The sequence below is a fragment of the Amblyomma mixtum genome, chromosome 4, assembly GCF_055824585.1.
Source record: "Amblyomma mixtum isolate Tamu chromosome 4, ASM5582458v1, whole genome shotgun sequence".
Taxonomy (NCBI): Eukaryota; Metazoa; Arthropoda; class Arachnida; order Ixodida; family Ixodidae; genus Amblyomma; species Amblyomma mixtum.
The window spans coordinates 71253138-71385805 of NC_143015.1; the positions used below are offsets into that span (position 1 = coordinate 71253138).

At 48.8% G+C, this 132668-nt stretch overlaps 10 protein-coding genes, 1 long non-coding RNA gene, 18 other non-coding genes and 2 pseudogenes across 30 annotated transcripts in view; 29 read left to right on the forward strand and 2 right to left on the reverse strand.

Moving 5' to 3' along the window:
* Nucleotides 1-1631: 1631 nt before the first annotated feature.
* Nucleotides 1632-3145, forward strand: LOC149346916 (uncharacterized). Its single transcript, XM_089585469.1, has one exon. It carries the CDS (start codon nt 1642-1644, stop codon nt 2818-2820), a length of 1179 nt encoding a protein of 392 aa, XP_089441595.1. The 5' UTR covers nt 1632-1641; the 3' UTR covers nt 2821-3145.
* Nucleotides 3146-24828: 21683 nt separating this feature from the next.
* LOC149346917 (uncharacterized) lies at nt 24829-28726 on the reverse strand. Its single transcript, XM_089585470.1, has one exon. It carries the CDS (start codon nt 25997-25999, stop codon nt 24836-24838), a length of 1164 nt encoding a protein of 387 aa, XP_089441596.1. The 5' UTR covers nt 26000-28726; the 3' UTR covers nt 24829-24835.
* Nucleotides 28727-31364: 2638 nt separating this feature from the next.
* LOC149346918 (uncharacterized) lies at nt 31365-35501 on the forward strand. The gene is made up of 2 exons (XM_089541445.1): nt 31365-32511; nt 35488-35501. The coding sequence occupies exons 1-2, from the start codon at nt 31398-31400 to the stop codon at nt 35499-35501; spliced, it is 1128 nt and encodes a 375-aa protein (XP_089397571.1). The 5' UTR covers nt 31365-31397.
* A 963-nt stretch (nt 35502-36464) lies between these two features.
* On the forward strand, nt 36465-36536 carry TRNAD-GUC (transfer RNA aspartic acid (anticodon GUC)). The gene has a single exon. It is a non-coding gene; the product is annotated as a tRNA-Asp (tRNA).
* A 90-nt stretch (nt 36537-36626) lies between these two features.
* On the forward strand, nt 36627-36698 carry TRNAD-GUC (transfer RNA aspartic acid (anticodon GUC)). Its single transcript has one exon. It is a non-coding gene; the product is annotated as a tRNA-Asp (tRNA).
* A 90-nt stretch (nt 36699-36788) lies between these two features.
* TRNAD-GUC (transfer RNA aspartic acid (anticodon GUC)) lies at nt 36789-36860 on the forward strand. The gene has a single exon. It is a non-coding gene; the product is annotated as a tRNA-Asp (tRNA).
* Nucleotides 36861-36950: 90 nt separating this feature from the next.
* Nucleotides 36951-37022, forward strand: TRNAD-GUC (transfer RNA aspartic acid (anticodon GUC)). The gene has a single exon. It is a non-coding gene; the product is annotated as a tRNA-Asp (tRNA).
* A 253-nt stretch (nt 37023-37275) lies between these two features.
* TRNAD-GUC (transfer RNA aspartic acid (anticodon GUC)) lies at nt 37276-37347 on the forward strand. Its single transcript has one exon. It is a non-coding gene; the product is annotated as a tRNA-Asp (tRNA).
* A 145-nt stretch (nt 37348-37492) lies between these two features.
* On the forward strand, nt 37493-38677 carry LOC149346924 (uncharacterized). The gene has a single exon (XM_089585471.1). The coding sequence runs from the start codon at nt 37493-37495 to the stop codon at nt 38675-38677; it is 1185 nt and encodes a 394-aa protein (XP_089441597.1).
* A 3618-nt stretch (nt 38678-42295) lies between these two features.
* LOC149346925 (uncharacterized) lies at nt 42296-43546 on the forward strand. Its single transcript, XM_089585472.1, has one exon. The coding sequence runs from the start codon at nt 42296-42298 to the stop codon at nt 43544-43546; it is 1251 nt and encodes a 416-aa protein (XP_089441598.1).
* A 3763-nt stretch (nt 43547-47309) lies between these two features.
* TRNAD-GUC (transfer RNA aspartic acid (anticodon GUC)) lies at nt 47310-47381 on the forward strand. Its single transcript has one exon. It is a non-coding gene; the product is annotated as a tRNA-Asp (tRNA).
* Nucleotides 47382-47471: 90 nt separating this feature from the next.
* Nucleotides 47472-47543, forward strand: TRNAD-GUC (transfer RNA aspartic acid (anticodon GUC)). The gene has a single exon. It is a non-coding gene; the product is annotated as a tRNA-Asp (tRNA).
* Nucleotides 47544-47633: 90 nt separating this feature from the next.
* On the forward strand, nt 47634-47705 carry TRNAD-GUC (transfer RNA aspartic acid (anticodon GUC)). The gene has a single exon. It is a non-coding gene; the product is annotated as a tRNA-Asp (tRNA).
* Nucleotides 47706-47795: 90 nt separating this feature from the next.
* On the forward strand, nt 47796-47867 carry TRNAD-GUC (transfer RNA aspartic acid (anticodon GUC)). Its single transcript has one exon. It is a non-coding gene; the product is annotated as a tRNA-Asp (tRNA).
* A 90-nt stretch (nt 47868-47957) lies between these two features.
* TRNAD-GUC (transfer RNA aspartic acid (anticodon GUC)) lies at nt 47958-48029 on the forward strand. The gene has a single exon. It is a non-coding gene; the product is annotated as a tRNA-Asp (tRNA).
* A 5302-nt stretch (nt 48030-53331) lies between these two features.
* Nucleotides 53332-53403, forward strand: TRNAD-GUC (transfer RNA aspartic acid (anticodon GUC)). Its single transcript has one exon. It is a non-coding gene; the product is annotated as a tRNA-Asp (tRNA).
* Nucleotides 53404-66156: 12753 nt separating this feature from the next.
* Nucleotides 66157-67345, forward strand: LOC149346932 (uncharacterized). The gene has a single exon (XM_089541446.1). The coding sequence runs from the start codon at nt 66167-66169 to the stop codon at nt 67343-67345; it is 1179 nt and encodes a 392-aa protein (XP_089397572.1). The 5' UTR covers nt 66157-66166.
* Nucleotides 67346-69504: 2159 nt separating this feature from the next.
* LOC149346933 (uncharacterized) lies at nt 69505-71035 on the forward strand (annotated as a pseudogene).
* A 553-nt stretch (nt 71036-71588) lies between these two features.
* On the forward strand, nt 71589-72815 carry LOC149346934 (uncharacterized). The gene has a single exon (XM_089541447.1). The coding sequence runs from the start codon at nt 71589-71591 to the stop codon at nt 72813-72815; it is 1227 nt and encodes a 408-aa protein (XP_089397573.1).
* Nucleotides 72816-76591: 3776 nt separating this feature from the next.
* On the forward strand, nt 76592-77880 carry LOC149346935 (uncharacterized). The gene has a single exon (XM_089585473.1). It carries the CDS (start codon nt 76615-76617, stop codon nt 77797-77799), a length of 1185 nt encoding a protein of 394 aa, XP_089441599.1. The 5' UTR covers nt 76592-76614; the 3' UTR covers nt 77800-77880.
* Nucleotides 77881-86748: 8868 nt separating this feature from the next.
* TRNAD-GUC (transfer RNA aspartic acid (anticodon GUC)) lies at nt 86749-86820 on the forward strand. Its single transcript has one exon. It is a non-coding gene; the product is annotated as a tRNA-Asp (tRNA).
* Nucleotides 86821-86963: 143 nt separating this feature from the next.
* On the forward strand, nt 86964-88172 carry LOC149346937 (uncharacterized). Its single transcript, XM_089541448.1, has one exon. The coding sequence runs from the start codon at nt 86964-86966 to the stop codon at nt 88170-88172; it is 1209 nt and encodes a 402-aa protein (XP_089397574.1).
* Nucleotides 88173-91775: 3603 nt separating this feature from the next.
* TRNAD-GUC (transfer RNA aspartic acid (anticodon GUC)) lies at nt 91776-91847 on the forward strand. The gene has a single exon. It is a non-coding gene; the product is annotated as a tRNA-Asp (tRNA).
* Nucleotides 91848-91937: 90 nt separating this feature from the next.
* TRNAD-GUC (transfer RNA aspartic acid (anticodon GUC)) lies at nt 91938-92009 on the forward strand. The gene has a single exon. It is a non-coding gene; the product is annotated as a tRNA-Asp (tRNA).
* A 90-nt stretch (nt 92010-92099) lies between these two features.
* On the forward strand, nt 92100-92171 carry TRNAD-GUC (transfer RNA aspartic acid (anticodon GUC)). Its single transcript has one exon. It is a non-coding gene; the product is annotated as a tRNA-Asp (tRNA).
* A 90-nt stretch (nt 92172-92261) lies between these two features.
* TRNAD-GUC (transfer RNA aspartic acid (anticodon GUC)) lies at nt 92262-92333 on the forward strand. Its single transcript has one exon. It is a non-coding gene; the product is annotated as a tRNA-Asp (tRNA).
* Nucleotides 92334-92423: 90 nt separating this feature from the next.
* Nucleotides 92424-92495, forward strand: TRNAD-GUC (transfer RNA aspartic acid (anticodon GUC)). Its single transcript has one exon. It is a non-coding gene; the product is annotated as a tRNA-Asp (tRNA).
* A 90-nt stretch (nt 92496-92585) lies between these two features.
* Nucleotides 92586-92657, forward strand: TRNAD-GUC (transfer RNA aspartic acid (anticodon GUC)). Its single transcript has one exon. It is a non-coding gene; the product is annotated as a tRNA-Asp (tRNA).
* Nucleotides 92658-117316: 24659 nt separating this feature from the next.
* LOC149346944 (uncharacterized) lies at nt 117317-126341 on the forward strand. The gene is made up of 2 exons (XR_016292480.1): nt 117317-119435; nt 122087-126341. It is a non-coding gene; the product is annotated as an uncharacterized LOC149346944 (long non-coding RNA).
* On the reverse strand, nt 121925-124580 carry LOC149346945 (uncharacterized; annotated as a pseudogene). The gene is made up of 3 exons (XR_016292479.1): nt 124185-124580; nt 123254-124052; nt 121925-122297 (listed from the first exon to the last, which is right to left on the reverse strand). The product of XR_016292479.1 is annotated as an uncharacterized LOC149346945 (transcript).
* Nucleotides 126342-131317: 4976 nt separating the features above from the next.
* Nucleotides 131318-132668, forward strand: part of PIG-Z (phosphatidylinositol glycan anchor biosynthesis class Z) — a 3193-nt gene continuing 1842 nt past the window's right edge. Inside the window, exons 1-2 of the mRNA XM_089586758.1 lie at nt 131318-131566; nt 131883-132668. The exon at nt 131883-132668 is cut by the window's right edge and continues 1842 nt beyond it. Coding sequence (XP_089442884.1) covers nt 131419-131566; nt 131883-132668 — 934 coding nt within the window. The 5' untranslated portion in view covers nt 131318-131418. The remainder of the gene's footprint in view (nt 131567-131882) is intronic.

The following is a 132668-nucleotide window of genomic DNA, read 5'->3' on the forward strand; positions in this document are numbered from 1 at the left end:
GGCTGTGGTACGTGATGCAAGTGTTGCATTGTGCAAGGATGAACGTACAGAGACTGCACCGGATCTTTGCCGTTTTTGTGTGGGCTGCGGACTGGGAACGCTGCAGCCGGACCAATTTGTTTAGGCGAGTGAAGGACGGTGGCCTGAGTCTGGGACACTTATTTCTGCGGCAGATTGTAAGCAGATTTTGTTTTGTGCGCGATGTAAGCGATCCGTTTTTGCGCACTGTGTGCCAATTAAGGCTCGGAAATGCACTGCCGGACTTTGTTGTCTCAACCGAAAGTTTCTCGGGACGTATTTTTGGTTACTTTAGAGAGGTTGTCGCGAGTGTTCGATTCCTGTCTGTTCGATTTTCGTGTGAATATTTATCTTCTGTTAGCAGGAAGAAGTTGTACAAGGATTTGTGTGATGTAGTACTTCCACAACCTATTTACAGGGCCTTATCCAATGGAGGCTTGGGACGCGACGTACTTAAGCGTGTAAAGGCGATGCAGGTGCCACCAAGTGCAAAAACATTTTTCTTTAAATTACATACCGGAACACTACCAGTAAAGAAATTTTTGGAGGGGAAGCATTTATTTCTACCTTGGGGATCACATTGTTTAATTTGTAAACAACCAGAAACAATAGACCACGTTTTTTTGCACTGTTGGGAGGGGGTATACTTTTGGGACATCTTACAAAGGACTTTAAAAAAGGAATTACCGCTGGACTCTCATGGTATTCGGTACTTGCCTGTAGAGAGTGAGGATGGGACACCATTTGACCTCATTATTCTAATGGGCCTCCATTAATTGTATTTGGCGCTCCAGAATGGCAGGATATCATCGCGATCCTGATGCACGGCCAGCACGGATCTATTTTCGGGAGTGCATGCATAGGTATATTAAAGTTCAGAAACTTGCTCCTGAAGCTCCCGAGTGGCTTGCAAGGTTCGAGACTTTGATGACGCTTAAAGAGTTTTAACGTGACGAAGCCACGCCCCACCAGGTGGATAGTGTTGTTAATTATTGCTCATTGTGCTCTGTAAGTGTATTTGTGTACTGTGGTTCTTGCCGAAGTCAGGCAATAAAGAAAAAAAAAAGCTCCCCTCTGCCACCTCTCCTCTTTAGTATAGTGGCCAGTATCCCCGCCTGTCACGCGGGAGACCGGGGTTCGATTCCCCGACGGGGAGCTCGTCTTTTTTCTCTCTCCATGCCGGCACTTTTGCGGCCAGTAGACTTCTCTGCCATGGCCAACACCGGTGGCTCCCCTCGGCCATCTCTCCTCGTTAGTATAGTGGCCAGTATCCCCGCATGTCACGCGGGCGACCGGGGTTCGATTCCCCGACGGGGAGCTCGTCTTTTTTTTTCTCTCCATGCCGGCACTTTTGCGGCCAGTAGACTTCTCTGCCATGGCCAACACCGGTGGCTCCCCTCGGCCATCTCTCCTCGTTAGTATAGTGGCCAGTATCCCCACCTGTCACGCGGGAGACCGGGGTTCGATTCCCCGACGGGGAGCTCGTCTTTTTTTTTCTCTCCATGCCGGCACTTTTGCGGCCAGTAGACTTCTCTGCCATGGCCAACACCGGTGGCTCCCCTCGGCCATCTCTCCTCGTTAGTATACATTCGGCTTCCGGCCACCGAGCGTGACGGACGTGCGATGACGGGCTCCGTTGGAGCGGCTACAGCGGCCATGTCTGGCCGCGGAAACAGGATTTTTGCCTCGGAAGATGAATATCAGGTGATTCTGCCTACCCTTCCTACAGGAAATGTTGTGTTAAACACAGTGTTTTTGCACGCTGATGTGCGGGCCCGCCCCTATCGGGTCGAAGATTTCAGGGATGCGCTGGCTCAGCTGATGCTGCTCCCCGAGGTTATCGCCTTGGGGGCGTATCGCATGAGCCATGTGTGGGCTATTACTTTCACCAGTGCTGATGCGGTGAAGAAAATTCTTGCTGCCCGGGAAGTAAAAGTGAAGGACCGCCGCTGTCTAGTTATTGACCCGGCAAACCAAGACGTCCGCGTCAAGCTACACTGGCTGCTGCACAACGTGCCCGACGAAGACGTGAGGGTAGCCTTCGCCCCGTACGGCAAGGTGAGCGAAGTCACCAAGGAACGGTGGCGCGTCCAGGGTGTCGCCAGCAAGGGGTCGACGACGCGCTTGGTTTCATTGAAAATGAATCCTGGCGTGAAACTGGAAGACCTCCCTCACGAAGTCAGGGTTGGCGGTGAGCTGGCTCTCGTGGTTGTACCGGGCAGAGCTCCGCTCTGTCTGCGCTGCCACGGTACTGGGCACATTCGCCGTGAGTGCAAAGTTCCAAGGTGCGGCGCCTGTCGCCGTTACGGACATGAGGATAGCAGCTGTGTACGCACGTACGCGAGCGCTGCCGTCCCAGTCAACGACATCTCGTCCGAGCTTGTCATGGACGAGGCTGACGCGGAAGACGCTGCAGCAGAGGCAGGCGACGGAGCGGAGAAGGAAAAATCCCCGGCTGTGTCGACTCCTGGAACATCCGCAACCGCGGAGACGCTCAGCAGTAAGCTGCAGCAACAGGAAGCGCCGCCTGCAGATGTTAAGACGTCAAAGAGCGAAGTCCTCTCGGGGAGTGGGGCGTCAGTTCCCGTCGTTCCCCAACATGCTGAAAGCATGGAAGTGACGGATGCGTCAACCAGCAACCAGGGAGGAAAGCGACCGCACGAGCACAGTGCGAACGGAGAGCCTAAGGCGAGCGAGGGCGACGAGCCACCCCCGAAGACTGTTGGTGTGAGGCGAGCGACGCTGAAACCGCGGCCGAATATACCGGCCGATCAACGAGCGGCGGCTAAGCCGCCGCCTTAGTTGAGTGAGTGCGTTGTGTGTGGCTTCTGTGGACGCGAGATGGCCTTTTTTGGTGACGGACTGCATGGGCTGGGTCTCCAGTCCGTACGCATGAGGCAGAGGTGCAAGAGACGTTGGAATACCGGCACTGTACCCATCGAGCACCATGGACTAGGCAAGTCGCCCTCCGCCGTCGCTTTGTGTCCTCAGGTACGCACCATACGGCTCCTGTACTTAAACTAGATGGCTTCGACACCTGTTGGAGCGTTGCGCATTGCAACAATTAATGTCAGGGGACTGGCTTCTAAAAAACGTCAGTACCAACTAAGCCGGTTGTTCCTCGATAATGACCTCGACCTAATAGCCGTCCAGGAGACCAAAGTCGAAGGACAGGAACAGACAGACCGTATGGTGCAGCCTTTTACGACACGTTACAATATTTGTGTGTGCCATTCGTCTGGCACATCGGGGGGTTGTGCTGTCTTTATTAGGAATTCCATGGGGATTCTCGAACAGAATTTAACTGTGTGTCAAACTGGCCGTTTGCTTGTAGTTGATTTTCTTTATTGCAATTTACTGTGGAGGATCATATGTGTGTATGCCCCTAACAAAGAGAACGAGCGCGAGGGATTTTTTGAGCGTCTTGAACAGTACGTATGCTGTGAGCGGTTAATTGTGCTGTTGGGTGACTTTAACTGCGTATGTAAAGCAGAGGACAGAACTACAAAAAGACTTGTCCGCGACAAAAGTGCGGAATTGTTGAATTCGCTTGTACACGAAAATGGTTTAGATGATGTTGCTGAAGTTCTGTCGGTAGCATCGCATTTTACTCACTTTCAGGGTGAAAGTCACGCGAGACTGGACAGAGCGTATGTGTCCCTTGATCTTGTTCCTTTGTGCAACAGCTACGAGGTGAAAAACATGTCTTTTACCGACCACAGCTTAGTTGCGTTTACCCTGGGAAAAAAAGAAAAGAAATCTCGTTTCTCGTGGGATCTTTGGAAGTTTAATGCACAGTTACTCGAGGATGAACGTTTTGGTAGTAAAGTTAATGAATGTATTAAAGCATTGCTATCAGCAGAGCCTGGGAACTGGGTAATTAGATGGGAAGATTTCAAACAGCAAGTGAAAATGAACGCGATTGAAAGAGCAAGCGTTATTTGCCATGATAAACGTGTTAAAGAAAAAGAACTACATTGCCAACTTGACTTGCTCGTAAGCCTGGAAAGTTCCCAGCCGGGAAGATATAAGAACGAGATAAGAGAAACAAAAAGTAAACTTGAGATTATCGAAAAAAACAAGTATGCAGCTGCCGTGATAAGGGCGCGTGCTGAACGTCTCTGGCTTGACCAAGTGCCTACTAAACGCTCGCTTAGTGACGAAAAGAAGTATGCGACTCAAAATGAAATAAAACAAATTAGGTACAGAAACGAGGTAACGAATGATAGCAAGATGATTCAGTTAGCTTTTGTTGAACAGTATAGGGAATTGTTTGGGCGCCGTCAGCTTGAAGAAGAGGGCTTTACAGAAACGTTCTTGTCTCGTATGCCAAAGCTTGGAGATGAAATAAAACAAGGGCTGGAGGTACCATTCAGCGTAAGCGAAGTGGGAAGAGCGATCGAAGAAATGAGTACCGGAAAATCTCCTGGTCCTGACGGCCTAGGCAGTGATTTTTATAAGAGTTTCAAAGCCGAACTCACTTATGCTCTGCACTGCGTCTTCACTGAAATGTATGAAACAAAGAAAATGCCGCCGTCATTTAAAACAGCACACGTGGTTTTAGTGCCCAAGAGTGAAGACCAGGCTAAACTGCTGTCCGTTGGGGCTTATCGGCCGATAAGCCTGACCAACGTCGACTATAAAGTGTTTATGAAGATTCTTGCCAATAGACTGCAAAAGGTTATAAAGGACCTTGTAGGGCCGCACCAAACGTGCGGTATTAAAGGTCGCACCATTGGAACGAATGTGCACATTGCTAGAACTGTACTTGAATGTTGCGATGCGTTCGTGGGACGAGTTGCCATGATGCAGCTTGACTTGGCGAAGGCCTTCGATCGCGTGTCACACGAAATTCTTTTCGCCGTTCTAGAATATGCCAACGTAGGCTCTGTAATATTACAAGGTGTACAGATGGCGTACGAAAACTGTGTTACGCATATTATAGTGAACAAACAGCTTACTGAACCTGTGCCTGTCTGTTCCTCGGTCAGGCAGGGCTGCCCGCTCTCGCCTCTGCTCTTTGCGATCTATCTTGAGCCTTTTCTGTTATCGCTGTTACACAATGATGGGATCTGTGGTTTCACTCTTCAGTCGGTGCAAGTAAAAGTGCTTGCTTACGCTGATGATATTGCTGTTTTTTGCGCGGACCAAGAAAGCGTTAAAGAAGTTGTCAAAGTTGCGCGGGCCTATTGCAAAAAGACCGGGTGCGAAGTTAACTGGGATAAGTGCATTGGATTTTGGCACGGTGATTGGGAGAGCACACCCGCAGTGTTTGCTAACATGCAATGGACGACCTCCCCTGCGAAGTATTTGGGGGTACCCTTAGAGCACTATAAGAACAGTACAGAGTTGTGGGGTGAGGTAACGCAGAGTGCAAGGAAAAAAGCGGATGGATGGAAAGGACGTGACCTTTCTGTTTTCGCGCGTGCAAGTGTGTGCAATGTATTTTTGATAGCCAGAATTTGGTATTTTTTGCAGTTTTTGCTCATCACCAGAGCAAACGTGCAGAAGCTGCATAGAGTGTTTGCTGTTTTTATTTGGAGCTCGAATTGAGAGCGAACTAGTCGAGCTAATTTGTTCCTACCGGTCAAAAGAGGTGGCCTTGGACTTTCCAACTTGTTTCTGAAACAAGTTGTCTCAAGATTTTTGTTTCTACGTGATCAAAACGATCCTTTGTTGCGCACAATGTTGCAGGTGCGCTTAGGAAATGTGTTACCGGAATTTGTTGTGTCCAGTTTCCCAGCCACGAATCGTGCTGTAACTGGGTTTTTACGTGAAGTTGTGGCTGCCTTTCACATTTTGAGCTCTCATTTTTCGACTGAATATCTGGCTGCTGTACCCAGGAAAAAATTGTACAAGGATTTGTTAGATATCTTTATACCTGTACCCTTATACCGATCCTTTTACTGCGGAGGCCCAGGCAAAGATGTGCTAAATCGAGTTAAGAAGATGCCGGTAAGACCGAACGTCAAATCCTTTTTCTTTAAATTACACTCGGGTACCCTCCCGGTGAAAACATGGCTAAACGATAAAGGCATTTTCGTACCATGGAACGTCGACTGCACACTGTGCAAAAAACCCGAGACCATCGAACATGTCTGTCGAACAGCTGCTGTAGGCGCTGGAGTGGACGACGGCGGCGCCAATGTATAAAAAATGCGCTGACCTTCCAGTCCGATGCAATTCAGCAGGATGGCCTTCCGCCTGTCCGCGGCCAGAGTAGAGGCACCAGAGGCCAGCATGTAATTCCGGAACGCCAGCTCCCATTGCTCCCATGGTAGGGCAGGACGACCAGGAGTCGGCAGGAACGGCGGTGGTGGCTGAAGCCCAGAAAAGCTCATGACGGATGGTGAGCAGTCCACGTCAAGGTCCTGAATCAAAACAGCATCCTCGTCGCCAAAATATGTTGTATCGTAAGTAATGATAATTAGAATGAAACAGTACACGTAGCATACGGTCGAGCCGATCTGTATTATCCTACTTCGTCGTCTTCTCCACTCCCGTGCGCGCGAGTGCGTGCAGCGCACCTGCCACACTTCATCTTTATCACAATGGTATTAACTCGACCCGAAATGTCGTGGTCATACGCAATCGACGTCAGCGTTCACGCGTCAAAGAAAGAATTTTACACTCAGCTTCGCGAAGCTTGGCTCTTCCGATAGCTAAGGTCGGCCACTGTCTGGATGAACGACGTCGGGCTTTACACCCGACGGCGCAAGAGGGCGATTCACCTCTTCCTCCTTTTAGAAGAGGCCTAATCGCTTTCTACAGGGATGAAATCAAACGGCCTGCGTCGTACACGCGCTCCACGTTAAGGCCGATTCACACGACGGACCGTTCGTCCGCGGCCCGCGCACTACGTGTGCATACGTCAGCACTTTGAGAGGCGCGCTAGATGCATGGATGGATGGCGGCCGACAGCGCGCCCCTCAATGTGCTGACGCATGCACACGTAGTGCGCGGGCCGTGGACGAACGGTCCGTCGTGTGAATAGGCCTTTAGCGGCACCCTTTGCGCGCACCTGCCCGCTCGGTTGTGTGTATGCGTGTGTGCGCGGGTGCGTGTGTGTGCGCGTGTGCGCGTGTGCGTGTGCGTGTGTGTGCGTGCGTGCGTGCGCGTGCGTGCGTGTGCGTGCGTGCGTGTGCGTGCGTGCGTGTGTGCGCGTGTGTGTGCGTGTGTGCGTGTGCGTGTGTGTGCGTGCGTGCGTGTGCGTGCGTGCCTGTGTGCGTGTGCGTGTGCGTGTGCGTGTGCGTGTGTGTGTGTGCGTGCGCGTGCGCGTGTGCGTGCGCGCGTGTGCGTGCGCGTGTGCGTGCGCGCGCGCGCACGCGCACGCGCACGCTATGAAATTTTCGGAGGAGTGGATACTAGCCCGGCGAAAGCGTTCACACGGCGTTGTTTCTGCTACGCATTCATTACCATTTTGATCGCGATTCGCGCAGGCACTGTGCTTGAAAATTGCCGTGTGTGCGACGTGACGCGAGCTTGGCTGCACGGCCGTCGGACTGTTTTCTGCGGCGACAACAGCGATGTCGCCATCCTTCTGCGCCTTTGTGCTCCATTCAATACATTTTGCGATGATGGGTGCTCGGGCTACGACTCCGCCAGAGGAACTGTGTAACCTGTGTGAAAACATCGGTGCAGTGGAAATGTATCTTCAGGATCGTCATTTCTTTTTATTTCCTGCCGGCTGTGCGTACATTTGCCTGCAATAAATATCTGTCTGATGAACAGAACGCTTCCTCTAGCCATTTCGGTTTAGGTTGTGACAACATGGTATAACGCGATTACAAACAAGACTCATTGCCGCATTTAATTCACGGCTGGTTGGCAGTGTACAAATCTACAATATGTGCCAACTCATCAGTCTGTTTTTCATGACCATTTCAATTGATGTAACGCAGAGAAAGAAAGTGTGGCAGCAGCTTATTCGATCAAAACTGTCCACAGAGCAAGTTGGGCATTACGTGTCTTGATGAAAAACAAAAAAAAATATTGAGCAACCTTTTGCCATTGCTTTTTTTTTCTATTTTTGCTTAGCAGTGTTAAGTCAATGTTGACAAATGCTTGGCAATATGAAGTTGAAGTAGGATCTTGATTTCCTCTGCAATCAGAAAAATGCAGTGGTCTTGAAGCGCCTCATGGGCAATGACAGTGGTTGTTGTTGATTTTGGTCACGGTCCCTTTCGATAGGGAGATCAGTGGTACGAAACTGGATGTGTTCACAATGGTATTGTTGCAGAGCTGCTCGTGAAATCTGCTTTATTGGTGTTAAGCAGTTGTTCAGCAGCGCTTCCTGAGTTAGCCGCAACAATTTGTTTAACAAGACATTCTCGAAGCTTTCAGAAGATGTCGTCGATGCACTTGCATATGTCAATCTGCTACCTTCTTTCATTTGCCTGTGACATTTGCCTGTGACATTTGCTTCATTCGCTACAGAGATGTTTACTTGCAGGCTACAAAATAAGCCCTGTGGAGCTGATAAAAGTACGTTAGGAACAAAGACGACGGGAAAGACACCACTGCACATGGTAGCTATTCTTGCTCTGTCGTCGTCCCTCAGCACAGTTCCGACATGCCAACTTGCCACCGGTTCACCCCACAGTACACTCTGATCAAGTTCTGTGAAATTTACCGAAAGTAATAACGGGACAGGAAGCAGATTGTGTAGGCATATCTAGTGCATGTTGTGCAGGTAGCTTCCTGCTTCATCATAGCTTGGCCCCTCCTTGTTTCTTACCCTTCATCACCCAGCACCTATTTGTGGCATTGGCATGGCTGCAAATCATAAAACACATTTCGTACTCTCCTCCTGCTAGATTATTTTGGCCCATTAAGTTGTTTCATCCAAATCGGCAAGCTTTCAGAAAATATTTCTGCAATAGCCAACTTTCTTTTGTTCTTGTTGACATGCACCTTGACTGACACATCCCCCTATGATGCTTTGTTTCTTTGCTTTGATAAAGCATGAGATTCCCTTATTTATGTAAGCCTTGTTTTCTCGTGCTTTAACTTGCAATCCAATAGCTCTAAACTGGATCCAAGCTTAAACAGGCAGCCGTCGGCAGATTTCCCTTGCCAATTATGCATCCTGCCTTTTCCCCAAGGACGTCCCCAAGGACGTCCTCAAGGCGCTCCCTTGGGCCTCAGCTTTTTACCCACATTATGACCTTCCCTTCAGTGTTTTGTCATATGCCTTCACTGACAACTATATGGGGTCTGCCATCTTGCAATCAATACCAGCATTTCAGTTTTCCAAAACAATATTTTGCATGCTCTGGAATGGCCTGTTTGCAAAGAATGCACTAATATTTTTTATTATCAGCATTACATTTTACCAACTTATAAGGCCTTCCAATAAAGGTATATTCACTGTATACTGGTCCAAAATTGCACCTAATAATCCTCTTTCACCCACCCACAACCAAGGATATTTACAAAACGACGTGTCCTTAGTATCACCGCCCTCCAATTTACTTGCGTTCAAATCCCCTGTGTGGCATCAGCTTTGGTATTCTAATGGCACATGACACACATCTAACTTAACTAGAATCCTGGAATGAGTTCAGACCTGAGCCGCCTGTTTTATTCTCTCGGACTATATTTGAAGCTTCAGTGTAATAGCACTAAAGGTGAATCTTCAAATTTTTTCTTGTCGTACAGAAACTGCAGGTTTTTTTAACTGTTTACCGTCACATAACCAACTAATCTGTTCTAACTCATGGTTCCTTCTGCACTAGTCGCATAAGCACTGTTGTGCCTCAGTCAGCTCATGCCACTGCATTTCAAGATTCGTTTTTGTTTTTGCCACAGAAGGCTGGAATGACCTTCCACTTCACAGGGCTTATTAACCACTTGTCCTTTGAGCTAGACGCTGCAGAAATCCATGCAGTAAATGATGATGTTCATCCATTGGTTTCGGTGAATCCCCCAAGGCAAAAATTTGTGATAAGGCAGTAATTTCTCATTAGCATCAACCCAAGTGAAGCCGTAAGGCTACAAAGAAAACCTACAAAGCTTTCCTTGCGGCCGTACGGCTGTGCTTGGGTGCTAATGGTTAATTACTTCTTATCAGTAGATTACAAACGCATCAAGTTCCTACTTGGCGTATAATGTGAGCTCACCACTCAATATTGTCATTTAGTACTGTTTTGGTCTAATAACTGCGAAAATAAATTGTTCTAATGAAGTTCTTAGTTGCTTGCTCAGCTCAGCAAACTAATACAATGCTCTCTTAAGCCTAAGAACTTTCCTCACGACCTATTTCAAATAATATCGGGGAAGGTTTCCACATTAGTTTCGTCGGACGGTATACAGCTGGATTTAGGCTAACTTGCTCACTGTACAAGCTAGGTCTAGCCAGCTAAACTCGTGCACTGAAAAGCTAAGCATGCATCTGTGTCATATTTTGCTTGGTGCTCCTCTCTTATCGTCTCTTCAGCTAAGCAAGACATCGACTTCATAACATGGCTCAATGAGAATGCTGCAAATGTATACCGATGCATGTGACTTTTATATAATCAGGATAGTGTTAACCGGGCTGTTGGTTCATCTTAAACACGCCGTCAACTTCAAGTTGCAGCAAAGAGATGTCAGAAACGACAAAAGCCATCACTGCTTTTCCGTTTTTCCTCGCCATTCTTCGGCTTGACTTCATATTGGTCTTTTCCAAATTTCTGATGCCTGTCGATGCCTCAGTCAATTTCTTTCTTTGAAAGCGGACTGGCAGTGATATAGGTTTATTGTGTTATATTTTGCTTAACATTTGAAAGCCGGCAACTAATACCACTCCAAAATTCAGCATATGTTAAGTAGTATGAACATCAGTTAACAGTTAGCAATGCCCACTTATGCTTGCCACCTTGGCAACTGGGCACCTTTATATTAAGCCATTCATGATCAGTGAAAATGACTTTAAACATTGCTTTAAAGCTGTATCAGAAAACATGTGCATATATCTCTGTCACATACTTAAACGGCCTATTTTTAATTTCATTTTATTGTGCGACATCACAGCTCCCATACTGGTAATCCAATTTTACCAATTCTGCTTGAGATGTCAGTGTTTGCCCGTGATAACCAGATAATATGGCCGTTGTATCCTGTTTCGCTGATTGTACAAGTATTCTTTCTCAGCCCAAGCCAGGAACTGTTGCCATGTAAACCCTCTAAATTGATTGTTGCATTTACTCTACCTGTAATCCAGTTTACTGGCGCCGACATCCCATTATATTCATATTAATGAGAATGGCAATACAAAAGAACCCATTTTGTTTTACATTCACAGCTATATTAATAAATAAATAAATATTTGAGAATTCTTTGGAGGTGCACAGAGTATATGGTAGCTTGTTTTGTACATGGCAAAAATGATATAGCCTTCAGCAGAACTTCCAATACTTGTTTTCGACACTGAATTCTGCCTTGTGCAACTGCAATATGAGCTCAGGAAGGAATGCTGAAGCACAACTTGATGGCCCGCTGTCACTGTGCAGAACAGAGCAATGCACTTTAGCCCATTGAAGCCCCTTTGCAGCCATATAGTGCTATTTCTATTTTGGCTTTAATAATGGCCTGAAAAACATGACAAAAATAAATCACTATTGTTGCATTGTCACTGTTCTGTGAAATGCGGAACTGCTTTAATTACAACCGATTTTACCTGTTCCAAGTAGTTGGAAACCGAGATCCGTGCCATCACAGCCGACCACGTTTTTACCTTCGACGAAAATCCCGCAGCAAAAGAAACGTTGACGCAACGGATATGTCTCAAATACGCCGCAATTAACTCGGGTAATTTCTACCGCAAGATATCTGTGTGTTTCACTACAAACACATGCCTGTACCGCTGCAGGCGATTAGACGGGCGGCACTGCCGGGAGCGCCAATCGGAACGCTCGAACCATCCGTCTCGTCCACCAGCAGCAAAGTGATCGTACAACGCCTTTCCGCACCACGCCCGGGCGGACACTTAAAAAATTCAGCGGGGGCACTTTGTTGACCTAAAAGTACGGTGAGGCGAAAGCCTTAGGCGCAGTGTTGCTGCTTGTGTCACTAATGTGTGGTTAAGATGTTAGGCTTCGCCTCTAAGAGTGGAACGCGACAGCGTCTTGCAACGCTGCCAGGGAGTCCACAGAACGCCATCGCCCATCCGGCTCTCCGCCTTGCTCGACGGTGAATTGATTTTTGAGGGAAGGAAATGTATCTCTCGCATATCTCGGTGGACACCTGAACCTCGCCGTAAGGGAAGGGAGGAAGATGGGAGGGAACGAAGACGCCGTATTAGCAAGACGCATCTTTGTTCATTCCAAACCATCGTGCTGGTATGGCGGAGTAGTTAGCGTGCTCGTCTCGCACTCCGGGGACCCTGGCTCGAGTCCCCAACTCGACCAATTTCCTACTAGGTTTTATTTATTTACGTGGTCTGACTAGAAAAGTTAACGAGGTTAATTGGTCTTTACCATTGTTCTAATGCCATCCATCATCTCCTGTCACTCACCTGTCAAGTGGTGGAACTCTCTAGAATGTTCGACACAATGTCTATGAAACGTCCAGAAACATCTAACTATTAATGATAGTTAATGATAGCTAAGGATGACTTAAGTAAAACTCTGGTTTGGGCGAGTTGGTTCATGCTGAAAGAAAAAACTGGTAATGGCGCAAGAAACGGGGACACAGAAGGCACACAAAAGACAGGACTGACGCCAACTTGCAACTGGGGTTTATTGCACCAAGCCTGCCTTTTGTACCAAAACCAAGCCATATCAACAAATGCGCAAACATTGTACATATCAAACGGCAATTCATGCGGACACTGCCAACAAAGTATCGCTGATCACTACAGAATCTAATCTAAACAGAGCTTGGGAAGCCAACTTCTCTTCTGGGCAGCAGAAACAATAACAACATCATAGCAAGGCAAAAGAAAAAAGAAACAAGGCACTGGGGCATGACAAGTCCACACTAACAAATCATGAAACGCGTGATGGAGACGAAAAAGAGCAAGAATCGAACGACTATGAGAAAACCACGTGAAAAACAAAGATGACCAACAGTAACCCGGAAAAAACATGATCAACAATAAAAATAAGGAAGGATGAAATCTGAAGATACAGCGCCTAGCGTCAAGTGATAAAAACTGAAGGTCATTCCTGAAGAACAGTCGTCTTAGCGTCTAAGAATCTAAAAATTGTAAAACACCGAAAGAAAGGACGAAATAAGAGCACAAAACCAATAATCTGCGATCTACAAAAAACCTTCTATGAAAGACGTCTCGGCGCTGCTAAGAATAATGGAAGGCCTGCTAACGCATTTGTTTCCAGCTTTCTCGATGAAATATGCTTCAACAATCTCCCTCTCAGTTTTATCTTTTCCACTATTCAAAAATCTAGTTTTCTCGAATTCGGGACGGCAATTAGAACAGCTTTTGCAGTGGTCAACCAGGAAGCTCCTTTCGTTGTTGCGCAAGTTTCGTCAATGTTCACTTGCACGCTCATTAAAACAACGACCTGTTTACCCGATGTAAACGAGGCAAACAGGTTCTGCTGGTAGTTTCGTTTCTCGAATTCACGCGTAGCAGACTCGAATTCGCCAACTCTTATCTCTGGTTCTTCACGTCGGTGAGCCACGATGTCACCGTCTCGAATCACCACAATGCTCTGCTCTTTCTTCTTGGCTGTATACTGCACTCTTCTTTTAGCAAGCCGCTCTTCTTTCTGTTCCGGCGTTTCTTCTCTTGTGATTATATCGCTCCGCACTACTCATAGATTCTTCTTCGGCACGGAATAAAATCAATTAAATTAATGAGGTTAGTTAATTTAATTATTCAGTTCGATGAATTTAGCTAATTAATTTAATTAATAATTAACCTTAACAATTACTTTAATCAATTGATTAAATAAATTATTAATTAGATTGCTTGATTACATTAATGAGCCTCAATCGATGAGATGAGTTGGGCGCGCCTGCGACGCCCCGTTTATCCTCTCCTAGCGAGCGCCATCACGCGGCGGGTCGAGGAGGCCGTCACGTGGTAGCCGCCGCGCCGAGCGAAGGAACGACTACGGCCGAAGAGACGAGTTGGGGCTCCTGCTCTCCTTTGGTCGTGACGTCACGCTGTCACGTGGTCATGCGCCGCAGCTGCGCCGGAGCGAAGGAACGACCTCCTCCGACGGCAGAAAAGTGCTAGCAGTATTGCTTTCGCAATAAAAACACAACTTGAAACAGGAATGAACAATACGAAAAAGTGGAAGACATTACACAGGCAACTAGAGCAATCTCTTAGAAGATATGGTTGAAATGTTACCATTGGTGAGACGAAACTGTTTCAAAGTAAAGGGTAAGAGACTCAGGCTATGAGGGACGCCGTTGGGAAGGCCTCCGGAAATTTCGGACCACATGAGGTTCTTGAACGTGCGCTGAAATGGCACATTACACGAGCCTGTACAATTTCGCCTCCATCGAAATTCGACCATCGCGGCTGGGATCGAACCCGCGGTTTTCGGGTCAGCAGCCGAGTGCCATAACCACTGAGCCACCACGGCGGCGGTATATTTGTCTATATCTATGTAGCAGTGCTGGTAGTGACACCGAAAAGCTTCCAGTGAATCCAAATGTTGCGTCAAGCCAACACCACCTATGGTGCAGAATTGTTGATCAAGCTCACCGTTCGCCAATGGCTGCTGGCAGTCCTGTTTGCCGTGCCCTGATGCACACCCGTTGCCGTTGGAGGACCCGGTGTACTCAATGCACACTGTCCTGCAGGAGGTCTTCAGACGATTCGCTTCCTTGAGGATCAACGGCGCATATTCCAAAGAAGATGGTCACGGGGCGTCCTCACTCCAACTGGCAGGAACAGGGAGGAGCTCTAGATAAAACGCGTGACGTCTGACTTGGAGCGGAAACCGCCGCCGCGCCGTAACGGACGGGAGGGCGTAAAGAGAAGTCTAAATTAGACTAAATGCGGAAAAGAGAGCGCGCTTCATATGGCGCGGTTGAACGGTGACAAATCACACTTGCTACCGGCTCTGTTGTGTCGCAACGCGATAGCAATGCCTGCGCTGTACATGCTGCTGACAGGCGCATTGGAGCCTTCAAGACTGGAGGAGGCGGCCCTCCCTTTCGACTGTCTTGATAACTGCCGTAGCAGCCGGGGTGGTGTTAGGATCGCAGAACACGAATCTGGGAGCACGTGATTCATGCAAAGACGTCGTCGTGACGCAAAGATGCGGCGAGGACTGGCGACGGCGACAGCAGCGGCGGAAGCAGCGACGGAAGACGCGGCGACGGCAGCAGCGGCGGTACCAACGGCGACGGCGGCGGCGTCAGGCGGCCGAGTCCGCACTCGGGTCGCCGGACGGAGCGGAGCTGCGAAAGGTCAAGCTGTTGTTGTTAACTGAAAGACGGCTGTGTCCTCGACAAAGGTCTCATGTTTCGGACATCCGACGGGCGAGTATGAGGACTATCATAAGTCGTGTGGCATCATCCCACCGTTGCCAGCAGTTATCACTGCTCGGGTTGCAGCATCCTGGGGGCTCGTCCGGGATGAGGAACTGCTGAAGCTTCGGAGATTGGGAAACGAAAAACAAGCGGGTTTAATGGCACTTTTAAGAAACTTATTTACATGCTGAAGATTAGAAAAGCAAAGAATAAAAAATTAGGAGTTCATAGCGTCGACCGACTGGATGAGCCTTGTCGCCAAGGCCCAAAGCGTTCGTTCTCGCTTAGGGCGCCGGTTAAATACCCTAAGGTACCGCCCCTTCACCAGGCGGTGGCCAATTCTACACGGCGCACAGATTGGCACAGCACAGCAAACTGAGGCACCTGTTGCAGATTCCACGCGTGGGAGCTGGCGAGGAGGAGTGCAAGTCCGCAGCTCCTTCGCACTGCGGTGCGACATCACTGCAAGCAGCACGTGTCTATCGAACACAGGTGGGGCACGCTGGCGCCGCCACTGCGGCTGGCTCCCTCCGATTCGCGCCGGCTCCTCTCAGACGCGGCTAATCCCTTCTTCCCCTGTCGTCTCTCCATCGTCGGTCGCTTCTTGAAGGGCCAAAGGGGAGGTCGCTCGCACCGAGCCGAGCGTGGGAAGAACTCTATCGGCCACTTCCCAGCCAGTCATCATTTTTGGTGGGGTCATCGTGGAGTCAAACGACCTTTCGAAATTTCCGCTGCTGTTGCCGCCACCGTGCTCAAACGCGATTCGTAAGCTGAGTCATGACAGGACGTTCATTCAGCTGCTGGGAGACTGCGGGAAATTCCTTTCCCACGGAGGCAACGAAAAGAAGACTTGCCGCAGTGGTCAAATTGATACAACAGTGTTTCATGATTCAGTCTCTACCCCCATCCATCGATCAAGCTGCGAGAGAGCGACAGAGCATCAGCATCGCCTCCGGCCGTGGGTGGTACCAGCGGTGTCCACAACTGCCCACCTCATTGGACATCGTTCTCCAAACTTTATTCCCCAGTAAGGGATCTGGGGAATACGAAGCGCATTTAACGGGATGTTGTTTTGTGATCGAAGCACTCCTATCCTGACTGTAAATATGTACAAATAAACCTGCTGTACAGTTTCCTCCATAACGGAGTTCGACACCGTCCATCTGAGCCGGGACCTGCGGGTCTAAACGAATCAGACAACCCGAGGGCCCCTCCGTCTCCAGCATTGGGTACGGTTCTTTATAGCCAGTCGTTGCTCTGCGGACTGAACACAAGGCTTACTAATCGGGCAACGACGGCCTTTCAGGTGACGTGTTTCTACTCGTTTATTCAGGAGCAGGATTTTTTCGTAAAGTTCCTTTGTTTCTTCTCAGGCGTTTTGTTCCTTCTAAAGAGTTATAATCAGCCGGGAACCGTACTCCATAAGCTGTCCATTTTAAAATGGCCATTTGGCGTCCATCTAGTTCTCTGTCATTGCTCACCCAGATATACCCGCGGCTTTCAAACATCTGTGGAAAGCGGCCCGACCATTAGGTAGAAGGCGGCCGGGCTTCACCGTTATCTGCATATCGCAGCCAATGACAGAAAGCAGGCAGGTCCTATCGCCTGCTGTTGACAGAGCGCTGCGATGCACCTCACCACTGGTTGCATACTGCATCCAGTTTCAGCCAATGGTAAATTTCGGTCGCCAACCTGCCAATGGCCGGGTCACTTTCACAGACGCTTTAAAGAGATACTGAACCAAACTTTTGCAGCGGCTCTTTTACATGTAAACCAGAATTTGACTGCTAAAATTGATAAATGCGTCAAGCATTTTAGCGAAAAAAGGCGGATAGCACGTTTTTTTCGCGATTTATTGCCGTATCGTTGCACCATGGCGGCCGCCTGTGGAAGCTGCGACTAGACGTCATAACACCCGTGCGCAACTGTTCCCGCAGGAGTACGATTGCCATCGCTACTCGCGGGTTTTCCAGATTTGCGTCTGTGTGTCGTCTGCTCGCGGCGTACACAGATATGGCAAGATGTTAATCGATGCTGTGTACATACCATAACCGCATGCTCGCTTACGTACGCTAAATGCAGCTATTTTTTGCGGACCTTACGCCATTTCTAACATTCTCAGTGTTAAAACAGAGACGCCACGATGCTTAGACAAGTTGCGCCATCTGGTGGTTAGGAGGGAAACCATTGTTGTCAACAAACCGACGCTCCTCGTAAGCCTAAAGGGGTCAGAATCGTCACTCTAAATAAAAAATAAAGCAAATTTATTACTGGTACGTTTTCTTATGGGCGACAGGAGACGAAGCGAAAGACCGGTGGCCCATTTATGGCCATTGAACGCGCTGAAGTAGGCAGTAACAACGACGTATGCAGTCCGAAGCGAGGTGTCATACATCGAAGGGCGCCGCCATATTTGTCTCCGTGGGATTGCAACTTCGTACTCACGGCAGATGAGAATCGGCTGAATTTGTTCCGGCGGCAGAAATCAGTCCTTGACCGATCGGGCTTTCCGCTGGATACTTCGGCGGAATCGCTGCCGCGGTGGCGATTTCCGCTCACTCTCGCCGCCGAATGTTCAAGTGTGAACGCACCTTTATCGCTTGGTCTACCCAAACTGCAGTGAGACATCGCGCTTCGAGTGACGCGACCGGTTGCCGGTCGGACAAGGGTGTCATGACGTCACGCTCTTCACCTCGCGCCGGCCGAGAGGGCTTGGCGCTCGTTCATAAAACATAGAAAATAAAACCATCCGCTGAAAAATATTCGAAGTGATTTCGGCATATTCACATTCCGAGAATCTATTTTCAGCCTTTTTGTTCAATTTTAAGATTTTGCTTCAGTATTCCGTTAAAGTAACGGGTATATCTGAGTGACCGATGGCATACCACCAGAAGGACGCGAAATGTCCATTTCAAAATGGAGAGCTTATATAGAATACTGCCGAAGCAAGGTGCTGTTTAAGCAGGTGAGCGAAGGGAAAAAGTTATGCAAGAACATGAGAGAAAAATCCATTCTACCAATGCTTATTTACCAGGGAAAGCCGGCAAAAGTATCCTGTGATGCGTCAGAGAAAGGGATTGGCGCTGCCACTTTGCTTTGTCACAGCGCTGCTTGGAACCCTGTGTCTTGTGCTGCTGAGAACATTTTTTTTTAATACGTCCTGGAATACGTCAAGGACTCTCTGCAAGTGGTACGAATAATACGTAAGCGTTGCAGCATTTCCTGGCTGTGCATTCGATTTTTCTTTCTCTTTTTTTTTTGTTTCTCGGACTATGGAGGATGTCTCGGAAGTCGCATCGCCGCATCAGAAGCTCCATTCCTTGAGCTATAGGCTTCTCTGGAAAGCAGGCAATCATTCTTGCCTGTAGAGGGCATAGCACAAGTGTTCAGTGAACTTTAATAAGACGTTCTTGCGGGCTAGTTGGTTCATTTTCGAGGAACATTAGAAACTGCTCCGAAGGACGGGGACAGGAGGCAAAGAAACGAAACACAAGGTATTCATTCCTCTGTGCCCGGCTTATGCAGTCACGTTCTGAACGATGCTGGTTGCAGGATACCTGAGACACGCTGACCGGGCAATTGCGGATTTCACTGCTGTTGGGGATCTGAGGGCCTTGGGTAGGCTTACACTCATATTCAACATTGTTGTGCAAAAATTTTGAATACTGGAAAACTGTAAGATACTTATGTTGAAATAGTGAAAATAATAGTTCATTCTTCCGATATGTAGCAGAATCTTTCATTTAAGCTTTTTCCATGGCTCACATGGAGCAATTAAAGGGGCCCAGAAACCCAATCTTAGTTGACTGTTTTGCCTGTTGATCGCATACAGTGAGTAACAATGGTGCTATTAGCGTCGGTAACACCGCGTATATTCCGTTTTTTAATATTTTAATGTCCTCCCAAAAACAAATTCATGGCTCTGATGGTGTCCCCACACAGTGGCGGGTTTTAGCAGCGGATATGACATCACCTGGCGCGAGCTTGATGATTGGACAAACAGTAAATGTACTAATAAGGGAGTAATTACTCATTGGCATCCACCCGAGCGCAGCCATACGGCTACAAAGGAAAGCTACATTTGACCAGTACATGCAGTACATTTGACCAGTAAATGTACCGCAAATTGTGTCAATAAATAGACACACATTTTGTCACCTGTCTGCTGTTTATATTAGATCAACAAAACCAACTTGTTTGTCTTGGATAGAAGCCCTGCAAAGCAAGTAAAATAAAAATACACCACCAGGGACTCTGGCATGGAAACAACGCTGCCAGACTAAGCAAAAACGAGTTACAGAGAGCAGGCAACCATGGAGTGCAAACATCCGCGACGTGCTCTGGCAGGCTGTTTTGATTGGTTGCGCCAGGTGCCGTCATTGGGAGAGTGAAATAGCAGTGGGAAGCGCCGCCAAAATCGAGTTGAGGGCAGCGTTTTGTTTGCTTGTGTTTTGAAATTTCTTCATTGAATAACTCCCGTTCCTGTGCATTGATTCCTGTAATTCTTTCTAAGTCAGCATCTGTGTGACATAAAGAATCCACCTGGGGTATAGCCGGTATCCCCCCAGGCAGTGTTTCGCAGCCCCTTTAAGACTGCCATAGATAACTAATGGGGAACGCATTTGACGATTGCAAGAACGTTAGTAGCAAAACAATGCAAGCCTACCGTTGGGAGATCTGCGGACGTATTTGTTGTTATAGTGAAATCTAACAATATATAAAAAAATACGTTCATAAACTCCTTCCCGGTCAAAAATGATTTTGTCCAGAATTGTCGGGTATGTTCCGGTACAGGTCCGCATGTCCCGGCTGGACCTGTTGTTGCAGGGCAACCGAGTGCTGGAGGGCTTCGATCTGAACACATCCTCCGCGGCCAGGAAAATCTCGGACAACCAACATTGGCAACAGCTAGGCAGGAAGAGAGAGGGGGAGGGGTCTTGCGAATTTGTTGATGGCTTGGGTTGTAAAAAATCAGTCTCCTGAGACAAAGCCAATGACCCAAACATCTAACCAAGAAACACGTAAGGGGAACAGTCCACGCAAGAAAGCATGGCCCCACCCACAAGAGTCAGAAACTCACACAAGACCCACAAGGCTTCCATCTAATACAGTGAAATCAAACTCCCGAATTTGACCCCTCTATTTTCCCTGAATTTCGGGTCAAAGCGGACGTATATGTTTGATATGAAATCCCCAAAGGCCGACCGTCGTGTTCCTTGAAAAGAAGTGCTCTTTACAGAAAAGAAGTGCGCTTTGACAGAATAAATCTTGCTACCAACGGCCCGGCTACTAGTACGAGATGGAAACCAACCCCTTGTATACTCAGAAAAGAACCCAATAGAACTGCGATTAAATATGAAGAAGTGTACGGACATGAGCAGAGCAATAAAGTGCACATGCCTGGTTATACTCTCCTTGATTGATGCAAACGCTCAATCTCAAGAAGCGACCTCATCTCCGCATAGTCTGCGATGCTTTTGAGGGTTGTGGCAGCGGGTTTGGCAAGAAATTCCTAGCGCCGAGGAGTCAGCAGCTTCGCTGTCATCGCCGAGCCATCGTCATGACTGCTGTGCAAAGACTGGCACGTGCGGGAATATTTAAATTATGTAATACTAGTCCTTGTAGGGCTGGTTATGCAGCCCAGCGTCTTGGTACGCTGAAGCCGTTAGCTAACGTGGAGGCGCGTTGAACATTGGCTATGCACAGCTGTTTTCCCTTGCCGCAGTTGCGTGCCGTTGCACGAACTCGGTCTGCGGAGCACTTAGAGGGTCACTTGGGAGTCCTCTGCTGCTCCGCCCTTGTAAATCGAGGCGCGTAACGAAACCACGCGGCACGCATAGCCACGAAGCATCCCAAAACACACCAACACACAGCTGGCCACCTGTCGCGCCGCCAATTAAAGGTTTTCTTTGACTTCCAACATTCAGGTTGTCTTTTCTCCGTCTTCCTCCTGTGATAAAAGTGAGCTAATGGTTGCAAAGCAAAACGTCTACGCTTCAATGCCACAAGCAAGCTTCATGCACGTTTGTCAGCCTCAGTGATCCGTGGTTACTTTTCCCCTATTTCGTCACCACGCTTGTACTTGCGAGATTGGCCAGTGGCGGCGATACCTGCATTCTAGTTCTTCCTCTCTTCTACCATACAAGAGCTTTGTTTTCAGAATGAGTGGTAATTTTCTGTTTAGGAACCGCGGCATTCTATCGATACAACCCAACTTATATTTTTCTTCAGTCTTTCTTTAAAGACCACGTGGCAGGCGCACAGTGTGGCATCTCTTGTAGGTACAACACATATTCAGGACATGAACTCCACAAAAAAAAGCTAATATTTAATATAAGATTACACATCTGCGCGTAAATCAATTTATGCGTGATAACATTAAGTCATTTTAAAATTGCTTGTGCTGCTGCTCAGCAATGGTAACCGCAGTGTTGGGCCGACGTACGGAGAACAAAGAAGAAATTTTCGATGGTTTTATTGACACACATATCCTTTCTGTTACCGTCAGTTTAAAAGAGAAATTTCTCAAAATACACAAATATCTATGTTACAGCATTCCGTACAATATAGATGATGTGTGTCGACGCATTAGAACTGTAACTTAAGTTTATCTCAGACAGTGCAGCTGGCATTTTCAGTACATCATTTCGCGCAATATTAACGCAATACTTGTGCGATCATTCCGTGCATACTCTAACGCAGTACAGGAGGACCATTCTGGGCACAGTGGGGGCAAACAATTTAATGCATGCGCGATCTACCTTACAATTGCAGATAATTGCAAAAATTTTAAAAGTATTCGTGTAAACACATGAAAGCTAACCGCTATCACGCAATGATCTTCACTGTGAATGCTAATTATGCGACACCAACGGAATTCCGTTAACATACAGTTGCACAATCTGCTCCCATGATGTGCCGATTCTGTTGCGGGTCAAACAGGATGACTGCTTCGTAAAGAGCAGTGAATAAATCACAGGTCATTGTAAGCGACGGCGGCCCAAATAACGCTATCGCGATACGCCATCTGGAACCAATTTTGTAGCTCCCCCAGTGCCCCCTCGTTTTCCACTCAAGCCTGCTGTCTGTCCTTTATAATCCGCATCATCTGCATCATGAGAAGGTAGATCTTTATGTCAGCGTTGTCCCCCTTTCCATTATATATCATGGTTTGGTTTGTGGATGTTTAACGTCCCAAAGCGACTAAGGCTATGAGAGACGCCGTAGTGGAGGGCTCCGGAAATTTCGACCACCTGGGGTTCTTTAACGTGCACTGACATCGCACAGTACACGGGCCTGTGGAATTTCGCCTCCACCAAAATTCCACCGGGTAAGCAGCCGAACGCTATAACCACGGGTAAGCAGCCGAACGCCATAACCACTGAGCCACCGCGGCGGCTCCTTACATATAATGTTCATCCGGCTTACTCGCCATCCATCAGGGCCTTTCCAATCCATGATCATTTTGCTCAGTACCTCTCTTAGTGTTTGCATAGGTTTTGTTGCCAGTTTCTTTATTAACACAATCGGAACACCATCTGGTCCTGTCCACGTGCTACTAGAAACCTTCTTCTCTTCCCTTTCCCACTCTCTTTGTCTTTGGCCCGCAGAGCAATCACAGGGCTAATACGCTGCCTCCAAGCATGCGGCGCCAACTGCGGGGGAGACCGGCTGTGACGTCACGCCAGCTGTGGCGACAAGTTATTGTCTTGAGGGAAAGAGAGAGTAAAGAAGAAAAATGCCAAAACAGCGCACGCGATATGGAGTGTAATTGGGCGCGTGGAAAGCACAACGCATTGGGCACTGCGGTGCGACTTTCTCAACGGCGCCTCTTTCTCCTCTCCTTCCTCGCTTCACTTCCGGCACGGTTAGAGTGTCCATCGAGATGTGAGGCAGTTACAGCGCCTATTCCTTCCAACCAAAAAATAAAACAATACACAAATGGTTGCATGTCACGCGACGGCGAGCGCGCAAGTCGGATCCTTCTCAGTTAATTACCCCCTGACTCATATGACAAAAGAGCGGCTTCGCTTCCGTTCATGCTCTCTCCATTTTCTTGCTAGTTCCGGTGTAAGCCACTGCGGCAGCTCTGCTTTGTAGCGTTGCCAATGCTCTGCGAACCGAACACATGGCGTGCTAACGTGGCAACGATGACTTTTTATATGACGTGGTTCGAACAAGTACCACGATGGCCGCCATTAGTATGAAAATGGAACAGTGCATACGGGGAACGTTTTGTACGATCAGGGTGCTTAAAGAAGTACAAAATTATTGCCGTTAAACGTATTTGAGCGCTCAATGAAGAAGCGTAAAGTTAACGTTGCGTCTCATTTTGTGGAAGCATTCTTATGAGTTGCGCAATGGCACGGCCGAAGGTTAGCGTCACTGAGGAAGAAAAAGTCAGAAGGGAGTGTCACGTGACAGTTTTGAAGCGCAGTTATCAAAAACAAGAGGAAAAAAATTTCGGCAGGGACACTTAAGACTGCTTGCGTGCGGCAATGAAAATGCATTAGTGTGGCGCGCCGCAGGTAGTACGCTCACTATCTGCATGCACCATTTCCGGTGGCGCGATGTGTAACACCAACCACACACAAACGCACTCGCGTATGACACCCCAAGGAACACTGGACGGCGAACGGTTGTTTACAATTTTGGTACGAAATTCTAAGAAGGCATGCAATTGAAAGTGCACATGTCGTCAGTCGGATTCTCTATCGCAAGCTAGCCTTCAACTTGACACAACACATGTAAGCTGAAGCTGAATACAAGGAGAAATCATATGACACCAACCGGAACGCTGTACGACAAACGGCTTCGTCACAGTTTTGGCACGAATGTTGAGAAAACTGACGCCCCATGGAGATAGGCCAGCGGCGCGTATATATACATATATACAGGGTGTTTCATCTAAGACTTTCTGCAATTTTTAAAAATACGCTATTAAGGCGAAAGCCTTTAATGTCTCATCGTTGTAAGCAGCAGTTGTCGACAGAGAATGTCACGCTTTTCAGTTGGTCGAAACGGTCGTGACGTCACAGTGCGCCAATTTCAAACGGGGCCAATTGTACTTTGGCTAGTAACCATGCAACCAATTAAAGGGACCATATAGTGATGCTCCAAGTAAGTGGGACTGAGCTTAGTTAATTGCTTAATTACCCAATTAGCCTAATTAACTTCTCTAGTCAGGCCATATAAATAAATAAAACCTAGTAAGAAATTGGTCGAGCTCGGGAATCGAACCCCGGTCTTCGGAGTGCAAGACGAGCATGCTATCCACTCCGCCATGCCAGCTTTTTTTTTTTCTTTATTGCCGTCTGTGACATGAAAACAAAAATGTACAAATGATAAAAACATCAGCCTAATTCGGCTGACGTATCAGGGCTTAAAATCTTCTCAATGCGACCAGTTCATCAAAAACAGTAATCCATTCAGGTGGGTCAGCTTGTGCTCGGTACATTTCTCTCAAGCTCGCAACACTTTCAATAAAGTTTTCGCGCACCGAGCGAACGTTAACATCCGCGTGTCGCACTTGCATCCGTGTCCTCCAAAGGCTATGGAGGCCCAGAAGCATGATTAAATCATACGGTACTCCTGCTTCATTCTGAATTGGCAGGAATCTGATGCCGTAGGGGTCCAGGGGAAAATCTTTTTTGACTGTTCGTTGTAGCACATCCCAATAGAAAATGGGGTCCCAACAGTCCAGAAATACATGTTCTACTGTCTCAGGTTTTTTGCATAAGAGACAGTTTGTGGTCCATGGGACAAAAATCCCCTTTTCGTGCAGCCACGTTTTAACAGGAAGTGTATTCGAGTGCAATTTAAAGAAAAAAGATTTCGTAGATGGGTTCACAGGCATATTTTTAACTCTCTTTAATACATCGTGCCCTGGGCCTCCACGATAAGGTAACCGGTAGATTGGGGTCGGTAACATGGTGTCCACCAGATCCTTATACAGCTTTTGCTTTGATACTTTAGATAAGTAATCAAGGGAAAATCGCACATGGAGCAGCCTAAAAGAGAGTACAACTTCTCGCATGTACCCATTGACAGTGCCACACATATTCGCACAAGATGAGACGACAAATTCAGGAAGAAGTCTCTGCAACCGCACTTGGATAACAGTCATAAGAAAATTATCCCTTTGATTTCGGAGAAAGAAAAAACGCGAAACAACTTGACGCAGAAATAAATGCACAAGGCCGAGGCCTCCTTTTTTCACTGAAAGAAACAAATTGGTACGGCTGGTTCTCTCCCAGTTTGACGACCAAATAAAAACAGCAAACACTCGATGCATCTTTTGAATACTGGCCCGAGATGCGCACAGCACATTCATCAAATACCATATTTTGGATACAAGGAAAAGATTGCAGACGGAGGCTCGCGCAAACATTGATAACTGCCTCCCTTTCCAGGCATCTGCTTTCTCCCTCGCCCTTGACGTATCTTCATTCCAGTGTTCACTTGCATCGCGATAATGCACTAAGGGGACGCCGAGATATTGCGTCGGCAAAGACGACCATCGCATCCTGGAAAAGTGTTCAGGCATCGCTTCCCAGTCGCCATGCCAAAAGCCAGAGCTTTTGTCCCAGTTTATGAGACACCCCGTTTGTTTGCAGAATTTATCCACCGTGCTGATCACCTCAGTAATGCTGCCTCTGTCTGAACAGAATACCGCAATATCGTCCGCATAAGCAAGGATTTTGACGTGAGTCGACTGCAATCGAAAGCCCGTGATGCTCTCACTTTTGATGATAGCTAAGCACAGTGGCTCCAAGTAGGCGGCAAACAGCAGAGGCGATAGCGGGCATCCCTGCCTTACTGACGAATGAACTGCTATCCTGTCTGTGAGGTCACCATGCGCGTGGTGCAGTTTGCATATGCCATCTTAACACCTTCTGCAATAATACGGCCTACATTAGCGTGCTCCAAAATGCTGAAAATGACATCATGGGAAACGCGATCGAAGGCTTTCGCCAGATCTAGCTGCATCATAGCGATGCGGTCCCCGAGCACATCGCAACATTCCAGCACGGTCCGTGCGACGTGCACATTTGTGGCGATACTCCTACCTTTGATTCCGCAAGTCTGGTGCGGCCCAACCAATTTCGTAATTATGCTCTGCAATCTCTTTGCTAAAACCTTCATGTACAATTTATAGTCCACGTTGGTGAGGCTTATCGGGCGATAATTTCCCACCAACAACTTCTTTTCTGGGACATCTGATTTCGGAATCAGCACTATGTACGACGTGGTGAATGAGAGTGGCACTTGTTTTCTTTCGCAAGCTTCATCTAGAACTCGTAGCAGTAACTGAGCGACTGTGGGCTTAAATGCTTTGTAAAATTCGGCCCCTATTCCATCAGGTCCTGGAGCTTTTCCCGCTTGCAGGTCTTCGATTGCAGTCTCTGTTTCTTTTGCAGTTATGGGCTGCTCAAGACGCTCCTTCACTTCGTCCTGAAGTCTCGGCAGGAGAGGCAAAAAGTCAACCAGGAAGGCCTCATTCATGTCACGCGTATGTCCAAGAAGCTCAATGTACTGCTCTTCAAATAGCTGCTTGATTGTAAAAGCGTCATTCGTGACTTCATCTCCGTTCCTTATCTGCCTGATTTCGTTTTGGCAAGCATAACGCTTTTCGTCACACAAAGCTCGCTTCGTCGGCGTTTCACCAGCCCACAGTTTCTGTGTCCTTGCGCGTATAACGGCAGCTTTATACCTTTCAGTGTCTAAGCGTTCGAGCAGGCTTTTCACCTCCCTTAGGTCCTTAGAAAACTTCCCAGGCTCGGAGCTTTCCATGCCTATTAAAAATTGCAGTTGCTCGCGAGCTGCTTTTTCTTCCTGTTTTTCTTCGTATCGCTTCAAGCAACTTTTTTCAATGGCCCTTCTTTTTATCCACTCCTTGAAATCTTCCCACTGAACCGCAACAACGCTGGGTCGCTCCTCAAGCAGCTTCTGCATTTCATCCGCAATATCAGTTACGAATTCCTCGTCCTCTAGAAGCTTTACATTAAATTTCCAGAGATTCCAGTTAAATTGTGTTTTTCTTTGCTTTATGCCGAAACTTGCGATCACTAGGCAATGATCACTAAAAGCTACAGGTATAACTTTGCAACTCGTGCAAAGAGACACGAGATCAATGGATGCATAAATTCTATCCAACCTGGCATGACTATTACGCTGAAAATGAGTGAACTGAGGTCGATTCCCTTCGGTAAATATACTGCCAATATCCTCTAAGCTATTATCATAAGCCAGAGATTGAAGCAATTGAGCACTCTTGTCACGCACAGGCGTACCCTTCACTCGATCATTAGCGGCACACACACAATTAAAATCTCCCAACAGCAACAACACTCGGTCGCAAACAAGGCAGGGCTCCAAACGGGTAAAGAGATCAAAACGCTCAGATTCAACATTTGGAGCATACACACATATAATGCGCCAACATAAATTGGAAAAAGAAAAATCAACAACAATAAGTCGTCCACTAGGGCAAGAAAAAACCGACTCGACAGTGATGCCTAAATTATTTCGGACAAATAATACGCACCCAGCCGAGGTGCCAACGGAATGGCAAACACAAACGTTAAAGGCTGCACGAAAGGTGGACACCATGCGATCAGTGGATTCCTCACTTTCGATCTTAGTCTCTTGGACTGCAACTATGTCAAGCGCGTTTTCAGCAAGCAGGCGGTTAAGCTGGCACTGACGCCGTCGTGCACCAAGGCCTCTCACATTCAAAGTTGCTACATGTAAAGCTGTGTCTAGTTTCATCGCCATGCCCTATGAAAAGGAGACTTGAGTCCCACAGTACCCCTCATAGTCAGCCGAGCAGTCTTCTTAAACTCACTGTGCATGTACGGTGTCGCCTTTCCAGATATCCGCGTGCAGGCGTCGGGAACCCATGGGTAATTCCTTCGCCAGCAGATCCAGATCCGTGCACACAGTCTGATGGGTACCACTCCCCACCAAAAAAAAAAGACAACAAGGAAAAAAAAAGAAAAGCAAGAAAAAAAACAGCACAAATGCACATTGCAGAACTACGGAGGCGGTTTCCCCGCCTGCCTTGTCTCGGCCATGACGTTCGGCCGCGGCTTGAACATCGGACGCCGGATTCCCGGGGCCTTCGACGGCGGTTCGTCGCTGCCACCATCAAGATGCGTCTTTTCACCGGCGCTTTCCTCGCGGGAGCGTTTTCCAGCCGTTAGGGTGCCAGCCTCCTCAGTGAAGTCCGTGCCTTCGGTGTTGGCAGGTTCAGCGCTGTCCAGAGCTTCGGCCGCGGCTTCTGGCGCGCCCTTCGGCGCGCCATCGCCACTCTGTTGAAAGGCACTCTGAACTTGTACTACACTCGCCGGTACCTCACTTGACGTCGCCTTCTGCTTCGTCAAAACCGTAAGCGACGGCCCTTCCCTCGCTGCTGGTTGCCCGTCTGCACGGGCTGCATCTTCCGCATCAGCCTCGTCCATCAGCAACTCAGACTTGTCTACTCCTGTGCCGGGGCCGGTAATGCTCGCGTAAGTGCGGGCACACTGTCCGTCTTCATGGCCGAACCGTCGGCAGGTTCCGCAACGCGGGACTCGGCATTCCTTACGGATGTGCCCCGTACTCCGACAGCGTAGGCACAACGGTGGTCTGCCCGGTACAGCAACGAGCGCCAGCTCACCGCTAACATTCAGCTGGTGCGGCAGGTCGTCCAGCTTCACGCCAGCTCTCAACTTCAACGTGACGAGTCTAGTAGTCGAGCCTTTTTCTGACATACCACTCACGCGCCAGCGCTCGCGGGCAACTTCCGTCACTTTTCCGTACGGCGCAAAGGCAGCCCGAACATCCTCGTCTGGCACGTTGTGTAGCAGCCAGTGAAGTTTCAGTCGCACATCTTGGTTGGCCGGGTCAATCACCAAGCAGCGGCCTTTTTTCACTACCAGCTCACCGACATTAACAATCTTGGTCACCGCTTCAGCATCTTTGAAAGTGACGGCCCAGACGTGGCTCATCCGATACGCCCCCATAGCGATAACATCGGGGAGCAGCGACTGCTCTGCTAAAGCGTCGCGGAAATCTTCCACCCGGTACGGGCGGGCCCTGATATCGGCGTGCAAAAAAACCGTATTCAAAACGAACCGACCTGTAGGCAGTGCTGGCAAAACAACCTGGTAAGTATTTTCCTGTTGACTAGCCCTGTCACCGCGGCCTGACACGGCCGCTGAAGCCGCTCCATCGGAGCCCTGCATCCTGCGTCCGTTCACTGGCGTGGCCGGAAGCAGAATCCCTCCGCCATGCCAGCTCGATGGTTTGGAATGAACAAAGGCACGTCTAGTGAATACGGTGTCTTCGCTCACTGTCATCCTCCTCCCTTCCCGTCCGGCGAGGTTTAGGTGTCCATCGAGATATGAGAGAGAAATACATTTCCTTTCCTCAAAAACCAATTTACCGACGAGCGAGGCGTAGAACGGGCGAATGGGCGATGGCGTTCTATGGACTCCCTGGCAGCGTTGCAAGACGCTCTCGCGTTCCACTCTTAGAGGCGAAGCTTAACATCTTAACCACACATCAGTGACCACACTTTAGGACAAAAAAGTGCACCCCCCCCCCCCCCCCCTGAATTTTGATGGGTGTCCACCGAGATATGTGAGACAGTTACTGCGTAATTTTCTTTCCTCAAATACAATTTTCATTTTCTTCATTACGGGCCATCTTCGTCTTTCTTCTTTCACTCCCACTTCCTCCGTTCCTCTACGGTGCGGTTCAGGTGTCCACCGAGATGACAGAGATTTACTGCGCCATTTCCTTTCCTCAAAAACCGCTGCGTTGAAACGGCAAGGCATCGCGCCGAACAGGTGGTGGCGTTCCGTGGACTCCCTGGCAGCGCTACAACACGCTGTCGCGTTCCACTCCTAAGGCGAAGCTTAAGCTTAAGCTTAATTAGCAGTTAAATAGTATTCAGGCATTAATCAGTAATTAACCATTAATTAGTGATTTGTCATCACTTAGTAATTAGTACTCAATTACATGTGACGCCACCAGTGCCACGGAAGCACTGAAAGTGGTGCGGAAAACGCTTTCGCCTCTACGCACTTTAGACAGTCAAAGTGCCCCCTGAATTTTTTGAATTAGATGCGCGCTTTTCCTGGCATAGCATTGTCAGTGGTGTAGTACATAATAATGCAGCTAAGACGTGCTAACTAGCAGGCTGGTTAACCAATATTTAATAGTTAACTTTTAAACTATTACCGTTGGGCTCCTTAATTATTGAGAGGCATGTAGTCCACCATAAGTAATACCCATATTAGTGTTTAGAATTTCGAAAACGCAGTTACCCTTGGCGCTGTGGCCCAACAAATTTCGCCTACATCGCGCCAAAATACATGCGGTTTGAGAAGCTTGCAGGCAAAGCAACCTCTCCAGTGAACCTAACTCGTCGAAATAGCCAAAATTTGTTGGGCCACAGCGCCGAGGATAATAGCGTTCTCGAAATTCTAAAAACGGATATCGACATTACTTACGGTGGGCGACATGCCTCTCAATAATTAAGGAGCCCAACGGTAATAGTTTAAAAGTTAACTATTAAATATTGGTTAACCAGTATGCTAGTTAGCACGTCTTAGCTGCATTATGATGTACTACACCACTGACAATGCTATGCCAGAAAAAGCGCGCATCTAATTCAAATAGCTTATTTTTAAAAATTGCAGAAAGTCTTAGATGAAACACCCTGTATATATATATAGACGAACTACATATGTAGGATTGTATGAAGTGGCTGTGCTCGGTTAGCTGGGTGCGTCACACGGCCACTTGATGACGTCACCCTTGTTATCACTGGGATGTTCTCTACCCTCTGCGAGTGCACACGCACACACGCCAGCGGCTTCTTTTTCTTTACTCCACCTCTCCTCGTTAGTATAGTGGCGATTCCACTTCCGGGCGCCGAAGCGAACGGACGTGTGATGACGGGCTCCGTTGGAGCGGCTACAGCGGCCATGTCTGGCCGCGGAAACAGGTTTATGTCAACTGATAGTGAGTACCAGGTTGTTCTGCCCAGTTTGCCTACAGGTCCGTTTGTTGTAAATACAGTTTTTTTGCACGCGGACGTAAGTGCTCGCCCGTACCGGGTAGAAGATTTCCGTGACGCCCTCGCTCAACAGTCGGTGCTCACCGAGGTTATCGCCTTGGGGGCGTACCGCATGAGCCATGTTTGGGCTGTCACGTTCAAGGACGCTGAAACGGCAAAGAAGCTAGCCAGCATTGGTGAATTGCAAGTGAAGAAGCAGCGCTGCCTCGTCATCGACCCGGCCAACAGGGACGTCCGCATGAAGGTGCACTGGCTTCTCCACAGTGTACCGGATGAGGACGTACGCCTCGCCTTCGCCCCGTTCGGCAAAGTCACTGAAGTTGCCCGCGAGCGTTGGCGGGTCCAAGGAGTGACCGACAAGGGCTCTACCACCAGGCTCGTGACACTGAAGCTGAATGCTGGAGTGCAAATTGACGATGTGCCCCATCAGCTAAGTGTTGCAGGTGAGCTGGCCCTCGTGGTTGTGCCGGGCAGGGCTCCGCTCTGCCTTCGCTGTCGCGGCACGGGTCATATTCGCCGCGAGTGCCGCATCCCACGGTGTGGTGCCTGCCGGCGCTTCGGACACGAAGACAGCCAGTGCGAGCGGACATATGCCAGCGTCACCGGACTGGGGAGCAAAGAGGATACGTCCGACTTGCTAATGGATGAAGCGGACGTCGAGGAGTTATCGTCGGCGGGAGGCAGACAAGCAGCGCATTTGCCAACGGCAACTCAGGCTCAACTGCAAACTACGCAGAAACCTGTCGTTGTGGCAAGCGCCGCGGAACAGCAACAACCACCTGCCCAGGACGTCGTGGCTACGCCGAAAGGCGTGGAAAAAAAGCAGCCTGAACCGCACGTGAGCGACGACCACACCGCGGCAGAGAACATGGACACGTCCCGTGAATCAACGAGTCCCGCAGCCGGGAAGCGGACGCATGAAGACACCATCAGCATGCTGCAGCAGCGGGACGAAAGCGGCGGGGACGAGCCGCCGCAGAAAACGCCAGGTAGGCGGGCGTCGTTCAAGCCGCGACCGAACATTCCGGTCGACTCTCGGCAGGCGGGTAAACCGCCTCCGTAGCTTTGTGTTGCCTTCGTCATAATGGGAACGGGGGGATTTCTAAGCTCTATGGCTGTGTCGATGTGCCGTTTTCTTTTCGGGTCGAGGCAAGGTGCTGTTGGCACCAAGCTTCTTCCTGCATGCCTCAGTGTATATTTTGTTGGCAGACTTGCGGTGTGTATATGGGCACACAGACCTGGAGAGCGAGAATTCTTTCCGGGGATGGGCACCATTCCATTGTGTTACCATGGCTCTTAATCTCGGGGAAATGCTACGCGTAGCAACGTTAAATGTCCGGGGGCTAGGTGCAAGAAGGCGACAGTGTCAGTTAAGCCGCCTTCTTCTTGATAAAGAATTACACTTAGTTGCCGTACAGGAGACGAAAATCGAAAGCCAAGAACTGACCGACCGAATGGTGTCCAATTTCCGTACTCATTTCGATGTATGCGTTTGTCATGCGAATGGTGGATCAGGTGGTTGCGCCCTTTTCATCCGTAATAAATTGGGGATCTGTGTACAGTCAGTGTTGTCATGCCAAAGTGGTCGCCTTTTAGTTGTTGATTTTGCTGTTTATGATTTATCTTTCCGTGTCATTTGTGTCTATGCACCCAACGTTGAGACCGAGCGTCGATCTTTCTTTGAACGTGTTGAAGCCTACCTTAACTGTCACAAAGTGTTGATATTGTTGGGCGACTTTAATTGCGTATGTACAATGGATGATCGCGCTAAACGCACACGAGTTCGGGACAAGAGCGCAGAAGTATTAAGTGCCCTGGTGCATGATTATGATTTAGAAGACATTGGTAGCGTATTTACGAATGGTACACGTCCTCAGTATACCCATTTTCAGCGTGACAGCCACGCGAGATTAGACAGACTATACGCATCACCCGAACTGGTTTCTTCATGTGCAGCATATGAAGTGCAACCAGTCCAGTTCAGTGACCACTGCTTGGTAACTGCAACGTTTGGAAGAAGGCAAAACAAAAGTCGCTTCAACTGGAACCTCTGGAAGTTTAACGTGAAGCTTTTGGAAGATGATGCATTTGTTAGCGCAGTAACGGAAGAATTAGAGAAGCTGCTCACACTGGAGCCAAACCAGTTCGGAGTTGAATGGGAAGAGTTTAAACAGAGAGTTAAAATAATAGCCATCGAAAGAAGCAGCATTATTAAGTTCAACCAGAAACAAAACGAAACAAAACTTCGCCAGGAACTAGAATTCTTGATAAGCATGGAAAACATTCAGCCCGGTAAATGTACTGAACAAATAAGGCGGGTGAAAACACAGCTCGAAACTATAGACACAGAAAGATACAAAGCGGCAATTGTACGAGCAAGATCCGAGAAGCTGTGGGCGGGAGAAACGCCAACAAAGCGCGCACTATCCGACGAAAAAAGATACGCATGTCGGAAAGAAATCCGGCAGCTTGCCAACGGAAACGAGATCACGACTGACCAAAAGGTTATCAAGACAGTGATGGCCGAGCATTTTCGGAACTTGATAGGACACCCACGTGATACGAAAGACAGCTTCCAGAAAGAATTTCTTCCCTTTATGCCACAGCTGGACGAAGAAGTACAGACGCAACTGGAAGAACCGATAACCGTCAGTGAAATAGAACGCGCAATAGATGACCTGTCCCTTGGTAAAGCACCCGGGCCTGACGGCCTAGGAGCTGCCTTTTATAAAGCCTTCAACTGTTCGGTTGCTCAGATTTTGCACAATGTCATCACTGAGGCATACGACAAAAAGCGAGTTCCTTTATCATTCACAACGTCGCACGTCGTGCTGATACCAAAGACTGACGATGAAGCAAAACGTCTCTTGCCAGGGTCTTATCGCCCGATAACCCTTGTCAATGTGGACTACAAAATATTTATGAAGGTTTTAGCGACACGACTTCAACGCGTTATAACAAAGTTGGTAGGGCCGCATCAGACTTGCGGCATCAAAGGCCGAAGCATTGCAACAAACGTGCATGTCGCGCGAACGGTCCTCGAGTGTTGTGACGCCTTTGACGAGCGCGTTGCGATGATGCAGCTTGATCTGGCCAAAGCCTTCGACCGTGTCTCGCACGAGGCTCTGCTCTGCATTTTAGAGCATTCTAACGTAGGCTGCGTTATCACTGAAGGCGTCAGAATGGCGTACACTGACTGCTCAACGCGAATCATCGTAAACGGCGAACTGACAGACAGCCTGAGCGTTCGCTCGTCGGTGAGGCAGGGATGCCCTCTTTCGCCCTTGCTGTTCGCGGCTTACCTAGAGCCGCTATGTTTGGCAATTGCAAACAATGAACGCATAACAGGATATAGAGTACGTGAGGCAGAAATAAAAATCTTGGCCTACGCGGATGATATCGCCGTATTATGCGCAAACAAAGAAAGCATTAAAGAAGCCACAGCTGTTGTTGAACAATTTTGCGAATACACCGGAGCCCAGATAAATTGGGACAAAAGTTATGGATTTTGGCATGGAGACTGGGACGCCACGCCGGAGCAATTTTGTCGCCTTCATTGGTCAACAGTTCCTAAACCATACCTCGGTGCGCCCCTGGAGTGTTATCGTGATCCTGAACAATACTGGACCGATCAAACAACGAAGGCAAAAGAAAAGGCTGATGCATGGCAGGGAAGACAGCTGTCAATGTTTTCCCGTGCGACTGTCTCCAATGTCTTCCTAATTTCAAAAATATGGTATGTGATGAACGTGTTGTGTGCATCGCGAACGAGCATACAAAAAATCCATCGGGTCCTCGCTATTTTCATTTGGTCCTCGACCTGGGAGAGATCTAGCCGAACTAATTTGTTTATCTCAGTCAAGTGCGGTGGGCTAGGTCTGGTTCACTTGTTTTTGCGGCAAGTCGTGTCACGATTTCTTTTCTTAAGGGATCAAAATGACCCCTTTCTCCGCACCGTGATGCAGGTGAGGCTACGTAGACTTCTGCCAGGATTCATTGTGACGTCATGTGAGAACACATGTGGCGCTGTGACTGGTTATCTGCGCGAAGTAGTGCTCGCGTTCAGGTTGTTAAACGTGCGGTTTTCACAAGACTACTTGTGCACTGTTAGTAGGAAGAAACTGTATAAGGACCTTGTTCACACCATGCTACCTGTACCGTTATACCGTTTACCACACCGTGGACGCCCTGGACAAAACGTACTCAAAAGAGTAAAGAAAATGCCAATATTACCTTCAGTTAAATCCTTTTTCTTTAAGCTACATACCAACACACTTCCAGTTAAGACCTGGCTTCAGGAAAAAGGCATCTTCATACCGTGGTCAACAAACTGCTTTTTATGCAAAAAGCCTGAAACCATAGAGCACGTATTCCTAGATTGCTGGGACCCGATTTTCCATTGGGACGTTCTCCAGCGCACATTAAAGAAACAGTTGCCTCTTGACCCATATGGAATACGATTCCTGCCGGTAGACGCTTCGGACGATATACCGTACGATCTTATCATGGTCCTGGGCCTCCACGCGCTGTGGAAAACGAGAATGCAGTTTGAACATGCCGAACCTGTCGTGCGTTCTGTCAGAGACCACTTTATCGAAAGTATCGTATGTCTCAGAGAAGTTTATCGAGCGCTCCCTGATCCACCAGAATGGATTGCTTGTCTGGATGCATTGGTGTCTCTGAAAAAATTTTAGTGTCATGTTAGCCCAAGTGTGGCTGATATGTTTTACGCCTTGTACCCTTTCATGTTGACTATAATCCTGGCAATAAAAAAAAAAAAAAAAAAGTTAGTATAGTGGCCAGTATCCCCGCCTGTCACGCGGGAGACCGGGGTTCGATTCCCCGACGGGGAGCTTTTCTTTTTTTCCTCTCCATGCCTCACATTCACGGGCAGTAGACTTCTCTGCCATGGCCAACACCGGTGGCTCCCCTCTGCCACCTCTCCTCGTTAGTATAGTGGCCAGTATCCCCGCCTGTCACGCGGGAGACCGGGGTTCGATTCCCCGACGAGGAGCTCATCTTTTTTTCCTCTCCATGCCGTCACATTCACGGGCAGTAGACTTCTCTGCCATGGCCAACACCGGTGGCTCCCCTCTGCCACCTCTCCTCGTTAGTATAGTGGCCAGTATCCCCGCCTGTCACGCGGGAGACCGGGGTTCGATTCCCCGACGGGGAGCTCATCTTTTTTTCCTCTCCATGCCGTCACATTCACGGGCAGTAGACTTCTCTGCCATGGCCAACACCGGTGGCTCCCCTCTGCCACCTCTCCTCGTTAGTATAGTGGCCAGTATCCCCGCCTGTCACGCGGGAGACCGGGGTTCGATTCCCCGACGGGGAGCTCATCTTTTTTTCCTCTCCATGCCGTCACATTCACGGGCAGTAGACTTCTCTGCCATGGCCAACACCGGTGGCTCCCCTCTGCCACCTCTCCTCGTTAGTATAGTGGCCAGTATCCCCGCCTGTCACGCGGGAGACCGGGGTTCGATTCCCCGACGGGGAGCTCATCTTTTTTTCCTCTCCATGCCGTCACATTCACGGGCAGTAGACTTCTCTGCCATGGCCAACATCGGTGGCTCCCCTCTGCCACCTCTCCTCGTTAGTATAGTGGCCAGTATCCCCGCCTGTCACGCGGGAGACCGGGGTTCGATTCCCCGACGGAGAGCTTTTATTTCTTTTTCACTCCATGCCGGCACATTCACTGGCAGTAGAATACTCTGCCATGGCCAACACCGGTGGCTCCCCTCTGCCACCTCTCCTCGTTAGTATAGTGGCCAGTATCCCCGCCTGTCACGCGGGAGACCGGGGTTCGATTCCCCGACGGGGAGCTCATCTTTTTTTCCTCTCCATGCCGTCACATTCACGGGCAGTAGACTTCTCTGCCATGGCCAACACCGGTGGCTCCCCTCTGCCACCTCTCCTCGTTAGTATAGATTCCATTTCCGGCCACCGAGCGTGACGGACGTGTGTGTCATGGGCTCCGTAGGAGCGGCTTCAGCGGCCCAGCAGGGCCGCGGTAACAGGAATATTGCTTCAGACAATGAGTACGAAGTTGTTTTGCCTAGTTTGCCAACAGGGCGTTTTGTTTTGAACACAGTTTTTCTACACTGTGATGTTAGGGCCCGCCCGTATCGGGCAGAAGATTTTCGCGATGCGCTCGCCGAGTTATCGCTCCTGCCGGAAGTGATTGCCCTCGGAGCCTACCGCATGAGCCATGTGTGGGCGGTGACTTTCAAGGACGAAGATGCGGTGAAAAAGATTGTCGGCATGGGTGAGCTGCTGGTGAAAAAGTGCCGCTGTATCGTAATTGATCCTGCCAACCAGGACGTTCGCATGAAAGTGCATTGGTTGCTGCACAGCGTGCCCGACGACGACGTACGGTTTGCCTTCGAGCCGTACGGGAAGGTCACAGACGTCGGCCGAGAGCGGTGGCGGGTGCATGGCCTAGCAGATAAGGGCTCAACTACCAGACTGGTCACCTTGAAGTTGAAGCCGGGCGTAAAGTTGGACGACCTGCCGCACCAGGTGAGCGTCGCCGGAGAGTTGGCCCTCGTGGTCGTGCCAGGCAGGGCTCCGCTCTGCCTTCGGTGCCGTGGCACGGGCCACATTCGTCGCGACTGCCGCATCCCCAAGTGCAGTGCGTGCCGACGCTTCGGTCATGAGAGCAGCCAGTGCGAGCGGACGTATGCCAGCGTAACAGGACTGACAACCACCGACGACGCCTCAAACCTGCTCATGGACGAGGCGGACATGGAGGATGCAGCATCGGTGGCAAGTGCAAGAACGGAGGTAGCCGAAAATACGGTGATTCCACTGCCGCAGCAGGAGCAACCCGGAACCGAAGCGGTTACTGCAGAGCAGCATCAACCGCCTTCGCAGGATTCTTCGACAGCTGTGAGCGCCGAGCTGAAAACCTCAGTTGATTATGAAGCGGCTCCCAGCACCTCAGAACCCGAGGTTATGGACATCCTTAGCGCTTCAGCCAGCCTGCTGGCGGGGAAACGACCACACGACAAGACCCTTAGCGTTGGGACGAAGGAGGACGGCGGGGGCGGAGACGAGCCACCCACCAAAGCCCCAGGTATGCGGAGGTCTACCTTGAAGCCGCGACCGAACATTCCGGTCGATTCGCGGCAGGCGGGTAAACCGCCCCCGTAAATTTAGTTTGTCCAGCTAAGGTGGGTTGGGAGGGGTTTCCGTAAACGCCATGGCCCTCATCATGAGCGGTTCGTTTTTCGTGTTCGGGCTTGGAAAGAGGTGCCAAGTTTACTTGGACTGTCCTTTTTTGTTGGTTAGAGTTTCATTCTTTTTTTCCTGGCCTTCGACGCGCTTATCGCCACAGTATCATGACCACAGGCCCTTGGGCTATTGTAATGGGCACCATTCTACCGTGTAACCATGGCGGTTAATATCGAAAGAGCGCTACGGGTAGCGACGTTAAACGTACGGGGCCTTGGAGCAAGACGACGACAATGTCAGCTTAGTCGCCTTCTCTTAGACAATGACTTACATATAGTGGGAATCCAAGAGACAAAAATTGAGAGCCAGGAGCTCACCGACCGAATGGTGTCCAATTTTCGTGCTCATTTCGATGTGTGTATTTCTCACGCGATTGGTGGATCAGGTGGTTGCGCCATATTCATACGCAACAACTTTGGAATCTGCGTGCAGTCAGTATTTTCATGTGACAGTGGACGCCTCTTAATCGCTGATATCGTCTTTGGCGAATTGGAGTGTCGCGTCATCTGTGTATACGCGCCGAATATTGACATGGAACGGCGGGCATTCTTTGAAAGGCTTGAGGCGTACCTAAACTGTCAGAAAGTGATAATACTGCTAGGCGATTTTAACTGTGTTTGCAATGTTGATGACCGCGCAAAACATTCGCGTGTTCGTGACAAGAGTGCAGAATTTCTTAATACACTTGTGCACGAATATGACCTTGAAGACATTGGTAGCGTTTTCGCCAGCGGTAGTCGTCCGCAGTTTACACACTTCCAGCAAGACAGCCATGCAAGGTTAGACAGATTATATGTCTCTGCCGAATTGATACCGATGTGTAGCGAGTACGAAGTGAAACCCATCGCATACAGCGATCACTGCTTGGTAACGGCCGCCTTTGGAAAGACGCAGAGGAAACGAATCTTTAGCTGGGACTTGTGGAAAATGAATGCGCAGCTGTTGGATGACGAAGCTTTTGTCGACGCTGTAACGAAAGAACTGAAAAATTTGACTGCAAGCGAGCCAGAAAGTTACGCCATTCGTTGGGAAGATTTTAAGCAGAAAGTAAAAACAATGGCTATTGAAAGAAGTAGTGTCATTCGACGCAATCAGAAAGAAGCAGAGACAAAGCTTCGCCAGCAACTGCAGTTTTTTGTTAGTATGGAGAATGTCGAACCTGGTCTGTGTGTTAGAGGAATAAAGGAAGTGAAAACTGAACTTGAACGGATAGATTCGGAGAAGTACAAGGCGGCAGTAGTGAGATCAAGGTCCGAGAAGCTGTGGGCGGGAGAAATGCCAACCAAGCGGGCTCTCTCAGATGAAAAAAGATACGCATGTCAAAAAGAAATCCGCCAACTAGCTATAGGTGAAAACGTCACGTCTAACAGAAATGAAATTAAGCATGCGATTGCCGAGCACTTTAAAGAAATTCTAAGCCATCCACGGGACCTTAAAGATTTTTTCCAAAAAGAATTCCTTCCGTTGATGCCAAAGCTTGACGAAGAAGTAAGGACACAGCTAGAACAACCAATCACACCAAGTGAGATAGAATGCGCAATAAATGAGCTGGCAGTCGGGAAAGCACCTGGGCCGGATGGCTTAGGGGCCATTTTCTATAAAACCTTCCGGTCTGAGGTTGCCCAAGTTCTTTATCACGTTGTTAGCGAAGCGTATGACCGGAAAAGACTACCCTTGTCCTTCACAACCTCGCATATCGTGCTAATCCCGAAGAGTGATGATGCTCAGAAACGTTTGTTGCCAGGCTCATATCGCCCAATAACTCTTGCTAACGTCGACTATAAAATATTCACCAAAGTTCTAGCAAAGCGACTGCAAGGCGTTATTAAGAAGTTGGTTGGACCACACCAGACTTGTGGCATTAAAGGCCGCACTATCGCGACGAATGTGCACGTGGCTCGAAGCGTGCTCGAGTGTTGCGATGCGCTGGGCGATCACGTCGCGATGATGCAGCTTGACCTGGCAAAAGCCTTCGACCGTGTCTCGCACGAGGCATTGCTCTGCATACTTGAACACACAAATGTGGGCAGTGTGATTACGGAAGGCGTCACGATGGCGTACAAAAAATGTACAACGCGTATTATTGTTAACGGTGAGCTCACTGATAGCTTGTGCGTGCTCTCGTCGGTGAGGCAGGGATGCCCCCTTTCACCACTGCTGTTCGCCGCTTATCTTGAGCCACTCTGTCTGGCGATGGAACATAATGCGCGCATAACAGGTTACAGACTACAGGCTGCCGAAGTCAAAATTCTGGCGTACGCGGATGACATCGCGGTGTTCTGCGCCAGCAAAGATAGCATTAGAGAGGCAACTAATGTCGTCGAAAAGTTTTGTGATGCGACTGGAGCCCAGATAAACTGGGATAAAAGTCATGGCTTCTGGCATGGCGATTGGGTGGACACACCAGAAGCCTTTTGTCGGCTCACCTGGTCAATGGTGCCAACGCAGTACCTTGGTGTGCCTCTCGGAAATTATCGCGACCCTGAACCGTACTGGAGGGATCAAGCCTTGATGGCTAAAGAAAAGGCGAACGGGTGGCAAGGCAAGCAACTGTCGATGTTTTCTAGAGCCACTGTCTGCAACCTTTTTTTGATATCAAAAATCTGGTACGTCATGAATGTGTTGTGTGCGGCGAGGATGAGCATTCAAAAAATGCACCGGGTTTTTGCTATTTTTATTTGGGCCTCGACTTGGGAGCGGTCCAGTCGAACGAATTTGTTTTTGCCTGTAAAGAAAGGAGGTCTTGGCCTGGCTCACTTGTTTCTGCGACAAATTGTGGCACGCTTTGTTTTTTTACGGGATCAGAATGATATCTTCCTGCGCACAGTTATACAAGTAAGACTGTATAGACTTCTGCCTGGATTCGTAGTCTCGTCTGTGCAAAATATGTGCGGAAGGGTGACTGGATACCTGCATGAAGTTGTTTTATCGTATAGGCTGTTGAATGTACGTTTTTCCCAGCAGTACCTGTCAACCGTTACAAAGAAAAAACTCTACAGAGACCTTGTAGATGTCCTGCTCCCTGTACCTTTGTACCGTTCTCCACATCGCGGTGGCCCAGGACAGGACGTCCTAAAAAGAGTGAAGAAAATGCCTATACTACCCTCCGCCAAATCGTTCTTTTTCAAGTTACATACAAACACCCTCCCAGTTAAGACCTGGCTTCACGATAAAGGACTCTTCATTCCCTGGAACACTGACTGCTTTTTATGCAAGAAACCCGAAACAATAGAACACGTATTTCTAGACTGCTGGGACCCGATCTTTCATTGGGATGTACTCCAAAGAACTTTAAAAAAACAGTTACCCCTGGATCCGTACGGCATACGTTTCTTGCCTGTGAATCCCTCAGAGGAAATACCTTATGACCTCATTATGGTCCTGGGCCTCCACGCGGTGTGGAAAACACGAATGCAGTTTGAACACGCGGACTTGGTTGTTCGCCCGGTTCGCGAACATTTCATTGAGAGCGTTGTGCGCTTAAGAAATGTGTACAACATTCTACTTCCAGCCACCGAGCGTGACGGACGCAGAATCATGGGCTCCCACGGAGCGGCGATAGCGGCCGGTGCCGGCCGCGGAAACAGGCTTGCCAGCGACGCAGATAAGGATTACGAGATCGTTCTGCCTACCCTGCCCACCGGACGTGTTGTTTTAAACACGGTTTTTTTGCACGGGGACGTGCGTGTGAGGCCCTACAGGGTCGAAGACTTCAGAGACGCCCTCGCCAACGTTGGTGCGCTCCCCGACGTCGTGGCGTTGGGGGCGTACCAGATAAACCATGTGTGGGCGGTGACCTTCAGCAGCGCTGACGCCGCAAAGAAACTGGCCGCCATGAAGGAGCTGGAAGTGAAGGGACGCCGCTGCATCGTTTTTGACCCAGAAGACCACCAGGTCAAGCTGCGCCTCCACTGGATGCTACACGGCGTCGCCGACGAGGACATCCGGACTGCATTCGCGGCGTTCGGCAATGTGACCGAGGTAACCCGGGAGCGTTGGCGCGTCGCGGGCATGAAGGAGAAGGGCTCCACCACGAGGACCGTGCTCCTGAAACTGAAGCCAGGCGTGAAGGTGGACGACCTGCCTCACCAGGTACGAGTCGCTGGCGAGTTGGCTCTCGTGGTAGTTCCGGGGCGGCCGATGCAGTGCCTTCGTTGCGGCGGCACGGGGCACGTTCGCCGCGATTGCAAGGTGCCCAGGTGTTCGAAATGCCGACGCTATGGTCACTCGGAGGCTGACTGCGTTCGTACCTACGCGTCGGCTACCGGGCATGTAGCAGCGAGCGACTCCGCAGAACTGATGGACGTCGTCGAAGCAGAGGAAGCAGCGAGCGGTGCCGACGACACGGGCAAAACGGAGGTGGTGGCGGTCCAGCCAGCTGTTGCGAGTAGCAACACCGACACGGCTGTCGCACAGGAGAGTGGGTCGCCAGCTGCTGCCTCGTCTTCGACGCCTGTGGAGACGCCCAAAGATGGAGCGAGCCCGCCCGTGCACGTGGAAGTGGAACGGAAGGCGGCCAGCGAGAGCCACGACGGCAAGGCCGACTCCCGCATGAACGTCGGCGGGACTACACCTGCGAAGCGTTCGCACGCCGAGACCAAGGCTGACGGGGAGAAGGTACCAGAGCCCAGCGTGGAGGAACCGCCGGCAAAGACGCCCCAAGCGCGACGGCCCAGCCTGCGGCCGCGACCAAAGGTCCCGACTGACAAGCGTGGCGGCGACAAGGCGCCGCCTGACCAGGAGCACGTGCTCGCGCCGGGTGACACCGGCGGCGACGGCATCGTCTAGCGACATGCTGGACGCGAGAGGTAAGCACCATGCTTTCGGTCTCTTCTTCCTAAGTTAAAATGGCTTCTGCAACTCCGTTTAAAGTCGCCACCCTAAACGTTAGAGGCCTGGCAGGTAAAAGAAAACAAAGCCAGCTGTACCGACTTGTAACGGAGCAAGAGATCGATATACTGGCAGTGCAGGAGACCAAAGTCGACGGGGAGGAGGAGACCGGGAGCATGGTGCGACGTTTCACGTCTAGGTATTTTGCCGTCGTTAGCCATGCTGTAGGCACATCGGCTGGCTGTATTCTTTTTGTTAAGAAGTTGCCGGGGATAGAAGTACACGGTCATCATTCGTGCCTGTCGGGTCGATACGTGTCCATCGATTTTTCGCTCTGTAACATCGACTGGCGCATTGTTTGTCTGTATGCACCTAATGTGGTTGATGGCCGAGCCGCGTTTTTTGAAAGCGTAGAAGAACGGCTTCGCACGGACAGGCAGCTCATTGTTATGGGCGATTACAACTGTGTTCTTAGTGCGCGCGACAAGACAAGCGTCCGAGGTTTCAGGGATAAAAGCACCGAAGTGTTGTTACGAATGATTGTGAACTGCAACCTCGAGGATGTAGCAGAGTGTCTTGAAGGAACGCGTGCTGTAAGGTACACACGATTCGAGGGCACAAGTCACGCACGGCTAGACCGAATTTATGCATCCGCGGAAACGGTCCCTAAATGCAATAGTTATGTAGTTCTGCCGGTTTCATTTTCTGACCACTGTTTGGTTGAATGCTGCATAGGATTCATTAAGAAGGGGAATGGTTTTTCATGGGAAATGTGGAAGTTAAATGAGAAGATACTCCAGGACGAATTTTATAACCGAGCTGTAAGGGAAGAAATAGCAAAAATAGAACCAAGTAGTAACATGAGGATTTGGCAGCAGTGGGAGCTCACTAAAGAAACTTTAAAATTAAAAGCAATAGATAGAGCCACCTGTATACGTCATGAAGAAAAAAAAGAGGTAATGGAGCTAAAGGCACTGCTTCAGAAGATGATAAAACAAGAATGCCGAGCGCCTGGTAAATGGATAGAAGACATAAGAAAAACCAAACAAAAGTTACAGCTTATTGAAGAAGAACGTTATCGGGGAGCGCTGGTGAGGGCAAGGGCAGAAGACATGGCCGCAGGGGAAGCGCCAACGAAACGAGCGCTTGGTTTAGAAAAAGCCCGTGCCGAAAGAAACCACATAAACGAAATAGAATGGAGAGGTGTTTCTAAAACGGACATCGATCATATCAAAGCAGCTTTTTTCGAGCATTACCAGGCGCTCTTCGCATTGCATCCGGTAGACGTTGTCACTTTTAAGGAGGCGTTTCTGGCCGAGATGCCGCGCCTGGACGACGAAACTAAAGACAGATTAGAGCAGGCGATAACTCAATTGGAAGTCGAGCAAGCAATAGACAGTTTAAACCCAGGTAAGTCGCCTGGACCGGACGGGTTCAGCGCGGCATTCTACAAAGAATTTAAGCATGTAATTTCCCCGGTCTTGACAGTCATCTTTAATGAAGCCTTTAAACTAAAATCACTGCCTCCGTCCTATGGCTCTTCCCATACTGTGCTGATTCCGAAAACGGACGACACAGACAGATTACGACTGGTAGCAGCATATCGACCCATAGCACTCACTAATGTCGAGTACAAAATTTACATGAAGGTTTTGGCACGAAGGTTGCAGACCGTGATCCATTTATTAGTTGGTCCGCATCAGACCTGCGGGATTAAAGGGCGGTCCATTTTTACTAATATCCACGTTGCGCGCAGTGTATTAGAATGCTGTGACGTCACTAATGATCAGGTAGCTATACTCCAGATAGATTTAGAAAAGGCTTTTGACTGCGTTGCCCATGAACTTTTGTTTGCAGTGTTAGGCCATGTTAACGTTGGTTCTGTTATTCGCGAGGGTGTGGCCCTGGCATACCGGAACTGCACGACGAGATTGATCGTTAACAAGAGTCTGGGGGCCCCCATTAGCGTGCAGCGTTCGGTGCGCCAGGGCTGTCCCCTCAGCCCCCTTTTATTTTGTATTTATGTGGAGACCCTTTGTTTAAAGATAATGAAAAACAGGATTATTACCGGATTCAGATTACAAGCAGCCGAAGTGAAGCTCTTGGCGTACGCTGATGACATTGCTGTGTTTGCCGTTGACGAGGGAGGCATAAGCGAGGCTGTTCAATGTGTACGCGATTTCAGCCAAGCTACAGGCAGCGGGGTTAACTGGTCGAAGTGCCTCGGGCTTTGGCATGGAAGGTGGGCATCTACGCCTGAGCGGTTTGCCAGCGTGCCTTGGACGACGACGCCAGATAAATACTTGGGCGTTCCACTCGCTGCTTACCGTGACAGTGAACAGCATTGGACAGCACAGATTAAAGAGATACGGGAGAGAGCGGATAAGTGGAAAGGAACGACCTTGTCCATTTTCGCCAGAGCCACTGTTTGCAACTTGTTCTTTATCAGCAGGCTCTGGTACGTCATGCAGGTGCTGCACTGTTCACGGTTAAGTATTCAAAAGCTACACCGAATTTTCGCCATCTTTATCTGGTCGTCTGAATGGGAGCGCTGCAGCCGGACCAACCTGTTCCGACGGGTTCAAGACGGCGGGCTGGGACTGGGCCATTTGTTTTTGAGACAGCTGGTCAATCGTTTTTTGTTTCTTCGGGACACAAGAGACCCGTTTTTGCGTACCGTATGCCAAGTTAGGCTGCGGCATCTGCTTCCAGAGTACATCGTCGGAACTGCTGATGTTTACAGTAGAGTCACCGGTTTTTACCGGGAAATCGTAGCCAGTGTAAGGTTTCTTTCCGCGCGGTTTTCAAGTGACTTTCTGTCGACTGTGAATCGAAAGAAACTGTACCGTGCTTTGTGCGATGTAGTTTTCCCGGTGCCCTTGTACAGGGCCTTGTACAGTGGAGGCCAAGGCAAAGATGTTTTAAAGAGAGTTAAAAACATGCAGGTGCCATCAGGAACAAAAACCTTCTTTTTTAAGCTCCACACCGGAACCTTACCGGTTAAAAAATTTTTAGAAGGAAAGGAATTATTTTTACCTTGGGGATCCAACTGTTTAATTTGCAGAAAGCCGGAAACAATAGACCATGTATTTTTGCACTGTTGGGAAGGGGTTTATTTTTGGGATGTTTTGCAGCGAACCTTAAAGAAAGAATTTCCACTAGACCCGTATGGCATCCGGTACTTATGTGTTGAAAATGAGGATGGGGTGCCTTTTGACTTAATAATGCTTACAGGCCTCCACTGTATATGGCGCTCCAGAATGGCTGGCTACCATTGTGACAGAGACGCAAGACCTGCTAGAATTTATTTCCGCGAAAGCATGGACATGTTTCTCGCCATTCAGAAAGCCGCCGCGGAGCCTCCGGAGTGGCTCTCAAGGCTAGAGCCACTCTGTACTTTGAGTGAATTTTAAATTGACGAAGCCAGACTCATGCTGGCTGACCATGTATGGTGTGTACATAGCGTTTTTTGTCTTTTGTTGATAGTTTGTTTTGTGCAATTTTCTGTGTGAAAGCCAGGCAATAAAGAAAAAAAAAAAAAAAAAAAAAAAGAAATGTGTACAACGCACTGCCTGATCCACCACAATGGATAACTGTACTAGATGGATTAATGTCGCTCAAAAAATTTTAAAGTCGTGTCGGCCGAAGTGTGGCCGCCATGTTTTATTTCTTGTAACCTCTTGATTTGTACGTCAAAATCGGCAATAAAGAAAAAAAAAAATCCTCGTTAGTATAGTGGCCAGTATCCCCGCCTGTCACGCGGGAGACCGGGGTTCGATTCCCCGACGGGGAGCTCATCTTTTTTTCCTCTCCATGCCGTCACATTCACGGGCAGTAGACTTCTCTGCCATGGCCAACACCGGTGGCTCCCCTCTGCCACCTCTCCTCGTTAGTATAGTGGCCAGTATCCCCGCCTGTCACGCGGGAGACCGGGGTTCGATTCCCCGACGGGGAGCTCATCTTTTTTTCCTCTCCATGCCGTCACATTCACGGGCAGTAGACTTCTCTGCCATGGCCAACATCGGTGGCTCCCCTCTGCCACCTCTCCTCGTTAGTATAGTGGCCAGTATCCCCGCCTGTCACGCGGGAGACCGGGGTTCGATTCCCCGACGGGGAGCTCATCTTTTTTTCCTCTCCATGCCGTCACATTCACGGGCAGTAGACTTCTCTGCCATGGCCAACATCGGTGGCTCCCCTCTGCCACCTCTCCTCGTTAGTATAGTGGCCAGTATCCCCGCCTGTCACGCGGGAGACCGGGGTTCGATTCCCCGACGGGGAGCTCATCTTTTTTTCCTCTCCATGCCGTCACATTCACGGGCAGTAGACTTCTCTGCCATGGCCAACACCGGTGGCTCCCCTCTGCCACCTCTCCTCGTTAGTATAGTGGCCAGTATCCCCGCCTGTCACGCGGGAGACCGGGGTTCGATTCCCCGACGGGGAGCTCATCTTTTTTTCCTCTCCATGCCGTCACATTCACGGGCAGTAGACTTCTCTGCCATGGCCAACATCGGTGGCTCCCCTCTGCCACCTCTCCTCGTTAGTATAGTGGCCAGTATCCCCGCCTGTCACGCGGGAGACCGGGGTTCGATTCCCCGACGGAGAGCTTTTATTTCTTTTTCACTCCATGCCGGCACATTCACTGGCAGTAGAATACTCTGCCATGGCCAACACCGGTGGCTCCCCTCTCCCATCTCTCCTCGTTAGTATAGCGATTCGACTTCCGGCCACCGAGCGTGACGGACGTGTGTATCATGGGCTCCCAAGGAGCGGATTTAGCGGCCCAGCCGGGCCGCGGTATCAGGAGTACGATCAAACCGAACGAGGACTACCAGCTGATTTTGCCGCATTTGCCAACAGGTTCGAGCGTTTTGCATACTGTTTTTTTGCATGGCGACGTCCAAGCCAGGCCATACCGTGTTGAAAACTTTCGTGACGCTCTTGAGCGTCTGTCACTCCTGCCGGAAGTGGTTGCCCTCGGGGCATATCAGATGAATCATGTTTGGGCCGTGACATTCTGCAATGAAGAAGGAAAAAACAAAATGCTACAGGCGGAGGCGTTCAACGTCAAGGACCACCGCTGTGTGGTCATTGACCCATGCAACCAGGGCGTCAGGCTGAAGCTGTTCTGGCTGCTACACGGCGTGAAAGATGACGACGTGAAGGCAGCTCTGGCGGCTTTTGGAAAAGTGACCGACATAACTCGGGACAAGTGGAGAGTCAAAGGCTGCGTCGACAAGTCGTCTACTACGCGCTCAGTGACATTGAAGCTGAAGGTGGGCGTTACCATCGAGGACTTACCGCACCAGCTGCGTGTTGGAGAGGACGTCGCACTCGTCCACGTTCCTGGCAGAGCTCCGCTCTGCCTCCGGTGCCGCGGCACCGGACACATACGTCGGGAGTGCCGTGTGCCACGTTGCGGGCTCTGTCGTCGCTTCGGCCACGACGACGCCCAGTGCGTGCGAACATATGCTACCGTAGCTGGTCCTGGTCGTAGGGATACTACTGAGGAGCATATTATGGACGAAGTCGACGCAGTAGAGGCGACCCGTGAGAGTCGGGAAGACGCAGTACCGAAAAGCATAGCCTCAGAAAAAGCAACGCTTCCCACGGAACATGAGGCTGCCAACTCAGAAGAACCGCCTGTGCCTGACACCAGAACTGAGGCGGACGCGGGAAAAGCAGATGATGCTGCGGTAGGTGCAGCTGAGACGGTTTTGGAATCGACCGACGAGAAGGACGTTGACACGGAGATGCCCGCGGCGTCAACTTTGCCAGCGAAGAGGACGCACGACGAAGCTGATAACAAGGCGACGAGCTACGACGGGACGGACCATGAGGAACCTCTTCCCAAAGCGCCTCCTGTTCGACGTGCGGCCTTCAAGCCCAAGCCGAACATCCCTCCTGATCGTAGGACTTCGTCGGGTGTCCCTCCGCCTTAGCGGAGGTGCCTTGCAGGGTCTTCGTGTTGGTAACCCGGTCTTCGATCGGGTTCAGTGCTGACACCGCCGCACTTTGCAAGCTGGAAGGATTTTTGATGAGGTGAGCTGCAAACCGATGTCACTTCCAGAGCGGCGAATCCCAACCATTTAGATGGCGTCTCAAATAACATCTTGCTTGCGTATTGCCACACTGAACGTGAGAGGTCTTTCTGCGCGAAGGAGGCAAAATCAGCTTAAACGTCTCTTGTTCGAAAACGAAATCGATCTGTTGGCTGTTCAAGAGACAAAAATTGAAAGCGAAGAGTTGACAGATGCGATGGCAGAAATTTACCGTGCACAGTTCAGTGTTTGCGTGTGCCATGCAGAAGGAAAGTCGGGAGGGTGTCTGATTTTAACTCGAAACGGCAAAGTCGCTGTGGAAACTGTATTTTCCTGTGAAAGTGGCCGGATTGTAGCATGCGATTTTTACTTTTCTGGTGTAGAGTGGAGAGCTGTGTGTGTATATGCACCTAATAGAATTCCCGAACGAGATGCCTTTTTTCGCCGTGTTCAACCTTTCCTGCTGACAGAAAAGCGTGTACTATTGCTTGGAGATTTCAACTGCGTGTGTAGACCTGAAGATAGAACAAGCAACAAAACCCTGCAGGACACGAGTGCCGAGCTCCTGTCTGAGATGATTAATGAAGCAGAATTGGAAGACATTGGCATTATAATGCAAGATTCAGAAAAAGCACAGTACACGCATTTCCAAGGCGTTAGTCACGCAAGGCTGGACAGAATTTATGTTCCTTCTGAGGTTGTGCCCTTGTGTTCCCAGTACCAGACTGTGCACGTCAGCTTCAGTGATCATTCTTTAGTCGTGATCACACTTGGGGAGAGGAAAAGGACTGTCAAGTTTAGCTGGGAATTATGGAAATTTAATGACTCATTGTTGGAGGATGAGGAGTTTAGCAAGAAATTAAAAGACTCAATCAAAAGCTTGTTAGAAAAAGAGACAGACTTTATACAAACATGGGAACAATTTAAATGCGACGTGAAAGTGGCCGCTATAGAAAGAGCATGTGTTTTAAAGCGTAAAGAAAAACAGCAAGAAAAGGAACTTCGTACCGAGCTTGATTTCATGCTCAGCATGGAAGGCGTCAAGCCGGGGTTGTACAGACAAGAAATAAGAGAGACCAATACTAAGCTTGAACTAATAGATGAAACGAAATATCGAGGTGCTGTGACAAGGGCGCGCAGCGAAAGATTTTGGCTTGGGGAGACGCCCACAAAAAGGGCGCTCAGCGACGAAAAACAGTATGCAGTTTCGAAAGAGATAAAGGAAATTTGTTATCGCAATGACGTAACTTCCGAATCTGAGGTGATTGAAAGGGCGTTTCTGGAATATTACCAAAACTTGTTCAGCCTTAAAACGCCTGATGTTGAACATTACAAAACTGCATTCCTGTCGCTAATGCCAAGAGTCGAGGAGGACCTGGCGCAGATACTTGAGGAGCCCATAACGGCAGCAGAAATCGAAGCTGCAATACAGCAGCTGAGCTTGAACAAGTCACCTGGGCCGGACGGCCTCGGTGCCGCACTTTACAAGGCTTTGAAAACAGAAGTGGCAATAGCATTACAGCGCGTAATAAGCGAGTGTTACGAAAGAAAGTTAACTCCGCCGTTTTTTCGAACTTCCCACGTGGTGTTGATCCCAAAATCGGACGACCCTAGTAGGTTGCAGTCAGTTGAGTGTTACCGCCCAATAAGCTTAACTAACGTAGACTACAAAATTTATATGAAAGTTCTAGCCGGACGACTCCAAACAGTAATTAAAACCCTTGTTGGCCCAAACCAGACCTGCGGCATAAAAGACAGATCCATTTTTAGTAACATACACGTAGCTAGGAGTGTCCTTGAATGCTGTGATGCAACGGAGGGTCGTGTCGCCATGATGCAACTGGACCTGCATAAGGCGTTTGATAAAGTTGTGCATGAAATTTTGTTCGTGCTTTTGGAACATGTGAATGTGGGATGTATCATCACTGATGGCGTGAAAATGGTTTATGATGGCTGTACATCAAGGTTCATAATTAATAACCGCCTCAGTAATAGTATTCCTGTCTTGTCGTCAGTGAGCCAGGGTTGCCCTCTTTCTCCACTGCTTTTTGCACTTCACCTGGAGCCCTTTTGTTTAAAGCTGTTAACTACGCAAAACATTCGAGGTTACGCCTTTTGTCATACTGAAGTGAAGGTATTGGCATATGCAGGTGATATAGCAGTGTTCTGCAGAGACCAGGAAAGCGTGCAAGAAGTGGTGAGAGAAGCCGTAAATTTTTGTGATGCAAGTGGCTGTACGATAAGCTGGCAGAAATGTTTTGGTTTTTGGCATGGAAAGTGGCAGGCCACGCCAGAAGTATTCTGTCGAATGAAGTGGGTAGACACGCCAGGAAAGTACCTCGGCGTGCCGCTAACCAACTACAGAGAAAGCAAAGAATATTGGGCCCATGAAACCGAATGAGTCAAAGCTCAGACAAGCAAATGGGGCGGTCACAACTTTTCCATGTTTGCAAGAGCTACGGTGTGCAACATGTTTTTAGTAGCGAGGATTTTTTTACGTTCTGCAAGCGTTAACTTTGCCAAGGACTTCAGTGCAAAGGTTGCACAGAGTGTTTGCAACATTTATTTGGGCGTCAACATGGGAACGTACCAGCCGATGCAATCTGTTCCACAAGGTGCGGAACGGGGGGCTAGGGTTATCAAATTTATTTCTGAGACAGATAGTCACTAGATTCTTTTTCTTGCGTCAAGATAATGATTTTCTGCGAACTGTTATACAAGTGCGATTGTCAGAATCATTGCCTGATTATGTTGTGTCATCCATGTCTGCAGGGCGGAGTGGGTTAAGTGCTTTTTTGCAAGAAGTTGTTGCAGCAGTCCGTATTCTTCGGTCAAAATTTTCCGATGAGTATCTAACCATTGTAACAAGGAAAAGGATGTACAAGGACCTGCTTGATGTGTTTCTGCCAGTGCCTGTTTATCGCAGTGCATATCTTCTGGGTCCCGAAATGGACGTGCTAAAAAGAGTCAAAAGAATGCCGGTGAAGCCTTCAGTGCGTTCTTTCTTTTCTCAATTGCATACTGGAACCCTCCCAGTGAAGCCATGGTTGCAAAGCAAAGGCCTTCTTGTACCTTGGTCAGTAGAGTGTCTTATTTGCAAGAAAGTGGAAACTATAGAACATATCTTTCTCGACTGTCATGACGCTGTTTTTCTTTGGAATGTGTTGAAGCGCACACTGAAAAAAGATTTCCCCCTGACTCCTTTTGGAATACGCTTCCTACCATGTGCAGAGCCAGGTGAAGTGCCTTGCGACCTGCTAATGTTGTTCTGCATGCACAGCCTATGGCGTACGCGAATGGATGTCAGGCACGAACATGTTGTGAATCCGGCTCATCAGTATTTCATTGAGAGCATCATGTATACTCAGGAAGTTTTCGAACAGCAAGCTCCTCAGCCTGATTGGCTGCCTGTCCTCGAGCAACTAAAATCATTTAACTCATTTTATCATCGTGCACTAGCTAGAAACTGACCTGTGCTTTTATTGTCATGTCATTGTATTTTTGTTTTGTTTGCCCGGCCAAGTCGGTAATAAAGAAAAAAAAATCCTCGTTAGCATAGTGGCCAGCATCCCCGCCTGTCTCGCGGGAGACCGGTGTTCGATTCCCCGACGGGGAGCTTTTCTTCTTTTCTCTCCATGCCGGCACATTTACGGCCAGTAGACTTCTCTGCCATGGCCAACACAGGAGGCTCCCCTCTGCCATCTCTCCTCGTTAGTATAGTGGCCAGTATCCCCGCCTGTCACGCGGGAGACCGGGGTTCGATTCCCCGACGGGGAGCTTTTCTCTTTTTTCTCTCCATGCCGGCACATTTACTGGCAGTAGAATTCTCTGCCAATGCCGACACCGGTGGCTCCCCTCTTCCATCTCTCCTCGTTAGTATAGTATTCTGCTTCCGGCAGCCGAGCTGAACGGATCGCAGGGTCATGGGCTGCAGCGGAGCGGCGATAGCGGCCTTTGACGGCCGCGGAAACAGGATCGATGACGGCGAAGATATGGATTACCAGATCATTTTGCCGACACTGCCAACAGGACGTGTTGTTTTCAACACCGTTTTTCTTCATGGCGACGTGCGAGCGAGGCAGTTCCGGGTCGAGGACTTCCGTGACGCCCTGGCCGAGACCGGTACGCTCCCCGACGTGGTCGCGTTGGGGGCGTACCAAATCAACCATGTGTGGGCGGTTACCCTGCGCAACACGGAGGCAGCAAAGAAGTTGCTCGCCTTCAATGAGCTGCAAGTTAAGGGACGTCGCTGCCTCATTATCGACCCGGAAGACCAGCAGGTGAAGCTGCGGCTACACTGGATGCTTCACGGTGTGGCCGATGACGACATCCGGACGGCATTCACGGCGTTTAGCAAAGTGACCGACGTTACGCGTGAGCGGTGGCGGATACAAGGCGTCAATGACAAGAGCTCAACGACAAGAACTGTCCTATTGAAGTTGAATCACGGCTTGAGAGTGGAAGACCTGCCACACCAGGTACGTGTCGCCGGAGAGTTGGCTCTTGTCGTGGCGCCTGGGCGTCCAATGCAGTGCTTGCGCTGCCATGGTACGAGCCACGTGCGGCGTGAATGCAAGGTTCCCCGCTGTACGAAATGTAGGCGGTACGGCCACGCGAATAACGAGTGTGTCCGCACTTACGCGGTGGCTACGGGCGGTGCATCGAAAGACGACTCCGCGGAACTTCTCATGGATGTAGTCGAGGCCCAAGAATCTGCGAAAGGCATAGAGGAACCCGAAAAGCAAGCAGGCTCGACGGGCTCTTCGGGACCCTCCAGCAGCGATGCCGCACGGAAACCTGAAGGGATGGAACCTTCTAGAAAGGAGACGGAGGCGTCGAGTGATGAAGCAAGCGTGCCGGCGCTCCCAGAAACCGAGCCAGCGACTCTGACCGAGGAGAACCTTGACCAGAGCGGCGCCCGCACGACCAGCGTCCCTGCCCCAGCGAAGCGGCCACACGCCCAGACCGGAACCGAAGGAGACAAGGCGGAAGCCCCCAGCGTCGAGGAGCCGCCGGCAAAAACCACCCAAGGACGGCGGTCCTCCATCCGGCCACGACCAAATGTGTCAACGGAGAGGAGAACCATCGACAAACCGCCCCCGCAGCCAGGCCTGGCACCAGCACCGGATGGCTCCGGTGTCAATGATGTCGTCTAGCCAAGCGCTAGACGCGAAGGGTAAGCACCATGTTCCCGGCCTCTTTCTTCTGCATGAAAATGGCTCATGCGTTCCCCATGAAAGTCGGTAGACTCGGTACACTTAATGTCAGGGGACTGGCAAGTAAGAAGAAGCAGAGCCAGGTGTACCGCCTTTTAACTGAGCATGACATTGACGTCCTGGCAGTGCAGGAAACGAAAATTGGGGAAGAAGAGACCGGGAGCATGGTGCGACGTTTCACGTCTAGGTTTTTTACAGTAGCAGCCCACGCTGTAGGCACGTCTGCGGGTTGTCTCATTTTTGTAAAGAATGTACCGGGACTTGAGGTTCAGGCATATACGGCGTGTCCATCGGGTCGATTTGTTTTGGTTGACTTCCTGTACAACAAAACATATTGGCGCATCATTTGTGTGTACGCCCCAAATGCGGTGGATGAGAGGACAGCCTTTTTTCAAAACGTACAAAGGTACTTCAGTTGTGAGAAATCCCTGATCGTCATGGCCCAGATAACACAAGTACATCCTCAGGACGTCCTGAGGATTAATTTTTGAGGACATTGTGTTGTACTGAGGACGTCCTCTTCTAATCCTCAAAAGGTCCTCATTTAGTCCTGCTATCCGGCCTCAGTATGTCCTCAGGACATCCTCAGATTTCCTCTGGAGGACTTTTTCAGTCTGTTTTCAGGACATCAGATGATGATGTAGCCCAGGGAATGTGGGTCACTGCTTTCTTAATTATTGTAGGCAGTGTGCACAGGGGTTGTGAATTAGCTTTCTTCATGCTTCTTTTGTCTTGGTTTTTAGCAAACAAATTTTGCAAAAGTTTCGTATACTCAACAAGTTACTGGTTCGTTCCCCGTATTTGTTGGGAATTACAGGTTATTCTCCATGCAATATTTTCCTACAGCAATGACTATATAACTCTCTCAGGAGTTGAACTCTGTCGCCTGAGCGGAATAGCCAATCCAACAAATTGCCCATAAATTTGCACACTCCAATCTCATCAGAAGCATGCAGTACATGTGACCAGGTTTGCAAACCAAAATAACTTAAGATATCTCCTGAAGGTACATAATATTTCCAGTCACAATCGTTTCCTACATTACATCTCTATTGTACACAAGTATCTTTTAATAAACCTGGAGTTTTTACGAAATGAAAGCCGAGTGCGAGAGATAAAGCTGGTTTCATCTCAGTTAAATGCCACAATATTGTCCTGCGATAGGACGTTTGTAGGACATTTGAGAAATTTTCGTCCTCGAGTCGTTCTGTGAAGTACAAACTGAGGACGTCCTCATGAGGACATTTTGCCGTGATGCACTCAAAAAGTACTCAGAATGTCCTGTTCGGGATGAGGACGTTTTGACCATTTGAGGACGTTCTCAGGACGTTTGGTGTTGTCTGGGGGGCGACTTCAATTGCGTCCTCGGAGGCTGTGACAAAACCAGTGCACGGGCATTTAGGGACAGAAGCACTGAGGTACTCTCAGAAATTATAGACACGTGCAACCTCGATGATGTGGCGGAATGTTTAGAAGGCACGCGTTGTGTGAGGTTCACACATTTTCAGCGCTCAAGCCATGCGCGGCTAGATCGCATTTATGTGTCGCCGGACGTTATTACAAAATGCAGTAGCTACAGTGTAGTACCGGTATCATTTTCTGATCATTGTTTAGTGTTGTGTGGGATAGGGACAAAGAAACGAGGAAATCAGTTTTCTTGGGAGATGTGGAAATTAAATAATAAGCTCATTACAGACGACATCTTTAGCAGGAAAGTAAACGAAGAAATCAGCAAATTAAAGCCGAGTGGGGAACTGAAAGTATGGCAGCAGTGGGAACTTTGCAAACAACAAATAAAGATAGCAGCAATCGAAAGGTCAAGCTGTATACGACAAGAAGAGAGACGTGAGGAGGACAATTTAAGATCCTTACTGGCTAAACTTCTCGAAAAAGAAAGCGACCAGCCAGGCAAATGGATGGACGATATTAGGAAAATAAAACACAAAATTGAACTCTTCGAGGAAGAACGCTACCGTGGTGCACTTGTGCGGGCTAGGGTGCAAGATATAGCTGTTGGGGAGACACCTTCAAAACGAGCTCTAGGAATCGAAAAAACGCATGCTCAGCGAAACCACATTGAAAAGATTGAATGGGGCGGGGCGTTATCTGGGGACAGAGGGCATATCCAGCAAGCATTTCTTGAATATTATCAGGCGCTGTTTGTAAAGCAAGAAGTGGATGTGAGCGCATTCAAGGAAAAGTTTCTTGGTGCTTTACCGCGATTAGATGACGAACAGAAAGAAAGGCTGGAGCTGTCGATAACTGCATCAGAGGTCGAGCAAGCTATAGAAAATTTGAACCTGGGAAGATCTCCTGGACCTGATGGGTTAAGCGCAGCTTTTTACAAATCATATAAACACGAAGTAGTGCCAGTACTTACAGCAGTGTATAATGAAGCATACAAAGTAAATGAATTGCCCCCGTCTTATGGTAAATCCCATACAGTGCTAATCCCTAAATCCGACGAAGCAGAAAAGTTACAGCAGGTCACAGTATATCGTCCTATCGCCCTCACAAACGTAGATTATAAAGTTTTCATGAAGATTTTAGCCCGTAGACTACAGTCAGTAATTCAAGATATAGTCGATCCCCACCAGACGTGTGGGATCAAGGGACGCTCTATTGTTTCCAATATTCATAGAGCGAGGTATGTGCTGGAATGCTGTGATAACACAAATAGTTGTGTAGCCATCCTTCAGTTAGACCTTGAGAAAGCATTCGATAGTGTTTCGCACGATATCCTGTTCTGCATACTTGGCCATGTAAATGTAGGGTCCATTATTGGCGAGGGAGTGGCCTTGGCGTACCGGAGCTGCACGACAAGATTAATTGTAAATAAGAGTTTGGGGGCCCCCATTAGCCTGCAGCGTTCGGTGCGCCAGGGTTGTTCCCTCAGCCCTCTTCTATTCTGCATTTACATTGAAGCGTTGTATTTGAATATCATGGAAAGTGAAAAAATTACCGACGATTACGTTACTTCCTAATGCGAAATTTGAGCGCAGCAAATAAGCTGTTTCACCTTTTCGATAGATTGAGGCAAAGAAATCGAGCAACACATGTATGCGCTATCACAGAATTTTTTTTTTTATTTTTCACACGTATTCGCAATTTCGGCTCGGGCGGTGCACATATACAGATCCGCCGCCACCGATCTGGCTCTCTGATTGCCACCGCACAGGGGTTGCATTGGAGGAGGAGCGAAGAAAGGAATTAAGTTCGAGCCGGCGCTTTGACAACCGGAGACTCGCAGGAAGAGGGGGGAGGGTGGTGGTGGTGAAAAACTTTAATCAAAGAGAGCTTGAGGGTTAAAAAAAAAATAAATAACCCTGCTGCATGGTCGGTATCCTTAGTCCGGGACACCGCATGACGAGGCCCCGTCTCGCGCCCGCTTGACCAGAGCCCTTTGGGACTCCAGTGTGGAGCAGTTGAGGAGGGCAGTCTCCCATGCCTCTCGGGTGGGGGTGGGGGAGGGGGGAAGGTGAGGATTCTGAGTACATGCCCACACCATGTGAAAGATATCGCAGATCTCTCCACAGTGCGGGCAGCGCCCATCTGTGTTCGGATCGAAGTGTTTTGCTATTGCAGGACAGAGAAGGGTTCCTGTCTGCAGGCGCCGCAGAGTTCGCTCCTCCGCCTTACTCAGCCCCTTGGCAGGTGCCGGGTAGAGACGGTGGCTGTCGCAATAATAAATTAGGATTTCGCGGAACCGCCGAAGCGGTTTATGAGCTTCTGGGCCATGAGAGCTAGGATGAGGAGCCCGGTGTGTGAGCGCTCGGGCGGCCGCATCAGCGGCCTCATTGCCTCGTAGACCCTGGTGGCCAGGAGCCCAGATCACTTTTGTGCGAGTTGGATCGGCGAGAGCGCGTCTTAGAATTTGCGAGGCCAGAGGTGATATTTCGCCTGCAAGATAATGTTCACAGGCCCGGCGAGAGTCTGTAATAACCGTTTTCGATTTTGGATCGGCGGCAGCGAGAGCTATTGCGACTTCCTCCGCTCGTGTTGAATTTGGGGCCCGAAAAGATAGCCCATTGACATTCATTCCCCGGTGGACTACGGCAGCCGTGAAGAATCCCGCGGGCGACGGCCCTGTGATGTCCACGTAATAGACGCCCTCTTTATACCCATATTGCCTCTCAAGCGTGCGAACCCGCGCTTGTCGTCTGCCTTCATGTGAAGCCATGTCCATGTTACGCGGGAGCGGAGCGACCAAGAGCATGTGGCGCCACAGCACCGGGATGTTCTCCGTCCCCTCTGGCACGGCCGCTCAATGGAGAGCGCACTGGGTGCGGCCCGTCGCGTCGCCCGAAAGAGCCGTATCGCGCCTAGTTCTCATCGCCACCGCTGCGGCGATACCGCTCCGGGACGAGTCCGGGCGGAGAGCTGCGCGCAGCGGCCGAGGCAGTGCTTTCGTTTAGGCGTCCGCGCGGTAGGCGCTTTATAATTTTAGCATTTACAAGCTGCGTTTCACAGATTATGGTGGTGCCACGTGCAAGTTTGCTATTGATAGCGTGATAGCGGCATGTCACCATCACTGCGCTTTTCCGAATCGCCCGTGCGTTTACAGCGAGAATCGAGGCAGAAGTGCGCTTCGCCGAGCGGTCACCCATTCGGTGACAGGCGTTTCAACCACTGTAATAACTTATTACATATTATAATCTTGAACTCGGGACAAGGTTTCGGGCCACTTATTGAACATGCACTTTTTGTAAACTTACGTTTGAGGTCGTAACATTCAGCATTATAGTTCAGCCTGTTGCTCCGTTTTCGCTGGAAATAGTTTCAAGTGGGTACCACCCCGTACGAGGGTCATCCCAAAATTAAGGACTGCAGTTTTTTTATAAATCGAAAGACATTTTTATTTTAAGCAAATTACAAATCACTTAAAAGGGACACACACCGACGCGGTGGCTCAGCAGTTACGGCGCTCGGCTGCTGACCCGAAAGACGCGGGTTCGATCCCGGCCGCGGCGGCTGAATTTCGATGAAGGCGAAATTCTAGAGGCCCGTGTGCTGTGCGTTGTCAGTGCACGTTAAAGAACCCCAGGTGAAATTTCCGGAGCCCTTCACTACGGCGTCCCTCATAGCCTCAGTCGCTTTGGGACGTTAAATATCCATAAACCAAACCTTAAAAGGGACACCATTATTCTACTTTTCCACATAATCGCCGTTGGAGTCTATGCATTTTTACAGACGCTGCGGCAGTTTTTGTATGCCCATGTCATACCAGCTCGCCGCTATGCCGTTAAGGAAGCGTTTGACCGCATCTTTCACTTCGTCATCATCAGTGAAGCGCCTTCCAGCGTGGTGTTCTTTTAGCTTTGGAAAGAAGTGGTAGTCAATTAGTGCCAAGTCCGGACTGTAGGGTGAGTGGCTGATGACGTCCTATACAAACTGTTCTAGGAGAGCGATGGTTTGACAGGCAACGTGGGGGCGAGCGTTGTTCCTCTTCTGCGATTTTGAATCGCCCCTCTGAGTTTTTTAAGGGTCTCACAATATCTATCCGCGTTTACTGTGGTGCAAGGAGCCAACAAGTCTTCCAACAATACCCATTTTCGATCCCAAAACACAGTTGCCATGACTTTGCCGGCAGACTGTGTTCGCTTGAATTTTCGCGGCTTGGGCGAAGATGAGTGCCGCCACTCACGTGATTCTTGTTTGGTCTCAGGCGTGAAGTGGAATGTCTAGGTTTCATCACCCGTAACAACAGAATGCAAATATCTCCGTTTAATCTCCAGAACGCGGAAGAAATTCGCAGGAGGAGTCAACGCATTGTTGTTGATGGTCGTCTGTGAGCATTCGCGCAACCTGTCTTGCGCACACCTTCCGATATTTCAACTTTGCTGTTAAACTCCTATGAATAGTGCTTCTAGAAACGCCAAGAACCATAATGCAGAGTTCGTCGAGTGTGATCCTCCGTTATTACTGCATCATTTCTTCGACCTTCGCGACTGTTTCATCAAAGATTGACGGCCTCCCGCTTCTTTCTTCGTCGTAAATTTAAGTGCGACCAGCTGCGAACTTCCTACACCACTTGGGGAAGTTTTTAACATCCATGCAAGACTCTCCGTACACTTCCGTCAACTGGCGATAATTTTCGATTGGTTGAACGCCATTTGCGTGAACTTCGCTCCTGGCTGTAGTGACAAACGGGAGCTCCATTTCAAATGGTTGCCGGGCCAAAACTGACAGGCCCTTTCGCGCTGAGTCATGGCTTGTTTGGAAGACGAGGAACAATGAACACAGCAGTATAGCGAGCCGCCACGCATATAGTTTCCCGGCGGCCGCAGCCCTTTGGAGACCTCACTTTTAAGATTACCCTCGTAAATATACTGCTGTCACAAACAGTTGCAAAAGAAACAACAAAAGACAGCCAGTTCAACCAGACGCCAGCAGGCTCAGCCAATGTTTTTCGTTTTATTTTGAAGCCACGTGATGTACCGAAGGAATTCAAGCCTATTTTACAAGCGAAGAACTTTCCTCGAAAGCGGTTTATGAGCAAGTATGATTTTTTCCACCGAAAGACTGATGTTTTCTACCAAATCGGTCAGCAGTGGTCGCATTAGTTTTGCTAGAAAGGCTTTGCAGAGGTCCTCGGTGTGACTGCGGTCTTCTCTCTCGCAAATCAACTCCGGACATTGCTTCTGCGGGAACTCATGGTAACCGATCTTCGGATCTTTTCTTGCGTTTGAGATGCACAGCGGCACGCAGCAGTTGCGTGGCATGGTTTCGCATGCGCTTAGGACGCTGTCGGCACAGGCACCGATGAAAAGCACGCAGAACTAGCAGAACCACGCGGTCATGCAGAGTAGTTACAGCGAAAACACGCGCCAGCACAGCCAGCGCACTCCTTGCGCGTCGGCGGCTTGTCGCGGAGTGGTGGCGCCCCCGCGGGGAATAGCGGCGGAAACTTCAACTTCTCCCAATACGCGCTTCCCCAGCCATTGAGGCGCGACGCGGCGGGCCGCACCAAGTGCGCCTCCATTGAGCGGCCGTGCCTCTGGTATGCAAGTGTGTTGGATGTGTAAGCGGTTTAGCAGGCGGCGCCCAGGCACCGTCTGCGATAGCCGCGTATATTGGTTCACGAGGTGGGCCTCCCGCAACTCCTGATAGGAGTTTACCACTCCCAACGCCTTCAGTTTGGCGTTGGAGGTAGCCACCGGAAGGTCCAGTGCTCGCTTTGTTGCCTTCCTGATGATGGCGTCAATGCGCTTGTCTTGTTGTTTGGTGGTGCGTAGGTACGGCACGGCGTAGAGGATCCGGCTGGTCACGAAGGCATAGGCGAGCCGTAGCGCGTCCCTGCCCCGCAGACCACCCCGCTTGTTGGAAACACGGCGGATCATGCGCCCTACCTGTTCACCTATGCTCTTGAGTTTCGCTATAGTAGAGTCCGGCCTAAGTTTGTTATTGATGAACAGACCCAGGATCCGGAGCTCCGCCACTTCTCTGATGGGACCGCCTGACAGAGATATGTGTAGAGACGTGTTGTCCTTGTGGTTTGTCCTCACGTGTAGAAGCTCTGATTTGGCGGGAGCACATTGGAGACCACAGTCGGCAGCATATGCTTCGACTATGGTGGCGGCCTGCTGAAGGCGGTCCTCTGTCTCCCCAAGGCTCCCCTCGGTGGTCCAGATTGTAATGTCGTCTGCGTAGAGTGCGTGTTTTATGCCATCTACCTGAGCCAGTCGGCCGGGCAGGTGCATCATGGAGATGTTGAAAAGGAGCGGTGATAACACCGCCCCCTGTGGTGTACCTCGTGTACCCATAGAGTACGGGCCGTACTCCTCGTCCTCGATCCGGAGGAGTGCCTGACGCGCAGAGAGGAAGTCTCTGACATAGGCGAAGACCTTCGCCCCGCAGTTAGTGGTGTTCAAGTTAGAGAGTATGGTGGCATGCTTAACATTGTCAAACGCCCCCTTAAGATCGAGGGCGAGAATGGCCTTGTCGTTTTGTTGCATGGCTGTGGGTCGTATTATGTCCCTGTGTAGTTGGAGTAGGACATCCTGTGCAGACATGTGCGGGCGGAACCCGAACATAGTGTCTGCAAAGAGGCCCTTACCCTCCATGTATGGAGAGAGGCGATCCCGAACCATCGTCTCCATGAGCTTTCCCACACACGAGGTTAATGAGATGGGTCTCAAGTTGTCCGTAGTCACGGCTTTACCTGCTTTGGGGATGAACGTTACAAGGGATGTTTTCCATTCGAGTGGGAGCGGACACCCATCCCAGATCTGATTTATGTATTGTAGCAAATGGAGATATGCACAGTCGGAGAGGTTCGCCAACAGTTTCACTGTTATGCGATCCCGACCCGGTGCCCCACCTCGGCGCATTTTAGCCAGGGCCGCCTTAAGGTCATGCAACTCAAAAGGGGCGTCTAAATCCTGATTTGGCTTGCCGGAGTACGTGTACTCGGGCCCAACCGGGTCGTTTGTGCGGCACAGATACCTGTCGCACAAAGTGTCCGCAAGTTGCGCCGTCGTACCTTGGTACCCGTGCAGAGCCCGCCGGAGCTGTTTTTGCGTCTCCCCTTTCGTTTGAGAAGGGTCGATGAGGCTGCGCAAGAGACGCCAAGTCCCCTTCGAGCTCATCTGACGCGCTGCCGAGTTGCAGCGTTCTATCCAATTGGTGTCTGTGAGCTGGGCGGCATATGCCGCAGCCTGCTCCGTAAGTTGTGCAATACGAGCTCTAAGCTTGCGATTTGTCTTGTGTTTCTTCCATCGTTTTGTTAAGCTCCGGCGCGCCTCCCACAGATGCAGGAGGTGATTGTCCACTGCGGGGATCTCGTCGGTGGTGTGAAGTGTTTGCGTGTGTTGTTTCTGTATGTTGGTGACCTGTGTTGCCCACTCCGCATAGCCGTCAGAGAATAGTACCGGAGGGACGTCCTGAATTCGAAATTGGTGCCAATTGGTTATTTTCGCCTGGCCCCATTTTTTACGGGCTGCCTTCGCCAAAAGCGTGATGCGGAGAAGGCAGTGGTCGCTGCCCAGGGTATCCCCCAGGTTCTCCCATGTGGCGTTTGTAGTGTTCCTAACCAGAGATAAGTCAGGACACGTGTCACGGGTGACCGAGTTGCCCACACGTGTGGGGGGCGGCGTGTACACCCAGCGGCAAACGATGGGGGCAGAAGCGCGCGCAGCGAGCGGACAACACGATAAAGGGAGGAGGGAAGAGATAGCAGCGACTGACTGATGCCGCTGACGCCGATAGCGCTGGGGGGATGAAAGGGGGGCGGAGCTGGTTACGAGGCCGACGACGACGCGAAACCCAGGAACGGACGCCAAAGAGCTGCGCTCTAAAAATTCGTGGCTTCCAGTTACAGGCGGTAGAATTTAAGCTGCTGGCTTATGCGGAGGATGTCGCGGTGTTCACAGTGAACCGGGAAGGTGTAACCGAGGCCGTGGCATGCGTAAAAGAATTCACCAAGGTCACCGGTAGTAAAGTGAATTGGTCAAAGCCCCCGGGGCTTTGGCACGGAGAATGGCCAACGAAGCCTGGCAATTTTGCAAATATGTCCTGGGTGACGACCCCAGTAAAGTACTTAGGCGTCCCACTGGACGGTTATCGAGATAGCGATTCGTACTGGAAAGCCCAGACGCAAGCCACGCGTGAAAAGGTGGACAGGTGGAAAGGGCGACAGCTTTCAATTTTCGCAAGGGCCACAGTGTGTAATCTGTTTATGTCTAGGCTGTGGTACGTGATGCAAGTGTTGCATTGTGCAAGGATGAACGTACAGAGACTGCACCGGATCTTTGCCGTTTTTGTGTGGGCTGCGGACTGGGAACGCTGCAGCCGGACCAATTTGTTTAGGCGAGTGAAGGACGGTGGCCTGAGTCTGGGACACTTATTTCTGCGGCAGATTGTAAGCAGATTTTGTTTTGTGCGCGATGTAAGCGATCCGTTTTTGCGCACTGTGTGCCAATTAAGGCTCGGAAATGCACTGCCGGACTTTGTTGTCTCAACCGAAAGTTTCTCGGGACGTATTTTTGGTTACTTTAGAGAGGTTGTCGCGAGTGTTCGATTCCTGTCTGTTCGATTTTCGTGTGAATATTTATCTTCTGTTAGCAGGAAGAAGTTGTACAAGGATTTGTGTGATGTAGTACTTCCACAACCTATTTACAGGGCCTTATCCAATGGAGGCTTGGGACGCGACGTACTTAAGCGTGTAAAGGCGATGCAGGTGCCACCAAGTGCAAAAACATTTTTCTTTAAATTACATGCCGGAACACTACCAGTAAAGAAATTTTTGGAGGGGAAGCATTTATTTCTACCTTGGGGATCACATTGTTTAATTTGTAAACAACCAGAAACAATAGACCACGTTTTTTTGCACTGTTGGGAGGGGGTATACTTTTGGGACATCTTACAAAGGACTTTAAAAAAGGAATTACCGCTGGACTCTCATGGTATTCGGTACTTGCCTGTAGAGAGTGAGGATGGGACACCATTTGACCTCATTATTCTAATGGGCCTCCATTAATTGTATTTGGCGCTCCAGAATGGCAGGATATCATCGCGATCCTGATGCACGGCCAGCACGGATCTATTTTCGGGAGTGCATGCATAGGTATATTAAAGTTCAGAAACTTGCTCCTGAAGCTCCCGAGTGGCTTGCAAGGTTCGAGACTTTGATGACGCTTAAAGAGTTTTAACGTGACGAAGCCACGCCCCACCAGGTGGATAGTGTTGTTAATTATTGCTCATTGTGCTCTGTAAGTGTATTTGTGTACTGTGGTTCTTGCCGAAGTCAGGCAATAAAGAAAAAAAAAAGCTCCCCTCTGCCACCTCTCCTCTTTAGTATAGTGGCCAGTATCCCCGCCTGTCACGCGGGAGACCGGGGTTCGATTCCCCGACGGGGAGCTCGTCTTTTTTCTCTCTCCATGCCGGCACTTTTGCGGCCAGTAGACTTCTCTGCCATGGCCAACACCGGTGGCTCCCCTCGGCCATCTCTCCTCGTTAGTATAGTGGCCAGTATCCCCGCATGTCACGCGGGCGACCGGGGTTCGATTCCCCGACGGGGAGCTCGTCTTTTTTTTTCTCTCCATGCCGGCACTTTTGCGGCCAGTAGACTTCTCTGCCATGGCCAACACCGGTGGCTCCCCTCGGCCATCTCTCCTCGTTAGTATAGTGGCCAGTATCCCCACCTGTCACGCGGGAGACCGGGGTTCGATTCCCCGACGGGGAGCTCGTCTTTTTTTTTCTCTCCATGCCGGCACTTTTGCGGCCAGTAGACTTCTCTGCCATGGCCAACACCGGTGGCTCCCCTCGGCCATCTCTCCTCGTTAGTATACATTCGGCTTCCGGCCACCGAGCGTGACGGACGTGCGATGACGGGCTCCGTTGGAGCGGCTACAGCGGCCATGTCTGGCCGCGGAAACAGGATTTTTGCCTCGGAAGATGAATATCAGGTGATTCTGCCTACCCTTCCTACAGGAAATGTTGTGTTAAACACAGTGTTTTTGCACGCTGATGTGCGGGCCCGCCCCTATCGGGTCGAAGATTTCAGGGATGCGCTGGCTCAGCTGATGCTGCTCCCCGAGGTTATCGCCTTGGGGGCGTATCGCATGAGCCATGTGTGGGCTATTACTTTCACCAGTGCTGATGCGGTGAAGAAAATTCTTGCTGCCCGGGAAGTAAAAGTGAAGGACCGCCGCTGTCTAGTTATTGACCCGGCAAACCAAGACGTCCGCGTCAAGCTACACTGGCTGCTGCACAACGTGCCCGACGAAGACGTGAGGGTAGCCTTCGCCCCGTACGGCAAGGTGAGCGAAGTCACCAAGGAACGGTGGCGCGTCCAGGGTGTCGCCAGCAAGGGGTCGACGACGCGCTTGGTTTCATTGAAAATGAATCCTGGCGTGAAACTGGAAGACCTCCCTCACGAAGTCAGGGTTGGCGGTGAGCTGGCTCTCGTGGTTGTACCGGGCAGAGCTCCGCTCTGTCTGCGCTGCCACGGTACTGGGCACATTCGCCGTGAGTGCAAAGTTCCAAGGTGCGGCGCCTGTCGCCGTTACGGACATGAGGATAGCAGCTGTGTACGCACGTACGCGAGCGCTGCCGTCCCAGTCAACGACATCTCGTCCGAGCTTGTCATGGACGAGGCTGACGCGGAAGACGCTGCAGCAGAGGCAGGCGACGGAGCGGAGAAGGAAAAATCCCCGGCTGTGTCGACTCGTGGAACATCCGCAACCGCGGAGACGCTCAGCAGTAAGCTGCAGCAACAGGAAGCGCCGCCTGCAGATGTTAAGACGTCAAAGAGCGAAGTCCTCTCGGGGAGTGGGGCGTCAGTTCCCGTCGTTCCCCAACATGCTGAAAGCATGGAAGTGACGGATGCGTCAACCAGCAACCAGGGAGGAAAGCGACCGCACGAGCACAGTGCGAACGGAGAGCCTAAGGCGAGCGAGGGCGACGAGCCACCCCCGAAGACTGTTGGTGTGAGGCGAGCGACGCTGAAACCGCGGCCGAATATACCGGCCGATCAACGAGCGGCGGCTAAGCCGCCGCCTTAGTTGAGTGAGTGCGTTGTGTGTGGCTTCTGTGGACGCGAGATGGCCTTTTTTGGTGACGGACTGCATGGGCTGGGTCTCCAGTCCGTACGCATGAGGCAGAGGTGCAAGAGACGTTGGAATACCGGCACTGTACCCATCGAGCACCATGGACTAGGCAAGTCGCCCTCCGCCGTCGCTTTGTGTCCTCAGGTACGCACCATACGGCTCCTGTACTTAAACTAGATGGCTTCGACACCTGTTGGAGCGTTGCGCATTGCAACAATTAATGTCAGGGGACTGGCTTCTAAAAAACGTCAGTACCAACTAAGCCGGTTGTTCCTCGATAATGACCTCGACCTAATAGCCGTCCAGGAGACCAAAGTCGAAGGACAGGAACAGACGGACCGTATGGTGCAGCCTTTTACGACACGTTACAATATTTGTGTGTGCCATTCGTCTGGCACATCGGGGGGTTGTGCTGTCTTTATTAGGAATTCCATGGGGATTCTCGAACAGAATTTAACTGTGTGTCAAACTGGCCGTTTGCTTGTAGTTGATTTTCTTTATTGCAATTTACTGTGGAGGATCATATGTGTGTATGCCCCTAACAAAGAGAACGAGCGCGAGGGATTTTTTGAGCGTCTTGAACAGTACGTATGCTGTGAGCGGTTAATTGTGCTGTTGGGTGACTTTAACTGCGTATGTAAAGCAGAGGACAGAACTACAAAAAGACTTGTCCGCGACAAAAGTGCGGAATTGTTGAATTCGCTTGTACACGAAAATGGTTTAGATGATGTTGCTGAAGTTCTGTCGGTAGCATCGCATTTTACTCACTTTCAGGGTGAAAGTCACGCGAGACTGGACAGAGCGTATGTGTCCCTTGATCTTGTTCCTTTGTGCAACAGCTACGAGGTGAAAAACATGTCTTTTACCGACCACAGCTTAGTTGCGTTTACCCTGGGAAAAAAAGAAAAGAAATCTCGTTTCTCGTGGGATCTTTGGAAGTTTAATGCACAGTTACTCGAGGATGAACGTTTTGGTAGTAAAGTTAATGAATGTATTAAAGCATTGCTATCAGCAGAGCCTGGGAACTGGGTAATTAGATGGGAAGATTTCAAACAGCAAGTGAAAATGAACGCGATTGAAAGAGCAAGCGTTATTTGCCATGATAAACGTGTTAAAGAAAAAGAACTACATTGCCAACTTGACTTGCTCGTAAGCCTGGAAAGTTCCCAGCCGGGAAGATATAAGAACGAGATAAGAGAAACAAAAAGTAAACTTGAGATTATCGAAAAAAACAAGTATGCAGCTGCCGTGATAAGGGCGCGTGCTGAACGTCTCTGGCTTGACCAAGTGCCTACTAAACGCTCGCTTAGTGACGAAAAGAAGTATGCGACTCAAAATGAAATAAAACAAATTAGGTACAGAAACGAGGTAACGAATGATAGCAAGATGATTCAGTTAGCTTTTGTTGAACAGTATAGGGAATTGTTTGGGCGCCGTCAGCTTGAAGAAGAGGGCTTTACAGAAACGTTCTTGTCTCGTATGCCAAAGCTTGGAGATGAAATAAAACAAGGGCTGGAGGTACCATTCAGCGTAAGCGAAGTGGGAAGAGCGATCGAAGAAATGAGTACCGGAAAATCTCCTGGTCCTGACGGCCTAGGCAGTGATTTTTATAAGAGTTTCAAAGCCGAACTCACTTATGCTCTGCACTGCGTCTTCACTGAAATGTATGAAACAAAGAAAATGCCGCCGTCATTTAAAACAGCACACGTGGTTTTAGTGCCCAAGAGTGAAGACCAGGCTAAACTGCTGTCCGTTGGGGCTTATCGGCCGATAAGCCTGACCAACGTCGACTATAAAGTGTTTATGAAGATTCTTGCCAATAGACTGCAAAAGGTTATAAAGGACCTTGTAGGGCCGCACCAAACGTGCGGTATTAAAGGTCGCACCATTGGAACGAATGTGCACATTGCTAGAACTGTACTTGAATGTTGCGATGCGTTCGTGGGACGAGTTGCCATGATGCAGCTTGACTTGGCGAAGGCCTTCGATCGCGTGTCACACGAAATTCTTTTCGCCGTTCTAGAATATGCCAACGTAGGCTCTGTAATATTACAAGGTGTACAGATGGCGTACGAAAACTGTGTTACGCATATTATAGTGAACAAACAGCTTACTGAACCTGTGCCTGTCTGTTCCTCGGTCAGGCAGGGCTGCCCGCTCTCGCCTCTGCTCTTTGCGATCTATCTTGAGCCTTTTCTGTTATCGCTGTTACACAATGATGGGATCTGTGGTTTCACTCTTCAGTCGGTGCAAGTAAAAGTGCTTGCTTACGCTGATGATATTGCTGTTTTTTGCGCGGACCAAGAAAGCGTTAAAGAAGTTGTCAAAGTTGCGCGGGCCTATTGCAAAAAGACCGGGTGCGAAGTTAACTGGGATAAGTGCATTGGATTTTGGCACGGTGATTGGGAGAGCACACCCGCAGTGTTTGCTAACATGCAATGGACGACCTCCCCTGCGAAGTATTTGGGGGTACCCTTAGAGCACTATAAGAACAGTACAGAGTTGTGGGGTGAGGTAACGCAGAGTGCAAGGAAAAAAGCGGATGGATGGAAAGGACGTGACCTTTCTGTTTTCGCGCGTGCAAGTGTGTGCAATGTATTTTTGATAGCCAGAATTTGGTATTTTTTGCAGTTTTTGCTCATCACCAGAGCAAACGTGCAGAAGCTGCATAGAGTGTTTGCTGTTTTTATTTGGAGCTCGAATTGAGAGCGAACTAGTCGAGCTAATTTGTTCCTACCGGTCAAAAGAGGTGGCCTTGGACTTTCCAACTTGTTTCTGAAACAAGTTGTCTCAAGATTTTTGTTTCTACGTGATCAAAACGATCCTTTGTTGCGCACAATGTTGCAGGTGCGCTTAGGAAATGTGTTACCGGAATTTGTTGTGTCCAGTTTCCCAGCCACGAATCGTGCTGTAACTGGGTTTTTACGTGAAGTTGTGGCTGCCTTTCACATTTTGAGCTCTCATTTTTCGACTGAATATCTGGCTGCTGTACCCAGGAAAAAATTGTACAAGGATTTGTTAGATATCTTTATACCTGTACCCTTATACCGATCCTTTTACTGCGGAGGCCCAGGCAAAGATGTGCTAAATCGAGTTAAGAAGATGCCGGTAAGACCGAACGTCAAATCCTTTTTCTTTAAATTACACTCGGGTACCCTCCCGGTGAAAACATGGCTAAACGATAAAGGCATTTTCGTACCATGGAACGTCGACTGCACACTGTGCAAAAAACCCGAGACCATCGAACATGTCTTTATCGACTGCTGGGACCCGGTTTTCCACTGGGATATCTTGCAAAGAACTTTAAAAAAAGAGCTACCTGTTACTCCATATGGCATCCGGTTCCTGCCTATAGAAAGTGGCGAAGTGCCATACGATATGTTTATGCTACTGGGCCTCCACAGCATCTGGAAAACTAGGATGGCGGCTAGGCACGCAGACGCAAATGTGAAACCAGTCAGGGAAAACTTTATAGAAAGTGTAGTTTCTCTGAGAGATGTTCTCCGCAGTCAACCTCAGCCACCGGACTGGGTGGCAGTTATGGACAAATTGATCGAAATGAAAATGTTTTAATCCGTCGCCTTAGCCAAAGTCTGGCTAGCGACTTTTTATGCCTGCGCATGTATTGTTTTCCGGCAATAAAGAAAAAAAAAACTGCTCGTTAGTATAGTGGCCAGTATCCCCGCCTGTCACGCGGGAGACCGGGGTTCGATTCCCCGACGGGGAGCTCGTCTTTTTTTTCCTCTCCATGCCGGCACTTTTGCGGCCAGTAGACTTCTCTGCCATGGCCAACACCGGTGGCTCCCCTCGGCCATCTCTCCTCATTAGTATAGTGGCCAGTATCCCCGCCTGTCACGCGGGCGACCGGGGTTCGATTCCCCGACGGGGAGCTCGTCTTTTTTCTCTCTCCATGCCGGCACTTTTGCGGCCAGTAGACTTCTCTGCCATGGCCAACACCGGTGGCTCCCCTCGGCCATCTCTCCTCGTTAGTATAGTGGCCAGTATCCCCGCCTGTCACGCGGGCGACCGGGGTTCGATTCCCCGACGGGGAGCTCGTCTTTTTTTTTCTCTCCATGCCGGCACTTTTGCGGCCAGTAGACTTCTCTGCCATGGCCAACACCGGTGGCTCCCCTCGGCCATCTCTCCTCGTTAGTATAGGATTCTACTTCCGGCTACTGTTCGGTGCGGACGCAGGATCATGAGCTCCGGCGGAGCGGCGATAGCGGCCTTGGCTGGCCGCGGAAACAGGATCACCGATAGCGATGACGGCGATTATCAGCTTATACTGCCCCAACTGCCAACAGGAAACATCGTTCTTAATACCGTGTTTTTGCATGGCGACGTGCGAGCGCGGCCCTACAGGGTGGAAGATTTAAGAGACGCCCTCCTGCCGACTGGTTTGCTGCCGGACGTGGTGGCTCTGGGAGCCTACCAGGTCAATCACGTGTGGGCAGTCACCCTTAATGGCGCGGAGGCTACAAAGCGGCTGGTGGCCTTTAAGGAACTAAACGTGAAGAAGCGTCGCTGCGTCATCATCGACCCACAGGATCAGCAGATGAGGCTTAGGCTTCACTGGCTGTTGCACGGTGTGGCTGACGACGACGTGCGGACCGCGTTAGCGGCGTTTGGGACCGTCATGGACGTTAGTAGGGAGCGGTGGCGTGTGCAAGGTGTGAGCGACAAGGGTTCCACGACGAGGACCGTCGTTCTGAAGCTAAAGAGGGGCATGACAGTTGAAGACTTGCCGCATCAAATACGGGTTGGAGGAGAGTTGGCCTTAGTCGTCGCACCCCGCCGTCCGATGCAGTGCTTGCGCTGTCACGGCACCGGCCACGTCAGGAGAGAGTGCAAGGTGCCGCGCTGCTCGAGCTGCAGGCGTTTCGGACACGAGGACTCCCAGTGTATCCGTACGTATGCCTCGGCAATGGGACCGAGTGCAAGGGAAGAAACCGAGCACTTAATGGACGCGACCGAAGCAGAGGACGCGGCGAAGGGAACGGGTGAGCCGGTGCCTAGTGCAGTGGCAGAACTATCAGCCCTCGCTGGTGGACCGCAGGACACAAGCGCAGACCGTCCCAGTCAGCCGGTGGCTAGTCCACCACCGGTGCAGCAGGACCTTGATAAAAGCGGCGCGAGTCGTCAAACGCAACCGCCTCTATCATCTAAGGGACAGGATGCACCAGTCAACGGCGCTTCCGTTACAACGGGTACCGGTACGGCAACGAAACGCCCCCACGAAGTCTCCGGGGACCACGACGACAAGGTGCTCGCAGGCAGCGTTGACGAGCCGCCAGTGAAAGCGGCGCAAGGACGGCGGGCTACCTTCAAGCCGCGACCAAACGTCAACGTGGACAGGAAGCCTGCCGACAAGCCTCCCCCGTCGAAAAGCGACAGCAGCCAACCGGACGGCCCCGGAGGCGTCTAGCGGTTTGCTAGATGCTAAAGGTAAGCACCATGCTCCGGGCCTCCCTCCTACTGCAAACCTAAATGGCTCCTGAACCGTCTCTATGTGTAGCTACTTTAAATGTCAGAGGGTTAGCACAAAAACGAAAACAAAGTCAATTGTATCGGCTGGTAACAGAGAAGGACATTGACATTCTAGCTGTTCAGGAGACAAAAGTCGAGGGAGAGGGGGAGACTGCGAGCATGGTGCTGCGTTTCACAGCGAGGTACTACGCCGTCGTTAGCCACGCTGTTGGGTTGTCAGCAGGATGTGTACTGTTTGTGAAAAAGTTGCCCGGTCTTACTGTTCAAAGCATCATGTCATGCCCGTCTGGGAGATTAATAGTGTGTGACTTCCTTCTGTGTGAAGCGGAATATCGGGTGATTTGTGTGTATGTGCCTAATACAGTGGAGGAAAGACATAATTTCTTTGCCTATGTCCGACAGTACGTGATGCCTGAAAAACGCCTCATTATTTTGGGTGACTTTAACTGCGTGCTTAGGTCTGCAGACAAAACCAGTTGCACAGCTTTCCGAGACAAGAGTACAGATTTATTAGCAGAGGTCATTGCCGAAGCGGAATTAACAGATGTAGCTGAATGCCTGCAGAGCGCACGCGCTGTAAAGTACACTCATTTCCAGGGTGCTAGCCACGCACGCCTGGATCGGATCTACGTCTCTCTGGATGTGATCCCGAGGTGCCGTGGTTACGACGTTGTACCGATGTGTTTTACTGATCACTGCCTGGTTAAATGCGCTATAGGAACAAAGAAACAAATGAAACACTTTGTATGGGACATGTGGAAAATGAATTCTAAGCTACTTGGCGACGAACAATTCGTAGCAAAAGCATTAGAAGAAATTAACAGACTAAAACCAAACAGTAGCCTGAATCTCGGTCAGCAGTGGGAACTATGCAAGCAGCAGATTAAAGTCACAGCAATTGACAGGGCCAGTGCGATTCGCTTCCACGAAAAAATGAAGGAAACCGAGCTGCGAACAACATTGCAGAAACTGATAGCAGAGGAGTGCAAAACGCCCGGTATTTTCATAGATGACGTCAGGAATCTAAAGCAGAAACTGCAGTTGATCGAAGAAGAACGTTATCGGGGCGCGCTGGTGCGTGCGAGAACAAATTCACTGAAAGCTGGCGAGGTGCCTACGAAGCGGGCTTTAGAATTTGAAAAGACAAACGCCCGACGAAATCACATAGCAGAGATAGAGCGGAATGGCGTCGTTGTGAATGGCAACGAGGGCATTGGGCGAGAGTTCTCTGAGCATTATCAGGCGCTATTTGCGGTCCATCCTGCCGACCTGGACGGGTTTAAAAAGACGTTTCTTGCCCACATGCCGAGATTGGACGATCAGATAAGAGAATTTTTGGAGCGACCAATAACTGAAGGTGAAGTGTGCCTTGCCATTGAAAACTTAAACAACGGAAAGTCGCCTGGGCCCGATGGCTTGTCCGCCTCCTTTTATAAGTTTTTCAAAGAAAAGCTGTCTGCAGTGCTCACGGAAGTGTTCAATGAGGCGTACCGAATGAAAGCTCTACCACAGTCCTATAGTACATCACACACTGTTCTTATCCCTAAGACTGATGATGAGGAAAAACTTAGACTTGTGACTTATTACAGACCAATCTCTTTAACTAACGTAGACTACAAAATTTTAATGAAAGTTTTAGCGAGCAGACTCCAAACAGTGATTAAAGACCTAGTAGGCTGCCACCAGACATGTGGAATCAGGGGCAGGTCTATAGTCACTAACATACATAAGATACGGTGCGTGCTTGAGTGTTGTGACATCATGAAAGCTTGTGTCGCTGTGCTGCAGCTCGACCTAGAGAAGGCCTTTGACTGCGTCCCACATGTTATTTTGTTCGCTATTCTTGATCATACTAATGTCGGCTCGATTATCAAAGAGGGAGTGGTCATGGCGTACAGAAATTGCACCACGCAGCTAATCATAAACAAGTCATTGGGGGCCCCCATTGCGGTGAAGCGTTCGGTGCGCCAGGGCTGCCCCCTCAGCCCACTTTTATTTTGTCTGTACATTGAAACGCTATGCTTGGTTATCATTCAGAATGATTCAATTCGTGGGTTTCATCTGCAAGCGTCTGAAGTCAAGCTCTTAGCATATGCCGACGATGTCGCCGTATGCTGCATCGACCAAGGAAGTATTACAGCAACGGTTGAAGTAGTGAAGTGTTTCCGGGATCTCACGGGCAGTTTAATTAACTGGGGTAAATGCCTGGGATTCTGGCATGGAGAATGGCCGACGACCCCAGACACATTCGCTGGCGTGACGTGGGTGAACACCCCAGCGAAGTACCTGGGTGTCCCATTGGAATTCTACAAAAACAATGACGACCTCTGGCTAAGCCAGCTGCAGGAAACGCGAGAAAAAGCAGACAGGTGGAAGGGGGTTCCTCTATCGTTCTTTGCCAGGGCCACGGTGTGTAACCTTTTTTTTGTAAGTAAGCTATGGTATCTGATGCAGGTACTGCACTGCTCGCGGCTGAATGTGCAAAGGCTGCACAGAGTGTTCGCAACCTTTATATGGGCATCGCAATGGGAAAGGTGTAGCCGAACGAATTTGTTCAGAAGGGTGAAGGATGGTGGTCTCAGTCTGTCGCATCTCTTTGTGCGACAACTGGTAAATAGGTTTATGTTTTTTCGTGACACAAGCGATCCTTTTTTGCGCACAGTGTGCCAAGTTAGATTAAGATGTGCGCTGCCTAGTTTTATTGTTGGCACAAATGGGATGCCCGGACCCATTTCAGGATTTTTCAAAGAGGTGGTGACTAGTATACGGTTTTTGTCGACGCGTTTTTCAAATGGTTATCTTTTTTCAGTGAAAAGAACAACACTGTACAAAAATGTATGTGACAACATTTTTCCAGAACCATTGTACAGAACCTTGCATAGTGGACAGCCCGGCCAGAATGTTTTAAAAAGGGTAAAGAGAATGCAGGTGACACCCGGCATGAAATCCTTTTTCTTCAAGCTACATACGGAAACACTGCCAGTAAAGAAATTTCTAGAGCAACGGGGTTTTTTCTTACCGTGGGGAGCTGACTGTCTGATATGCAAACAGCCCGAAACTATAGACCATGTTTTTCTGCATTGCTGGGAAGGTGTGTACTTTTGGGATGTTCTACAGAGAACGGTCAAAAAGGATTTCCCATTGGACCCTCACGGCATTAGATACCTAGCAGTAAATAATGAAGACGGGATTCCATTTGACCTCATAATGCTGGCTGGCCTCCACTCTGTATGGCGTTCTCGCATGGCCGGTTTCCATTGCGATCCGGATGCGAGGCCCGCACGGATGTATTTTCGCGAGAGTATATCCAGATTTGTTGAAGTTCAGAAATCGCTTCAGTGTGTACCACAGTGGTTGCCGAGAGTAGAAGCCTTGACAGCGCTGAAGGAATTTTAATGTGACAATGTCAGTGCAAAGCTGACTGCTACTGTTTTTTTTTTTTGTTTCTTTCTGTTTTTGTTTTAGTGTATCGTCCTGTATTACTGCTCACTGTCGGAGACCGGCAATAAAGAAAAAAAAAAAAGTTAGTATAGTGGCCAGTATCCCCGCCTGTCACGCGGGAGACCGGGGTTCGATTCCCCGACGGGGAGCTTTTCTTTTTTTTTCTCTCCATGCCGGCACTTTTGCGGCCAGTAGACTTCTCTGCCATGGCCAACACCGGTGGCTCCCCTCGGCCATCTCTCCTCGTTAGTATAGGATTCCATTTCCGGCCACCGAGCGTGACGGACGTGTGTGTCATGGGCTCCGTAGGAGCGGCTTCAGCGGCCCAGCAGGGCCGCGGTAACAGGAATATTGCTTCAGACAATGAGTACCAAGTTGTTTTGCCTAGTTTGCCAACAGGGCGTTTTGTTTTGAACACCGTTTTTCTACACTGTGATGTTAGGGCCCGCCCGTATCGGGCAGAAGATTTTCGCGATGCGCTCGCCGAGTTATCGCTCCTGCCGGAAGTGATTGCCCTCGGAGCCTACCGCATGAGCCATGTGTGGGCGGTGACTTTCAAGGACGAAGATGCGGTGAAAAAGATTGTCGGCATGGGTGAGCTGCTGGTGAAAAAGTGCCGCTGTATCGTAATTGATCCTGCCAACCAGGACGTTCGCATGAAAGTGCATTGGTTGCTGCATAGCGTGCCCGACGACGACGTACGGTTTGCCTTCGAGCCGTACGGGAAGGTCACAGACGTCGGCCGAGAGCGGTGGCGGGTGCATGGCCTAGCAGATAAGGGCTCAACTACCAGACTGGTCACCTTGAAGTTGAAGCCGGGCGTAAAGCTGGACGACCTGCCGCACCAGGTGAGCGTCGCCGGAGAGTTGGCCCTCGTGGTCGTGCCAGGCAGGGCTCCGCTCTGCCTTCGGTGCCGTGGCACGGGCCACATTCGTCGCGACTGCCGCATCCCCAAGTGCAGTGCGTGCCGACGCTTCGGTCATGAGAGCAGCCAGTGCGAGCGGACGTATGCCAGCGTAACAGGACTGACAACCACCGACGACGCCTCAAACCTGCTCATGGACGAGGCGGACATGGAGGATGCAGCATCGGTGGCAAGTGCAAGAACGGAGGTAGCCGAAAATACGGTGATTCCACTGCCGCAGCAGGAGCAACCCGGAACCGAAGCGGTTACTGCAGAGCAGCATCAACCGCCTTCGCAGGATTCTTCGACAGCTCCGAGCGCCGAGCTGAAAACCTCAGTTGATCATGAAGCGGCTCCCAGCACCTCAGAACCCGAGGTTATGGACATCCTTAGCGCTTCAGCCAGCCTGCTGGCGGGGAAACGACCACACGACAAGACCCTTAGCGTTGGGACGAAGGAGGACGGCGGGGGCGGAGACGAGCCACCCACCAAAACCCCAGGTATGCGGAGGTCTACCTTGAAGCCGCGACCGAACATTCCGGTCGATTCGCGGCAGGCGGGTAAACCGCCCCCGTAAATTTAGTTTGTCTAGCTAAGGTGGGTTGGGAGGGGTTTCCGTAAACGCCATGGCCCTCATCATGAGCGGTTCGTTTTTCGTGTTCGGGCTTGGAAAGAGGTGCCAAGTTTACTTGGACTGTCCTTTTTTGTTGGGTAGAGTTTTATTTTTTTTTTCCTGGCCTTCGACGCGCTTATCGCCACAGTATGATGACCACAGACCCTTGGGCTATTGTAATGGGCACCATTCTACCGTGTAGCCATGGCGGTTAATATCGAAAGAGCGCTACGGGTAGCGACGTTAAACGTACGGGGCCTTGGAGCAAGACGACGACAATGTCAGCTTAGTCGCCTTCTCTTAGATAATGACTTACATATAGTGGGAATCCAAGAGACAAAAATTGAGAGCCAGGAGCTCACCGACCGAATGGTGTCCAATTTTCGTGCTCATTTCGATGTGTGTATTACTCACGCGATTGGTGGATCAGGTGGTTGCGCCATATTCATACGCAACAACTTTGGAATCTGCGTGCAGTCAGTATTTTCATGTGACAGTGGACGCCTCTTAATCGCTGATATCGTCTTTGGCGAATTGGAGTGTCGCGTCATCTGTGTATACGCGCCGAATATTGACATGGAACGGCGGGCATTCTTTGAAAGGCTTGAGGCGTACCTAAACTGTCAGAAAGTGATAATACTGCTAGGCGATTTTAACTGTGTTTGCAATGTTGATGATCGCGCAAAACATTCGCGTGTTCGTGACAAGAGTGCAGAATTTCTTAATACACTTGTGCACGAATATGACCTTGAAGACATTGGTAGCGTTTTCGCCAGCGGTACTCGTCCGCAGTTTACACACTTCCAGCAAGACAGCCATGCAAGGTTAGACAGATTATATGTCTCTGCCGAATTGATACCAATGTGTAGCGAGTACGAAGTGAAACCCATCGCATACAGCGATCACTGCTTGGTAACGGCCGCCTTTGGAAAGACGCAGAGGAAACGAATCTTTAGCTGGGACTTGTGGAAAATGAATGCGCAGCTGTTGGATGACGAAGCTTTTGTCGACGCTGTAACGAAAGAACTGAAAAATTTGACTGCAAGCGAGCCAGAAAGTTACGCCATTTGTTGGGAAGATTTTAAGCAGAAAGTAAAAACAATGGCTATTGAAAGAAGTAGTGTCATTCGACGCAATCAGAAAGAAGCAGAGACAAAGCTTCGCCAGCAACTGCAGTTTTTTGTTAGTATGGAGAATGTTGAACCTGGTCTGTGTGTTAGAGGAATAAAGGAAGTGAAAACTGAACTTGAACGGATAGATTCGGAGAAGTACAAGGCGGCAGTAGTGAGATCAAGGTCCGAGAAGCTGTGGGCGGGAGAAATGCCAACCAAGCGGGCTCTCTCAGATGAAAAAAGATACGCATGTCAAAAAGAAATCCGCCAACTAGCTATAGGTGAAAACGTCACGTCTAACAGAAATGAAATTAAGCATGCGATTGCCGAGCACTTTAAAGAAATTCTAAGCCATCCACGGGACCTTAAAGATTGTTTCCGAAAAGAATTCCTTCCGTTGATGCCAAAGCTTGACGAAGTAGTAAGGACACAGCTAGAACAACCAATCACACCAAGTGAGATAGAATGCGCAATAAATGAGCTGGCAGTCGGGAAAGCACCTGGGCCGGATGGCTTAGGGGCCATTTTCTATAAAACCTTCCGGTCTGAGGTTGCCCAAGTTCTTTATCACGTTGTTAGCGAAGCGTATGACCAGAAAAGACTACCCTTGTCCTTCACAACCTCGCATATCGTGCTAATCCCGAAGAGTGATGATGCTCAGAAACGTTTGTTGCCAGGCTCATATCGCCCAATAACTCTTGCTAACGTCGACTATAAAATATTCACCAAAGTTCTAGCAAAGCGACTGCAAGGTGTTATTAAGAAGTTGGTTGGACCACACCAGACTTGTGGCATTAAAGGCCGCACTATCGCGACGAATGTGCACGTGGCTCGAAGCGTGCTCGAGTGTTGCGATGCGCTGGGCGATCACGTCGCGATGATGCAGCTTGACCTGGCTAAAGCCTTCGACCGTGTCTCGCACGAGGCATTGCTCTGCATACTTGAACACACAAATGTGGGCAGTGTGATTACGGAAGGCGTCACGATGGCGTACAAAAAATGTACAACGCGTATTATTGTTAACGGTGAGCTCACTGATAGCTTGTGCGTGCTCTCGTCGGTGAGGCAGGGATGCCCCCTTTCACCACTGCTGTTTGCCGCTTATCTTGAGCCACTCTGTCTGGCGATGGAACATAATGCGCGCATAACAGGTTACAGACTACAGGCTGCCGAAGTCAAAATTCTGGCGTACGCGGATGACATCGCGGTGTTCTGCGCCAGCAAAGATAGCATTAGAGAGGCAACTAATGTCGTCGAAAAGTTTTGTGATGCGACTGGAGCCCAGATAAACTGGGATAAAAGTCATGGCTTCTGGCATGGCGATTGGGTGGACACACCAGAAGCCTTTTGTCGGCTCACCTGGTCAATGGTGCCAACGCAGTACCTTGGTGTGCCTCTCGGAAATTATCGCGACCCTGAACCGTACTGGAGGGATCAAGCCTTGATGGCTAAAGAAAAGGCGAACGGGTGGCAAGGCAAGCAACTGTCGATGTTTTCTAGAGCCACTGTCTGCAACCTTTTTTTGATATCAAAAATCTGGTACGTCATGAATGTGTTGTGTGCGGCGAGGATGAGCATTCAAAAAATGCACCGGGTTTTTGCTATTTTTATTTGGGCCTCGACTTGGGAGCGGTCCAGTCGAACGAATTTGTTTTTGCCTGTAAAGAAAGGAGGTCTTGGCCTGGCTCACTTGTTTCTGCGACAAATTGTGGCACGCTTTGTTTTTTTACGGGATCAGAATGATATCTTCCTGCGCACAGTTATACAAGTAAGACTGTATAGACTTCTGCCTGGATTCGTAGTCTCGTCTGTGCAAAATATGTGCGGAAGGGTGACTGGATACCTGCATGAAGTTGTTTTATCGTATAGGCTGTTGAATGTACGTTTTTCCCAGCAGTACCTGTCAACCGTTACAAAGAAAAAACTCTACAGAGACCTTGTAGATGTCATGCTCCCTGTACCTTTGTACCGTTCTCCACATCGCGGTGGCCCAGGACAGGACGTCCTAAAAAGAGTGAAGAAAATGCCTATACTACCCTCCGCCAAATCGTTCTTTTTCAAGTTACATACAAACACCCTCCCAGTTAAGACCTGGCTTCACGATAAAGGACTCTTCATTCCCTGGAACACTGACTGCTTTTTATGCAAGAAACCCGAAACAATAGAACACGTATTTCTAGACTGCTGGGACCCGATCTTTCATTGGGATGTACTCCAAAGAACTTTAAAAAAACAGTTACCCCTGGATCCGTACGGCATACGTTTCTTGCCTGTGAATCCCTCAGAGGAAATACCTTATGACCTCATTATGGTCCTGGGCCTCCACGCGGTGTGGAAAACACGAATGCAGTTTGAACACGCTGACTTGGTTGTTCGCCCGGTTCGCGAACATTTCATTGAGAGCGTTGTGCGCTTAAGAAATGTGTACAACGCACTGCCTGATCCACCACAATGGATAACTGTACTAGATGGATTAATGTCGCTCAAAAAATTTTAAAGTCGTGTCGGCCGAAGTGTGGCCGCCATGTTTTATTTCTTGTAACCTCTTGATTTGTACGTCAAAATCGGCAATAAAGAAAAAAAAAAAAAAATCCTCGTTAGTATAGTGGCCAGTATCCCCGCCTGTCACGCGGGCGACCGGGGTTCGATTCCCCGACGGGGAGCTTTTCTTTTTTTTCTCTCCATGCCGGCACATTTACTGGCAGTAGAATTCTCTGCCATGGCCAACACCGGTGGCTCCCCTCTCCCATCTCTCCTCGTTAGTATAGCGATTCGACTTCCGGCCACCGAGCGTGACGGACGTGTGTATCATGGGCTCCCAAGGAGAGGATTCAGCGGCCCAGCCGGGCCGCGGTATCAGGAGTACGATCAAACCGAACGAGGACTACCAGCTGATTTTGCCGCATTTGCCAACAGGTTCGAGTGTTTTGCATACCGTTTTTTTGCATGGCGACGTCCAAGCCAGGCCATACCGTGTTGAAAACTTTCGTGACGCTCTTGAGCGTCTGTCATTGCTGCCGGAAGTGTTTGCCCTCGGGGCATATCAGATGAATCATGTTTGGGCCGTGACATTCTGCAATGAAGAAGGAAAAAACAAAATGCTACAGGCGGAGGCGTTCAACGTCAAGGACCACCGCTGTGTGGTCATTGACCCATGCAACCAGGGCGTCAGGCTGAAGCTGTTCTGGCTGCTACACGGCGTGAAAGATGACGACGTGAAGGCAGCTCTGGCGGCTTTTGGAAAAGTGACCGACATAACTCGGGACAAGTGGAGAGTCAAAGGCTGCGTCGACAAGTCGTCTACTACGCGCTCAGTGACATTGAAGCTGAAGGTGGGCGTTACCATCGAGGACTTACCGCACCAGCTGCGTGTTGGAGAGGACGTCGCACTCGTCCACGTTCCTGGCAGAGCTCCGCTCTGCCTCCGGTGCCGCGGCACCGGACACATACGTCGGGAGTGCCGTGTGCCACGTTGCGGGCTCTGTCGTCGCTTCGGCCACGACGACGCCCAGTGCGTGCGAACATATGCTACCGTAGCTGGTCCTGGTCGTAGGGATACTACTGAGGAGCATATTATGGACGAAGTCGACGCAGTAGAGGCGACCGGTGAGAGTCGGGAAGACGCAGTACCGAAAAGCATAGCCTCAGAAAAAGCAACGCTTCCCACGGAACATGAGGCTGCCAACTCAGAAGAACCGCCTGTGCCTGACACCAGAACTGAGGCGGACGCGGGAAAAGCAGATGATGCTGCGATAGGTGCAGCTGAGACGGTTTTGGAATCGACCGACGAGAAGGACGTTGACACGGAGATGCCCGCGGCGTCAACTTTGCCAGCGAAGAGGACGCACGACGAAGCTGATGACAAGGCGACGAGCTACGACGGGACGGACCATGAGGAACCTCTTCCCAAAGCGCCTCCTGTTCGACGTGCGGCCTACAAGCCCAAGCCGAACATCCCTCCTGATCGTAGGACTTCGTCGGGTGTCCCTCCAACTTAGCGGAGGTGCCTTGCAGGGTCTTCGTGTTGGTAACCCGGTCTTCGATCGGGTTCAGTGCTGACACCGCCGTACTTTGCAAGCTGGAAGGATTTTTGATGAGGTGAGCTGCAAACCGATGTCACTTTGAGAGCGGCGAATCCCAACCATTTAGATGGCGCCTCAACTAACATCTAGCTTGCGTATTGCCACACTGAACGTGAGAGGTCTTTCTGCGCGAAGAAGGCAAAATCAGCTTAAACGTCTCTTGTTCGAAAACGAAATCGATCTGTTGGCTGTTCAAGAGACAAAAATTGAAAGCGAAGAGTTGACAGATGCGATGGCAGAAATTTACCGTGCACAGTTCAGTGTTTGCGTGTGCCATGCAAAAGGAAAGTCGGGAGGGTGTCTGATTTTAACTCGAAACGGCAAAGTCGCTGTGGAAACTGTATTTTCCTGTGAAAGTGGCCGGATTGTAGCATGCGATTTTTACTTTTCTGGTGTAGAGTGGAGAGCTGTGTGTGTATATGCACCTAATAGAATTCCCGAACGAGATGCCTTTCTTCGCCGTGTTCAACCTTTCCTGCTGACAGAAAAGCGTGTACTATTGCTTGGAGATTTCAACTGCGTGTGTAGACCTGAAGATAGAACAAGCAACAAAACCCTGCAGGACACGAGTGCCGAGCTACTGTCTGAGATGATTAATGAAGCAGAATTGGAAGATATTGGCATTATAATGCAAGGTTCAGAACAAGCACAGTACACGCATTTCCAAGGCGTTAGTCACGCAAGGCTGGACAGAATTTATGTTCCTTCTGAAGTTGTGCCCTTGTGTTCCCAGTACCAGACTGTGCACGTCAGCTTCAGTGATCATTCTTTAGTCGTGATCACACTTGGGGAGAGGAAAAGGACTGTCAAGTTTAGTTGGGAATTATGGAAATTTAATGACTCATTGTTGGAGGATGACGAGTTTAGCAAGAAACTAAAAGACTCAGTCAAAAGCTTGTTAGAAAAAGAGAGACTTTATACAAACATGGGAACAATTTAAATGCGACGTGAAAGTGGCCGCTATAGAAAGAGCATGTGTTTTAAAGCGTAAAGAAAAACAGCAAGAAAAGGTACTTCGTACCGAGCTTGATTTCATGCTCAGCATGGAAGGCGTCAAGCCGGGGTTGTACAGACAAGAAATAAAAGAGACCAAAACTAAGCTTGAACTAATAGATGAAACGAAATATCGAGGTGCTGTGATAAGGGCACGCAGCGAAAGATTTTGGCTTGGGGAGACGCCCACAAAAAGGGCGCTCAGCGACGAAAAACAGTATGCAGTTTCGAAAGAGATAAAGGAAATTTGTTATCGCAATGACGTAACTTCCGAATCTGAGGTGATTGAAAGGGCGTTTCTGGAATATTACCAAAACTTGTTCAGCCTTAAAACGCCTGATGTTGAACATTACAAAACTGCATTCCTGTCGCTAATGCCAAGAGTCGAGGAGGACCTGGCGAAGGTACTTGAGGAGACCATAACGGCAGCAGAAATCGAAGCTGCAATACAGCAGCTGAGCTTGAACAAGTCGCCTGGGCCGGACGGCCTCGGTGCCGCACTTTACAAGGCTTTGAAAACAGAAATGGCAATAGCATTACAGCGCGTAATAAGCGAGTGTTACGAAAGAAAGTTAACTCCGCCGTCTTTTCGAACTTCCCACGTGGTGTTGATCCCAAAATCGGACGACCCGAGTAGGTTGCAGTCAGTTGAGTGTTACCGCCCAATAAGCTTAACTAACGTAGACTACAAAATTTATATGAAAGTGCTAGCCGAACGACTCCAAACAGTAATTAAAACCCTTGTTGGCCCACACCAGACCTTGGGCATAAAAGAAAGATCCATTTTTATTAACATACACGTAGCTAGAAGTGTCCTTGAATGCTGTGATGCAACGGAGGGTCGTGTCGCCATGATGCAACTGGACCTGCATAAGGCGTTTGATAAAGTTGTACATGAAATTTTGTTCGTGCTTTTGGAACATGTGAATGTAGGATCATCACTGATGGCGTGAAAATGGTTTATGATGGCTGTACATCAAGATTCATAATTAATAACCGCCTGAGTAATAGTATTCCTGTCTTGTCGTCAGTGAGGCAGGGTTGCCCTCTTTCTCCGCTGCTTTTTGCACTTTACCTGGAGCCCTTTTGTTTAAAGCTGTTAACTACGCAAAACATTCGAGGTTACGCCTTTTGTCATAATGAAGTGAAGGTATTGGCATATGCAGATGATATAGCAGTGTTCTGCAGAGACCAGGAAAGCGTGCAAGAAGTGGTGAGAGAAGCCGTAAATTTTTGTGATGCAAGTGGCTGCGCGATAAGCTGGCAGAAATGTTTTGGTTTTTGGCATGGAAAGTGGCAGGCCACGCCAGAAGTATTCTGTCGGATGAAGTGGGTAGACACGCCAGGAAAGTACCTCGGCGTGCCGCTAACCAACTACAGAGAAAGCAAAGAGTATTGGGCCCATGAAACCGAACGAGTCATAGCTCAGACAAGCAAATGGGGCGGTCACAACTTTTCCATGTTCGCAAGATCTACGGTGTGCAACATGTTTTTAGTAGCGAGGATTTTTTACGTTCTGCAAGCGTTAACTTTGCCAAGGACTTCAGTGCAAAGGTTGCACAGAGTGTTTGCAACATTTATTTGGGCGTCAACATGGGAACGTACCAGCCGATGCAATCTGTTCCACAAGGTGCGGAACGGGGGGCTAGGGTTGTCAAATTTATTTCGGAGACAGATAGTCACTAGATTCTTTTTCTTGCGTCAAGATAATGATTTTCTGCGAACTGTTATACAAGTGCGATTGTCAGAATCACTGCCTGATTATGTTGTGTCATCTATGTCTGCAGGGCGGAGTGGGTTAAGTGCTTTTTTGCAAGAAGTTGTTGCAGCAGTCCGTATTCTTCAGTCAAAATTTTCCGATGAGTATCTAACCATTGTAACAAGGAAAAAGATGTACAAGGACCTGCTTGATGTGTTTCTGCCAGTGCCTGTTTATCGCAGTGCTTATCTTCTGGGTCCCGAAAGGGATGTGCTAAAAAGTGTCAAAAGAATGCCGGTGAAGCCTTCAGTGCGTTCTTTCTTTTTTCAATCGCATACTGGAACCCTCCCAGTGAAGCCATGGTTGCAAAGCAAAGGCCTTTTTGTACCTTGGTCAGTAGAGTGTCTTATTTGCAAGAAAGTGGAAACTATAGAACATATCTTTCTCGACTGTCATGACGCTGTCTTTCTTTGGGATGTCTTGAAACGCACCCTGAAAAAAGAGTTACCTTTGACGCCTTTTGGAATACGCTTCCTACCATGTGCAGAAACAGGTGAAGTGCCTTGCGACCTGCTAATGTTGCTCTGCATGCATAGCCTATGGCGCACGCGAATGGATGTCAGGCATGAACATGCTGTTGTGCATCCTGCACATCAGTATTTCATTGAAAGCATCATGTACACACAGGAAGTTTTCGGACAGTGAGCTCCGCAACCTGAGTGGTTGCCTGTCCTCGACCAACTAAAATCATTTAACCCATTTTATCATCGTGCACTAGCTAGAAACTGACCAGTGCTTTTATTCTCATGTCATTGTATTTTTGTGTTTCGTTTTTCCGGCCAAGTCGGTAATAAAGAAAAAAAAATCCTCGCTAGTATAGTGGCCAGTATCCCCGCCTGTCACGCGGGAGACCGGGGTTCGATTCCCCGACGGGGAGCTCGTCTTTTTTTTCTCTCCATGCCGGCACTTTTGCGGCCAGTAGAATTCTCTGCCATGGCCAACACCGGTGCCTCCCCTCTGCCATCTCTCCTCGTTAGTATAGTGGCCAGTATCCCCGCCTGTCACGCGGGAGACCGGGGTTCGATTCCCCGACGGGGAGCTCGTCTTTTTTTTCTCTCCATGCCGGCACTTTTGCGGCCAGTAGAATTCTCTGCCATGGCCAACACCGGTGCCTCCCCTCTGCCATCTCTCCTCGTTAGTATAGTCATTCCACTTCCGGCTTTCGAGCGATACGGTCGCGGGATGTCTGGCTCGTCACGAGCGGTATCAGCGGCCCAGCCGGGCCGCGGGAACAGGTTTTTTGATACCTCGGCCGACGAGTATCAGGTTATTCTACCAAGTTTGCCAACCGGGCGTATCGCGCTGAATACTGTTTTCATGCATGGTGATGTGAGGGCTCGGCCGTACCGAGTCGAAGATTTCAGGGACGCTTTGGTGCTGCTTGGTGTGCTCCAAGATGTGGTTGCGCTGGGGGCGTACCAAATGAATCACGTTTGGGCGGTGACGTTGAAGGACACGGAGACGACACGGAAGCTACTGGCCTTCAACGAGGCGAAGGTAAAGGATCGCCGGTGCCTAATCGTCGACCCGAATAACCAGGCTGTCCGTTTGAAGATGCACTGGTTGCTTTATGGCGTGGAAGATGAAGATATACGTGCAGCGCTGTTGCCGTTCGGGAAAGTGACGAACATCACCAGAGAAAGGTGGCGTGCACCGGGCGTAAGTGAAAAGGGCTCGACCACACGCACCGGGTCCCTGAATCTTAAGGCCGGAGTAAAGCTTGACGATATCCCTCATCAGCTAAAGGTAGCAGGTGAGCTTGCTCTTCTCGTCGTGCCTGGCAGGGCGCCGCTCTGCCTCCGCTGCAAGACCACTGGGCACATCCGTAAGGATTGCCAGGTTCCGCGTTGCGCTCTTTGCCGCAGGTACGGTCACGACGAGACGCAGTGCGTCAAGACGTACGCGAATGTAACCGGGCCTGCGACGAGTGACATTTCGGAGCTCCTCATGGATGAGGCGGATGCCGAAGAAGCAGCTGGCCAGAAAAGCGACAAGGCTGCAGTAAAAGGGTCTCTTACGCCTCTGACCCCTTCATCTGAGACTAAAGCCACCGGAGAAATTGGCAAGGAGCCACAAGTTCCTGTGGCTTGTGTGGCTACGTCAAGCGGGCCCAGAATCAGCGACGCAGCTGCAGGCGCAGGTGACACCCTCAACACGTTGGCAGCCTCTGAGGTAGCAGCCATGGATGACGTCGAGGCAGCGAGCAGCGGTGCGGCATCAAAGCGTGCTCATGAGGACAGTGCGGACGGAACTGAGGCTCCCGAGACAGTGGCCGACGAGGAACCACCCACAAAAGCGGCTTTTCCGACGCGGCGGTCGCCCTTTCGTCCTCGGCCGAACGTGCTCTCAGAGAACCGGGTGGCGGGGGCGCCACCCCCTTCTCAGTCCTGAGGCGGCTGTGACGGCGTGGTGCCAAGCCACTGCCTCGGCTAAAGGTATGACCATGCTCCCGGGTTTTCTCCCCTAAGCGATGATACGGCTCGAAAGAGCAGTTCGATTCGCGACTATTAATGTTCGAGGGCTGGCTGCGAAAAGGAAGCAAAATCAGTTGTTTCGTTTGTTTAGCGAGCAGGAGTTAGACATAGTCGCTGTACAGGAAACAAAAGTTGATGGTGAGGAGGAAGCCGGGAGAATGGTTAGTCAGTTTACAACGAGGTACAATGCTGTTGTTAGCCACGCTGTCGGAGCGTCAGCAGGATGTGTTCTCTTTGTGCGCCAGTGTCTTGATGCCGTGATTCAGTCCGTCATGACATGTGGGTCGGGTCGTCTTGTGGTTTGCGATGTATCGTTTGGATCTTGTGAATGGCGTGTAATCTGTGTGTACGCGCCAAATAACATGAATGATAGACGCGAGTTTTTTGAAAGCCTTCGCCAATGTTGCAACTGCCAGAGGCTTGTTGTTATGATTGGAGATTTCAACTGTGTGCTTTCAGCGGATGACAAAACAAGTAGCCGATCGTTCAGTGATGCTAGCACAACTGTTCTTGCTGATCTGATAAATGAGTGTGGTCTGGAAGACGTCGCCGAATGCTTGGGGGCTGGACGCACTGTTCAGTTCACACATTTCCAGGCATCTAGTCATGCTCGCTTAGATAGGGCATATGTATCCCTTGACCTTGTACCTTTGTGTCTGGAGTATCAGGTACGCCCAGTGTCATTTAGTGATCACTGTTTGGTCACGTTCACGATCGGTAATAAGGAAAACAATGGAAAGAAATTCAACTGGCAAATGTGGAAACTAAACTCGAAATTATTGGAGGATGACGGCTTCATGAATGATGTAGAAAGACTTGTTGCGAATATGAATCAGGAGAGGGTAACAGAACTTGCAGCGAAGTGGGAGGGTTTTAAACAAGAATTTAAACTAATGGCTGTGGAACGAGGAAGCGCAGTGGCAAGAGAAAAACGAGCTGAAGAAAATGCATTGCGCGCGAACCTGCAACGCCTAATGCAAGAAGAGTGCAAGAGACCGGGTTTGTTCATCACAGATATTCGAGCGCTCAAACACAACCTTGAGATGTTAGATGCGGAGCGATATCGTGGTGCACTTGTCAGAGCGAGATCTGAACACCTGATAAGGGGAGAAGCGCCTACAAAAAGAGCGTTAAGCACAGAAAAGTGGCACGCTCGTAGAAATCACATTGCAGAAGTGGAATGGAAAGGGCGTGTCACGAGCGACTCGAAGGAAATAGAACGGGCTTTTTTTGAATATTATGCAGAGCTGTTCTCTCGAAGTACAGTTGACGTTGAGCGCTTCAAAGCAGAGTATATGCCCTTACTGCCGCGGCTCGATGAGACGACCAAAGAATTGTTGGAACAGCCTATTACGCTGCAAGAAGTGAATAGTGCAATCGAAAACCTAAATCCCGGGAAGTCGCCGGGGCCAGACGGGATTAGCGCAGCCTTTTACAAAGTGTGTAAAGGACTGCTGTCACCAGTTCTCCAAGCGGTCTTTAACGAAGCGTATGATCTGAAAACGCTGCCTCCATCCTTTGCTTCATCCCACACAGTTTTAATTCCAAAGACAGATGTCATAAATAAGTTACGTAGTGTCAAATCGTACCGACCAATAAGTCTCACCAATGTTGATTATAAGATTTTGATGAAAGTACTAGCTAAAAGACTACAAACCGTGATAAAAGATATTGTGGGAGCACCAAACATGTGGAATTAAAAGCAGATCTATTTTCACCAACATTCACGTCGCCCGTAGTATTCTAGAATGTTGCGATGCTGCGGGAGATGGAGTAGCAATGCTCCAGATTGATTTTGAGAAGGCATTCGATAAAGTGCCCCATGATGTTCTTCTCTGTATACTGGACCATGCTAATGTCGGGAACGTTATTAAAGAGGGAGTGGCCATGGCTTACGAGGCCTGCACAACCAGGCTAATAGTAAACAAGTCCGTGGGGGAGAGAATTGAAGTACAGCGCTCAGTACGCCAGGGCTGCCCCCTCTCTCCCCTCCTATTTTGTTTGTTTTTAGAATCCTTTTGTCTGAGCATCATAAATCACGAGCAAATACGAGGTTTCAAACTACAGCAAGCAGTAGTGAAAGTGCTTGCTTATGCAGATGATGTCGCGGTTTTTTGTACTGATTACAACAGCATCACACAAGTTGTAAAAACTGCAAGAGATTTTTGTGCTGCAAGCGGGAGCTCAGTTAACTGGGCAAAGTGCTTGGGTTTCTGGCATGGCGACTGGTCTGTGACCCCCGGTACTTTCGCCAGTATTAGCTTTGTGACGACCCCCGTCAGTTACCTCGGAGCTCCACTTGCATTCTACCGAGACAGTGACCCATACTGGAGAAGTCAATCGACTGAACTTCAGGAGAAAGTGGGGAAATGGAAAGGGTGGAACTGGTCAATATTTTCTAGAGCAACTACTTGCAACTTATTTTTAATCAGCAAAATTTGGTACGTACTGCAAGTACTACACTGCTCGAGAGTCAATGCTCAGAAGTTGCACCGTGTGTTCGCTGTTTATGTGTGGGGGTCCTCTTGGGAGAGGACAAGTAGGACAAACCTTTTTCGGCGAGTCAGTTCAGGAGGCCTTGGGCTTGCTCACATTTTTCTGCGCCAAATCGTCCATCGTTTTATGTTTCTCAGAGAAACAAAGGACCCGTTTCTCCGTGCCGTCTGTCAGTTGCGCTTGGGACGAGCTCTACCGAATCTCGTTGTCTCGACTGACTACATACCGGGAGGCATTTATGGCTTCCTAAAGGAAGTTGTTTTGGCTTGCAGATTTTTGACTGTCCGTTTTTCGTTAGAATATTTGTGTGGTGTCAGTCGGAAAAAGCTGTACAAAGATTTGTGTGATGTTGTGCTTCCTGAGCCATTGTATAGGACGATGTTTTCTTTCCAAAAAGGGAAAAATGTTTTGAAAAGAGTGAAGAGGATGCCGGTGCCGGCTGGGGCTAAGACGTTCTTTTTTAAGCTCCACACCAGTACGCTAACGGTCAAAAAGTGGATGGACCAGAAAGGACTTTTTGTGCCTTGGGGGGTGCACTGCATCATATGCCGAAAGGACGAAACCATCGAGCATGTGTTTCTGGAGTGCTGGGACGCCATTTTTCTTTGGGATGTTCTCCAGCGGACACTCAAAAAAGAACTCCCCCTGAACCCACATGGCATCAGGTTCCTCCCAGTAGAGAGTGATGATGGCACACCTTTCGATCTTATCATGTTGTTTGCCTTGCATAGCATATGGAAAAGCAGAATGTCTGTTGAGAATGGTGACATTGATGCTCGTTCAGCACGACAGTTCTTTAGGGAAAGTATTAGAAGCTATGTAAATGAGCAAAAAGTGCAGAAATGTGTGCCTGTATGGCTGGAACGCGTGGAAGTGCTGATAAATCTCAGAGACTTTTAATTGCATAAATTCAGCCGAAGGACGGCTGAAGAATATTATGATTGTGATATGAAAGCTTGTCCTTCCTTTCTGTGATCTTGTTTGGTGTTTGGATGAACAATTCAGGCAATAAAGAAAAAAAAAATCCTCGTTAGTATAGTGGCCAGTATCCCCGCCTGTCACGCGGGAGACCGGGGTTCGATTCCCCGACGGGGAGCTCGTCTTTTTTTTCTCTCCATGCCGGCACTTTTGCGGCCAGTAGAATTCTCTGCCATGGCCAACACCGGTGCCTCCCCTCTGCCATCTCTCCTCGTTAGTATAGTGGCCAGTATCCCCGCCTGTCACGCGGGAGACCGGGGTTCGATTCCCCGACGGGGAGCTCGTCTTTTTTTTCTCTCCATGCCGGCACTTTTGCGGCCAGTAGAATTCTCTGCCATGGCCAACACCGGTGCCTCCCCTCTGCCATCTCTCCTCGTTAGTATAGTGGCCAGTATCCCCGCCTGTCACGCGGGAGACCGGGGTTCGATTCCCCGACGGGGAGCTCGTCTTTTTTTTCTCTCCATGCCGGCACTTTTGCGGCCAGTAGAATTCTCTGCCATGGCCAACACCGGTGCCTCCCCTCTGCCATCTCTCCTCGTTAGTATAGTGGCCAGTATCCCCGCCTGTCACGCGGGAGACCGGGGTTCGATTCCCCGACGGGGAGCTTTTCTTTTTTTTCTCTCCATGCCGGCACTTTTGCGGCCAGTAGAATTCTCTGCCATGGCCAACACCGGCGGCTTCCCTCTGCCATCTCTCCTCGTTAGTATAGTGGCCAGTATCCCCGCCTGTCACGCGGGAGACCGGGGTTCGATTCCCCGACGGGGAGCTTTTCTTTTTTTTCTCTCCATGCCGGCACTTTTGCGGCCAGTAGAATTCTCTGCCATGGCCAACACCGGTGGCTTCCCTCTGCCATCTCTCCTCGTTAGTATAGTGGCCAGTATCCCCGCCTGTCACGCGGGAGACCGGGGTTCGATTCCCCGACGGGGAGCTTTTCTTTTTTTTCTCTCCATGCCGGCACATTCAAGCGCGGTGTAGACTATTGTCTGCCAGGGCCAACAACAGTGACTGCATTCTGCAATCTCTCCACGTCGGTATAGGGGCCAGTAACCTGATCCCGCCTCCGGCAGCGACAGCAAACGGGTGTTTGTAGAATTGGCCCCGCCTGTGCGATATCAGCGGCCCACCTTGGCCGCAGAAACGAGGTTACGGACACACTGGAGCAGGATTATAAAGTCGTTTTGTCACATCTGCTATCAGGTCGGACTGTTTTTTCAAATAGTTTTTTTCTCCATGCGGACCGCAGAAGGCGACCGTATCGCGTGGAAGACATCCGTGACACACTGGCTCGTCATGATATGCACCCCTCCCCCCCCCCCCCCCCCCCCCCAAGGTTACTGCCTTGGGGGCGTATCAGATAAATCACGTTTGTGCGCTTACTTTCAAGCACGAAGACAGGATTTAGTAGATAATGTTGGCCTTTGCGTAACTTCAACGAGAAGGAAGGAGCGGAGGGGTGAAGAAGCGGCAAGACGACATAAACGCTTGGAAATGGCTTCAACCCAGCGGTGATGCGACTACGCATTGGCTGCAGGCTCACTTATAAAGCAAGTGCCAAGCTGCTGCCCAGCTTGCCGAGGGAAGCGCAGTGCGATCCTTTTGTTTAGCACTATAGGTGGCAGAAACCCTTGAGCCTACGCTGCGAGTAACTAATTTTGACGTCTGGGGTAGGAGACGGCTAGGCGATGGAAATATCGGGTTAGCCGAATTTTTCTTGAAAATGAACTGGATTTAGTCTCCATGCAAGAAACGAAGGTGGAAAGACAACAACAAACGGACAGCACGATGAAGCCATTACGGCAGCGGTACAGCATTTATATGTATGTCATGCTCTTGGAACCTAGGCAAGCTGTGTTATTTTTATTCGCAACAACTTGGGTATTGTTGCGGAAGCAGTTACTGCCTGCACCTCTGGCCGTCTGATTGTCGATTTTTCCTTCTCTAATTTGAAGTGGCTTATGACCTGTGTCTATGCACCTTACGAGGAACGGGATCATAGGTGGTTCTTGGAGCAACTCGAACACCATTTGAAATGTGGTCTTTCAAAAAGGGGGCACTGCACTAAAAAAAAACGCGGTCAAAAGAAGCAGTGAATAGGACCATGACCGTGTCCGCTGCACCCCTTTTTGAAAGATGAACTGTAAAGAGGAAGATGAGCAGCGGCGGCCGCCGCTCCGCTAGCGCGCGGCGCGAGATCGCTGGCTGGATGACCGAAGCTCGGACCGGCATTTTGGCTAGCTGTCGCTAAGTTACTTTCCCCGGAAATCCTGCTACAATTTGGTGGAGGTGCGGGGTACAGCCTTTGGCCAACGTCCTGGAGCTTCGCAGCAGAGCGACCGCTCCAGCCATGTCCACCGACGCAAGCCAGTCATCTTCCCTTTCGCCTACGCCCGTCGTTTGCCCTGGCGCTCTCCGACACTGGGACCCAGCCATTTTTACCGGGTCCGATGATCACGACGTGGAGGATTGGCTTGCCTCCTACGAGCGGGTAAGCGGCCACAACCGGTGGGACGACGCCATGAAATTGAACAACGTGGTTTTTTACCTCTCGGACGTGGCCAGCCTATGGCACAGGAACCATGAAGCAGACTTTACCACCTGGTCTGCCTTCAAAAGAGCCTTTTCTGACATCTTTGGGCGCCCTGCAGTACGCAAGCTGCGCGCTGAACAGCGCCTGCGAGTGAGAGCCCAGCTGCAGGGAGAATCGTTCACGAGTTATATCGAGGATGTCATCAACCTCTGTTCAAGGGTAGACTCGTCTATGACCGAGGCGGACCGGATTAAGCATGTCCTGAAAGGCATCGAAACGGAAGCATTTCAGATGCTTATCGCCCGGAACCCTACTACCGTTGCCGAAGTATTCAACCTGTGTCAGAGCTACGATGAGCTCCGCAAGCAGCGCATTCCGGTGCTACCACCCTCCGTGTAGCCTGACTCGCTTTCCAGCGTCGCTGTGACAACCTCTCACAGCCCGCTACTTGACCAGATAAAAGACTTTGTACGTGAGGTGGCTCGACAGCTGTCACTTCTTCACGGCGTGCAGGGGCCTCCCTCCAACCTGGATCCGACCCTACAAACGGTGATTCGCGAGCAAGTGACCGAAGCGCTACCACCTGTTCGTCCGCCGGTTCCCGCTGCAGCGCCGCTCACATACGCTGACGCCGTTCGAAAACCAAGAGCCGAGCCGTTTGTCTCGTATTATCCTCCGACGCCGCCGCCTGCCTTTCCAACCCGACCACCTCCTGCTCGTGTCAACCCTTGGCGCACCCGTGACAACCGTCCTATTTGCTATGCATGTGGTGTCCCTGGCCACGTTGCGCGCCTGTGCCGACGCCGTGTGCCACCACCCGTGGATGACCCCAGGACCTACGTCTACGCGGCACCACAGCCCCCGCCACGTCCGTCGGCTGCCGAACAGCTTGATGCCTCCGATCGCCGCCCGTATTCTCGCCGCCGTTCGCCATCCCCGCGGCGCCGTTCTGTTTCGCCACTGCGTCCGCATTCCCCTATGCGCCAGGAAAACTAGTTGCCGCAGTTCCCGAGGCAAGAACTGCGTATTCGGCGACAAGTTCAAGGCCTCGTTTGTCCCCAGCGAATGTGCTCGACGTTTCTGTGGAGGGCCACACCGCCTTGGCGCTTGTTGATACTGGCGCTGCTGTTTCTGTGATGAATGAGAAACTGTGCCGCAAACTTCGCAAAGTGACGACGCCGTTATCCGGATTTTCGCTTCATACAGCTAATGCGCAGCGAATCCCGCCTTTAGCCGCCTGCACAGCCAGGGTCATCATTCACGGTTCCTTATATACTGTTGAATTCGTCGTTCTCTCATCGTGCTCGCATGACATTATCTTAGGTTGGGACTTTCTTTCCCAACATGAGGCCCTCATCGACTGCGCTCGTGCCGAGCTCGAACTTCTTCCGTGCAGTGCTCCCTCGCCTGATACGTCATCTTCGTGGGGCAAACTGTCTGTGGCTGACGACATCGAGATTCCTCCGTGCTCATCTGTTCCTGTCCCTGTCTCCTGCCTCACCGCATCTGACGGCGCCGTCGTCTTTACATCATCCGACGTCTTCATCTCTCGACACGGTCTGCCTCTGCCATTCGCTGTGCTCACTGTTCAAGACGGCTGCAGCCTCATCCCGGTCTCGAACCCTTTCTTGAGCCCCTGCATATTTCTCCTAGCCAAAATGCCGGTCCGAGCTTCGGTCATCCAGCCAGCGATCTCGCGCCGCGCGCTAGCGGAGCGGCGGCCGCCGCTGCTCATCTTCCTCTTTACAGAACATCAACCAACTAGCCCAGCTTACCACTCTACTGAAATGTGGAAGATGTATTACATGCGATGAGGGATTGCACTTGAGTATGTATCCCTGAATGGAGCCTGGTGTTGGATCAGAGCCCTTGTGTCTTGAGAACGCTAATCACCGAGTATAATTTAGAAGTCCTTGATTGACTTTTATCACCCGGTATACTCAAGTACAGCTTCTTTCAAAGAGAAAGCCATGAGAGGCTGGATCCTGCGTATATTTCTTTAGAACTTGTGCCACTCTGTAGGACTTAAGCGGTTAAATATGCCGCTTAACAGACCACAGCCTTATGTTTTGCAATGGCGCAAAGGAAAAACAATCGAGCTTTAACAGGAAACTCTGGAAATATAATGCTAAACTATTAATGACGACAGTTACGTAAGCGAAGTAAAAGAATTGTTCAAAGAATTATCTGCAGCGCGATCAGGAAACTATATGAGTAGCTGGGAAAATTTTGAAACTTAAAAATGAGAACATTAGAAAGAGCATGAAGTTTGTGACGTATGAATTAAGATAACAAAAAATATCTACTGCGCCAACTCGAATTGCTGCTGAGTATAGAGAACACGCAGGGGTTTTGCACACAGCATCAACAAAGGCGAGTAAACAAGAGCTTATGCTAGATATAGGGGAGACATTGTGCGAGTATTGGCATAGCGGTTATGGGAGAGGCGAGACACCGAACAAGCGCCCACTAGGGGACGAGAAGAGATACGGGGAAAAAAAAGAATTCAAAAGGTATTTCATCACAACAACGTTACAACTGAACGGGATGTTAAGAAGCATTTGTAAAACAGTACAGCGAGCTACTGGCGCGTACTAAACAAAGAGGAGAAATTTTCGAACGTGAATACTTGGCAGGCCATGCCTAGGCTTGACGATGAAGTTAAAGCTATTCTTGAGAAACCGACCAGTGTACTCGAAATGTAGCGAGCAATAGACGAAATAAGGGCCGCAAAATGACGCAGTCCTGACGGGTTAGGGGCTGCGTTCTATAAACAATTAAGACTAGTGTTTACCAGGCGCTGCACTGCGTAATAAATGAAAAACCACTTTGGAAATCAACTGCCACCTTCTTTCGGTTTATGGGGTTTAACGTCCCAAAGCGACTAAGGCTATGAGACAAAGTAGCCCATTTTGCCCTGATACCTAAATCAGATGGTCTGGTCAAACTTCTGTCGGTTTGTGCTCATCGACCGATAAGCCTCACCCTTGTGGATTATAAACTATTTACGAAAGTCTTGGCAAGGAGGATGCAGAATGTTATGAAACAATCGGTAGGCCCACGCCAAACGTGTTCTATTAAAGGCTGCACAGTCTGTACGAACATGAACACCGCAACAAGTTTCTTAGAAACGCGATGCTGTGGGAGGCGAAGTCGGAATGATGCAACTTGACTTGGCTGAAAAATTTGATAATGTATCACATGACACTCTTTTTTTGTTACTTTAGAATATGTAAATATCGGAAGCGCTATCTTAGACGGAGTCGAAATGACATATGCCAGGTGCTTGGTGCCTATTATCGTGAATTATCGTCTTAGTGCTACAGTGGCCGTGCGATCCTCCGTGAGGCAATGTTGTCAGCTGTCTCTTCTTCTCTTTGTCTTGTACCTCGAGCCCTTTTGTTTAAGCTTGATCCATCACGAAACAATCCGCCGATTGCAGCTTCAAGCATCATAATTGTTAAGGTTCTTGCGTACGCGGATGACAACGCTGTTTTTGTTGCGAAAGCAGCACTACCCCAGCCAACTCGGCTCGTCGCGTGGTCGTACTTCAGCCGTATGCCGTGGCCCACGAACGACCTTGAGCCGCCGTTGCCCAGCAACGCCGCAGCCGCGCTCCAACAGATGGCGCCGCCATCGACTCCGCTCCCGTCGCCGCTCGCTCCACCATATATGTTCCGCATATATATATATATATATATATATATATAAGGTTTGGTTTATGGGGTTTAACGTCCCAAAGCGACTAAGGCTATGAGAGACGCCGTAGTGGAGGGCTCCGGAAATATATATATATATATATATATATATATATATATATTGCGAAATTCACAAACGATTCGTTTAGGGAAACATTCACTGCTAGTCGACGTTTCGGACAGAGCCTGTCCTTGAAAAATTACAGGCTCTGTCCGAAACGTCGACTAGCAATAAGTGTTTACCTAAATGAAGCGTGTTTGAATTTTGCATTTTACCTCTAGCAACCAAGTACGTTTATCTTTTTGTGCTATATATATATATATATAAGATGCGAAATTGAGAAACGCTTCTTTTAAGTAAACGTTTATTGGGGGTCGACGTTTCGGACAGAGCCTGTCCTTTTTCAAGACTGAAGTTACATGGTTCTTGCTTCTCTTCTTAAAGGGTCTTCATCTGTACAGGTGTTCGACACATGAGCCAAAACAAGCCGACGATGCAGAAGGAAGAACGGCTCAGGGAAGAGAAAACAAGAAAAAATTAACAAAAAATACACAAACGGGACAGGGAGCGGGGAGGGTAAATGTCGTCGCCCGCCACCCACGTATGCGGTCGCGGGGAGAAAAGAAAAAAAAGGAGAAAGGGAAAAAAAAAGAATAGCGTGAGGGGAGAATGGACAGAGAACTGTGTCCTAACAAAGCGGACAGCTAGCAAAGTGTATGGAGACAAACAGTGGCCGACGCACAGCATAGATTTGAGATGCACTCAAATGTTGTCCACTTAAACGAGTAAACAAGATACAATGGAGCAAAAGGGCGGGAAAAAAAAACTTCCGCCATGTGCAACTCCTTTGGCAGGATGAGTCAAGGTGGGCAGAGAGTGTAATTTAACGAGACACACGTGGGGTGTAGATGAGCTCACCTGCACACACCCACAAAAGCAACAAAAAAAAGGAAAAGAAAAGGCCGGAAACGGAGGCGACTTTGGGGAAGAATCGTCGCGTGGGGCCACTATGAATGGCGGGAGTGCTTAGGTTCTTTGACGGCGCCGCTCTCGTCAAGATGGTCGAACGGGGAAAGGTAAGAGCGCGGTGTGCGATGAGGACATCGGTGTAAGCGTATGGGAGAAAGCTTGCGAGGCCTGTCAGGCCGGCACTCAAAGGTCAGTACTGGATTTGCAGGGGGCGTATTGAAGACAAAGCGCCCAGGTTCTCATTAATGCCTTGGGCAATTGTTCCAAACTTATAAATAAAGTACGACTGGCGTTGCTCCCGTTCCCGGGTGTTGTTGAACCCACCCTGTAAGACTGTTAATTTAAGTCCTTCAAATTGGTGTTTTTTGTCATTAATGTGTTTTGACAAGGGGAGGTAGAGAGAGATAGGGCATGAGCGCGGTGGTTATTAAAGCGAATTCGTAGAGGGTTAACCGTCTGTCCAATGTACTGCATACTGCACACACCACATTCTAGGAGGTAGATAACGTTGGAGGAGTCACAATTAAAGTCGCCATTGATTTTCCATTTAAAGCCTGAGGCTGTGCTTATCGCACAGCTGGTTGTTTCCATATGTTTGCAGACGTGGCATCTACTTTTGGCGCAGGGTCGGCAACCCAACCCAAGGTGGTTATGTGTTTTTGAGTGTACGAGAATGTTTTGAATGTTTTTCGGTCGTCTGTAGACTACGTGAGGGGGAGTAGTGAAAATTTTTGCGAGGCGCTCGCTTTGTTCGCGAATGTTGAAATGTTTTTTAAGGATTTTGTTTACGTTGGGGGGATTACTTGTGTAGGTGAGTACCAAGTTTGCCCGGTGATCTGTTTCTTCACTGCGTCGACGTCCATCTAGTATTTCATCTCGGTTGAGTTTAGATGCCCTTTCAATTGCATCGTCGACAATGGCGGGGGGATATCTTTGCTTGGTTTCCGTGGGGTTTCCAAGTTTCCGTGGGGTTTCGGTGTTGGCGTGGCAGATTTACAACCTGCTCCTCGACTACCATCGGCATCGCCTGACAGAGTGGCAGGACCATCTAATGACAACAGATGAGTATACCCACCCCACCATGGAGCATCCCACTCGAGCAGCTCCTAGCTACTCGGAGGTCCTCACCAGCCGCCCGAAAAAGGACAGACAAGGTGAAAACTCCCCAACCACACCTCAGATGCATCGACAGGTGGAGGAGCATCGAACACCTGGGTGTCGGGCCAAGATGCCACTACAGCACCCAAGGCTTTCGCGCGATGGAGACAGTACGACATCATCCGTGACCCACCGCCGAGCCCTACTTCCAACACCAACGCGGCCACCTTTTCCCAATGTGGATAGCAACACGATACCCGCTACCTCCTCCAGGGAAGCGACACGAAACAGAACCACCGAGAGACCCGAGTTAACAAGAGTCCTACGCACCGGACCCCACCAGCAGCAACCTCCACCCAAGGCTAACCACCAAGATACACCAACCTCCCGAAGCACAGCACAGAAACCCACCGAAAACAGCACGAGGACTCCAGCAAGCCCCGGCGCAGCCTCAGGACATCCAGACCAGGCACAGCGACAAACGCCTTCCACGGTGGAAGGCCACATGGGTGCCGCTACCAGCTCGAGACCGGAAATCCCAAGCACCCCTCTGTGTCGCTACGATCTCCGAAAGTGCTGTGGTTCCGCACAACGCGTTCGTCAACACTGACAATCAGGCCGCGTGAGTACGCCGACTCTCTCTTTCTCACCCTACCGACAGCCCTCCTCAAATAATTCCAAATTTTTAAAGTTGAGAAAAATCGTGGATAAACGAATAAGGCAGCACGAACTCCATATCCATAGCCTAAAGATATATATGCAATCCAAAATCGCACCAAAAGGTTTACAAATTTTACTAACACCATCAATGGGTAACCTGTGTGATGAGGAAAAGGATAATTGGAATCGTGTACTAGAATATGCCTCTTTGGATTTGCTTGTAGTTACGATTGGCCATTTTGAGAGGGTCTTGGGGGCTCTGAAAAAAGAAGAGAGTCGTGCTCGTCAACACATTCCCCTAACCGCGCCTGAGGCCACCGAACTTACGCTCTTTGAGGAAAAGAGAACCCGCGAGGTACGCGAGATAAAACGCAAGAAATTCATTAGGGACGGGATTCCACACCTCGCGTGGACAAACCCAGCTGAACGCGAAGAATCCGAAACGGAGGTAGCTACTAATAATCACCCCATTGTTACGGCAAGCCCCAACATCAAATTCAACGCAACGACACAAACGACATTAATACCGACAACACAAGCAGAACGCTCTGGAACGGGAGCAGCCACTAATGATAAACCCGTTGCTACAAGCTCTGTTTCTGGTTTCCAGGATAGCATTATTAATCTATCATCCAGCGCCCTAACAATTGACGAGAAATCAGTTCTTTCTCGAGGTCTTACGTTCTGCCCCACCACAAGTAAATACAATGAATTCTCAATTTTAAAAGATTTGGACAATTTTGCACGAATGTTGCGACTGAAAGAATACTTTTGTGATAGGCCCCAACTTAGTGCAGACAGCAGAGAATTCTGCGTTACAAACCAACACTGGACTCCTAACATGGGAAGAGACAAACACTTGGACATGTATATTAATGCGGTCCAGAACGACATAATTCGCGCTTACAAAAGCCACACTCCAGGGAGACCGAACCTGTCCAAAAAAGAACGGCACGCATTGAAGGCTCTCAGCAGACGGACAGATGTAACCATAAAGCCAGCAGATAAAGGAGGCGGTATAGTAGTAATGGATAGTGAAGCATACATTGAGGAAGGCTTGAGACAACTCTCTAACACTTGCTTCTACCAGCTTCTTGAAAAAGACCCAACTCCACAATACCAACAATATATAGCAGAGACTCTGGATCAGCTTGCGCAAAAAGGGGACATAACCCTAAGGTTATCTAAAGCCCTCATCGCACCACACCCGTCGCCAGGTCGATTCTACTTACTACCGAAAATCCACAAAAAGGATAATCCTGGCCGCCCTATAGTATCTGGCATTGGCACGATTACAGAACCAATTTCCAGTTACATTGACACATTAATCAGGCATATTCCAACAACACACCCATCCTACATACGAGACACAAACCATTTCCTTCGCGAAATAGCGGGCCTTAAACTTCCGGAAGGTGCCTTTCTGGTAACATTAGATGTAATCTCACTCTACACTAATATTCCTCATTCCGATGGCATCAGATCTCTGACCGAAGCGTACAGACAAGATAGAAAAGAGGAGTCTCCTGCCACACGTGTTCTAGAAATACTTGCGAAAATCGTACTCGAATACAACAACTTTGAATTCAACGATCAACACTACTTACAAATTAATGGCACAGCCATGGGTACAAGGATGGCCCCCGCCTACGCCAACATCTTCATGCATAGTATTGAATCTAAATTCTTGCAAGATTCTCTCATCAAGCCCATCCTATTTGGATGACATTTTTCTAATTTGGACTGACACAGAGCAAGAACTCCTACATTTTATTGAACAATTCAACCTTGTCCACCCCAACATATCGTTCACTCACGCGTTCTCCCACACCTCAATTAACTTCCTAGACGTCGAGATTTCGGTAAAGGAAGGCTCACTTAACACCAGCGTATATAGAAAACCGACGGGCCGCCAACAATACTTACACTTTCAAAGTTGTCATCCTCGCCACTCCAAAACAAGTATCCCATACTCTCCGGCACACCGATTTAAAAGAATCTGTTCACAAGATCAAGACTTCGAGAGAAATTCCAATCGCATGCGAGAAGTCCTCACCAAGCAAAGATATCCCCCCGCCATTGTCGACGATGCAATTGAAAGGGCATCTAAACTCAACCGAGATGAAATACTAGATAGACGTCGACGCAGTGAAGAAACAGATCACCGGGCAAACTTGGTACTCACCTACACAAGTAATCCCCCCAACGTAAACAAAATCCTTAAAAAACATTTCAACATTCTCGAACAAAGCGAGCGCCTCGCAAAAATTTTCACTACTCCCCCTCACGTAGTCTACAGACGACCGAAAAACATTCAAAACATTCTCGTACACTCAAAAACACATAACCACCTTGGGTTGGGTTGCCGACCCTGCGCCAAAAGTAGATGCCACGTCTGCAAACATATGCAAACAACCAGCTGTGCGATAAGCACAGCCTCAGGCTTTAAATGGAAAATCAATGGCGACTTTAATTGTGACTCCTCCAACGTTATCTACCTCCTAGAATGTGGTGTGTGCAGTATGCAGTACATTGGGCAGACGGTTAACTTGAGTCTTGAAAAAGGACAGGCTCTGTCCGAAACGTCGACTCCCAATAAACGTTTGCTTAAAAGAAGCGTTTCTGAATTTCGCATCTTATTTAAAATAGTAACCAAGTACGTTTACCTTATTGTGCTATATATATATATATATATATATATATATATATATATATTGCCCTGAATGTTTGTAGTGTTTGTTCATTCTTCAAAGCTGCCGGCACACCGCTTTATCGCTTTGTTTGTCATGCAAGACGCGCCTAGATTTATCTCGATTGATCGCATCCAGGCGGAGCCGGTTCTACGTTGTGCTAGACTATTCTAGTAACTTTCCAAGCTTTATCTCGAAAGTTCGCTATCAGCTTTAAAAAGAGCATGGCCGAGAGCGGCCGGCATTCTCTCCGACTACCGCCGAGCACGCTTGCTGCTACGCCGCCGCCGAGTTCTTTGCGGGCGCAAGTATATATATATATATATATATATATATATATATATATATATATATATATATATATATATATATATATATATATATATATATATATATATATATATATATAGCCGTAGCTCAGCGGTAGAGCACCGGGTTTAGAAGTGCGATTCTCTTCGGAATACTTAATTTCAGTGCCAAAGAAAAAGTGTACGAAGACCTACTTGATACGTTGTTGCCAATACTCAGGTACCGAACCTCATATGTGGAGGCCCGGGTAAAGGTGTTTTAAAGGTACTTAAGAGGATGAATATGAAGCCCAACATAAAAACATTTTATTTTAAACTACGCACAAGCACACTTCCTGTTAAGACATGGTTACTTCGTGCCCTGAACAGTTCACCGTATATCATGCAAGAAACCAGAAACAATAGACCGTGCAGGTATTCATTTATTGCTGAGATCTAGTTTTCTACCGGGACATTTAACAACGGACACTAAGAAAAAGAACCTACTAATGACTCCATACAGAATCCGCTATCTACCGATTGAGAACAGTGGAGATATTCCTTTTGATTTACTGATGTTTTGGGGCCTCTATAGTATATGGAGAACAAGGATGGCTGTTAGGCACGCCAATGTCAATGTTCGCCCAGACATGGAGAATTTCATTGAAAATGTCATATACTTCGAGAATGTTTACCGTACACTGACAGAATCTCCTGACTGGATTGGAGTCGTGGATCAGCTTGCCGCTTGAAAAAAAAAAATTGGCCGTGACTGGAATGCGAAAACATTACTGTCCCTAGGCGCATTGTTCACGCGAAATGTTTTCACATGACTTACAGTTATTTTTTACGAGGAATATGGAAAGGTTCTGGCTCTCCTCAGTCTACAGCTTTCGAACTTTCATTCATTAAAATTTTTCAAGCGCCAATATTTTCGAACTTACTAATAAAATAGTCTTCACGAAGTAACGTTGCAGAATGAAAGAATACTGCAGTCTGGACCCCATTAGTCCCAGCTACACTTTTTTTGTATTCCCTTGCATTGAACATTGCGTCTTTTTTTTTTAATTTGGTTATATTTAGCTGGGAAAGGGCCTCAAATATTTCTGGCCGTCTTGCCTTAGCAGACGCCAGAATCGTGCGTACATTGGCCCGGGTTTGCAGCCGAAACGCTTATACTCCCCGACCACCTTTGAGGCAAAGCAGTGAAGCCACAGAGCTTTGGTTTGGTTTATTGGGGTTTAACGTCCCAAAGCGACTCAGGCTATGAGAGACGCCGTAGTGAAGGGCTCCGGAAGTTTCGACCACCTGGGGTTCTTTAACGTGCACTGACATCGCACAGCACACGGGCCTCTAGAATTTCGCCTCCATCGAAATTCAGCCGCCGCGGACGGGATCGCACCCGCGTCTTTCGGGTCAGCAGCCGAGCGCCGTAACCACTGATCCACCGCGGCGGACGCCACAGAGCTTTAACACGCTCCCTCTTCTAACAAAATTGATTATAGACCCTGCTTGCTGTTGAAAGATTCGTCTTAGAGCACATCATATTAGTGACACTCCTTATTTAAGGCACACTTCTAGCACACCTGCATATGTACAAAGCTGCAGAGTCACGGTAAGGGCAGTTTTTGATCCCAGTGTGCCGTCTAAACATCTCTAGCTACGGCAAACACCCATAGATGGCGCCAGCTACACCAACTACGGAGAAAAGCGACCGCACAGCGAGCATCATGCGTGGCGGTCGTCCTGCGGTCGAACCATGGTGGATGTATCGCCGAGTCTAATATGATTGCAAGGTGGCCTAACGTAGAGGGCGCTTCTCCACAGTTCTGGCACTCGAACCCGTTCCATGGTATGGTGATCATGTCTGATATGTAACCGGTCCAAGAGGCGGCGACCGGACACGGTCTGGGCGAGACGCGTGTATTGGTTAACGAGATGCGCCTCGCGGAGTTCTCGATAGGTGTTCACCACCCCCAACGCGAGGAGTCGCGCGTTGAAAGTGGATATCGGGAGGTCGAGGGCTCTCTTGAAAATTTTGCGGAGTACAATCTCCAAGTGATCTTCGTCATGTTTCCGTAAGCGGAGCGAGGAGGGTTGCGAAGTAAGGACCAGGAAGTGACTGCTCTGCGGGAAGAGGTGAGGCAGCTCAAGGCAGCCATCTCTACCTCCACCCCCAACTCCTCCACCCCCATCCTCTCCACCCACCTCGCCACCTGTCCAACCTCCTTCGAAAAAGAGGAGGCCTGATGAGAGGCCACCCATAGACTTGGAAGCCAAATTTCAGGACTTTCGCCGAAAACTTAGAAGCCAGGCTCGCAGAGCGCATTACTGCACAGGTCACTGCACAGTGCCAAATTTTGATTGAAACTACCATTACCCGTTTAATGGATACTGCCATCACTAGCATCGTGGCCAAGGTAGAGGAGCGTTTATCTCACCTTATTCCTAGACTCTCACCGGCCTCTCCTCCCACAGTGCCACCCCCCACACCCCTCCTTCGCCCTTCCACCCTATAGCATGGCTCCTCCGACGGACCATAATTCTTTACAGATTCTTCAATGGAACTGCAGGGGCTTTCGGCGTAAGCGCGATCCTCTGCAGCAAGTTATCGCTACTTCCTCAACCCCACCAGACATCATCGCAATTCAGGACGCAAACGTTTGCAAACAACTTCCCGGATACCCTCTTATCCCCTCGGACACTAATGATCTTCCTAGGGTGGTCACATATATCTGTAACTCTTTGCATTACATGGAACACACAATTACCACTCCTATTGCTCACACCTTCATTGAAATTTTACCTCCAACCCCTGCACAATCTCCCTTGTTCGTTCTTAGCTGCTATCTTCTACCTCGACAGCCAGTTAATATACTACCTCCACTCCTCAAATCCGCGACGCAATTGGCTGGATCAAATCCCCTACTCATGGTTGGTGACTTCAACTGCGCCCACGTGGACTGGGGCTATCGGCGCACAAACCACAGAGGCACAGTTCTCTGCAATGAAATGATGGTGCTCCACTTGACCATCTTTAATGATTTTAGCCTGCCTACGCGGGTTGGTAACAGTGTACTACCGATACCAGCCCAGATCTCACGCTTGGAAGAAATGTGGCCCACCTGCAGTGGGAAAGAACGCAAACCATACTAGGCAGCGATCACCTCCTAATTTGCATAACACTAAACTATCGCCGCCCTCAGTGCAAATTTACCGTTAGACAAACTAATTGGGACCAGCTTCGAAAATTTCGCCAGGAACATGTACAGTCAACACAGGTACCCTTCGACCTAGACACCTGGACTACCCAGTTACACGGGGACATTCGCCAACATACCCAAACGCTAGACACCACCCCAGACACCGCCGTAATTGACAGTAAGTTCGCGCACCTCCTCAAGAACACATAACACACAGGTGGAAAACTCACAAACACACTAGGAAACTAAAACTCAAACTTGCACAGCTTCAGACCCAAATAGAACACCACAGTGCCACTCTTTGCAAAGCTTAATGGAATCAGATTTGTGACAGCCTCCGCGCCAATCTGTCCACAACCCGTGCCTGGCACCTCTTACGCCACATGCTATAGACCCCACGCAATCTAAAACCCAGACACGCCTTAGCATTTGCCGCCTTACTCATAACCACAGGCAGGACACGAACGCCTTCCTCGCGCAGGTGAAATCAACATATTGTCACGTAGTGGTGACTGCAGTCCGGCGAACAGGGAAAACAACGAGGATATCTTCGAAACGGAACTCTTTATTTGGGCTGACTTGCGCACGCAAAGAACTGAATCACTCAGCGGCGGCGTCGCAACAAGCGTGCTCGGCGATCGTCGAACAGAATGACCGCCGCTGTCGGCCGTGCTCTATTTAAAGCTGACAGCGAACATTCGAGATAAAGCTTTAGAAGTTACTAGAACATTCTGGCGCAAACTATAGAACCGGCTCTGCCTGGATACGATCAATCGAGATAAATCCAGGAGTGTCTTGCGTCACAAACGAAGCGATAAAGGGGCGTGTCGGCAGCCTTGAAGCATGAACAAACACTACAAACAAACGCTACAAAGATTCGCGGCAATATACCACCCCATGTGACCTTCGCAAGCACTCCGAGTACACGGGTCCACCTCAACACCAGCTTGGCGTCTCTATTACAGAGGCGGAATTTCGGACAGCCCTTTTGAAATTACGCAATACTGCACCCGGGGAAGATCAAATTACCAATGCTGCCATCCGAAACCTTGACGATGCCTCCATATCTCGTCTAGTCACCCACTTTAACGAGTGCTGGAAATCAGGTACCCTCCCTGCCACTTGGAAGCATGGAAAAATCATATTTATTCCTAAACCCCACAAACCCATCAACATAGAGAATATTCGACCAATTTCGCTGACATCTTGTCTCGGCAAGGCCTTCGAACACATAATTCTTGCCCGACTAACCACGTACATGGAAGACAACAATCTTTTCCCGCAAATCATGGTAGGCTTTCGTGCGCATCTATCTGCACAGGATGCCCTACTACAAATTACACATGACGTGCTTGATGACATGATCCCCTACCTCACTAAAGCTATTCTGGCAGTTGACCTCACAAAGGCATTTGACAGGATTCGACACGATGTCATTTTGCGAGAACTGCAGGCACTACAGGTAGGCTCAAATACCTACAACTACGTTCGCGCCTTTCTCTCGGGCCGTACTGCCTCCCTGCACATAGCTTGCCGCTCTGCCATCGGCGGAGTAATACGTAGTAGTCCGTAGAAGCAAATAGTCCGCGCGTATTTTTATTTCTGCGGGCTTATTTTACGGCTATATTATCTGCGAATGAAACTATTTATTCACGGAAACCTAAAAAACAAAATAAAGCGAAAGCAAAGCCTCCACGGAGCTGGCTGCAAGGCACTCCACGCGTTGGTCGACTCCGCCCACCGTACGAGGGAGAATTAAAAAAAAAAAGGCGGGAGCCGGACGTTAATTCGATTTAATTAGCAAAATCAGCCACACAGGGCCATAAATCGAAGTTTCTAAGAATGCTCAGAACGTGTATATCGAGTTCCCGCGGAAAAAAGACGAGTTCAGATTCCTCTTCAGTGCACCTTTAAGGCGAGAGCCTTTAAAGGGACTGTGAAATAAATTGATTGAGATTACTTAAAGCATACGGGAGATGGGCATTCCATCACTCGTCACCCCAGCGCAAGAAATTTTGAGCTAGCATCAATAACGACGAAGTTATAGACGATTAAAAATCACGCTCCTCCTCTCCCCCGTCAACTCGTACACGCGGAGAAGCAGGAAAAAGTAAAGAAAACATCTCTGGGACTGGGCCCTGCCCATGAATACGTCATTCGCTGACGTTCGGTTTGCGACTTTCGGTTGTCGCACACAGCCACCCAGCACCCCAACAGCAGCACCGGCAGTGTCTCCGGTCTTTCTTCGCCTTCCTGAATTGAGGCGCGCGTCGGATTTCTTCGCTTGTCACTGCGACAAAGGCACTGCGACTGGCTCCCGAACTCCCCACAGAAAACGGCGGAAGAGGTAAATTGAAAACATATGCGTGAAGGCAATGAATGCCCTGACTCGCGCTTGCCCGAGGGCGTATTGCCAAAACATAGCCTGTACACGCATTCGAGCAGACGACGCCCAGGAGTGCTATTACGTGACCCCACGCAACTTCCGCCGTCATAAAAAAAATGGCGCCTTGCGTATGCGTGCGGTAGGGACCCTACGTGCGGGTTGCAGTAGGTGGTGTCCAACTGACGGCGGACATTGCGTCACGGCGCAGCTTTGTCACGTGAATTTGAACTTCCGGGTCTTTTCTGTCGTTTGGTTTGCGTAGGAATTGCTTGCAGACGTGCGGTTTCGGTCTTTCTTTTCTTAATACTGGCGCTCACATTGCTGGAAAAAGGATGTTGTGCGCTGCCACAACCTGCAGAAACTTCACTGCAACGGAATGCAACATGTTCCGAGTGCCAGCAAGTACAGGGAACGGCAAGAACAGTGCGCCGTTGCGATCCGCTGGCAGACTGCCTGCGACGGTCAACCCTATACTGTGCTTCGAGCATTTTGTTGGCGGCAGAGTTTGAGAGCGTTGTGGAAGTTGAAGAATTCGGTAAAGTAGGTTGTTTATCTCCTTAAGGAGCACCAATTTCTCGCTCGGAAGACTTCGGCTATGTGCCACAACCGTTCTCACATGACGGCGGCAGCACCGCGCGGGCTATGTTTACAAATATATGCTGTTCGGCCTCCGTCAGTACAGCGTGACAACTTAAGATGTTAAAGGACAGGACGATTATTCCTAGACATTTGCGCTGAATGCGAGTAGCTCGAATTCATAGCTAATACTTAAGGCGTGTGTTGTTACTGCCGTCAGCTGTCGAAACGGCGACACCGCGGCCACGTACGGCGGCATCTGGTTCGCTGGCACTGCTCTGGTCGCAGTGTTAAGGCATGTTTACGAGCACTTGTAAGAGTTATAAATTGTTCTATGAGGCCATTTTCGCTAATTTCATGCTCAAACTGAAACACGTTTTCACCAGAACACTAGTCGACATGAGCACGCAGCAAGTGTCGAAAATTATAATTAAGCAACCTGTTACACATAAGTTCCCTGTTTGTGTGGACCCGCATGTTGCAGTAATGTTTCTTCGTTTCCAGTGTGCAGAGAAGGAGGCTGACAGACGAGGTGATCGCATTAGAAAGTGATAAGAATTATTAACCGCCTTTCTTTTCATACTCTGAGTCAGTAAGTTGGGAAAAGCTTCACTTCAGGATAACACAATTAAAAATAAATGGCAGCCAACATAGCCTAGCTGTTTTTCACCTTTCATTGTACAGAACTTAGTAGAATTGACGTCTGAGACAAATGCTATAATACTGAACTCTCACTGTGCAGCAAAGTGTCATTCGCACACTGTTTATGTGCTGAACATGCACATGAAGTAAATAAATGTCTACATCTATAGCTTGCATATGTGATGCATTGCATGCTTGCATGTAGTAATATTGCACTTAATGATTGACTAATTGAGAGGTGCATTGGTGATTTCAAGAAGTGCAAGATGCTACAAGGAAGGCAGAGGCTGGTCTAATGGTCGTTGGGTTCATAACGATCAAGAATAATAATCATGCTATGAAGTTACGTTTTTTTATTAAAAAGCCAAGGAACGCATTGTGTTCAGTCATTCCAGCCTTTTTGGTATCACTAGTGTCTTAGGGATGGTTTATCAATGTGCAAGCTGTGCCGCATTGTTAACGCCAAAGCTAAAACTGGATGCAAGCGCCTTTTGTTCGACATTGCACAAGACTGTAACAGGGACTTGTAGAAGATTCTGAAAACAACTCGTATCAAGCTTCTGTGTGTGCTGTAAAAGCTGAAGCATGATATTTTTTTTACGCTCGACCATACTATTTATTATAATTTACTATTTGTCACAAAGATCTCCTGCATTAAACTCATTTATTACATGCTGTAGAAAATGCGCTGCAAAAGGTTTTGCAAGACAATTGAGATATGATGTTATGCCTACAGGACAAGAAGAGTTTCTCGTTAATAGCTGAGAAACTTGCTCCTCTTGCAGTTCAACAGTAAAGCTGCCCACGTCAAGAGCTTGTTCTGCTTTTGGCTCCTGTTGCTTACTGTTTTGTCTTTGTGCCTGACTTTGTTTACATTCAATAAAACTTCTTTTGGGGCTAGTTGGTGCGTTTTGAATCTAAGAAAAGGAGCAGCACCAAAGCATGCAAACACAAACAAAGAAAGGAGAAGAGACAAGTGCTGTAGTGCGTGTTGTGGTGCCTGTAGTGAAGCTCTGTAGCAGGCTTTGATGCCTTGTTTTGGCTTTAGGTTTTTATTAGGAAAAACAGAAGTCAAGCTCATCTTTTGCCTAGCTGCTAGTGTTGTTACTTACCTACCTTACCTTGAACATTGTGTATACAGTGCGTAAGTTGTACATCTCCACATTTCTATACATAGCTAGGCATCAACAGCTGAGGTGCCAATCATTGGAGACATCTGTCTGTACACAGGCTGGTGGTTCTCCTTCAACTAGGCTCAGAGCACGAAGTACACGACAGCAAAATGGCTACAGGCTCTCCTCTGCTTTCATGGGAAGCGACATTGATTTTACATCCTTGAAGCTAGTGAATGTTCAAGAGATGGCACAAAACAAAGCATTTATTTTTGTACATTTTTTTCATCTACCTAAAGCAGCAACCAGCATCGGGAAATCGAGTACAGAAATTCTTAACATTCAGAGGTGCAAGTTAAATGTAAATAGCTTGTAATGTCCCACACCACCATGCAGGGTGTGAAATGCATTGCAGTGCAGTTGCAGTGCATAACTATGCATAGTCAATTTTGTTTGTGAGAAAAGTTCTTGTGCATCCACCAAAGCTGCAGTAAGTGGACGCCTCTCACTGCTGGAATAGCTGCCATGTAACTTCCCATCTGGGCTCTTGGCGCACATAAGTGGAGGTTTTCAGCCACAAAGTCTCGGTGCATGCTTGTCGGGGCATAATTCGTACAGGCAGAAAGACTACAGTAGTGCTGAAAATTCAACACATTTGTAATGCAGTTGCATTTTTGCATTACAGTTCAACTAAAATTAAATCACATGACAGAGTTGTTAATAATGCCAGCTTCTGCAGTAATTATTCCATAAAGCATAGCAAATATGCAACGAAAGCAATTAAGCTGACAAGTACAGGAACCGACAATAAAACATTGTGCCCCTTGCTAAGGTTGTAAAACATTGATAAGTTCACAGACTTTCGAGAGGAGGAGCAACACGTGGGCAATCAGGGACGCCGTAGTAGAGGCCTCCATATTAATTGGAACCACCGGGAGTTCTTTAACGTGCGCTGACATCGCGCAGCGCACGGCCGCCTTTCGCGCTTCGCCTCCATCGGAAACGCGGCCGCCGAGTCCCGGATCGGGTCCTCCGACTTAGTAGCCGAGGGCCCTAACCGCTAGGCCACCGCGGCGTGTATAGAAAAAGTACCGAAAGTCCTCCGCGGATTTGCACGGTTCAAGCTCCTTGCCGTCGTAGCCACCCTGCTACAATGTGCGCTCGTACGTAATGCTAGGCTGCGGTTGCTGGTAGTCCATATATTCAGCGCCTGGAAGCGCGAAACCTCTAGGAAATATGTACTCTAATATATATTAGAGAACTATGTAGCAGCCATATGATAACCGCAACAAGAAGCGGACTTTTCAGCGAGTGAATGAAGCGTCCTAAACTTCAGCACGAACAGACGACGCATTACGAAACGTTCGCACTTACAACGCTTTTCCGCCCTTAATTCCAATACGGAACGTCGAGCGTGGACATAATAATGCACGTAGAGCATGCTGACCTTTTTTACGACTTCATTCGCGCGTATTAACTTATTAGGAGCGATTTTAAGCTTGGCAAATCCGCATTTCAAGCAGAGCGCCGTACACACGCATCTCGCCGAAAGACCCGGAAGTCGGAGTACCCAGCATGCCTTGCGGCTCGTTCAGATTGGACACCACCTGTTTCACGCGAGCGGTTTTACGCAGTTTTATGCAAGCCGCCTCGTTGGATCGTGGATACTTGGCTCCGAATGCTTAAAGTGCGTAGATTCCAAGGAGCTATGCAAGCCGCGCCGTGCCGCTGTTCTACGCTGGAAAACGCATCGTCGGTCTCGCAGCCTGCCCCTCGGGCCCTGTATCGTCGGACTCGCAGCCTGCCCCTCTGTCCGTGTGTAATTTTCTATCGATGCTCGCCGTTCGTGACAGCGTTGGTTCGCGATATATAGCTCTTGCGGAAGCTGGACTTAACGCAGAAGTGGTTTCGGCAGTCGGTTGTGTGAAGTCGCGTCTGCAGAAGTTTTGCTCACTAAACTTTTCACCAGCGCACTTGCGCTCGCGGTGCTCTTTCGAGCAACAACGGTGTGCGCGTTTTGTCCCCAAGGCTAGACTTCTCAGAACTTGCGTCAAACTTGTTTTGACGAGTGTGGCCCAATGAAAGTGCACTTACTGTAGCCGTTTTTCCGGACTGGTGGTAACGGTGTTCTTGGTGCGGTAGCATAAATTTGGATTGCCAAACCGCTATTTCTCAAAGTGAGGGGTAATAAGAACACTGTGCCGAGTGGGCAGTCGGGGATGCCGGCCCGACGCTAGGCACAACCTTTAAGCAGAGAAGATGCTAGTTTATCTTTTGTGTATTTCGTAAATCCATAGGCATGTGATCGGTGTGCTGGTCAGGCGCCATGATAAATTATCCATGCTTGCAGAAAGGCAGTTTTTCATGTATGCTTTCAGTTGTTCTAATGATTGCCTGCATATACATCACAGACTATTGTAGTTCACTTCTCATCTAACAGGTAGACCTTCATTAGTGCCAAATCATTATGGTGTACAGCCTGCCTCACCCTTGTGTAGAGCGCTCAGCCGGCACACTTCTCTGCAAATAAAGTGACACCTCGTCGTACCTGCTAGATTATAGAGAAAATGATTCCATGTCAGTTGAGCCTCGCAGACCCACAAGCAATGTGGGCACTACAGCTTTGGCCAGGTATCATGGGTTGCTGTCTAGTATGAATTTTTATTGCCTGCTGGCCACTGGTTTAGTGCTCGACATGAGGGTGATGCAGACTGTACATTACTTACTTTACGAGTTATCTCTGTTGACATGAGAGGAAAATTTAGCACGTTTCAGAGTAAGTCATATTTAAAAAGTTTTTTTAAGCTGATTACGTGCTAATGACAGTAACCTGGGATGCGTAATATTGGAAAATACCAAAATAAATATTTTCCCATCAAAAACATTTTTCCTTCAAGTGTGGCGTCATACCTTAAGAAGGAACAAAGATGCATACTTTATTGTGCAGGCATATATTTTTAGTATGCTTACATGGGATGGTGCATTTCAAATTGAGCAAAAAATGTGCTGGCTTCCAACAATGAGGTGCTTTCATAATAAGCTGATAACTTCCTACTTGTGCTTCTTAGAATGGCCATGACCAAACTCAGGTCCAAACTATTTTGCAGCAGTTTCAAAAGATCGTTTCTTCATTGGTTCCTTAAATTTCACTATGTGTGGAATAAATGCTCAGTTGTTGAAGTCTTATGTTCCTTGTATCACCTCTCTTGTGTCAAGCTTCTAAGCGCAAGTGAAAAGGAGATGTCCATCCGTTCTCTGCACCGCCCCAAGCCCCTCCTTCCTGCTGGTCGGCATGGCTGGCCTTGGCGGCCAAGTTGCCCAGTTGGCTCTTAGAGCACGTATAAGGCCTTGATTTAACCTGTTTAAGTATTTCTCTCTCTCTCTTATCTCCTGCACACAATACAGCATTGGTGTAGGAGAGGCCACCTTTTTGTACTTTATCTCAGTCTACCCATTCTTGCTTTAGAAAACTAAAATACTAATCACGTAGGGAGACACGTACCTCTTAAATCTTAATCACTGCAGCATTTCAGTACGTGTTAAGAGCAATAGAATGAAAAGAATGAGGTACGCAAATCTGTGGGGTACTGAATGTTAATGTAATGTTCCAACTTCTGCTTTCTTCTCCCCTGGTGTTAGTTTCATTATTTGTGTGCTCATAACCTTGCCAGTTGTTAGTGTAATTAACTGATTTTGTTTACGTTATCAGCTTTTGAAAGCCTATATGCAATAATATATGATAAAAAAATGTCTGTAGCACAGCTCTTCATATCCAAACGTGCATTTTCTTCCATTAGCTCAGTTGTACATTGTCAGCAACAGCCCTTTCTTTTAGAGACACAGTTTAGATTTACAGCATCACGCTAAGCACCAGATTAATTGCACCTTTTTCAATCTTCTATCCATTTGCTGCACTGAGTCCTTTGAATATGGCCAGAACCGTAAATATTTCTGAATTTTCATTGCAGTTACAGCACTATGTCTTCACAAATTGCTTTCTTTTAAATACACAGCTGAAGTCTCAAAGGAGTATTGCGTACTACCTTGGCCTTCCTATCCATAAAATTGATGCACGCGAGAAAATGCCCTCAGTGTATAAGCAAGCCTAGTCAGTGCTGTTGACATTAACCGCAAAACCTCGTTGATACATTCATGGTTTATACGGTTTCTGGGTTCGTACACAGGTTACCTGTGTATGTTATGTTTTGCGTGTTGTGCTTCTCCGCGCTGCCACGTGTAAAGGGGGTCGAGGGCCTCTCAAGCTGCACTGTCGCAGCTTTTACCTTGGCCTCTTCCATTTTGTAAAAATGGACATCAATAAAAGAAACGAAGAAAATCATTGAGTTACACTATTTTTCTTAAACACATTATTATTATTATTATTTACAAATGTATACATTCCAGGAAAACTCGATTTCCTGGCTACTACGTTTAGAATTTCGACAATTTGTGGTCGTATAATTCGTATATTGACCAACCGCACATGTGCAAACATTTTTTTTTTTTTGCGGAGTGGTGACGTCTTTGCAGTGCCTACTTGCTATGAGGCGAAGCACCATCATCAAAAACAAAACAAAAAAAAATAAAAACGACGCATTAGCATTCGCGATGGCCTTTCCTGCGAGTGCGTGATGTGAAGAGCAGAAGCGCTGAAGTTTCATCGCGGTGCATAAGGGCAAGGAGAAGTTTTTTCCGGGTCTGGGAAACGCAGCTTAAAAAGCAAAAACACTTCGACAATCGGGTGGCTTCTCCACGGTACTTAGGTGCAAACGGGAGAAGCATCCAACAATGACACGGAACAGATTTTGGTTACTTTCGTCATTGCCGACGACGGAGCTGATGTGTTGAGAATTTCCTTGTGTGTTAAAGACAGCACGAACGCGGACTGAACTCAGCGAGCACTGGAATAGGGTCTGTTCAGCTCTTGTGCCAAGAAATGGCAATCGACATTTTTATAAAGTGAAATTGTCAGTACATGTTTTTTACCTTATTCAACAGTTATGTATCTCAGAATTAGGCGGTTTGGATCATGCGTTTTCCCGGATAATAGAGTTTTCCCCGTAATTAGAAAAAAAAAAACGCATCAACGAGGTTTTACTACATTGCTCTTAGTAACGTTATCTGAAATGATAAGGGGCACTGGGTTGCTCATGACTGTGCTTGGCCTGTAATGGATGTGTGATCATCTCCAGCTGGATTAAACCCACTCTCCCAGTGTTCTCCAGTTACCCCTGTCTTGTGTGAATTTCCTTATATCATGGCTGTAGCTAACCTCTGCTGGCTGTTACTATATTCGCCCTTTCTTGATATACATTCTGTGGCTCAAACTGGAAGCTGGTTATCTGTTATACACATTGCATGATGTGCCCTACTCCACTTCTTTTCCTTAAGTTTAATATATGACCACTGATCTAGGTTTCTTTTTCCCTACCTGTTAAAATTACATTTATTGATCTTTTTCCCACCACTTGTTCCAGTATTCACAGTTTCAATTCCAGATACTTTGTTTATTTTAAAGTCTGCACTTCTTAAGTGAGCTCTGACAGAATGGTATTTTCTGATATTAACAAGCTACTGTTCATCATGTCGGAATATCTACCAGATATGCTTTAGCTTATTCTTATTTATTATCTAATCCTTCATTATTCGTGTCCCCAATGAATACTTGGCCATGCAATTGCACACAAGGGCTGCTTCGAGTGTTTTCCCACTTTTGAGGAAATTATTTACCAGCCACTACCTTACCTTTAGTACAGTTACTTTATACGTGTTGTAATTTTCAAACCTATCTGTCTGCAGTGCCTCATGAGCTCCTCAAATATTTGCCGCAAGTCTCCAAAGTTACTCAACAAGGTAATGTCATTAGCAAACTAGAGGTTGCCGAGGTACTCCCCACTAATTTGTATACCTCATTCTTTTCAGTTTATTGCCCTGAGCACATATTGGAATTCGGGAGTGAATAAGGTTTGGGAAGTGCACCTCCATGCGTGATACGTAACAATTTTCTGAAGAATTGTGGCAGTGTGGTTATGCGTGCATATGATTGCAAGCATTTTCAATCAGCCAAGTGCTCTTTTATAACTTATGAAGTTCATATACAAGGGTTATAGTGCAACATTTCTTCTATCCCTGAATGTCGTAAACATGATGTATGGGTGACACTAATACGCAAAGATACATGCTGCACTCCACAACCTCAAGAGGAACTCAAGCAGGTTAGCAAATTTGTTCAAGAAAAGTCCATGCACAGCAATACTTAATATGTCAAAACCAGTAAATAAGATGGCAGCTAGTGCATTAATTTACTGATCCTTGGTAACGTTTCCTGGTTATAATGTGAAATAGTCATCGTCTTGTCTATCCAGCGCGCCCATTTTCCTCACGGCACTGCTATCATGTGGTAAATCACCCTAAAAGAGGAAGGAAGGAGTAAACTTTGATGAAAAAACAGCGCAAGGATAGGGACGAAAACACGAAGGAAGAAGACATAGACTTTATCCATAAAAAGGAATAACAATAAATTATTTCTTGCACCCTAGGAGGGCCCCTGAAAGTTGAGGAGCCCTTTGGAAGAGCGAGATGGGTTCAGGAAGGGCCCAAATGACCATCCTGACATTGCTGTTATGTGGTGATGTCCATTTGGCAGGCGTGTATACATAGTCGCAAATTTTCCTGCAGAAGGCTGCGCAAGGCTGCAAAATGTTCCACTACCTACATGGTTCTGCTGGCGACATATCATTTGAGCGACATATGCACACTGAACGAAATTTAATGCTCTCATTATCTGCTATTCGTGTGCTCAGTCATTTCGTTTCTCATGCCTGACAGGCTTCCTGGTCTTTGAATATGGATGGGTCCTGTGCAGCTTGCTTTCTCAATTCTTACTTTCCACACTCAACATATACTAATCATAAGTACAGAGTTACACGTTCTTTTCCAGTGCATGAAAGCACCACAGAGTTCAGGCAAAGCAGTAGCAGTACGTGCTGCACAACGGGCGCGAGAAGCGAACATTTCAGCTGTGTGATGCCTAGAAAAAGAAAGTAATTTAAAATACGTTGTACAGTGTTTCAAATCATCAGAGAGAGTTGACAACATCACTTCATTAACTATCTTCACCGACCTCATGCCCCATGGAAAGCCCTGGAAAACAAATCTAAGTACGACATACGTTATTGCAGGCAGGTCTGCACAGCACAGGCACCCGCAGGTGTAGTTTCCCTTGATTTTGAGCTCGCGCAAAACAGCGCGTCGTTGTCCACATCGGATTTATATTGTTGCTTATGCGACCAGCAAAAGGTGGAAATTTTGGTATCTTTCCACCGCCGGAGCTCGTGCTGCCAAGACACGCACTTTGCCGATGAGGTAGCTAACAATGCGCAGAGCTGCTTGAGAAAAAAAAAAGTTGAACGTCGACGATCCACACAGAGGTTGTAAAAGAAAGCTGCGACTTGTCTTCGTCCTTCGTTTTATCACGTGATCACGCACGCACGCGCACATACACACAAACACACGACCAGACACGACATACCTCCTAGTCCCGCGTGAAGCGAAACCAAAACTTCCACGACAGTTCACGAACGCTAGGCAGCGCTACAGTCGCCGGAAGTGACGTCACTATGTTTATTTGTTTGCAAAGGTGGCGTTTTTTGAGCTCGGTGGTGGCAAGTGGACCAGAGTTTTTTCTGCGCTGTGAGCGTATGTCCTCCTTACCTTATTCGGTCCTCGTTGTTTTGCACAGTTTAAAAATGAACAAAGTGCACCAGCCAGCCTGCCAGAAGACATTGGTTTGCAAACAAATGCCGTTCTAAATATGTGATGCCAAGGATCTATGCAAGCAGTGCCGTTGGATGCTGGGTACGCCTTTTCTTGCAGTTTGTCAATTAGCTAGTAGTGTGTAATATTGGAACATTTGCTCGGTTGCTTGCCGTTCGAGGTGATACTAGGGTTGCAAGTATTTTTAGGGACCACAGTGGCACTGTTGCGAAAGCCGGGGCGTAATGTTGGCTGAGTTACAGCAAGCAGTTATGTGAAGTCACGGCTGCGAAAGTTTACTGCATAAACATTTCACAAAGCACTTGCGATCGCGAAACACCCTCCAGCCTTGGGGACTAGCGTTGTCAAATGGTGTACATGGAACTTGTTTACAAACTTGTTTTGTGAAGGCTGGCCAAGTGGAAGCGCATTTATTACATGCAGTTTAACGAAGAAGCTGTAACGGACCTTATAGTGTGAAAACATGCTTTCGTTTTGCGACCGCACCCTTTATTGTGACGCGCTGTTCACAACAGCAACCGCTCTGACCTATCGGTTTGTGTGTTCACTAAGCGAGAGGCTCGGGATTGTGAAACTTGATTCCGAGATCAGTGGGCTGTTTTGTGCAATCTGTAACAAGTAGCCACGCCGGCCGTTTGAGAGCACTGTGGTGAATTTGCGGTCGTCATGTCGGCCCTACGTTAGGCACTCCTTTTAAGCGGAGATGGTGGCACGTTTTTTTTTTTTGTATTTGATGATTTCATAGGTATGTGATTCATGTGTTGCGCAGGTGTCATCATAAGATGAGACAAGAGTGTTTAAATTAAGTCTGGGACACTTTTAATATGCTCACATGGAATGGTGGAATTGAAGACAACAGTGAACAGTGAACAAAATAAATAAGTGCTGGCTTCCCACAGTGAGATGCTTTCATGATAACTTTTTATGTTTCTTGGAATGACCTTGACTAACTCCAATCACAAATTATTTCACAGCTACTTCAAAAGCATCTGAATTAGGTGAAACATTGTAGAACGCCCAGAAATTCGCCAGAACGCCCAGAACGCATTGTAGAAATTCCAGAATAGTCCGGACAGATAGTGATCGAACATTTCAAAACAGCTTTTTAAAGTCATCAGGAAATGCCACACACAGTTGACTAACATCATTGCTCATAAGATACAAAACTACTCTTAGTGAGACCCCTCGATGAAACCATATGGAGGAATTAGCAGTTTTGGAGAGTTGTTTATGCACACTGCTCCTACACTTAGTGAGGCAGCACCTCTGCCATTTAGCAAGTGCACAAGAAACGCCAAGTAAACATTTTACGCAAAAGCAATCGTAGTTACACAGCCAAATCCTCTTAATCTGTCAACTACAGGAAAATGTGGTAACAGTGGCTTCGATTGTACATATGATATAGAGCCGTCCAGCTGTCATAGATCCCACTTGAAGGGCAAATAGCCGTGTTTGTGTTTCCGAGCAGGCTTAAAGCTGAGGCAATGCACAAAATGTAGAAGAAAGCCTCAAAGCAAAGTTCACCTTATAGTGTTCAACAAAACTTGGCCATGCGATGGGCAGTAAAACTTTACAGTATGAAGGAGGGGAAAGGTGAAAAGTTTAGACTGGCAGCTGCAAGGTTGCAAGTTAACCAGTGCAACTTCAGCACTGTAACGGAAGACCTGCTGCTTGATTGTGTCATGGCCAGCGGGGAAGTGGTTAAATCAGAGAGGTGGTTGCTGAAGGCTGTCTTAAGGATCTTGAAAACACCGTGTGTCTTTAAAAAGAAACTGGCAAAGCAGTGCAAAAAACCAAAGATATGTTGCAGTGTACAAAAGCCTGTGATGCATTGGAGTGCACCATAGAGTCAGGAAAAATGCCAAGGAAAGACAAACATGCACAAGAACACCCAGCAGAATTGCAGACTCAGAGCTGTGGTCACCTTTGGAGTGTTAGAGAGCTATGCTACTCTTTTCAAGCAGAAAAGAGCATAGCTATGACCAAACAGTGCAGTTTGCAGCAGTCTGCCGGACTGTTAAAAGACGATCAAAAAATCAAGGCCCCATTGCGGTGGCTCAGTGGTTATGGCGCTCGGCTGCTGACCCAAAAGACGCGGGTGCGATCCCGGCCGCGGTGGCCGAATTTCGGATGGAGATGAAATTCTACAGGCCCGAGATGCGATGTCAGTGCACGTTAAAGAACCCCCAGGTGGTCGGAATTTCACTACGGTGTCCCTCATAGCCCGAGTCGCTTTGGGACTTTAAACCCTAATAAACCATACCAAACCAAAAAATCAAGAATTATGAGAACAGCACACATGAGAACTCACATCAGATTTTGGAATAGGAAGACTTCAGGATAAGGCCACTGTCAGGGGCACTATGCACCGTACTTTTACTGAATTATTCATGAGCATCAATCGTGTGGTGCAAAATTCCTTCTTAAAATGCATGCGTTTCCAGCTCGCAGCACAAACCTGACATCACAAGCAAGTGCACAGTGTTGCGTGCGGTACATGACACGCCCCTCAAAATCAAGTGTGTTATCAAGAATAGACATGTTGCATTCGATCTTCTTGAGAAATGTCCTCAGTGCAATTTTGCACTTCGGACATTTTCTAGCACATTACTCCGAAGGGAGTGGGGCCTTTTTTTTTGGCCTCTTGGAACAGGGTTGACCTGGTGGGCGTCCAGCTGGCACCCTTTTGGAGCCCCTTGTCAACCCCGGCCGGCGTCTCGCAATACTTGTAGGCTGCACCCGGATTTGACGTCCCCGGTGCCGCCGTGCTGCTGCAGTTGCCTTGAAGGCAAGCATAAGCCCAGCTGCGTCATTTCCATTGGGCACGCGGTCCAGCTCATGCCCAAGACACCGCAGGATTTCTAGATATGCAGGGTTGTGCTCATTCATGGCATGCAGGCGGCGCAGCTGGGACTCCAAGCTCCGGTACACATCTTCTCTTTCCTGCATGAAAGGTTGTGGAACTGAATGACTAGATTCTGTCCACTTTGAGCGTTTCGAATGTTCAAAGCTCTGTAGCTATCATCTACCCTGTGATGGAAGTTCTAGTTGCAGGCTGGGCTACAGCAGCTGAGGATTGCCATGTTGGTTTTCTTTCTTTTTATATATTAGCATTCTCATTATTTGCATGCACACTTCTTTGAAATTAGCCGCCGCGGTGGCTCAATGGTTATGGTGTTTGGCTGCTGACCCGAAAGACGTTGGCTCAATTCCAGCTGCGGCAGTCAAATTTCGATGCAGGCGAAATTCTAAGAAGCCCGTGTGCTGTGCGATGTCAGTGCACATTAAAGAACCCCAGGTGGTCGAAATTTCCGGAGCCCTTCACTACGACGTCCCTCATAGCCTGAGTTGATTCGGGACATTAAATCCTCATAAACTAAACTAAACTTGTCTGAAATTGTTACAAGTAGCCAATTATGACCGTGGCACCCTATTGCTATCTTTGCAGTAAGCTCTGAGCTGAATCAGAATATTCATTTGCTGGACATGAAACTTCACTGTAGCAAGGCATACCTCTTCATGCATATGCGGTAAAGACCTGGTCAGTGGAACAATCTGAGTTTAACATTCTTGATATATAGGTCCGTTGCAAATGTTCCCAGCATTTACAGACAAAACTGTGGCTCATTTATTCATTCTTGCCTGGTATAGCCTTTCATCTGAATGGAAAGCTGCAGACTTGAATGTGCAACTAACATCGGCAAGGTAATATGTATCGCACAGAATTCTAGAATTTGTATTTCTACACTAGTGTTACTTTCAGCATGAACTCTAAAAAGTGTCTTTTCTACAAGTTTGCAAAGATCAACCAGAAAAAATGTTCGTTGTCTTTACCTGCACTGGCATTGCTGAGGAAAGAAGGATTTAGGATGAGAAGGAAATTTACAGGGAATATGCACCTGGGCAAGCTGGGGTTGATCACAGTCTTGCGCAGTAGGTGACAGCTGTCTTGATGTGGAGGGCTGGCAGTCGTCTTGCATGTGGCTTGCTTCACAAGCCTGTGGGTTTTCGTAACTGCAGCTTGCCTGGTCGGGCTCTTCTTGAGGCTGCTCTCCTTCCAGGAAGGGCATAAATAAATCCAGAGGGGGGCACTTGTTGCCTAAGGCCAGCTTGCCCAATTGATGCCGGTCTCCTGTGTTCAGGGGCGGAGCATTGGGAAACAATCCCCCAAAAGTTTCATGGACAAGCGCCTGGTGCTTGCAAAAAGCACCTTGTTTTCCTGCTGCGCAGCTGCACATTCCAAAATCTGCTGACACTTCATATATTGTGTCTTGGCGTGTGGCACTGGGCACTGCATAGAGGTTGTGTCCTGTTAGTCGTATGGTGTCAGCAGCTCCTGATCGCATCCGGGAAAAGAGCCATTTGTAAGCCAGGTGATGACTGGCAACACGGCTGTTAGCATGGCGGAGGATGCGGCTCTCGAAGTATCTCTCCCACACCACGGCCACTGCATTCACTAGTGCAACGGCGTTGAAGGCCTCTGCTCTGCTGAGCACGATGTCTTTTAGGATACGGATGGTGGCCTCAGAGAAATTATTTGTGTTGTGCCCCCGTGTGGTGATGTTTGCACGAAAAAGGAGCACCCACTCCTCTTCCCTTGAGGAATGCCTTCACCCGTTCTACGTAGCCCTGGTGGGATTCAGACCCAAGCCTGGCTTTCGCAGCTTCCAGCTTCTCTTCTGTGTCAGCATACATGACCTGTAGTTGGAGTTTGGAATCCTTTAGTGAGAAATGTGCCAGTGCCTTTCACATACACATATGCACATTTACGCTGTGCCTGTAATTTCGCACAGTCCCCCTCTTTAAAAAAGAACTACATTTGGACAAAACTTGCTCCTGGAATGTTGACATTAGTTGCCGTCTCTGGTCCTTGCCAACATGGTTGTGGGCAGCTGTCAGCCAGCGCCACTCTGCCTGGGCCACATGAAAATGGCACAGAAGCTGCCTGGCTGTAGGCCATGTTTCCTGCAGTGCAGCCTTCTCTGCACTGGAGTTGTCTGTCATAAATACGTGTGGTGCCTGCAGCGAGAACAATAGCCGATTTCAGCACGCCTATCAAGCCAAGAACAATTGATAGCTTTTAGTGTTTGTTCTTCACGTGACCTGCAAGGATTCATCCTTGGATCTTTGTTTTTTGATTAACAATATTGTGGCTAGCTTTCTTCTAGAAATCTGACTTTACATCATCTGTTGCCAAACATTTGCACATAGTGTGAATCCTGGCGGATATCCGCTGCTTTCATAGGACTGTTGTAATGAGGATCACAGACAAGAAAATTCTGCCGCAGTTTAAAGCAGTTCAAATAATATCACTATGCAGAAGTGACAGCGTATGCATACTCTGGACCCTGGCTTACTAGTAGGGGTTGGACTTTTCGGTTGAAACCCAAAAAAAATAAAGAAAAAGGTCAGTATCCATGGCATGGATGCCATGGCTAGCTTGCTGTTAAGTAGAAATAACCCAATCTGCTTGTCGATGGAACTGCATAACCAGGCCTGGGGTTAGGTCCGATATCGGTGACCAGAACCGACAGTGCACTTCCTCACCAGAGCAGGATTTGGCCGCCCTGGTGTAGTACTTGGTCAAAACCTCCTGTATTAATACACTAGTTAACCCTGTCTCCAGCGGCAGCCCAGCAACTGACTAAGGCAGCAGCCAGGCCTGTGACACAACAGAGGGTGCCAAGAATCTCTTGCTCTGGACAGACCGCCGCTGGAAACTGAACCTGGTGACTGTTAACTCTAGCCTTATCCAGTGAGGCTAGTCTTGCAAAGCTTTTTGAGGAACTAGCAGGCATTAAATGAGATGTCGTGGGGCATAGCGAGGTTAGGACAGATAAGGCATATACAGTCCTAAAAGAGGGCACATACTATGCTATCGTGGATTAGTGGAGATAGCAGAACTAGGTGTGGAGTTCCTTATCAGTCAGAATATAGCTGGCAACATAGAGGAATTTATATTATTAACAAGAGGGTGGCAGCTATCGTAAATAACCTTAAGTGCTGCCCCTCCCCGGACGCCTGCGTGCGGAGCCGGAGGGGCACGGGTCTTCTTCTGGCGGAAATAAAGTTTCTTCACTCACTCACTCACTGAAAGCTGCTATGAAAACGAGGAATCTGCAGAGAACGAAATAAAAACACACTGCAGTGTACTGATAGCTGACTTCAATGCCAAGGTAGGAAAGGAGACCAGGCAGTAGGCGACTATGGTATAGGCTCTAGGAACAGCAGGGGGGGAGTTATGAGTAGAGTTTGCAGAGAGGAATAATTTATGGATCATATTCCTTCTGAAATGAAATAGACTTCATACTGTGCGCTCATCCTGGTATCGTGCAGGATGTGGAAGTTCTCAGAAAGGTGCGTTGTAGCGGCCACAGGATGGTAAGGTCTCGATTTAGCCTATGCTTGAAGGGATGGGAAAAAACAGTGAGACGGAAGCCCATTAACGCGTTAGCGGTAAGAGGGAAAGTAAAGGTCTCACTGCAGAACAGATATTCGGCTGTAACCAAGGGCGACAACCTTAATGTTCAGGCATTGGACGATAGTCTCACATCTATCATTACGTAGTGTTCAGTAGAAGTAGAAGGTAGGATGGTAGACTGCTTACTGCCAAGCTCTCTGAGGAGACGGAATATTTGATTCAGAAACGCTGAAGCATGAAAGCCTCTAACCACAGGTACCGAATAGAATCAATACGGAATAGCTAATCAATAAGTGCAAGGTAACCGTCATAAGGAATTTTAATATGGAGAGAATTGAGTGTGCTCTGAAGAACGCAAGTAGCCAGTAATGTGAACATTTCAGCATTTTTGCTTTTATACTGTAGGCCCAAAAAGTTACGTATGCTTTCTTTCTAGTCTGTACAACAATTTTTTTACCTTTAGAGAAATGGCTGTTCGCATGTTTGTATGACCATTGCAATTTTACAGGAACTGATATCATTCCCTTTCGTGCCGCAGACATGTTAGTAAACTGCAACATTCTGTTCCCCTCTATTCTTCACTCAAACTTGAGCCGTAACTGCACCCTCACTGAGTGCATATGGCGAAGTTATGGGTTTTGTCTAGCACAGTGTTGAAATATCGCTCTTACATTTTTCATTATGGGGCGCTTTCGTGAACAATATGGCAGCCTAGAATTGCATCTCTAACACTGACCTACAACCTCTTGCAATGCTTGGCAGACAACCACATTTTATGGTGATGAAGTAATGGGGAAGGAAACATGAAGGCAGATTTTCTTGAAGTTAGCTTCTGCAATGCACAAATTAAAGGTAGTGTTATTGTTTTTCCTACTTACGGCCTGACCTCCGAAGCAGAAAGGATGAGTGTCTTTTAGAAGTTGAAATGCAGCCATGTAGCCTTCTGTGCTCTGCTCATTGTGAAGTAGCACCGCTATTGGCACAGCACCAGCCATTGTTGCCACCAGCACCACCGTGGTTACTTTTGACAAAGACTGTACCTAGAAAACGGCCATGAAAGTACAGTGTGCGGGTGGAGGGCAGTGCGAAATGCGTAGGAGGAGGAGGTAGAAGAGGAAAGGCAGGGAGGTTAACCAAAGAATAATCGGTTTGCTACCCTACACGGGGGGAAGGGGGTGAGGGAATAAAAAGAAAGAGAAAGGAGGGTAACAGAAAATTGAAGTCACAGGGAAAGTCAGCGTTCGTTGAAGTCACAGCCTGTCATGCAGGCCAGAAGTTCGCAAGAAGCCGAGCAGTGCCCCTTCCCCCTTTTGTCGGGGCAATCATGAAATAAGATACCACGTAGTACACTGATTTGCTTAACATTTCCTGGTGATAAAATGAGTCATGGTCTTGTCATTCTGACGTGCCCACTTTCCTCACGACACTGCTGCCATGCGGTGAATCTACCCTACAAGGGTGCATGCATTATGTGGTGAAGTCCACCTGGTAGGCGTGTAGTTGCGAATTTCTCTGGAAAACAGTGCGCAAGACTGCAGAACATTCTACTGCTTGCATAATCCGACTGGCGACATATCATTTGATCGACATATGCGTACTAAACTTAACGCTTTCCAGTTTTCAGCTCATTCGTGCGTTCAGTCGTTTCTTTTCGCACTGCATGTCAGGCATTCTTCGAAAATGAAGTCTTGTGCAGCTAGCTTCTCAACTATTATTACCTTAGTGATACTTGTTGGGTATGTTAAGATCGGCGAACACAGGCCTGGGAGGAATTCCAGTAAGACGTGAGTCATGCAACAAAGGTGCCGCGGGGAACAACGGCGGCGGCGTCAGGTGGCCAAGTCTGCCCACGGGTCGCCGGACGGAGTGACGCCGTGAAAGGTCACGCTGTTGATTTTACTTGAAAGGCGACTGCTACATTGACTGAGGTCCTGCGTTTCGGACATCAGGCGGGGGCATACAAGGCCCCTCATTCACCTGCTGGGAAACGCAGCGCACTTACTTTCCCAGGGGGCACCGATCTCAATACAGTGCTGAATCGACACGACAGCCTTCGATGACGTGTCTTTCCCCCTGTCCACCGGCTGGGAAACGGCGTGGCCTTCCTTTCCCACGGAGGTGCTGCACCTGCCAATTCGACACGACAGTGTTCGAGGTCTGCTGGCTTTCCCCTTTCCCATCGACCGAGCTGCGGGAGAGTTCAGCACCGCCCCTTGACGTGGGTGGTACCGCCAGCGCCCACAACTGTCCACCTGACTGGAGAACGTTTTCCGAACTTTATTCCCTAGTCAGAGATCTCGGGAATACGAAGGGCATTTAATGGGGTGTTGTTTTGTAACCACCACACTCCCATCTCGTCTGTAAATATGTACAATAAACCTTATGTACAGTTTCCTCCATATCTGAGTTCGACATCGTTCTTCGGAGCTGGGACCTGCGGGGCTGAACGAGTCAGTCAACTCCAGGACCCCTCCGTCTCCAACAGGTGGCTAGTTGGTGCATGTTTCCAGAAAAAGGGTTCAACATGTGCATGTTATAAAAACAGGGTTACACGTTCATTTTCATTGTGCTAAAGCACTACAGAGTTCAGGCGCTGACTGAAGGCAGCAAAAAACTAAATAGTAGCACATGCTGCACAACGGGCGCTATAGGAGCAAATATCAGACGCGTGATGCCCGGAAAAAACAAGCTAACTACTTTAACAGCGTTTATATTCATCAAAGAGAGTTGACAACATCTCGCTTGACTATCGGCGCCGACCTCATGCCCCCTAGAAAGCCTGCGGAAAAGAAAAGGTATGTACAGTCGCCGTTAAAAGTAAATGGAAGGCGACTTTGTCAAAAAAATTAATTTATTTCAATCTAAAGCATAATGATCCATGTTTGTTGGTGGACAGTGCAATTCGCGCAACCACAATTAGTCTGCACATATGTATTCAAGGATGCATGAATTAAGGGGGGGGGGGGGGGGCGTAATTATTAAATTTTTGTGTTAATATTGCCTTCCATGTACTTTTGACGGCACCTGTACGTATCACTGCATCCACTGGTATACGTTGCACGGACACCAGCGGATGTGGTTTTCCTCTGTGCTGAGCCTGAGCTCGCTCAAGCTGCACGCAAAAAGAGAAAAAAGCTGTGCAATGACGTCGCGTAAAGAGAACAACAAAAAAAAACGCGACGAGAACCCAGGCAGTGCGTTTGAATCGAGTACAAAGCGCCGCGTTGCACACAAAGAGGAAAAAAAAAAGCTGGGCGCACCCTCGCGCAACGACAAAATCAAAAAATGCGACGAGGGCCGAGGCAGTGCGCGTGAATCGAGTCCCTGCATGAAACCAAAACCGAAACTTCTCTAGAGTCGCTTTGCAAACGCTAGGCGCCGCCAGCGCTGCTTCAGCCGACGGAAGTGGCGTGATGTCACGTGATCGCACTCCTGGGCGTCGTCTGCTCGAGTGCGTCTACGGGATATGGTTTGGCAATACGCTGCCCGAGGGGGTCGCGCGGCGGCTCGAGCAGACGATTTTCACGGCTACCGGAAGCGTGCCCGTGACGTCGTGGCTGCCGTGGCTCCAGCGAATGACTGCGTGGGGTGGCCTGCCGACTTCACGGGACTAGTGACGTCTATTTTCCCGATTTTCCTTTCAAAATCGGTCACTACGAAGACACCAATCGAGCCGCGAATTTTAAAAAACGCGGTTTTTAAAAATTCATAATTGCCGGCTCAGTTCCGAAGACTCATACTTGGTGTGAATGCTTCTTAATATCATTTCTAAGTATTGAAAACATTTACAAGTCACTTTTGATTCATTGCATAGTCCCTTTAATGCCTCATCGTTGTTGACCATAGAGTTTCTTACTATTACCTAGAGGGAAAGCTGGCAGCTCGTCTATGGGAGTTTGCATGGCGACCCCTCGAGACCACTTCAGCCACCATGGGCGCTCAAAGCATCATGGGGCGGTGAGCTACTTGTTGCGGAACTGCAACTTCTGGCCAAAAAATAATCAAGAAATAAAGCTGTTTGATAACTACAAACGTCCTAACATTCAATATTTTGTCTAATGATTGCAACAAACGAGCAGAAAAGCATTTAAGTGCAAAGTTTGCCCAAAATAAGAGACGACTCGCTCTCCTATTGGCCAAGTAGTGAACACTATAAAAACTAATATTTCGTAATTAACAGGTGCACTTTTAAAAGTAAATATGTTTTCAAAAAAGATGTTGTTGCTTAAATACTATAAGAGGTTTTTTAATGACATTTCGGAAAAGTGAAACCTTTTATTGGCGTCGTGTGTCGTCGCGTTTTCACTACTATGGGTTTTGCTCACTGCGTTCGCGCGAAAGTCGTCTGCCCACACACGAACAGCGTTTTCAAAATGAAACGTCTTAGTAGTACCACTCCATGTTCCCAAAAAATTACGACTGTGCCGCAACAAGTAGCTCACCGCCCCATGATGCTTTGGGCGTCCATGGTGGCTGAAGTGCAGCGCTGCCAGCTTTCCCTCTAGGTAATAGTAAGAAACTCTATGTTGTTGACAGAAGGTCGTCAGCAGAAGTGTCACGCTTTTCGGTTGGTCGAAATGGTTATGACGTCAGAGTGTGCGAATTCGAAGTAATGAGGTCACCTACTGATGCCTAGCGCCCCCTTTTAGAGAAAACAACAACTAATAAAAAATAGTTGTCTTCAGCTCCGACAGGTGACGCAAAGCGTCCATGGGTTACCACATTACATACATCATTGCTGCGAACGGAGCCATGGATTAAACCGAACTCATCGAAGCAGAGAGAAAGTCGTGCTAAAGAAGCAGTCAAAGTCGACAATCAAAGTGTGTAGTTGTAATGTGTAGTCAAAGGGTGTAGTCAAATAAAGCACTAGTACAGCACAAACCGTCTCGTAGTCAATGCCAAACAGTGCGCCAGGAAAGGCTTTCGCCTTGCAGCACTTTAGTCTCCACAACCGTTCTCCATTAGTCACACCTGCCCTCTGAATCAGCGCCGCATCTTCGCAGCGTTGGGATGGCTTTCCGACAGAGTTTATGCACCGTTTTGCGCACCAGTCAGAGTAGTAACAGCGCGGTTTAATTTATAAATACAGTCCATAAGCCACACAAACGACACTCGAAACCCGTTCTGGCAATCTTCTCAAAGATGTACATGCTTTGAGTTGGCTGACCCAAGTGGGTATGAGCCATTTCCATTTGAATAACTGCCCGACGCCTGCAGCCATGGAGGAAAGAAAACTTTTTTTTTTCTTCCTCCATGCCTGCAGCCAACTCCGATAAGGTAAGAAAAGGCCGACGGAGGCAGACGCGTGCCTTCACCGAATTTGAATAAATTCAAATATGGCGCGTTTTTTTTTTTTTTTAGCCAGATAGACAGATAAATTTTGTTGGTGCCTTTGTTGAATGAGATGGCACCGTGGTGTTTTTCTTGCTTTTTATTTTGATTATATTTGGTTGTTCTTGTTTTAATTTAATTTTTACGTTTTATGCTTTATTATTTTGATATGTGGTCGAAGCGCTCCGATATATGCGCCTCTCGCGGGCGCTTTGTGTTTCAGCTCTTCTGCGACGCAGCGCGGGTGGACGCTTTGCGCTCAAAAAGGATGACGCCCAACGCCTGATAAGTCAATCATTGCTCGTCAAAATGGGGATGTCGTTCGTGGCTCACATTTACCAGCAGGTCGGTGCTGTGTGGATCGCTCTTGCCTTGCTACGAATTGCGCTGGTCTTTGCACCGCAAACTGGCTACATACACCCCGACGAGTTCTTCCAAAGCACCGAAGTCGTCGCAGGTAAATAAACGCTTTTGTGGCAAGTTTAGCGTTATCTTCATAGCGTTTAAAGCTTTAGTACCTTGATCATTGTCTACAGTGCCTGGCTAAGTGCTTCCTTAGTTATGACACTGCGAGCTATCGGTTTCTCGATCGAACGCTTTTTACTGTGAGTCGGATAGCTTCCGCTACACTTTACCGCATAGTTGTCTTGTTGGCATCAGAAGTGACAGTAAGCATGGAACGCATTGTTTTGTTTTCTTTTTGCTTCATCTGGGCTGCTGCTCAGTACAGTTGTATTTGTCAGCGGTCTCAGAGAAATCGTTTTTGTTCGCAGGCGACTTGTTTGGGATCAAGGTTCATCGAACGTGGGAGTTCACTAGTCTGCACCCCATCCGCAGTGCAGCAGTCATCTACGTGACTGCTGGTTTACCTCTGTGGATTCTGAAGTGCATATGGTCCTGCATTGGAGCCCCTGGGACTGTATCCTCGCCTTACATGCTCCTGGTGGTTCCAAGGCTGTTTGCTTGCCTTGCCTCATTTGCCTGCGATTATGCAGTGTACCATCTTTCAGCACCTTCAAGGCGCATCAAGAGTCTCGGACTATTCGCCAGCTCCTACGTGGCGCTAGTGTTTTACACAAGGACATTCAGCAACTCCGTCGAATCCTGGCTGCTGGCGCTCCTGTTGCTGTGTGTCAAAAACGTCATCCAAGGTGACCAACTCAAACTCAAGGACACCCAAGTGAAGGTGTCACGAAGCTACACCGTAATCGCCGCGCTTCTGTGCCTCGGAACATTTAATCGGCCCAGTAACTTTTGCTTCGCCCTACCAGCCGTTATTTTCTGGCTGTTCAGCAGGGTTGCCTGCATTGTTAAAACCAAGAAGCGCCGCAGCAATGCATTAATAGCGCTACAACTTGTGAAGCGTGTGTCTAAGCTTGCCTCACTGTTTCTCGTGTTTTCCGCATCCCTTGTCATTGCCGACACGTGCTACTTTCATCCTGAAGCTTTTTCAAGGAGGATTCTGGAAGACCCTGGCTCACTGCAACTTGTTGTAACACCCCTAAATTTCATCCGCTACAATCTCAATGTGAAAAACCTCGAGTCTCACGGAAGCCATC

Bases quoted from the DNA above. Each gene is read 5' to 3' on its own strand.
- LOC149346932 (XM_089541446.1), top strand. From the start codon at position 66,167: ATGACGGGCTCCGTTGGAGCGGCTACAGCGGCCATGTCTGGCCGCGGA.
- LOC149346925 (XM_089585472.1), top strand. From the start codon at position 42,296: ATGGGCTCCCACGGAGCGGCGATAGCGGCCGGTGCCGGCCGCGGAAAC.
- LOC149346918 (XM_089541445.1), top strand. From the start codon at position 31,398: ATGACGGGCTCCGTTGGAGCGGCTACAGCGGCCATGTCTGGCCGCGGA.
- LOC149346924 (XM_089585471.1), top strand. From the start codon at position 37,493: ATGGGCTCCGTAGGAGCGGCTTCAGCGGCCCAGCAGGGCCGCGGTAAC.
- LOC149346934 (XM_089541447.1), top strand. From the start codon at position 71,589: ATGAGCTCCGGCGGAGCGGCGATAGCGGCCTTGGCTGGCCGCGGAAAC.
- LOC149346935 (XM_089585473.1), top strand. From the start codon at position 76,615: ATGGGCTCCGTAGGAGCGGCTTCAGCGGCCCAGCAGGGCCGCGGTAAC.
- LOC149346917 (XM_089585470.1), bottom strand. From the start codon at position 25,999: ATGCCTGAACACTTTTCCAGGATGCGATGGTCGTCTTTGCCGACGCAA.
- LOC149346937 (XM_089541448.1), top strand. From the start codon at position 86,964: ATGTCTGGCTCGTCACGAGCGGTATCAGCGGCCCAGCCGGGCCGCGGG.
- LOC149346916 (XM_089585469.1), top strand. From the start codon at position 1,642: ATGACGGGCTCCGTTGGAGCGGCTACAGCGGCCATGTCTGGCCGCGGA.